Source organism: Mustela lutreola, chromosome 5 (assembly GCF_030435805.1).
Source record: "Mustela lutreola isolate mMusLut2 chromosome 5, mMusLut2.pri, whole genome shotgun sequence".
Lineage (NCBI taxonomy): Eukaryota > Metazoa > Chordata > Mammalia > Carnivora > Mustelidae > Mustela > Mustela lutreola.
The window spans coordinates 71,545,330-71,675,033 of NC_081294.1; the positions used below are offsets into that span (position 1 = coordinate 71,545,330).

At 42.9% G+C, this 129,704-nt stretch overlaps 2 protein-coding genes and 2 pseudogenes across 3 annotated transcripts in view; 1 reads left to right on the forward strand and 3 right to left on the reverse strand.

The window, feature by feature from the left end:
- ZCCHC10 (zinc finger CCHC-type containing 10) overlaps nucleotides 1–21,502 on the reverse strand; it is a 21,708-nt gene extending 206 nt beyond the window's left edge. The window contains exons 1-5 of one of the 2 annotated variants that reach the window (XM_059174570.1): nucleotides 20,931–21,086; nucleotides 19,808–19,977; nucleotides 5,194–5,358; nucleotides 1,326–1,367; nucleotides 1–648 (exon numbers count right to left, since the gene is read on the reverse strand). The exon at nucleotides 1–648 is cut by the window's left edge and continues 206 nt beyond it. In XM_059174570.1, coding sequence (XP_059030553.1) covers nucleotides 381–648; nucleotides 1,326–1,367; nucleotides 5,194–5,358; nucleotides 19,808–19,833 — 501 coding nt within the window. In that variant the 5' untranslated portion in view covers nucleotides 19,834–19,977; nucleotides 20,931–21,086 and the 3' untranslated portion in view covers nucleotides 1–380. Of the gene's footprint in view, nucleotides 649–1,325; nucleotides 1,368–5,193; nucleotides 5,359–19,807; nucleotides 19,978–20,930; nucleotides 21,087–21,348 lie in introns of those variants that run through there. The other variant, XM_059174569.1, reaches the window with a different exon arrangement.
- A 4,614-nt stretch (nucleotides 21,503–26,116) lies between these two features.
- On the reverse strand, nucleotides 26,117–26,265 carry LOC131832786 (U4 spliceosomal RNA; annotated as a pseudogene).
- A 19,987-nt stretch (nucleotides 26,266–46,252) lies between these two features.
- Nucleotides 46,253–98,067, forward strand: HSPA4 (heat shock protein family A (Hsp70) member 4). The gene is made up of 19 exons (XM_059174571.1): nucleotides 46,253–46,613; nucleotides 59,205–59,262; nucleotides 60,484–60,624; nucleotides 62,386–62,508; nucleotides 67,056–67,155; nucleotides 68,270–68,403; nucleotides 70,904–71,148; nucleotides 79,224–79,300; nucleotides 81,309–81,460; nucleotides 81,973–82,079; nucleotides 82,506–82,639; nucleotides 83,615–83,796; nucleotides 85,024–85,113; nucleotides 88,284–88,436; nucleotides 89,532–89,657; nucleotides 91,177–91,284; nucleotides 93,713–93,832; nucleotides 95,273–95,434; nucleotides 95,860–98,067. The coding sequence occupies exons 1-19, from the start codon at nucleotides 46,507–46,509 to the stop codon at nucleotides 96,061–96,063; spliced, it is 2,523 nt and encodes an 840-aa protein (XP_059030554.1). The 5' UTR covers nucleotides 46,253–46,506; the 3' UTR covers nucleotides 96,064–98,067.
- On the reverse strand, nucleotides 57,138–57,871 carry LOC131831486 (RNA-binding protein with serine-rich domain 1-like; annotated as a pseudogene).
- Nucleotides 98,068–129,704: the final 31,637 nt, after the last annotated feature.

The window sequence follows — 129,704 nt, forward strand, 5'->3', positions numbered from 1 at the left end:
ATATTCTGATGCATTATCCTGAAAACACATCTGATACATAGCACTGACATATAACAAAGTATGGCATTTATTTCACAGGGAGAAAAGATAAGTTTCATCCCAAAAACAGACGTACTAGATTCAGCTTTGATTATGTTTTACAGATATATATTAAAGGTAAAAAAGAAAAACAAGATTTACCCTGAAAATAAAAAAGTCTTATATATATGTATAATCCATTATTAATACTCTTTATGCTCTTATGATGTAAAACACTTAGAAACTTTTAAACTCCAGAAATGTTGATCGGTTAATCTATTTGGCCTTAACATATTCTAAATTCCCTTTCGAGAATCACATTAATGTTTGCAGACCAGCAGTCCAATAGGGATGGAGCAATTCTATTTCTTTTTCTTCTTCTTTGGTGGTTCATCCTCAGAGCTGCTCTCTGTGCTGGTGCTGCTGCTACTGGAAGAGCTGGAATCTGAGTCTGAATCGGAGGATGAGGAAGAGCTTGTGGAGGAGGATGAAGATGATGAACTGGAGGAGCTTTCATCCGTGTCACTGTCCTCCGAGGAGGATGAGGTAGACGTTTCTTCACTCTCCGATGAAGAATCACTGGCTGAACTGTCACTGCTGTTGCTACTGGAACTGGTTACACTCTTAGACCTAGTAGACAATGAGTAGTTAGATGCACAGGAAGCTGACGTTTAACAGAATAGTTAAAAGCAAGTGCACAGGGAAACTCCGTGCACACACTGCAGCTCTGTTGTGTGGGACTGCTGGATCTGCTGTGCTGGGGATTGCATAACTGCAGAAGTCCTGCGGCAACCACAACGTCTTTCATTTTAGCAATTAAACTCTCCTGGACAGAGTTCAAGATCAGTGTTCCTAGTCTATTTATGCTCTAGAATGAATAATGTTAGAATAAAGTTGCAGTGTAACACCTGGGTTTACTGAAACCTCAGGCAGCATGGCAAATGTTTCATTATCTTTAAACCAGATAGACCTGGTCAACAATTTTTTTTTTTTTTTACCAGTCTAAGAATATTTCTTATTCTAATGTAATAAGAGATTTTTAAAGTGAAATTATTTACTATTTCCAGGTGTAAAGCCTCTGAGAAGTTGGAGAAAAAGGAGAAATGAAGGTAGTATGTTCCAGTTAGGTAAAGAGAAGAAGAACATATCAGGAAATAAGGATGATACTTAATCATGAATTACAAACAAGAGACTTTAGGTCTACCTTATTATTATTATTATTATCACTTTTATTTTTAAATTTTTCTTCCCATCCCTCCCACTAGTATTATTTATTATACATAAAAAACTCCTAAAGCCACACATACCTTTTTTTCTTAGTCTTCCTTTCTACATTAGTTTCTCCGATGCTGATAAATATGAGGGGGGAAAAAACTCCTGTTAATAGAGTGATTATACACAGCTCAGACAAACCCTTCAGGAGCCTCTCCAAAGTGTCTTACATTGGAGAAACACTTTGTTTTTCATGACATGTACAGAGCCCACCATTTCTTGTTATAACCTGCACCCCCCAACTCTGTCTCTAAAAAAACCTTCTGAGTTACCATTACCAATATTACTATACAATTGATTAAAATAATACAGAGGGACACCTAGATGGCTTAGTTAGTTAAGCATCTGCCTTTGGCTCAGGTCACAATTCCAGGGACCTGGGATCAAGTCCTGAGCAAGGAGCCTGCTACTCCCTCTGCCTGCCATTCTCTCTGCTTGTGTGTGCCCACCCTCCCCTAATCCTTTCTGACAAATAAATAAAATCTTTAAAATAAAATAAAACAGTATAGAAATACAGTACAAATTTTAATAATTATTACACATCAAAGTAAATTTACTGGAAACACATCTCTTAATGGTATTGATTGTTTTTCTAGTTTATGTATCCCTGGATCTTATTGCTAGATTGTGACAAGGTTCAGTATTAATTCAATTCCTGTACTTAATTTTTACAGATTTAACTTAAGAAACTTTCTTAACCTAAACAGGTAGATTGAAATAGAGTTTTGTTGTAGGAATGTCAGTGTTTGAATACCTTCATTGACAGGGTCTACTAGTCACAAAGATGTATGATTAAAAAATACTTTTATTTATTTTTATTTTTATTTATTTTTTATTTTTTTTAAAGATTTTATTTACTTATTTGACAGACAGAGACCACAAGTAGGCAGAGAGGCAGGCAGAGAGAGAGAGAGAGGAGGAAGCAGGCTCCCCGCAGAGCAGAGAGCCCGATGCGTGGCTCTATCCCAGGACCCCTGGGATCATGACCTGAGCTGAAGGCAGAGGCTTTAACCCACTGAGCCACCCAGGCGCCCCTATTTTTATTTTTAATTATTATTATTATGTGGGGGGGAGGGGAGAGGGAGAGAAAGAATCTTTTTTTTTTTTTTAAAGATTATTTATTTATTTATTTATTTTACAGAGATCACAAGTAGGCAGAGAGGCAGGCAGAGAGAGAGGAGGAAGCAGCTCCCTGTGGAGCAGAAAGCCCAATACGGGGGCTTAATCCCAGGACCCTGGGATCATGACCCAAACCGGAGGCAGAGGCTTTAACCCACTGAGCCACCCAGGCGCCCCAGAGATAAAGAATCTTAAGCAGGCTTTACACCCAGTATGGAGCCCAATGCAGAGTTCGATCTCATGACCCTCAGATCATGACTTTAGCTGAAATCAAGAGCCAGATACTTGGCTGACTGAGCCACCCAGTCGTCCCTAAAAAATACTTTTAAATTAAATTGGTAGCCCAATTAGATCCTTTTTCAATTTTGTTGGGGAAAAAAAATTACAAAAGAATTTGTTCCTCTCACTCTCTGCCTGCCTCTCTGCTTACTTGTGATCCCTGTCTGTCAAATAAATAAATAAACTCTTTAAAAAATATGTTTAGGAAAAGAAAAAAAAAAGAATTTGTTCCTGGAACACCTGGGTGGCCCAGTCAGTTAAGTGTCTGCCTTCAGCTCAGGTCATAATCCCAGTCCTGCATCACACTTCTTGGTCAGCAGGGAGCCTGCTTCTCCCACTGTCTGCACTCCCCCTACTTGTGTGTTCTCTTTCTCTCTCTCTGACAAATAAATAAACAAAATCTTAAAAAAAAATGGCTCCCAATAATTAGAGCTATCCACTTTCTTAGTACAAACACCAGTATTTTGAAAAACATCTAAGTTTCTACACAGGAGAAAAGGGGAAGTAGGAAAAAAAAAGAAAGAAAAGGAGAATGAACAGACAAGTTCTTATACAAATTTATTTTTGGAAAAATTATATATGAAAGTTGATAACTTAGAAATTGATAACCTATCTATTCCTGCATAACCTTTGAAGAGCCATCAAGTCCACTAATTGTGAGACCACTGCCTTGCAAGTTCCCTTGTTTCAGACACTATTATACAGGTAATGTCTTTATGAAGATGCTGCTTCTGATCTGTAGCACTGAGTACATCTGGCATCTTCCTCTTTCACTTTCTCAAACATGCTTACTTAGTTAATTCATAGCAATTTTAAAAGCTTTATTTAAGGGGTGCCTGGGTGGTTCAGTCGTTAGGCATCTGCTTTCAGCTCAGTTCATGATCCTGAGGTCCTGGGATCAAGCCCTGCAACGGGATCCCTCTTTGGTGGGGTGCTTGCTTCTGCGCCCTCTCCTCCCAGCTCCTGCTCCCTCTCCCTATCTCTGTCTTTCTCTCTCACATAAATAAATAAAATCTTAAAAAAAAAAAAAAAAAAGCTTTATTTATGGGGCACCTGAGTGGCTCAGTCAGTTAAACGTCTGCCTTCAGCTCAGGTCATAAACTCAGGGTCCTGGGATTCAGTCCCGCATCAGGGTCCCTGCTCAATGGGAAGCCTGCTTCTCCCTCCTGCTGCTTGTGCACTCTCAAATAAATAAAATCCTAAAAAAAGGGGGGGGGGCTTTATTCAAAGGACACAAAAGAGTATATAACAAATTTCTAGTTACTCTCTTATCCAGTTCTCCTAGAAAGGAGCCACTGTTACAGATCATTTCTGTTTCCAAAAAAATTCCATTATTCCTTTCCTTCTTTTTTAACATAAACGACTGCATATTATATATACTGTTCTCCATGTAGTTTATAGCCTTAGTTTAAGTATCTTGGATACTTGTCTTGGGTATCTTACCACATCAGCTCTGAGAAAATAAAGGGAACAGCATCTAAAATGGACTTGGGCAACCCTGAATGGGGAGCTGGCATACACTCCCCCTCCTCATCAGCAGCCGACCCCCACACAGAGGGCAGCACTTTGTTCTCAACAGGAAGAAGCTTACTTTACTATCTCAGCAGGAGGAAGGAAAATTTTCTTCTTGCCTTGCAATACAACACCCACGAGAAATTGCCCCAGTTGTCCAATGAGAAGCTTAAACTCTCACTCTCCCCCAGCTGACTTTTGTTTCAAACAGCCCTTCCCAATTTCCTCTTTTCCTTGATAAAAGCAAGCCCCTGTCCTTTGTTCTCTGGACTTGCCCATGGTTTGCCAGTTTTCTTGTCCAGGATTGCAATTCCCTTGGTATTCCCCAATAAACTCATTTTGCTGGTAGAATAACTGGCCACTTTATCTTTATGGTTGACAGTTCATATCATCTACCTCCTGGTATTCTGCTGCCACTTCACCAGCAGCTGAGTCAACAAAGCAAAGTGATTAAGAGCATGGACTGGCTGGTTCAAAAGTTTAATCTTTCCAGTTACTGGCTGTGTGACACTGGTGTGTAAGTAACTCAACTTCTCTGGGCCCTAGTTTCTTCACAAGTAATATGGCAAGAATAGTACCTACCTTAATGGTATAGAGGTGAAGCTTAACTAAGCTAATACTTGTGAAAAGCTTAATACAGTGCCTGGCACATGGGAAGGACTCATTAAACATTAGCTAATATTATAATTGAAATCTGGATAATCACCAGGATACCTTTAGTCACTTCATAAATTCTATCAATTAAAAATATTCCTTTGGGGGTGCCTGGGTGGCTCAGTGGGTTAAGCCGCTGCCTTCGGCTCAGGTCATGATCTCAGGGTCCTGGGATCGAGTCCCGCATCGGGCTCTCTGCTCAGCGGGGAGCCTGCTTCCTCCTCTCTCTCTCTGCCTGCCTCTCTGCCTACTTGTGATCTCTCTGTGTCAAATAAATAAATAAAATCTTTAAAAAAAAAAAAAAAAAAATATTCCTTTGGATATCACAGGTCAACATACCTTTGTTGTAATAATAATAATCTGTTTTCTTTTTCTTTTAAAGCTTTCTTTAGTTCTGCTGTTCTTGATGGCCTATGTAGGTATTTTCTTTTTCCTGTACATTCATAAGTCCAATGTCCAAATTCCAAGCATTTCTGACATCTTACATGTTGTTTATTTGCCTCACTATGGAGCAAAAAGAAAAAAAAAGATTACAGGCCTTAAAATTTTGACTTGACATTTTCTACCCTGAAAAGCATAAATAATATGAACATTTTTAGGCCACAAATAAACGTAATTTTACATTTTAAATTGTTTACTATGTTAGATTTAGTCACAAGGCAATACAGTAGTCAAGAGCATGGACCTTGAGAGTGAGGCCAAACTAAGTTCAAATCTTTATTTCCTAATTCCATTCCAGTAACAGCAGACTAGGTAACTAAGACCAACTCCTCAGCTCGGAAATAGAAAAAAACAGTCAAAACATTTTTAACAATCTGCTTGCGGTATCAAAGAACGAACAGTGGGGTGAAGAACAACCAAGCCAAGATATGGAAGAAAATGGAAATCCAGAGTAGTCAGCTCTGTATTTAAGTTAATTCTTGCACTGGGAGTGTTTGCCCAACTCAACAGGGTAAACCTCACTTACAACAATTTAGGGAGACAAACTATGTATTCAGCATTAGGTCTCTGAAGAGTCATACCCTAAGAATAAACCAAATGTATAGAGAATACAGCCCAGCTTTTAGTCATCTAGGAGACTAAGAAAAAATCTTAATCCCTCATCCCTGATACTGGACTCAGATGCAACCAATAAAAGACAAACATGAAAGAATTGGAAAGGAAAAAACAAAATGGTCATTCCTCACTTATGACTTATTATGTACATGCAAATTCAAAATAATCTATAGGCAAAAATATTTTGAAATAATTAGAATTCATAAGTTCAGCAAGATTTTACATTGGGGTGGGCAAACTGTAAAGAGTCAGATAGTAAAAGTTTCAGGCTTTGCTGATCAGGAGGCAAAATTGAGGATATTATGTAGGTATTTCCATGACAAGAGAGAAAACACAATTCCACAGATATTTTATTAATAAAAATATTTCACAGAAAAGAGATTTAAATGATGCAATTCATTTGTAGAACATTCCACTCGTTTGAGGTTGAAAGTTCATGTTTCCTATCAAATTAATCATATACGTACACATGTAATTAACATCCTTAACCCACAGGCCCACAAGAACAAGCATCAAGCAGGATTCAGTAGACAACCATATTCTGAGCTCTATATTAGATATAAGGTAAACAAATAAAAATCAATAGAATTTCTATATAATGAAAACATTTAAAAAGAAATTTTAAAAAAGTGATATTTATAATTTCCTAAAAAATATCAAATACCTGGAAACACATCAAAGAAAATATGTACAAGATTTCTATGCACAATATAAACATTACTAAGAGAAATTAAACATCTAAGCATGTAGCCACATAGAAAAATATACCATGTTCATAGACTAGAAAACATAATAATCGTAAAAATGTCCATTCTCCACAAACTGATCTACAGATCTATGATCTATAGATTCAACACAATGCCAATCAAAATCCAAACATTAATTTTTATTTGTTTGTTCTGTTAACAAACTTATTCTAAAATGTATGTGGAAATTCAAAAGGCCAACAGCCAAAATACCCTAGTAAAGGAACAAGTGGGGAAGCCTTGGGTTAAAAGACACTGACTTACGGTAAAGCTCTATCAACTAAGAATGTGAAATTCTAGCAAAGATACACAAACCAATGAACAGATCATAATGTCCAGAAATGGACTAATGTATATATGAATGCATGATTTATGACCACTATGGTACTGGAGAGCAGTGGGGGAAAGGACATATTAGTGGTGCAAGGACAACTGATTTGCATATGGAAAAAATTACAACTAAACTCTACTCTTGGGGCACCTGAGTGGCGCGGTTGAGTGTCCAGTTCTTGATTTCTGCTCAGGTCATGAACTCAGGGTCCTGCGATCAAATCCTGCATTGGCCTCCATACTCAGTGGAGAGTTGGCTTGAGGATTCCCTATCTCCCTTTGTCCCTCCACCTGTTCATATTGTCTCTCTCTCAACTAAGTAAATAATTCTTTATTAAAAAAAGAAAATAGGGGCACCTGGGTGGCTCAGTGGGTTAAGCCTCTGCCTTCGGCTCAGGTCCTTATCTTAGGGTCCTGGGATCGAGCCCCACATTGGGCTTTCTGCTCAGCAGGGAGGCTGCTTTCCCCTCTCTCTCTGCCTGCCTCTCTGCCTGCTTCTGATCTCTCTCTCTGTCAAATAAATAAATAAAATCTTTTTTAAAAAAAGAAAAAAAGAAAACCTCTACTCTCCACCATATGCAAACATTGATTACAGACTGCTCAAGTAATAAATGTCTTAGATTGGTAGTATTAAAACAAGTGACATGGGGGTATCGTGAGTTTCAGCCTCATGTTGGGTATAGACATCACTTAAAAATTAATTAATTAATTAATTGATTAAATTTAAAAAAAAAAAAAAAACTAAAAAAAAAATAAGTAAATAAACTTACAAATAAACAGTGACAGGGGCCCCTGGCTGGCTCAGGTGGTAGGGCGTATGACTTTTTCTCAGGGCTGTGGGTTTGAGCCTGACACTCGGTGTACAGATTGCTTAAAAATAAAATCTTAAAAAAAAAAAAATTGACATATTTGACTTAAGAATTCTTCTTTTTTTTTTTTTTTAAGATTTTATTTATTCATTTGACAGAGAGAGATCACAAGTAGTCGGAGAGGCAGGCAGAGAGAGAGAGAGGGAAGCAGGCTCCCCGCTGAGCAGAGAGCCCGATGCGGGACTCGATCCCAGGACCCCGAGATCATGACCTGAGCCGAAGGCAGCGGCTTAACCACTGAGCCACCCAGGCACCCCTGACTTAAGAATTCTTAAAAAACAAAACCAAAATACTAATAATCATTTTTAAAAAAAGCTGTTAAGTTAGACTATGCTAAAATTTGTAATTTCTTTCATTGAGGCACCTGGGTAGTTTGATTGGTTAAGTATCTGGCTCTTGATTTCAGCTCAGGTCATATCTCAGGGTTTTGAGATCAAGTCCCGTGTCAGGCTCTGCACTTGGCATGAAGCCTGTTTAGGATTCTCTCTCTCTTCCTCCTTCTCTTAAAAAAGAAAGCAAGAAAGAATTTATGTTCATCAAAATACACTATGAAGAGAGTAAGAAGGGAAGCCAAGACGTTGGAGAAGGTTTTACAAATCAGTAAGGACATGATGGATCATAAAAAATAAGATGAAATGGAAAATGGAAAGAATGGACAAAAATGGGCCTGGGAAACACAAGTTAACACTACATATATAAAAAGTTATACTTTACTAATCAAAGAAAAGCATATTAAAACCCCCAGAAAGGGGATCTGGGTGGCTCAATCAACCAAGCATCCAACTCTTGATTTTGGCTCAGATCATGATCTCAGAGTAATGAGATCAACCCCAGAGTCAATCTCTGAGCTCACTGTGGAGTTTGCTTAAGACTTTCTCTCCCTCTCACTCTGTCCCTTTCACTCCTGCATGCATGCTTTCTTTCTCTAAATAAATAATTATTTAAAAAACAAAATAAAACAAAAAACCCAGAAGATACTACCTATCACACACCAGGAAGACTGAAATTAAAAACTGGCAACAGCAAATGTTAACAAGAATACACAGCAAGGGGCGCCTGGGTGGCTCAGTGGGTTAAGCCGCTGCCTTCGGCTCAGGTCATGATCTCAGGGTCCTGGGATCGAGTCCCGCATCGGGCTCTCTGCTCAGCGGGGAGCCTGCTTCCCTCTCTCTCTCTCTCTGCCTGCCTCTCTGTCTACTGTGATCTCTCTCTGTCAAATAAATAAATAAATAAATAAAACTTAGGAAGAACCAGCTTGATTTAAAAAAAAAAAAGAATGCACAGCAAGAGGAACACACATCCACTGTGGGGATGAACACAAACTGGTAGAACCATTTTGAAAAAAATTTACCATTGTTGAAGAGAAGCACACTCTATGATTCAGCAATTCCACTTGTAGATATTTATACAATAGAAATCAATGCAGTGCCACTTAGGTGGCTTAGTTGGTTGAGTGTATGACTCTTGATTTCAACTCAGGTCATGATCTCAGGGGTGTGAGATGGAGCCTTCCAGTGAGCCCTGAGCTGGGTGTGGAGCCTGCTTAAGATTCCCTCGGGACGCCTGGGTGGCTCAGTTGGTTGGACGACTGCCTTCAGCTCGGGTCATGATCCCGGAGTCCCAGAATCGAGTCCCGCATAGGGCTCCCAGCTCCACGGGGAGTCTGCTTCTCTCTCTGACCTTCTCGCTCATGTTCTCTCTCAAATAAATAAATAAAATCTTAAAAAAATAAAAATAAAAAAGATTCCCTCTCCCCCTTTGCCCCTCCCAAACCACTCACCCCCACCATGTGTGCATTACAAAAAAAAATTTTTTTTTTTTAAACAGAATCAATGCACAGCTATACCAGATAACATGTGTAAGAATATTATTCTTGGGTGCCTGAGTGGCTCAGTCAGTTAAGTGTCTGCCTTCAGCTCAGGTCATGATCCCAGAGTCCTGGGATCAAGCTCCGCATCAGGCTCTCTGCTCATTGGGGAGCCTGCTTTCCCCTCTCTCTCTGCCTGCTACTCTGCCTACTTGTGATCTCTCTCCCTCTATCAAATAAATAAAATCTTTAAAAAAAAAGAATATTATTCTTTATGTAGCTCTTAAAATTTCTGAAATAATTGTAATCTTTTTTTTTAAAGATTTTATTTATTTGACAGAGATCATAAGTAGGCAGAGGCAGGGAGAGAGAGAGAGAGAGAGAGAAGCAGGCTCCCTGCTGAGCAGAGAGCCCGATGCGGGGCTCGATCCCAGGATTCAGAGACCATGACCTGAGCTGAAGGCAGAGGCCTAACCCACTAAGCCACCTAGGTGCCCCATCTTTTTTTTTTTTTTTTTTAAAGATTTTACTTATTTTATTTGACAGAGAGAGCACAAGCAGGCAGAGAGGTAGGCAGAGAGGAGGGAAGCAGGCTCCCTGCTGAACAGAGAGAGCCCAATGCAGGGCTGAATCCCAGGACCCTGGCAGCATGACCTGAGCCAAAGGCAGAGGCTTTAACCCACTGAGCCACCCAGGCGCCACTGAAATAATCTTACAGAAAATATGCAAGTACAGTTCAAAGCACCATATTTCCTGAACTATTTGTAAGTTGTCAACCTGATGACCCATCAACTCACAGTACTTCATTGCATATTTTCTATATACCAGGATATTTTCCTACATAACAATGTAACCATCAAAATCAAGAAATTAATATAGATATATTCCTACTATTTAATCTCCAGATCCCATTTATTTCATCAAATGTCCCAATGTTCTTTAGAGCAAAACCCAGTTCAGCATTCTGTTGCATTTGTCATGTTTCTTTAGTTTCTTGCCTAATGAATTCCTTAGTCGAGTCTTGTTTTTATGACCTTGGCAATTTTGAAGGTTACGGGCCAGTTGTTTTGTAGAACGTGCTTCAATATGAGTTGCTTTCAAGCTTACTTAGGGGGCTCTCAGTAGGGAGCTGCAGTTCCCTTCCTCTTGACCTCTCCATTGGGCTGCTCACAACATGAATTCCCCCAGAGGGAGTGACCAAGACAACTTAAGAACTCAGTCTTTTATGACCTAATTTTGGAAATGACATGTCATCACTTTTGCTGTATTCTATTGGTTGCACAGACCAACCTTAGTATAATGTGGGAGGACACTATACAAGAGCCTGAATACCAGGAGGCAAGGATAATTGGGGGTCATCTTGGAAGTCAACTACCACATTTGATATCTGTACATGATTAGATTCAGGCTATGCACCTTTGACAGGAATGTAATAGAAATGTGCTGTCCTTCTCACTATATTGCTACCAGGTGACGCAAGACTGTAATTCATCTTAATACTGTTGATAATGCACTTTGATATCCCTTGATTAAGGAAGGTCTACCAGAGTTTGCATCGTAAAGTTACTTTTTGTCTTTTGTAATTGTGGCGGTTTTAAATTAATGTTCACATTAATTCTTTGATACTCTTCCCTTCAAGAGGTAGAGCCCTAATGCCCTTTACCCTGAATGTGGCTTGGACTTAGTGTTTTGGTTTAACAGAATAAAACTGAGTGATGGAGTGTGACTTCAAAGATTAAGTCATGGAGCTGTCATGTTAGGCAGATACTTAAGCAGCCTCTAGGGAGGCTCAGGAGATGAACAGCTGAGGCCTCCTGCCAATAGTCCTATGAATGAGCCATCCTGGGGAAAGATGTTCCAGTCTTGGTGAAGCCTTTAGATGACTGCAGCCCCTGGCAAAATCCTGACCAGGACAACAAGGGAGAACATGAGTTAGAACTCTCAGCTAAGTCACTCCTGGATTCCTGAACCACAGAAACTGAGATAATGTTGATTGTTAGAAGCTACTAAGTTTTGGGGTGATTTGTCAAACAACTCTAAGTGAAAATTAATATAACTATTAATAACTACTTTGTGGGTCGGTATTTGATATTATATAAATACCCAGCCCATTAAATTTTTAGTTCATTTATTCATCTATCAGTATGAACTCATATTTTTCTATTTTACTCCATGAATTTTATTCAATGAGTTATAGTCCCATTACCACCATTTATTTTGAATTGTCCTAGGTATGGTCAGTGGAAAGGAATCCTTTTAAGCTAGATTGTGTGTTCTTCTGACATGGCTCCATTTTGGGGGCACTTCCTTGCTTTCTGGTACAACAAAAAATTTCAAATTCATCTACTTTACCTGTCCCAGCCTGAAATCAGACTGATGGAGCCCTGATGATATTTAGAGTCACGTCCTCTTTCCACTTAGGCTCTAACACTTTTTATTAAATTACATGTTGCTTCCCCTATGTAGATGTTCTCTTCACTAGGGTGACAACTTATGCTAAATTGCTCCTGTGTGGACACGTTCCTCTCACCTGGCTTGGGATCTCACATCCCACACTAACCCTTCCCCCCCGTGGATGCCCTCCACAGCCTCCTGACACTGTAGATCACTTCACACACTTACGTGGATGCCCTTCTAAGGCCACTTTGGCCCTAATACTCCAATGCCAAGTCAACCTTCTGCTTGAAAGCCTACCCTGCTCTACACTACTTAATGGCTTTAGGCATGACTTATGCAAGAAGGGAAGAGAAAGAACTCTAAGAATATTCGTAACAGCATAACCTGTAATATCCTCAAAACCAGAAAGAACACTGAGGTAGAATGGATAATTTGTGGTACAGAATATAGCGAAATACTTCATAGTACTGAAAATGAACAAACTTTACAGTTTTAACTTATATGGATCTTACATCTAAGAAGTCAGATTATGCAAAAGAATCCAAATTGTCTGATTCTGTATAAGTTCAAAGACAGGCAAAATTAAACTCCAGTGCAGAGTAAGATGGTAAAAGCCCAAAGAGAAGCAAGGAAACAATTACCATAAATGTTGGGTCACTGTAGGAGGGAGGGAGAAGGTCATGATTGGGAAGGGCCTTAAGGGCTGCTGGTATATAGGCCATTTTATTACTTGACCTGAGGGAAGTCACACGCAATGTTCCCTTTATAATAATTTGTTAAGGGTGCCTGGGTGGCTCAGTGGGTTAAAGCCTCTGCCTTTGGCTCAGATCATGATCTCAGGGTCCTGGGATGGAGACCCGCATCGGACTCTCTGCTCAGCGGGGAGCCTGTTTCCCCCCCCTCTCTCTTCCTGCCTCTCTGCCTACCTGTGATCTCTGTCTGTCAAATAAATAAATAAAATCTTTAAAAAAAAATAATAATAATAATTTGTTAAGTGGCATAGTTATGTTATTTAAACTTTTTTGTATATGTATATTTCACAATAAAGATTTTAAAAAATCTCTTTCACTACATAGCTGTAGGTTCTTCAGCAAACTGATTTGGGAACCTTGGTTTCTCTTCTAAAAGATGTAGTAAATATCTACTTTATTAGGGTACTATGAGAATTAGTTGAGACCATAGCCATGGCTTATATTTACTCTGCCAGGAATTTAGCTAAGTATTAATTATGCATAATCACATCCAATCTCCATAACAACCCAGTGAGTTTGAAAGCACTATCCCCATTCTATAGATGAGGATGCGTATATATTATTGTCATTCTACATATTAGGGTAATCAATTGTCTGGAATAATGATACATGGCACTTTAAATTTTCTCATAACATGGTTACACGATGAGATGCTGGATTCTTAGTGCTGACCTACAGCAGTCACCTTTTTTTATTGTTAGTGAACACATAATTGGTATTCAGTAAACGTTTGTACAATGAATGCTGGAAAACCAAGTCTTTAAGAGAACACATTTTGGATTGTGGGACAGGTTCTGTAATCCTGACAATTAATTTAGTTTTAGTATCTGTCCAAAATTTAAACTAATCCTAATCTGAAAAAATGTTACAAGTAAAGAACTAAGGCTATGTCAGTAGATACAGTATTAAAAGATAATAAAGAAGACTCAGCTTTTTGTTCAGTAATAATTCTTAAATTTCAGCAAGCAACTCCCAGAGCCATGATTATAATTTCAGACCTTATCTGAATATGTAATGTCAGAGCAAACTTTTAAGGGCATCAATAATAAAACACTCTATGGCCTTAATATTAGCTTTTGAGGCAAAAAGAACCACTAACATATTTAACTTACACACAATTGTAAAATGCACCCCAGAAATAATAAATTCAGAAACATCAAAGATGTTTTTTACACCTATAAAAGTGTAAAATCATGATTCTCATTCAAATACATATAAAACGAACACGGGTCAATCTAATTATTAATTAAAGGAACAAGTAAGATGGTATAACAGGTTCAAAAGAGAATTCAAAGAACACACATATATATGCAATTATGCTGAAAGGAATTTACAGATAGCTAAAAACTAGTTAATAGCCACATTGCAAGAATCAACTGTACTGTGTTTTTATGGGTAAGAATATTTTCTACCAGTATCCTATACCTTACAGTTATAAAATAGCTCAAAGACAATGATGCATAGGCTCTCATAGAGTCACATAGCCAGGAAGAGTCATTAGACAAGATACCTAGCAATCTTTGTTCTGAAATCCATTGCAAAGCCTTTCACAGTATTTCCTAAAAATAAAACTATGATTGGTATGGAGGGAAGCCTCTCAGAATCAAGGAAATAAAGTCTTCTCCAACTCATAGATTGTTTCCCCAATAATAAGAAACTTAATTTTTTTAAATTGATTTTATTTATTTTATTTTATTTATTTTAAAGATTTTATTTATTTATTTGACAGAGAGATCACAAGTAAGCAGAGAGGCAGGCAGAGAGAGACGAGGAAGCAGGGTCTCTGCTGAGCAGAGAGCCCGATGAGGGGCTTGATCCCAGGACCCTGGGACCATGACCCGAGCTGAAGGCAAAGGCCTTAACCCACCAAACCCCCCAGGTGCCCCTCGATTTTATTTTTTTAAGGATTTATTTTAAAAAACAAGAGAGAGAGCATGAGGGCAAGTTCGGGGACGAGGGGCAGAGGGAGAGAAACTTTTAAGTGGATGCCCCACCTTGTGTGGAGCCCAATGTGGGGCTTGATCCCACAACCCCATGAGATCATGACCTGAGCTGAAATCAAAAGTTGGAGGCTCAAATGGTTGAGCCACCCAGGCAACCCAATATTAAGAAACTTACAACTTAAGATAAATAAATAATTTAAATAAATAAACATAAATTTAAAAAGCAAATAAATAAATTTAAATTTAATAAATTTAAAAAACAAATAAATAAACAAATTAAAAATATTATCCCCCAGCACTGTGGAGTTTTCTGTAGCTATAAATAGAATATTCACAAATATCTGAATTCCTTTATGATTGACATGTTTTAACCATTAATTAATAGTGATGTTCCACAGGGAGTCTGAATGAAGTAGACTTATAATTTCAAAATAAACAAGATTAGCATTTCTCTCTAACCATTTGGACACCCTATTCACAATATTCCATTTCTATATCCTAAACTAAGGCTCAAAGAAGTGCTCTAATGGGACAGACTTTTTTTTTTTAAGATTTTATTTATTTGTCAGAGAGAGAGAGGGAGTGAGAGCGAGCACAGGCAGACAGAGTGGCAGGCAGAGACAGAGGGAGAAGCAGGCTCCCCACCGAGCAAGGAGCCCGATGTGGGACTTGATCCCAGGACCCTGGGATCATGACCTGAGCCGAAGGCAGAGGCTTCCCCTCCCTCTCCTCTTCCCCTGCTTGTGTGCTCACAAGCGTGCATATGTTCTCCCTCTCTGATAAACAAAATCTTTAAAAAAAATTCTCTCTCCCTCTGCACTCCCCTGCCCCTACTCGTGCACACGTGATCTGTCTCTCTCTCAAAAATAAATACATACAGGGCACCTGGGTGGCTCAGTGGGTTAAGCCGCTGCCTTCGGCTCAGGTCATGGTCTCAGGGTCCTGAGATCGAGTCCCGCATCAGGCTCTCTGCTCAGCGGGGAGCCTGCTTCCCTCTCTCTCTCTCTGCCTGCCTCTCCATCTACTTGTGATTTCTCTCTGTCAAATAAATAAATAAAATCTTTAAAAATAATAATAATAAAATAAAATAAAATATTAAAAATAAATAAATACATACTTACATACAATGAATTTTGCTAAATGTAAATTAAACATCAGTAAACCTGATTTTAAAAAGTATATAGTTAACCCAGAAAAATGGATATATGCAAAAATTTAGTTGTATATTTATTATAGGAAATACAAATGGTTTATAAGAGTAAACCTGCTGGAAGCTACAGTAGCAGTGAGCTTAATGTATATAATGTATATATACAGCTTAATGTATAAACTTGGGGTATCACTATGCTGTGCAACTGAAACATAACATTGTGTATCAACTATACTGAAAAAAAAAAAAAAAAGTAGACCTAACTCTCCCAACAGCAAAGGAAATGTTATTTCCACTACCATTTTCCAATAATAAAAAGTTATTGTTTATCCATAAAGAACACTACGAGGCTATTTAAAGTTTAAAAATAGCCTGAGGGGCGCCTGGGTGGCTCAGTGGGTTAAGCCGCTGCCTTCGGCTCAGGTCATGATCTCAGGGTCCTAGGATCGAGTCCCACATCGGGCTCTCTGCTCAGCAGGGAGCCTGCTTCCCTTCCTCTCTCTCTGCCTGCCTCTCTGCCTACTTGTGATCTCTCTCTCTGTCAAATAAATAAATAAATCTTTAAAAAAAAAATAAAATAAAATAAAATAAAATAAAAAAAAAAAATAAAAATAGCCTGAAAGGTTATACACTAAAGTGTAAAAACTATTACCTTTCGGATAGTGTTACAATATACTTTTTCATTATCTGTATTCTCTAACTTTCCTACAATGACCATGGACTGCATGTGAAATCACAAAACAAATAGTAAAAGATATTTTTCAAAGGAACATATAACTAAGGGATATATGAGAATGCTAAAGGCCTGTAAGAGAAATATTTAAACCTAATATAAATAAATACTCTACCAAAATAAGCTGAGGCTTATGAGAAGTGTCAAGAACAACAAAAATTATTTTGTGTTTTAGTTACATTTAAAGCACAAAGAACCAAAAACAAGATAGGTTCATTATTTGGGGTGCTAGGCGAATACATCACCAATGTTAAGCTATAGGTTGAAAGTACAAGCAGGATTATTTTTATTTTGCTTTAGTCTTCACTCAAACACAATGATACACAGAACGAGAACCCCAAGATAGTGAGGGGTGAGTAACAGAGTACTTTTATTCACTCTGAATGTTTAACTCACAATGGCCCAAGTGACTGCTCCACAACATACCAGAGATTTTCCAGGTGAGTTGACTATACTGCTGCTGCTAATCTGAGAGACACTGGCAAACAGGAGTGGCGCTGAAAGACTAGGAATAGGCAAATGCAGTTCTGATTTTCAAAGTCAGGGGAAAGGAAGATTCCACAAATCAGACCAACGAACTTGACATTCATTCTAGGCAGAATTCTCACTGGATTTATAAAATCCATTCAGAAAGAAAAGCCCTGATCACTAAGTATCAGATCATTACAGACTAATACCCTTACTGGCTTTTGGGAATTTGTATTTCCATCAGGCATCCTGGAAAGTCTTACAATACCCTTGTGAACAAAACAGAACAATTAGATCAGCTGAACATCATGGACAAAAGACTACTTTTTTTTTTTTAAAGACTTTATTTATTTATTTGACGGACAGAGACAGCACAAGCAGGGGGAGCTGTAGGCAGAGGGAGAGGGAGAAGCAGACTCACTGTAAAGAAGGGAGCCTGACTCAGGGCTTTATCCCAGGACCCTGGGATCATGACCTGACCCAAAGGCAGTTATTAAGCCCACTGAGCCACCCAGATACCCCACAAAAGACTGCTTGATGGGTTGAAGTAAATGCACAGAGAGGTATCCAGTGATGGCCTGAATGATTGGTCCTCAGTTGGGACTTGTTCAACATTTTATAAATGATTTTGGAGGGCACTAGTGTGCCTATTTATCCAACCTGCAGCTGACACAAAGCTAAGTGGGAGGAGTAATACAAAGGATAACCAAATCAGGATCCAAAAAGGTCTTGACAGGCTAGAACTCAATGTCAAATCTAACAAGATGAAATTTAACAAGGGTAAAACTAAGTCTGACTCAAGTCCAGAAAACCAATACAAGTACCAAGACAGGGGAAGCTTGATTTGATGGTAATTCAAGTGGATAACACCTAGCATTTTTAATTGACTGAAATCACAGTTTATGTCCAAAGCTAGGAAGTTAGAAGTGAGCAGGGCTTAAGCTTCATAAATATTTTCCTTTCAGTTCAACATAAACTTTTGATAGATACAGAAAATGTAACAGACTACTTCAGGAGGTAAGTATGTCTTTCCTGGAGGTCCTCAAGCCAAAGTTAGATAATTCCCTTGGATGGTGAAGACACAGTACTGGAATCCAGTGGAAGGTTTAGCAGAAGAAATGACCCCACACAGTGCCAAGATTCTATAATCTACTCACATATAAGTAGATGTAATTACAATTTACAAACAGAAAGTAAGTTCATTTCAATTGATATAAAGTTAACTCCCTGAAAGATCGGCTGAATAGGAATTTCAAATTTAGGCTCTCTCTTTTTTCTTTTATTGCCTCCCTTTCCTCATTAGTCCAAAGACTCTTACAAAGAACTATAGCAGTACTTTCTCACTTCTTATAACTAACTTAAAAATAGTTTAAAACTTATTATGGAAGTAGGGGCGCCTGGGTGGCTCAGTGGGTTAAGCCTCTGCCTTCAGCTCAGGTCATGATCTCAGGGTCCTCCGACAGAGCCCCGCATCAGGCCCTCTGCTTGGCAGGGAGCCTGCTTCTCCCTCTCTCTCTCTGCCTGCCTCTCTGCCTACTTGTGATCTGTCTGTCAAATAAATAAATATTTTAAAAAACCACAACACTTACGGAAGTAACATATGCTTTTTATTTATTTATTTATTTATTTTATTTTATTTTTTTTAAAGATTTATTTATTTTGACAGAGAGAAATCACAAGTAGACAGAGAGGCAGCCAGAGAGAGAGAGAGAGGGAAGCAAGCTCCCTGCTGAGCAGAGAGCCCGACGCGGGACTCGATCCCAGGACCCTGAGATCATGACCCGAGCCGAAGGCAGCGGCTTAATCCACTGAGCCACCCAGGCGCCCCTGCTTTTTATAAATAAAACTAAAACTTTGTCTTAGTTTCATAAAATGAAAAGTAATGGCTCCTCTCCCACCCCAAAATATTCTCCAAACTCTACCAGACTCCCCTAACTTCTGAAAGTTTCCTTCTCCAAGTCCCGGAAGATTTACTCTGAATACCATGACTACTTTTATTATATGCCATTTGTTTTCTTGCCAACAAGACCAGAAACTCCTAAAGCAAGATTTCTTTTACTTCTGTGTAGCTCATGTAACAAATACAGGCATTCTATAGAAAAACAACATTTGTTGAACTTTCTGATACTTCTGAAATGAGATATAGATATAAAGATATATACAGATAGATAGATAGATATAAAGTCTTTCACTTCAGGGACGCCTGGGTGGCTCAGTTGGATGGACGACTGCCTTCGGCTCAGGTCATGATCCTGGAGTCCCGGGATCGAGTCCCGCATCGGACTCCCAGCTCCATGGGGAGTCTGCTTCTCTCTCTGACCTTCTCCTCGTTCATGCTCTCTCTCACTGTCTCTCTCTCAAGTAAATAAATAAAATCTTAAAAAAAAAAAAAAAAAAGTCTTTCACTTCATATTTAAGTGGACATTGCTTGTTTTTGCCATCCTAGTATTTATCATCTATCTAACCTACTTATCTAGCTCATCATTGGTTTATAGAAATCCATCTGATCGTGCTGGAAAAAGAATGCTATCTGACAATCAGGGCATCACAATGCCATAGACATGATTCAACCTACACAAATGAGATACCATTAAATTGAAAGTGAGAGGATATAAAGGACCAAAATATAGTGCAGCCATCTTGGAACCAAGAGAATGAACCTAACCTATCCAAATACGGAACTAACACCCAAAAGAACAAACCTGGGAGTAAGAGTCTCTGGTGACATAATCTAGCACACCTATTATGTATTATATTCACTCCATTCTTGACTTCTTGACTTCTTCTCTTCCACCAGGTATACTACCCTGACTCTCTAGGTCTTTATCCTGATGCTCAAGGAACTCTTTTCATTAGGTGTGAGAGGTAGAATCTGATGGAGAGAAGAAAAGGAAAGACAACAAAAAAATAAAAATAAAAAACAGAAATGTAGAAAGAAACATACATATATATATGCAAGTAGACTAGGAGTGATATATCATGGACTTGCAAATGGTAACAGCATGAAATGCTAAGAGAATGATTGTTCAGGTGTGCAGGCTAGTAGAAGAAAAAGGGCTTTACAGGAAAGGGACATGTGGGTTGTTATCTACATTACACATCCATGGTAAACCTCTTGTGCCACTCTCTCTTGGTCACTAACCACAATGGCCAGCTTTCAGTTTTTAAAAACTAAAGATCTTGGGGAGCCTAGGTAGCTCAGTCAGTCGTGCAGAGGACTAGATTTCAGGTTAAGTCATTATCTCACGGTCAGGGACCAAGCCCCACTTTGGGCTCCAATCTGTAGCCTGTTTAAGATTTTCTCTCTCCTCCCCCTACCGTCTCTTAAAAAACCCCCCAAATTAAAATTTTTTCCTGTCTGAAAGTAATTATGCCACTGTCTGATGCTCTTTCCCCAAATCCTCTCATGATTGGCTCTTTTCTCACACTTTCAATCTCTGTTCAAACGCCACCACTTCAGAGATGCCTTTCCAGTCCAACCAATCTAACCTGGGCCTTTCTTTCCATCACCTCTTAATTCCTTCAAAGCTCTTAACACCAACTCTATTTACTTAAAATGTTTAGTTTATCGACTCTTTACCAACGGAATGTAAGTTTCCTGAAAGCAGGGATTCCCGTCTTGAATACTTCTTTTTCTTTATACCCAAATTCTGGCAGAGAGCGAGATGGTTAATAAATTATTATTTACTGAAGAGAATGAGTGGTAGAAAGTGAGAAAACTTGGGAGGAAAGTCGGTGTTATAGTCAGGCTGTTCCTAGAGGCGATAGGAAGGGGACAGGAAAAGCCAGCTGCGCTGGAGACTGCATAGGGAGCTGAAGGCTTACGTCGTTGAGAGTGGAGGGTGTCGGATCAGGGCTTCAGGCTTCCCTTGGCCACCCGTAAGGTGGGCGGCTGGGTGGGCAAAGGGGCACACGCCACTTAGTGCCCAACTTCTGGACGTCCGCTGTGCGAAAAGCAAACGCTAGGCTCTCTTCAGAACCCCAACTCCCACCCCATAACCTAGGTCCCGCCCCATGGACCTTACGCAGTCGTCTTCCACGCAATCACTACCCCGTGGACAGCAAAGTTACCACCCGGGCCGAGCCCCTGTGGAGCAGCAACAAGTGAGAAAAGACCACCCTCCGCGCGTCCACACAGAAGTTCCCATACCTGCCTCACATCCCCGCCCGGGCTCACCCGCCGGCTGACGCGTTTCTCCCCGCCCCCAGCCCGCCCCGCGGCCCTACCTGGGCCCTCACTTACGCTTGTCTCCGAGCTATGAGCCGATGCATGGGAGTCGCCATCTTAGCGCGGCTGAAGACTGCCGCGCTGGGTTTTGGGAAACTCCTCGGAAGGGGCGGGGACTTGGAACCCCGCGTCCGCCTGCCTGGGCGGAGCCAGTGCGGCCTGGAAAGCTTCTGGGGCAACTTTCGGGCTAAGCTGTGGGTGGGTAGGTGGTAAGTCTTGTTTCCTGTGTGTGTCTGTAGTTTAAGAAAGAGGAATGAGGCCGGTTGTCTCACGTGAGCGGGCTTTTGAAGGATGAGTACAGGTATACAGTGTGAAGAGGCAGAGAGAAACATTCTCAAAGGAGGGAAGTATACGTACATGTATACATAACCGTGAATAAAACTGTGCAGTGTTCAGGAAGTAGTCTGGAAAACAAAGTAAAAAGGAATGAATTGAGATTGGGACCATAAATTAAAAGACTGACTTTAATAAACCATCTACTGCAAATATATTAATTATTTCTATATTTATGTATTTCGTAGGGATGGTATAAGGACCAAATGACACTATGTAACTAAAGCTACTTTGTCTACTGGAAAAAGATTACACAAACATTAACTATTTTAAGATATTTTAGCATTTAGTGGCAGATCATGGAAATTTTATTCCCTTAAATCCACATTCTTTGAACCATACATAAATTTTTGAAATATATCTGTATATCTGGGCTTACACTCATTTTTGTTTCAGCTATTACTTATGGAGCTGTTATTTATGGAACATTTAAAACATAAAATGTTTTAAAAAGTGAGGCTAGGGGGCGCCTGGGTGGCTCAGTGGGTTAAGCCTCTGCCTTCAGCTCAGGTCATGATCTCAGGGTCCTGGAATCGAGTCCCGCAAAGGGATCTCTGCTTAGCGGGAGCCTGCTTCCCCCTTCTCTCTCTCTCTGCCTCTCTATTCTTGATCTCTGTCAAATAAATAAACAAAATCTTTAAAAAAAAAAAAAAGTGAGGCTAGGGCATTGAACAAATAAAGTCATTGCACACATGGAGGTTTCTTTTTTTTTTTTTTTTTTAAGATTTTATTTATTTATTTGACAGAGAGAGATCACAGGTAGATAGAGAGGTTGGCAGAGAGAGAGAGAGAGGGAAACAGGTTCCCCGCCGAGCAGCTGAGCAGAGCGCCCGATGTGGGACTCGATCCCAGGACCCTGAGATCACGACCTGAGCCGAAGGCAGCAGCTTAAACCACTGAGCCACCCAGGCGCCCCACATGGAGGTTTCTAAACAATAAACAAAGGCAATGTCCAATGAGCATAGTTACACTAAAGAAAAAAATTGTAGGGTTGGGGATAAAAAGTTTTTTAGCCCTGGGAGTCAGAGAAGGTAATATCCCTCACCTTTGAGCATATCTTGTTCTTAACAAAATGGAATCTTACTATCTGTTCTATTCTTCAGCTTGCTTGGTTCATTTCTCAGTGTCTTACAGACATCTTTTCTCATATGAGCACATACAGATTTGATTCATTCTTTTTCCATATTAAGTTATATAGGTTACATGGATATTCCACAATTTATCCAACTAGTACCCAATTTTGAACAATTAGACCATTTATCACAAAGATGGGATGAATAGATTTTTAAGCACTCATCTGCGTTTCTTTATATGACTTTAGGGAAGTAGAACCGCTGGGTCAAAGGATATGTATACTTTTAATTTTTATTGGTATTATCTATTGTCCTTTAATTATTTTTTAACCAAATGTGTTTCCTCACCCGAACTGAGAATGGTCAAACTTTTAAACTCTTTCATATCTAACAAGCCAACTGATTCATTATTGATAGGATCACTGGAGACTATTTTTTTCATGAATTGTCTGTCAAATTATTTGCTTATTTTTCTCTTGGATTTTTATCTTTTTAATAATGATTTGTAGAAACTTTTGAAGATTTTATTTATTTATTTGACAGAGAGAGTCACATCAAGAGAGGGAACACAAGCAGGAGAAGCTGGAGAGGGAGTAGCGGGTTTCCAGCCAAGCAAGGAGCCTGATGTGGGGCTTTATCCCATGACCTTGAGATCATGACCTGAGCCCAAGACAGAGGCTTAACCCACTGAGCCACCCAGGTGCTCCTGTAATTCTTTAATTACAATTATGGTTATATTCTGTGGTGACTGGGTGGCTTAGTTGTTAGGCATCTGCCTTCAGCTCAAGTCATGATCTAGGGTCCTGGGATCAAGCCCTGGCATCAGTCTCCTTGCTTGGTGGGGAAACCCACTTCTCCCTCTCCGGCTACCCCTCCTGTGTTCCCTCTCTCACTGTGTCTCTGTCAAATAAATATATAAAATCTTTGAAAAAACAAAACAAAACCAAAACAAACAATTATGTTTATATTCTTAATCCTCATTTTTAGTTTTTGAAATACCATTTACTAAATAGTCTGTCACTTCTTTACTGATTTGAAATGCTGCTCTCTTGTACACTGCATATGTACAAATTTAGTTTGAACATTTTGTTTTCTGATGATCTATTTTTGTCAGGATGTAATCATTATTTTAATTTCCATGGTTCAATAGGATATTTTGATAGCTGGTACAGTAATTTCTCTAATTAATCCTTCTTTTCCCTCAATTTTATTCACTTCTCCGAGGACTTTATTTCCCTAGATAAGCTGTATTCTCAGATTTTCAAGTTTCCCACAAAAAAAGATTCATCTGTCAGCTAATTTTTTAAAAATTACATTATATCAAATATGAAAAGATGAGACAGAATGAGCTATAACAAATCAAAAGGAGAAAGCAAATGGCATTATCTGTGATGATTTGGTTGCGTACCTGGAAAACCTACAAGAATTAATTAAAAGCCACTAGAGAGTTCAACATTGGGGGTCAGATACATATACACAAAATACAATAATAACTTGCTTTTTCAGTGGCAAGAGCAAGCCAGTGAGCTGTTTCCCATTTAGGCCGATGGGCTTGAGGGACCCTTAGCTTTGTTCAGAGAATTTAGGCCAAAATTCAGATGCTGAGTTTTATAGACCTTAATGGGTTGCAGCTGAAGGAATTAAAAATTCTCGTGAAAGCTACAAGTAATTGCTATCGGGCAAGAATAAACATTTTACTAGTCTTTAAGCAGACTGTTCCTTTTCTAGGAAAACCTAAGTGTCTTCCAGTTACATAAGATGTCTCAAAGAAATGGGGGAGGGATAGATGTAAAAGGCATGTGTTGGAGAGAAAGTTGCATCTCTCTGGACTGGGATGCTTTGGGACAAGATGGTTGTTTCCTGCTCTGTCCCTGGCCGGGTAGCAAGGACCTGTGGTTTGAGAGCAGAGCACAGAACAGGGCCTGCTTCAGGGGCAAGCTGTGTACAGTTGAGGGCCCTGTGCTTAGAAAAATCCCACATTTGGTTTAATTGTTCTGCTACTGCCATTTTAAAATTCATAGTAACTTTTGAAACAGGGAGCCCACATTTAGTTTTGTACTGCACCCTGTAAATTATGTAAATGGTCTACACCAGAAGTCTGTCAAAGTGTCTCACAAGACACTGAGATGACAGTGAAATGTGAACTAGCTGCACCAGGGTCAGAGGAGGAGAGAGCACTATCTTGCCACTTTCCTGGAATTCAGATTCAGTTTTCTCCCTCAAGGTTGGAGGCTTTCTTTCTTTCTTTCTTTCTTTCTTTTTTTTTTTTTTTTTGGTAAGGAAAAAAAACCCAACCTTGTTACCTTTTCATTATGTTTTACAACTAGTTGTTGTACCTATTGAAAAAAACCCTCAGTGTTGGGGCGCCTGTGTAGCTCAGTGGGTGAAAGCCTCTGCCTTTGGCTCAGGTCATGATCCCAGGGTCCTAGGATCGAGCCCCACATCCAGCTCTCTGCTCAGCAGGGAGCCTGCTTCCTCTCTCTGCCTGCTTCTTTGTCTACTTGTGATCTCAATCTGTCAATGTCAAATGAATAAATAAAATCTTAAAAAAAAAAAACAAAACAAAAAAACCTCAGTGTTGTAAAATTGGATCCTGGGGTAAAAACAAATGTGGGTTTTCCCTTCATATGCCTTTGAATACAAAGAAAGGAGCCCTTTTCTTTACAGTTGGATAAGAGAATTTGACTAATTTAGCTAAATAAGAGAGAAAGAGTCAGAGCAAGGAGACTGTATGTTTTGTAAAGAGGAGTAGCTATGCAAGGGAACTGGTGTAAGGACTCCCCAAATGCAGAAAGGATGGCTTTTCCATCCACCTATGGGCATGGAGGTGAGAAGCTCTTTGGAATTGGGGGAGAGCTGCCTTCCTCAGTTGCTTCCACTTCCTGTGATGGCTTGACAGCAAACTAATTAAAAGTCGTGTCACGGTCTTTTATCTTCAGACAGAGCTGCGGGGACTCCTCGGTCTTTGGGCCTGACGGAACACATAGCTTCACGGGGTGTTTCTGATGCTGCGGGACTGTGAATGCAGGATCTTCCTCTCTTGTAATTAAACGTATCAGCAGTGGGGGAAAAGGAAGCTGACATCCTGAGAGGACCAGAGAGGAGAGACAGAACAATACCTGCCTAGCCTTGATTGTTTTCCTTTTAGGTTATCCTGGCTTCTCTTTAGTAAATCCCTTTTGTGATGAAGCTGGTTCATAGTAGGGGGCACCTGGCTGGCTGAGTCAGGAGAGCATGTGACCTTTGATCTTAGGCTTGTGAATTCAAGCCCCACAATGGGTGTAGAGCCAACTTAAAAAAAAAAAAAAAAAAAAAAAAAGTTGGTTCAGGCTGGGTTTCTGTGTCTTGCCCCCAAAGAATCCTTGATTTTATCACCAGAGTTTATCCCCCTTTTACAAATGAAGGGACTGAGAGACTTATCTTTGTTTCAAGTCCTTAAGGCAGGGTATTGGGAAAAGTTTTCAATTAGAAAGTATTGTGCCTCTGATAAACCTCACTGGCTACAATATTGCTACTGTGCTAAGCTCAGGCGACTTTGTTAAGTGTCATGAAGGACTTTTTTAGTGGGGGAGTAATAATAATTGGCATATAACATTTATTTCGGGTATTCAACATAATAATTCCATATTTGTACAGATGGTGTCCAACTTACTATGGCTTGACTTAGAATTTTTCAGTTTTACGATAGTGTGAAAGAGGTATGCATTTCCTAGAAACTGTACTTCAGATTTTGGAATTTTGATCTTTTCCAAGAAGTGATGTTCTCTCTTGATGCTGGGCAGTGTCAGTGAGCCATCACTCCCAGTCAGCCACATGATGGTGAAGGCCACTGACAGACTTACAGTTTTAAGTTCCTGTCTATAGAGCCATTGCTTTTCACTTTTAGAGAAGTACTCAATAAAATACATGAGACATTCAATGCTTTATTATAAAAGAGGCTTTATATTAGATGATTTTGCCCAACTATTAGTTAATGTAAGTATCCTGAGCATATTTAAGTTCTGCTAGGGTATGGTATGATGTTCCGTAGGTTAGGTGTATTAAATGCATTTTTGACTTATAATATGGTTAACTTGCAATGGGTTTATTGGGACGTAACCTTATGGGATGTAACCCCATGATAAACTGAGCAAGATGTGTATTGCAAAAAGAACACCACAATAGGTCTAGTTAATGTAAAGTTTTCCGACGAAATAAACACAACACCAGGCAAAGTGGGTGCAAGGCAAGATTTATTAAAAATGCTCTCCGGCGAAGTTTCAGGGCTCAGGAGAAGGGGAGCCAGGAAAGTTGCGCCGGGAGGAGGTGGGCACCCTCGGGCGAGGTTCCACGACTCTGGAAAGCAGAGTGGCGGAAGTCGCGCCCAAGGCAGGGAGGAGGGGGCTTTTAAGGGGTCTTGGGGAAAGCTCAGGGGTCTTTTGGCAAGTTTCCCTTATTTGGATATCCCGCCTGCTCATCGGGATCCCATTGGTCCACAGGAGCCCGGGGCGGGGGTCTCAGATTCCTGCTTGGGCCTTTGTTCTCCTGTCCGAGCTCAGGTCTTGTGGCGGGAACTTTTGCCATCTTTGGTAGCCCTTCCTGCCAGCCCAACATTCCGACCTTTTGCTTAATATAATGGTGTCAGGGGCGTTGACTTGGTTCTGGCTACTTCCTGCTGACAGGGGGCGTCTTCATAGGTGTAGTCGGAAGTGGGCAGGTGAGAGTAGGGCTGGAGGAGTAGTTGATTGATGGATATTCGGGCAAGTTCTTGTAGGCGACCCTGCAAGTACTGGAAAAGACAGGGAGCAACTGAGATTAGGAGGAGGATTATGCATACAGGTCCCGCCAGAGGGAGCAGCCAGGTTACCCAGTTGTAGGGGTCCAGGCCCCAGGAGGATGTGTCTCGCCACTGTGCTTGGATCTGATCCCTGAGTTCTTTGGTCCTGGAGGTAACTATATGATTGGTTAACAAAGTAACAACATTCTTCATTTAATAATAGGCAGGTCCCCCCTTTTTCGGCGGTCAGAAGGTCTAAGGCCCGTTGGTTCTGTAGAGCTAAGGCTGCCAGGCTGGTGACTTGCGTTCTGTAGGGCTGTGAGGGAGTCAGCAACCCGTTCCATGTCATCATTCAGGGCTTGGGAGAGTTTGTAAGAAAAAGGTCTATGGAGGTTCCTATCCCCGCTGTTCCAGTTGCCACCCCTGTGGCTATTCCTGCCCCTGTTATGAATGGGAGGAGGGCAGCCCTTCCTCCGTGGTGTTGGGGAAATAGGATGGACAGCAGCTGGGATTCAGAGTAGATGGTGGTAGAAGGAGATAGTAGAATGAATATACAGCCCAGGGAGTCGTTAGTGGTCAGGCAGCGATAGATTCCCTGAGGGCACAAGAGAAATATTCCCGAGGGAGTACAGTACAGGAGGGAGGAATTAGTGATATGGCAGCTGCGGTGGTAAGGGAGGACACATTAATAATATGTATGTTTCCCCCGATGGGGCCCATATGGACCGTATTATTTGTGGCCCTGAAGTTGGGGAGTGGCCAGTCAATAGGGAGGGGTATCCCCAGGAGTAGAGTGAGGTAAGGTAGATGGGATAAAAGAGGCGGGGAAATGACCGGAGGGCTATGATTTCTAAGAAAGGGCGGGCCGTATAGTAATTCAAATGGGCTTAAGCCTGAAGACCCGCGGGGGCTTAGCCAGGAGTCTGGTGAGAGCCATAGGCAGAAGTGTAGGCCAGGAAAGACGGGTTTCTAGGGTAGGTTTGGTGAGTTGGGCTTTGAGCAGCCCGTTGGCCTTTTCTACCTTACCGATGACTGTGGATGGTATGGGATGTGAAGTTTCCAGGTTATGTTGAGGCTCTCAGCTACCTGTTGGGTTACACTGGAGATGAAGGCAGGTCCGTTGTCCGACTGGAGGGTCCGGGGCAATCCGAACCTCGGGATGATGCGCTCGATGAGTATTGTAGCCACTACGTCCGCTGTTTCCCGGGCCATGAGGTATGCTTCGATCCAGCCTGTGAATAAATTTTATGGCGAGGCATGGGAGTGAAGTCCAGGTGTCAGTCTTCCCCCGGCTGATGACCTCGGAGCTGTTGGTTAGGCCCTGGATTCCTCTTTGTGAATTCACGGCGGAACAGGTTTTGCAAGCCCTGTGGACAACTTCGATTACCTTAGATAAGGAAGGATGATAGAACAATGGCTGAAGAAATTAGTGGAGAGCCTATGGGCCACTATGGAGGGATTGGTGGATGTCAGTAATCAAGGTGTGCACCAGATTGCCTGGCAGGGCAATCCTGTCCTGGATGTAGATCCACCCCTTATCTGGCAAGGGTATAGGCAGTAAAGTTGCAGGGTTTAAGCGGGGGGAGGTAGAGAGAGAGATGTGGGTTCTCTAGGAATAGCAGATGGAATAGCTGGAGACGAGGAGTCAGATGGGCCAGGTATCGGTGGTTAAGGAGATCTGTGAGTCGGCAGGAGAGTAGACCGTGATGGGCTGCCCTAAGGTCATGTTGAGGGCCTTAGAGGGGGGTACTTGATATCCCTTGGCCCCCAGAAAGCTAAGTAGGGTGGAGGTGTCCTCTTGGGAGACCGAGAGGGAGGGGCTACAGAGGAGGAGGTCATCCACATATGTAGTAGAGTACTGGCCTTAAGGACGCGCTGCTGTTAAGTCTGTAGGCCTGGCCAAAAATGTGAGGGCTGTCCCTGAACCCCTGGGGTAGAACAGTCCAAGTTAATTGTCCAGAAGCATGTGTGTCAGGATCCTCCCAGGTGAAGGCAAAAAGAAAATAGGAATCAGGGTGCAAGGGGACGGTGAAAAAAGCATCCTTTAGCTCCAGTACAGTAAAGTGAGAGGTGTTTGGGGGAACGCGAGACAGTAGGGTTAGGAACGACTGGGTGGAGGGGGACCACGACCTCGTTGATAAGCCTAAGGTCTTGTACCAGTCGATAAGCCCCTGAGGGCTTGCGTACTGGGAAGATGGGGTGTTACAGGGGGAATGATGGGGATCAGGAGTCCCTGACGTTAAAGCCGTTCTATGATAGTTTCAGGCCCTGGCGGTGGGCTAAGGAAATAGGGAACTGAGCTTGAGGGAAACTTAGAGTTATCCTTAAGCTGTACTTGAACCGGGGTAAGGTGGGAAGCAATGATGGGTTCTGAGGTGTCCCACACCTGAGGGTCTACAGTAGGTAGGTCATCTGGAGTGAGGGTCGAGGGAGTGGAGAGGTGTAGGATGAGACGGGTTGAGGTGGATAGAGGGGAGGAAGGGGAGAGGCAGATAGTTGCCCTTAGTTTCTGGAGACTGTCCCTACCCAGTAGAGGGACCAGGCAGGAAGGAATCATAGGAACGAGTGGGGGAAGGGAAACCCATCCAGGCTACAGGTAAGGGGAAGAGTCACCCTAGGGTTGGAGGAGGTCCCATAGATCCCCATAACAGTAATTGGTGAGGTTTGAGTAAGTCCCGAGTAGGAAGGCAGAACAGAGTAAGTAGCCCCCGTGTCCAACAAAAAAGAGATGGACTTACCCGCTACCTGGAGCGTAACCATGGGCTCGGCCTGGGTGAGAGGGGTGGCCGAGTCTGGGCTTCGTCAGTCGTCCTCCAATACAAGCAGTTGAAAGGCCGGACTTACTGTCTCGGGGGGTCCCCCACGTTGAGGCGCCGAAGATACCCCGAGGTTAGGGCAGTCGGATTTCCAGTGGCCCATCAAATGGCATTGAGGGCAAGGCTGAGTTGGCGGCTTTGGATTGAAGCACTGGCGAGCCCAATGTCCCTCGGCCCCGCATTTGAAACAGGCCCCCCGGCGGGGTGCGATTGGTTGCCCCTCTCTGCTGGCTCCCGGAGCCGGCCGGCCGCAGGGCTGCTACCAAGGCTTGGGTCTGCAACTGAACCTTTTGCTGGAATATGGCTTGTCGTTTAAGCTCAGCCGCCTCCTCACGGGAATTAAAAACCTTAAATGTCATTTTCACCAAGTCAGAAATGGGGGTCTGAGGGTCCTCCTCAGCCTACTTTAACTTTCTCTGTATATCCGGTGCCGATTGAGAGATAAAATGAGTAGCCAGTACCGTGGCCCCCACAGGAGAGGCAGGGTCCAAGCGAGTGTACTGGGTTAAAGGTTAGGTCAACTGGTTAAGAAACATGGTGGGGTTGTCATAGGGGCCTGGACAATATCCCTAATCTTGTCGTAATTAACGGCCTTATTAGAGGCTGGCCACATGCCTGCTATGAGACACTGGACCATCCGGTCGTGGCGCCAGTGGCCATCTTGGCCATCCTGATAATCCCAACCTGGTTCTACAGCTGGGACCGCCCGGGCTCCAGCATCAGTGATCTGGACCTGATCCGCGTGCTCCCGGGCAGCAGCCTGGATGCGTTCCCTCTCCTCTATGGTGAGGGTGGTGGTCTGGACCACATGTAAATCATGCCAGGTGAGGTCATAGGCTTGGGCCAGATATTGGAATTCTTTAATATAGTTATCAGAACTGGCCAAAAAGGAGCCCAAACGTTTCTCAATTTGGGAAAGGTCCTGTAGAGAGAAGGGCGAATGAACTCAAACTTCCTCAACTCCAGCAACCTCCCTTGGGGGGCAGACTAACTCGGGGGGGGGGGGGCGGGCTTTCGAGCCCTAGTGCGGCTGGAGCCACACAGACACATTCACGCAGTCAGGCACTCTTCAGATTCAAACAGATTGGACACCCTCCCCTTTGGGAATCCCTGGCTAATGGGAGGTGATCAGTCTCCCCTTACATTCTTTACGAAAGGATCTAGCTCAAACAGTAGCCCTGCGGCTGTTACAACAGAATTCAATTAAGCACAAAAGGTGTTTACCAACAGATTTCAAAAGCGTAAACCTAGTTCCAGCGAGTCGGGTATTTTATCCCATTCTGTTAAAGGTTACCAAAGACTTTGAAAGCTACCTTAAGAATTACCCATTAAAACTCTGAGACACAATTAACCAGCAGTTCTAGTCATCTCTTTGCTAGCAGATTTTTTGACCTTCAGTAAACTTTGATTGGAGTTTCCCGTTTACTGCGGATAAATTTGTCAGGAGTTCGGATAGGAGTGGGGAGGGGGAGAAGGAGGGGTAGACGAGGGCGCCGGTTCAGAAATCCTGAATTTAAGGGACCTTGGGGTGAAGGATCGCGGTAAAGAGGAGGAGGAGGAGGAACCAGAGGCCCTCTTGTCAGTGGGTGGGTGAAGCTCTCTGGGGGTTCAGAGAGAGGAGACGGGGAGGAGAGGTCCAGGTCTTTGGGAGCAGTGGGTGGTAGGGTAGGGGGAGGGGAGCGGGCCAAGAGGACCTGAGAGGTGGAGCAGTGAGAGCAGAGGAAGGGGCGAGAGTGCAGAGTCCAGAAAGCTGGACATAAGGGACCTTGGCCCATCTGCCTTGGTGCCTGCCAAGGTTATTTAGGTCCATGAAAATCTGATAGTTAAACATGCCTTCCGAAGGCCATTGGGACTGATTGTCTAATCGGTATTGTGGCCAAGCGACAGTACAGTAACGTCGTTTTTGCAGGTCCTGGTCCAGTTCCAGGGTTTTAAGATTGGCCAGCAGGCCTAAAACACCCCCGGGATGTTTTAGGGTCGAATTTGGATTGGGAGGTCCCCACGATTCGTTGCCAGGCAACCCGAGGGCTGGAGGAAGGCGTCCCCTCGACCACCACTGGGTTGCGGAAAAACTGTGTCGACTGCCGTAGAGGTTAGGACGTCTCCCAGCCTCTCGGAGTCACGGAGGTCACCTGGTGACCGGCGGGGTCCACCCTGATGCGGCCGCGATTAGGGCAGGGCTTTCCGGAAGGAGGCGCGGAATCGGGGAAACTCACCACAGCTTAGGAAGTGGCGTTTGGAAAGGCAGGTCCAGTTCAGCCAGGGAAAGGAGAGAGCCTCCCCACTGTGTGGGGGCTCAATCTCCTTCCCGGGTTTCGGCACCAAATGTAAAGTTTTCCGAGGAAATAAACACAACACCAGGCAAAGTGGGTGCAAGGCAAGATTTATTAAAAACGCTCTCCAGCGAAGTTTCAGGGCTCAGGAGAAGGGGAGCCAGGAAAGTTGCGCCGGGAGGAGGTGGGCACCCTCGGGCGAGGTTCCACGACTCTGGAAAGCAGAGTGGCGGAAGTCGCGCCCAAGGCAGGGAGGAGGGGGCTTTTAAGGGGTCTTGGGGAAAGCTCAGGGGTCTTTTGGCAAGTTTCCCTTATTTGGATATCCCGCCTGCTCATCGGGATCCCATTGGTCCACAGGAGCCCGGGGCGGGGGTCTCAGATTCCTGCTTGGGCCTTTGTTCTCCTGTCCGAGCTCAGGTCTTGTGGCGGGAACTTTCACCATCTTTGGTAGCCCTTCCTGCCAGCCCAACAGTTAACATTCACATGAAGGGCTTCTTATTCTTAATAAATCTTCAAAGTGAATTCTAATCCCCAGCATTTATTTATTTATTTATTTATTTATTTATTTTTTAGAGATTTTATTTATTTATTTGACAGAGAGAAATCACAAGTAGATGGAGAGGCAGGCAGAGAGAGAGAGAGAGAGAGAGGGAAGCAGGCTCCCTGCCGAGCAGAGAGCCCGATGCGGGACTTGATGCGGGACTCGATCCTAGGACCCTGAGATCATGACCTGAACCGAAGGCAGCGGCCCAACCCACTGAGCCACCCAGGCGCCCCTCCCCAGTATTTATTTTAATCCCCAGTATTTTTACATGAATATACTCACTGTGCTTGCAAGGTAAATTTTGAATATGGTAGATTTAATAGTCAGAGCTACTCATGTTGTGGGTGACAGAAACCAGAACCAAAATAACCGTGTAAAAAATGGGACTTAAGGGGTGCCTGGGTGGCTCAGTCACTTATGTTTCTGCCTTCAGCTCTGGTCGTGATCCCAGGGTCCTGGGATGGATTTCTCCGTTGGGGTCCGTGCTCAGTGAGGAGCCTGCTTCTCCCTCTGCCTGCTGCTCCCATTGCTTGTGCGTGTGTGCTCTCTTTCACTCTCTGACAAATAAATAAAATCTTCTTTATTTTTTTAAAGATTTTATTTATTTACTTGAGGGAGAGATAGCAAGAGAGAGCACAGGCTAGGAGTGGGGATACAGGAAGAGAGAGAAGCATGCTCCCTGCTGAGGCAGGGAGCCTGATGCAGGGCTTGATGCCAGGACCCCAGGATCATCACGGGAACTGGAGGCAGAGGCCTAATGACTGAGCCACCCAGGTGCCCCAAGTAAAATCTTTAAAACAAAACAAAAACAAACAATGTGACTTAGTGGATAGATATCTGCAGATGCCAAAGCAGGGTATTCCTAGGCACCTAGGCCCAGAACCAGGGATGGGATGCCTTTTACAAGACAAGCTAGTCTTTACTTTCATCTGAGTAATAGCCTCATTCCCTCAGACCCCTCTCTGTGTCTGGGAATATGGCCACTAAAACCTTGGTAACACATTTTTATAATTTCACAGCCTGTCAAAGACAAAAACCAAACAATAAGTAAATTGGTTTTATTTAGGGTGTTACAATAGGGAGAGTATCCTGGATCTGAAGATCACTACCTTCAGCAGGGTAGGGTTTTTTTGTTTTGTTTTGTTTTTTAATTTTTTATTTATTCATTGGACAGACAGAGATCACAAGTAGGCATAGAAGCAGGCAGAGAGAGGAGAAAGCAGGCTCCCTGCTGAGCAGAAAGCCTGATGCGGGACCCTGGGATCATGACCTGAGCTGAAGGCAGAGGCTTAACCCACTGAGCCACCCAGGTGCCCCTTCAGCAGGGTAGTTTATCTGGAGACTTTTCTAGGGAGGAGTAGACAACTTCCAGGTAGGGTGATTTTATAGTTACGATTGTTTTTGTAATCAAGGGGTCTCAGTCAGTGAGGTGAACAGGAAGTGTTTCTGTCTAGCAGGTTTCACTGGGACAGACAATTCACAGAATCATTTATGAGTCAAGGTGAATGGGAAACCTGAGAGTTCTGTCTGGCCTTATCATAGGTAAACAAGTCCCAAAGATGGGACTTATCTAAGTCACATGAGGAAGCGTGGTTCTTTGTAGTAAAGTTGGAACATGAAAGGATCACAGATATTCTTAACCTTCTCAATTTTCTAGGAACACCGGGCTTAGGTAAAGTTCAACATTGTCACAATGGAGAAGGCAGAAGGGAAGTTTACCACCAGGGGCAAGAGATATATTTTTGGAACAGTGCCATGTGCTTGGTCCCCTGTTCATCTGCCTATCTCTAGTTCAGTCTTTGTGGCCCAGTGGGTGGAGGTTCTTTGAGTGATTCAGCCTGGGTTAGAGTGCTAAAGAGAAGGAGTAGTGGGAGACAAAGAAAATGGTTTTACGGTGGGGAAATGGTCACAGTTCAATTCCAAGTGTGCTAAATGTGTGACAAGCCAAAGAAGACACAAACCTTTGTTCAAAATTCAATAATGGCACTGTAGTAATAATATTGGTAAATTACCATGAATCCTTTTTCCCGAACTTGAAACAGTCTGAGGAGTCTCACATGATGTTTCCATCCTCAGAAAAATTGCCCCTCCCTCTTCCAATTAATGCTGTAAGATGGAAACCACAAATAGTAAGAGCCTTTAGTAATATTTCAAACTATTCATTCTTTTTGACAATTTTCTTCAAGGTACTTGCCACTCTCCCATTCTACTTCAAGGCCAAATTGGGCTTACTGTGATTTGGAAATCACAGATCTCTCTGCTCCCACTACCTAAGAGCTTTAAGGCCTTGTGGTTTATGAATCCGCATGGGGAGGAAACAGCCCTCCCATAACAACGTCCCAGGGAAATCTGACTCCTTGGATCAGTTGGTGCCCAAAGAAGCAAATACAGACTGGAAGCCCTAGAGTCTAAAGAACACTTAAGGGCTTTGAAATGTTTCACCTTTCCATTTCACCAGCCCAACTGCTTGTAGGGAAACAGAGAAACCCCATCCTGCGAAGGATCAGGATTCCACTTTATAGTTAGTTGGACTTAATTTAGTCACAAGTGATTTAATTAAGCAGCTATTGGTGAAATCTTTGTGGTTTCTGAGAGCTTCAGAGCCCTTAGAGAACTTAATAAACTTGGCTCCATTATCCAGGCTCTGATGTAATTCATAGATTACTCTATATTGGATGGTTTGATTCCTCTTAAGCTTCTCTTTGTTCCTACCCCAGGTCATACCGGGATATTTGAAGCTGCATCCCCCTTGCAGGTAACTCCCAGAAATCCTGTCACACCCAGTGTCTTATGAAAGGTATACGGACTTCAGTGGAAGGTAGTCACATGTAGATGAAGTGACTGCTCCCTATCTCTCTCTGGCAATTACTAATCTCCCTTACTTCATCTCAGATCAAGACCCCTCTGTCCACAGTCCCTACATGTCACCTTGTAAAACGCTTCAGAAAGTGAGAAATAGTAAATATCAATCCCCCAATATAATAAATGCTCCCCCAATAAAATGTTTATTTCTTTTTCTTTTTTTTTTTAAGATTTTATTTATTTATTTGACAAGAGATCACAAGTAGGCAGAGGCAGGCAGAGAGAGAGGGGGGAAAGCAGGCTCCCTGCTGAGCAGAGAGCCTGATGCGGGGCTCTATGCCAGGACCCCGAGCTGAAGGAAGAGGTTTTAACCCACTGAGCCACCCAGGTGCCCCAAGAATACATTTTTTTATTGTGGTAAAATATATGTAACATAAATTATACCATTATAACCAGTTTTGAGTGTACAAGGGGATGACATTAAGTGTATTCAGAATGTTGTGTAACTGTCACCACTAATGATTTCTGGAACTTTCTCACCATCCCAAACAGAGACTCTGTACCCATTAAAAAGTAATTCTGGATTTGCTCCTCCCCACATCCCCTGGGTGTCTCTATTTTATGTTTTGTGAATTTGTTTATTTTATGTACCCCATGTGTGTGGAATCATACAATCTTTGTCCTTTTGTGTCTGACTTATTTCACTTAGCACAAAGTTTTCAAGGTTTATTCATATTGTAGCCTGTATCAGCATTTCATTCCTGTTTTATGGCTGAATAATACTTCACTATATGTGTATCCTATATTTTGTTTATCCATTCACCTGTTGATGGACACTTGGCTTGTGTCCACATTTGGGTTATTGGAATAATACTGCTATAAATATTGCTGTGCAAATATCTGCTTGAGTCCTTGCTTTTAATTCCTTTATGTGTATAAGTAGGAGTAAAATTGCTGGATCATATGGCAATTCTATGGTTAACTTTCTGGACAAAATATAATTTTTTTTCAAAGTATGATTTTTAAAAATGTAAAAACATACATGTGTCAGTGATTTATGTAACTAATTAATGAGAGGACCAGCAGAATCTTAAAGCTGATTCATCAAAGAACTCAAGAGGCTGAAGTGAAGAAAAGAATACTGAAGTCAGAATGCTAAATTAAATACAAAACCTATTATTCTACCCGACAATAAAAGCATAGTCTTTGGAAATATCTTTTCCACCAGATAGAAATCATTTGCATCTCTCTCATACAAACACCATTTGCACTTTATCAATCTTTGGTAAAGTTAACATCTAATTTTACAGTCTGGGCCCTAATCAATAGAAAATGGCAAGTCAAAGTTACATTTTTCCTAGAGAATCATAGCTCCCTTAGGTAAGTTCATTATACAGTGTCTTTTTTTTTTTTTTAAAGATTTTATTTATTTATTGTTAGAGAGAGTGAGCACAGGCAGAGGCAGAGGGAGAAGCAGGCCCCCTGCTGAGCAAGGAGCCCTAAGTGGGACTTGATCCCAGGACACTGGGATCATGACCTGAGCCAAAGGCAGCCACTTAACCAACTGAGCCACCCAGGCGTCCCTCATTAAACAATGTCTTAATATGATACTGAAAGAGCAAGCAGTAATCTTTTTTCCTTATCTCCAAATTTTGGGTAGACTTTCTTAATTTTGTATTTATTGCCCTTAATTTTGTTGATGGTCATTTTTGCATTCCGTTTTCTATCTTTTACTGTTTTTGTCTTTTGGTGTTATGCTTCTAAAAGTTCACTATATGTCTGTGTTTACATAGATACATATGTATATGTATGTAATCACCTTTTTTTCCTGGTAATTATATGGTTTTATTTTTGAAATTTAACTTACAAGCCTTTAACTATTTTACTTACCAGGAATGTATTCTTGTGTATGTGGTTTGAGGTAGGGATCTAAATTATTTTCCCAGATGGTTAGGTAGTGTCTGCAAATCGCCTTCTTCATGACTCGTTTGAAATGCCATGTATCATATGCTAAATTCTCATACTTGGGTTTGTTTCTAGACTTTTATTTCTCTTTGTTTTTGTCTTTTCTGGTACAAGTATCACAGTTATTATTACTGCTTCATTATGTTGTGTTCTCTTTTGCAGTTTTGACAGTATGGTTCTGCCAGCAGCAACCACATCTTCAGTGAAGAGAACTCCTCACAGAGGAGGGGCAAGTGGCTATCCCTGCTTCACAAGGCAACTCTCATATATTGCAGTGAAAATGGGTTGCACGCTTTAGAAAATTCCACAGAACATTCAAGGGAAAGACTCTCACCTGAGCAATCAAAGTAAATGCTGAATTGCATATATGTGTGTGTGTACACAGGTATGGGTGGACTTTGGCTTGCCAAAGTGGGAGGTGGGTTGAGTGGAGGAGCCATTCGTGAACTTCCTCTCCACCATGTGGTTATACTTCCTGTTCATTTACACAGAGATGGCCAAGTTGTCACTGTGTTCCCCCGACTTTGGAAGGGTATTTCACTTTTTTTTTTTTAAATGATTTTATTTATTTATTTGACAGAGAGAGAGAGAGCGATCACAAGTAGGCAGAGAGGCAGGAAGAGAGAGAGGGGGAAGCAGGCTCTCAGCTGAACAGAGAGCCCAATATGGGGCTTGATCCCAGGACCCTGAGATCATGAGCTGAGCCGAAGGCAGAGACTTAACCTACCAAGCCACCCAGGCGCCCCCGGTATTTAACTTTTGGAGAGGAAGCCCTAAGCCACTAATCTTTCTTTAAAAGTAAACTTTTGCCTTTAGTGGAAATGTCACAAAATATATTCATACTTAATAGACTAAATAATATTCTTAAAGGGCTGGTCATCCAGTTTTGAAGAATGACTTACTAACCACATTTCTGTTCTCTGCTAAGTACCTTATTTTTTCAAAATATAAAGTTCTTAACTTGCTTTTTGTTTCATCATATCTCCATTATGGAAGCTTCTTCTGGTTACCTTTCTCAGACTTGTCCTTGTCTCGTCTGGAAAAAAAAATTCTGTTACTTCTGGTGAGCTCAGATTGTTCCCACTCTTGTTCTGACTTGTTGCTGCTGCCTTTGACCATAGGATGGATTCCTGTGCCATTGCCAAGAAAACATGTTAGTCACTCTCCTCTGAGTTAGGGCTTACACTGCTGGCATTTAGTTGCAAACTCTAATAGTCTGTGATATATTTAGATTTTGAACTCACATTGCATTTGAACATTAACTACATGTCAACATGAAAATAAATGGTCCTCCTCTGGTTATGAAGCAATGTACAGGCAGGATGCCACATGAGCTTGTTCATAGTAACACTGTTCATAGTAACACTGATTCTTTTTTTTTTTTTTTTAAGATTTTATTTATTTATTTGACAGAGAGAAATCACAAGTAGACGGAGAGGCAGGCAGAGAGAGAGGGAAGCAGGCTCCCTGCCGAGCAGAGAGCCCGATGCGGGACTCGATCCCAGGACCCTGAGATCATGACCTGAGCCGAAGGCAGCGGCTTAACCACTGAGCCACCCAGGCGCCCAGTAACACTGATTCTTAATCAAATTACAAATATGCACAGTCCAAGCTCCAGGTTCCTTTTGAATCAGGAACCTAAAGAGTAAATTATTATCAGAGGTCACAGGGCCTTTAAAAATCATTTTCTTTTGAGTTTTAGAGTGAGAAGCAAAGAACATTCTGTCATGAGAAATGAGTTGTCTTTAGCTGAAGGGAAACCATCCAGCATAGGATATACTGAGTCCTGATGAATTTGATAGTTAAGATGAAAACTCTTGTAAAGGGGTGCCTAGGTGGCTCAGTGGGTTAAAGCCTCTGCGTTCAGCTCGGGTTGTGATCCCTAGGTCCTGGTATTGAGCCCCACATCCGGCTCTCTGCTCAGCAGGGAGCCTGCTTCCTCCTCTCTCTCTCTCTGCCTGCCTCTCCACCTACCTGTGATCTCTTTCAAATGAATAAATAAAATCTTTAAAAAAAAAAAAGCTCTTCTAAAGAAAATTCCATAATTTGTAGAAATGAGATGGCAGCTGTACCTATGGCCAAATATCTCCCTGGGAGTCCCCTAATGCTCAGGAACAGGACAAACCCCAGCAAAGTTGGACTGAGCAGGTCAGAATCATATTTGTGCTCTCAGCAGACCAATTTCATAGACAGGATATTGGGGTGGAGCTGGAATGTTGGCTACTAGAAGTGAGAGAAGACCGAGTTGAGTCTGTGGCTGGTTGAAGAGAGGCTTCAGCCAGTAGGTAAGGACATTGTGAATCAGGCCAGAGAAGTGGTTGTTGATTAAGGGATCTAGATAAAGGGGTTACATTTTCATGATGATATCAGCTTGTGTGGCCTGGAGAAATCTGTGCAAAATTCATTCATCGTGTTAAGATTAGAAAGAGGGAAAGGACTAGGATTGATAATGGCACCGGGAGACATAAAATAACTATCATCGGACCAAATAAGGACAAAAAACTGGGGGTTTGGGGAAGGACTTCAGAATGAGATCATGGTACTACTATGTAAGCAGACAGTTTGATAAAGTGAGGAACGACTCTAACATTTCAGCCAATTTGGACTTACAAGTAAATTATAATGATAGTTTTTATTTCAAAAGAGTATTAGGATTAGAAAAATACTTGAGGAGAAAAGGAGACTTAATTGTGCTCTCCTATTCCTTAAACAGTATTTCTTATGTTTACACTTTTATTTATGATTAAACAGATTTTCTATAGGACTTATCAGTGTCTGTAAAATGGCAATATTAATCTATTATTATCTCATGGAACACTGTCCCATGGAACACAGTTTGGGAAAGGTTGATTTAACCTAATGTCAAAAAAGCACAGGGGCGCCTGGGTGGCTCAGTGGGTTAAAGCCTCTGCTTTCAGCTCAGGCCGTGATCCCGGGGTCCTGGGATCAAGTCCCACATCCAGCTCTCTGCTCAGCGGGGGGCCTGCTTCCCCTTCTCTCTCTGCCTGCCTCTCTGCCTATTTGTGATCTCTGTCAAATAAATAAATAAAATCTTTTTTTTTTTTAAAGAATTTATTTATTTATTTGACAGAGACAGATCACAAGTAGGCAGAGAGGCTGGCAGAGAGAGAGGAGGAAGCAGGTTCCCCGCTGAGCAGAGAGCCTGACGCGGGACTCGATCCCAGGACCCTGGGATCACGACCCGAGCCAAAGGCAGTGGCCAAACCCACTGAGCCACCCAGGCGCCCCAATAAATAAAATCTTAAAAAAAGAAAGAAAGAAAGAAAAAAAAAAAGCACAACCCAATTCAAACATCCTTTGTAACAAAAATAGTGAAAGGGAGAAATGTATTCCAAAATGTCAACAATGAATGACTGGTTGAGTTATTTCTCTTCTTCTTCTTCTTTTTTTTTACTCCTGTTACTCTTTTGTGTTTCCATATTCAGTGTAGTGACCTTTTACTAAGAACATGAACTTAAAGAAAATGCTGGCATCGTTATAGGAGACCAATGTCGAAGTCAGGAGTTTTATTTATTTTTAAAAAATTTTTAAAAAGATTTTATTTATTTATTTGACAGAGAGATATTACATGTAGGCAGAGAGGCAGGCAGAGAGAAAGAGGAGGAAGCAGGCTCCCTGCTGAGCAGAGAGCCTGATGTGGGACTCAATCCCAGGACCCTGGGATCATGACCTGAGCTGAAAGCAGTGGCTTAACCCACTGAGCCACCCAGGCACCCCTTGAGGTCAGCAGTTTTAAAAGCTTGAACCAGTTCCTTAACCTCACTAGGTCTATTTTCTCATCTATCAAATTGGAAAATAATATCTACCTACCTGGTGAAGATTAATTGAATTATGATATCCAAATCACCCAGCACAAAGTCTGGCACATGCTTAGAATCTAGAGATGAGGTAATTACCATTATTATTGAGTTGCTAGAATTTTAAAGTTTAAGAAGGGAGTACTGGCTGGGTTAAGGGCACTTAGTCCACTCAGTGTGATATCACAAAGGCCCAAAACCACCATTATGAGAGTTTGTACCTTCCTCCTGAAGCAAAGAATTGCAGAAGCTGCTCCAGAGTGTAGGACCCAGTTCCACCGGACACGTGGCAGGGAAGATTACGAATTCCCAACTGAAAATCTTTTGTCTCATGTAGGACAGTCTGTTAACACTGCATATTTAAAACAAACACCTGGTTGCTTAGATCTAAATTTAATAACTGTGCCAGAGAAAGGCATGCAACAACTTCCTCCTTCTAAAATTCTCAAAATGCTCTGCTGAATGAAAGGAAGTTGTGCTGCAACCACGATGCCTTCAACATAAAATATTCTGGCAACTTCATTGCTTCACAGTTGTGATTCTTGGAAACTTGTCACTTTAGGTTCTTCAGAATTCTTTTTTTTTTTTTTTTTAATTATTTATTTATTTGACAGAGATCACAAGTACGCAGAGAGGCAGGCGGGGGTGGGGGGATGAAGCAGGCTTCCTGATGAGCAGATCAAGCCTAATGTGGGGCTCGATCCCAGGACCCTGGGATCATGACCCGAGCCGAAGGCAGAGGCTTTAACCCACTGAGCCACCCAGGTGCCCCTAGGTTTTTCAGAATTCTTAAATAGCTTTTTCTGACTTCATTTACTTAAATATCCCAGAATAGCCTTTTGAGCTATAAGTTTGATGATCCAGGAAACTATTTATAGCAGGATGAGTACTCTCCATGACTGATGTTATGTTTTATTTTGAGAAGGATAAATCATTAAAAAGATTGATAAGGCCAGTGGTATTTTATACTGAAAGTGGAGCCAAGGCAAATAAGGTAGGTACGTATGATCGTGGAACACAAAAAAGATATGGTTGTACTTTTTTGCCAGTTCAGTTAAAGGCTGGGGAGGCTTCCCACATTCTAGAAGGAAGGCAGAGACCGAGTTCATAACCCGGACCTAGTGATATTTTATTTTTAAAGATTATTTATTGGGCGCCTGGGTGGCTCAGTGGGTTAAGCCGCTGCCTTCGGCTCAGGTCATGATCTCAGGGTCCTGGGATCGAGTCCCGCATCGGGCTCTCTGCTCAGCATGGGAGCCTGCTCCCTCCTCTCTCTCTCTCTCTCTCTCTGCCTGCCTCTCTGCCTGCTTGTGATCTCTGTCTGTCAAATAAATAAATAAAATCTTAAAAAAAAAAAAGATTATTAATCTATTTGAGAGAGAAAAAGAGAGAGAGAGAACAAGTCAGGGGAGGGGCAGAGGGAGAGAGACAGGCAGACTTGCTGAGTGGAGAGGCTGACATGGGGCTCTATCCCATGACACCAAGATCGTGACCTGAGGTGAAGTCAGATTCTTAACCAACTGAGCCACCCAGGTGCTCCCAGACCTAGTGACATTTTTTTAAATTAAAGCTTTTTTTTTTTTTTTTTAAGATTTTATTTATTTGGTAGAGATCACAAGCAGGCAGAGAGGCAGGCAGAGAGAGAGAGAGGAGGGAAGCAGGCTCCCTGCTGAGCAGAGAGCCCGATGTGGGGCTCCAACCTAGGACTCTGGGATCATGACCCGAGCCCGAGCCGAAAGCAGAGGCCTTAACTCACTGAGCTAACCAGGCATCCCGATCTAGTGACATTTTAGGTAAACTCACTTCAGACTGTAGCAGCCTGGCCTCTGTTTGCCCAGTGTTTGTAATGCAGAGCCGACAGACACAGGACTCTCTGTCATCATGAAGGCAAATACTGTTCTTGGCATTCATGGATATCATCCAAGGTAGGAGACAAATAAAAGGCAGAAAGAGGTCAAGGTCAATTTTTTTAAAAACCTTTTTATTGTGGTAGAATACACAGAACAAAATTTATTATTTTAACCATCTTGAAGTGTACAAATCAGTGGCAGTAAGTACATTTGTACTGTTGTGTGATCACTGGTACTATCCATCTCCAGAACTTTTTCATCATCCTAAACTGAAACTTTGTGCCCATTAAACAGTAGCTCTTCAGGGGCACGTGAGTGGTTCAGTGGGTTAAACCTCTGCCTTTGGCTTAGATCACCATCTCAGGGTCCTGGGACTGAGCCCTGAATTCCCTGCATTGGGCTCTCTGCTCAGCGGGGAGCCTGTTTCCCCTTCTCCCTCTGCCTGCCTATCTGCCTACTTGTGATCTCTCTCTCCCTCTGTCAAATAAATAAGTAACATCTTAAAAACAAACAAAAAACAGTAACTCTTCATTCCCCTTCTCTCAATCCCTTGCTAGCCACTATTTTATTTTCTCTATGAATTTAACCAATTGTGATTTCTGTGCCTCTCCCAATTGGATGGGGGCTACCAAACGTGGGGCAGTCCTGTTAGATGGAGGCTGGTGGTGAAAGAATTCACCCAAGGCAGAACAAGGGAGGTAGAAATTTACTGAAAAACACCACAATGAAGTGGTGGGCAGGACCACAAAACAGAGTCAGTCTGTAGTGGTAGGGGGCTGTAGTTAAAAAGAGAAGGTGAGAGAGTATGGGAACACATGGAATTTTCCTTTTTTGATAACTGTGTCTGGATCTATGTAACCCATCATTCAGCTAGGGCTTATGGCTATTTTGAGGTGCATCATCTAATGGGAATGTTTGTACCAGCCAGAGGATTGGGGCTCACTGCAGGCCCTCCTATGTTATTCAGGTTTCCATAGTTCAGATTGGTTGCTAAAGTGTCCTCTAAAGTTTCCTCATATAATTGAATCATACAAAATTTGTTCTTTCCTGTCTGACTTCTTTTACTTGGCATAGTATTTTTAAAGTTATTCCATGCTGTAACAGGTGTTAAAAGTTTTGTTCCTTTTTAAGGCTGAATAATATTCTATCACATGTATAGACCGTGTTAAAAATTCAATCATGCATCAGTGATTATTTGGGTTGTTTTCACCTTTTGGCTATTGTCAATAATGCTATGAACAGGGGTATAGAGTATCTGTTCATCCCTGTTCTCTTTGTTCAAAGGCCTCTTCTTGCTGCCTCCACTATTACCCATCTCCCTCAATCTCCTACCTTAGGTAGCACTCAGTACTCGGTTTTGAAGACTACTCGGTTAGCCAAAACATTAAGAAATGTGTGGTAATTTGGAAGTGTAAAGGCAAACAATCTGGCCTTTGGGCATTTCTCCAGGAGACTGAGGTGTGTGTGGGGGGTGAGGTGGGGCGCTGTGGGGCAGTTAATGCAGTTTAGAAAATGCACTTTCTTCTTGGCTGATTCATTAAATGTTCCAATTGTTCTAGCCTTAAGATAGAGATCTTTAACTCCCATTTTGTACATAACACTTGCCACCTTGTACTGGGATTCCTTTTAGTTTTTTTTAGCTATCCTCGTGACCAGTGGGATTCAGGTTTTGAGGGATTGAAGCATATACATCTATACCCTTAAAAAAAAATCACAAAATAAATATGTAGAAAAAAAAAATCACAGGAAATTACTGGAGACTTGGGAGATCCAGATTCCCCCACTGAAACCTCTCCAACCTCTTTATCAGAAATTCTTATTATATAGGAGTTGCTTTCCAAAGGCAAGCAGGCTTCCTGTTTGCTCCTGGAACACTCGTGAGGGGCCCTAAAGTTCAAGATTCTTTAGCCTCGAGTAATCCTGTCACTGGTCGGTCTGGGCCGACCTAGGAAGCCTGTCACCCATTTGTATCCCTTGCATTCACCTCAGGACAGGTGCTTGGAACGTGCTGGGGATTTCAAGGTTTAAGTATTGTTGGCCCCTCCGTCGGCTCTAAGGACGCAAACGTCTTAGAGAAAGGTGAGGCAGAGCTGAGCGGGGAAAAAAACCTCGGCGGTGGGACCGAGAGGATTCCTGCCCTCCGCTGGAGAGGGCGCTGTCCTGGACTTCGACAGAGCCCCTACCTAAGGCCCTCCTCTAGACCACATTTCAAGGGCGGCCTTGCCCTCCACCGACCGACCTATCCCGTAGGGACCAGAGGGGAGGGCGCTCTGGACTTTGAATACTAGCTTGCGCTGCCATTTTGGGAGCGCAACACAAATGGGGGCGCAAGTGTTCCTATCACCGGAAGTTTCTTTGATAAAGAGAAACGGCGGAAGTAGGCCAATGGCGCCTCTTCAGTATTTTGCCTCAACCCGGCTTTCCCACTTTCTTCTGTGAGGGGAGGCGCCTCACTGCTTTTTGCCGCCGTGGGGAGTCGCTGCGGCGGGCTCCATGCGCAGGCTCACTCGACCTCCCAACCATCTTTCAACCGCTGAGCCTCTTCCGAGCTTCTCCTGCCAGAACGTGACGTACGCTTGTAGTAATTGGGGGCGGAACCTCAGAAGGAAAAGCGACTGAGCCGAGGTCTCGCGAGAACATTCCTTTCCTTCTCAGTTCTCGCGCTACTGCTTTAGTCTCGTCGCGACGAGATCTTTCGAGATCTTCTCCGCCCCCGCTCCCGGCGCCCCCTCTGCGGCCGCTGAGCCGGAGCCGGCCCGAGCAGCGCTCTCCGCTGCCGCTCCCTTCCCAGGGACTTAGGCGCCCGCGAGGACTAGCTCACGTCCTCCGCTAGCCCCGGCCCTCCGGCCCACGCGGCCCTCACTCCGCGCGCCAGCTCCGCCGGGGTCCGTGTCCTGTTTCGCCGGCCGGACCTGGGCTCGAGCCCGGACTGTAGCCGGCGCCATGTCGGTGGTGGGCATAGACCTGGGCTTCCAGAGCTGCTACGTCGCTGTGGCCCGCGCCGGCGGCATCGAGACGATCGCTAATGAGTACAGCGACCGCTGCACGCCGTGAGTGTGGGCCAGTCCGGCCGCGTGCACGGGGTGGGGGTGGGGGTGGGGATGTCGCCCTTGCTCTGGTTTCCGAACCTCGCGGTTTGGGGAACACGAGCTGGGGAGTCGCCTCTGTTTGGAGCAAGGGCCCAGTGGGTGGGAACCCCCCGCTGGGTGTCAGGTCACTAGTGGCTGCGACTCCCCGTGAGGGTCTGCACCAGCGGCAAGGCCTTTACTCGGTGGCCTGCGGGTTGAGTGAGGGCTCTGAGCTGGTACTCGTACCAGCAGAGGGCAGGGGTAGGAGCTGGAGGGAAGGCAGGCCTGGGATATATAGTGTGCCGAGTTCTTGTTTTAGAGGGCAGAGTCCAGGGCCAGGGCGTACTGCCGCTTTTTCAGCCTACGACAGAGTTCGGACCTTTGCACACAGTAGGCGCGAATTAAGTTAGTTGAATTAAACGGGTTCTAGCCTTTGCTGGCGGCCTGAAGATGGAGCGGCCAGAATCCCACGTGAGTGGGGGCGGGGCAGCACCCGGAAGAGAGGGAGCTGTAGCACCGGAGAGAGGTTCGTATTCCGGCTGGAAGGCACAGCTAGCTACCAGAAAAGTACTTAATAAAGTCAGGGTCGTCCTGATGCTTTTGCGCTCACGTTGGTTTTTCACATCGTTTCAGTATGTTGAGCTATGTTGTGTCATTCTCTCTTTTCATTCTCTGCTCGTCCACACCTACAGCGTTCCACTTTCACAGTTAATACATTCCAACCAGGGTGTTGGCCGCAATTGTTAATGAATGACTCAGGGGCTCACTTTTACTTTTAGAACCTATAGTAAGTTAAGGGACCAGTGTAGACACAGCTCTAAAAAATCATGACTCACTCAGGTCTCTCCTTGGGTAGAGTATGCTTTTTGACTGTAGAGGTACTTTTCAATCCATTATCCTCTTTTGGGGAGAAATCTTTTAAGAAGCTTATTTTCTGGGTTCTCTTATTTGCCACGTGGCCTTTCCAAAGGCTTCTGTTCAAAGGCCCATTTCCCCCCCCCAGAACTTTGGTCACCCTTCCCTCACTTGGGTAGCTAAACTAGATTGCTCCCTCCAGTGAACTTGCTGCTCAGAGACTCAAAACATTTTCCTTCCACTTGTAAAATTTCTGCCCCTTATTTAGACCTGGACCAGGTGCTTCCCTGAAAATTCATCTCCCATACTAAAACGTGGTATGATGTCCCCTTCTCAATTAGTTTATAGTTTTTTTTTTTTTTTTTAAAGATTTTATTTATTTATTTGACAGAGAGAAATCACAAGTAGATGGAGAGGCAGGCAGAGAGAAAGAGAGGGAAGCAGGCTCTCTGCTGAGCAGAGAGCCCGATGCGGGACTCGATCCCAGGACTCTGAGATCATGACCTGAGCCGAAGGCAGTGGCTTAACCCACTGAGCCACCCAGGCGCCCCGTTTTTTTTTTTTTTTTTTAAGATTTTATTTATTTGCCAGAGATCACAAGTAGGCAGAGAGGCAGGTAGAGAGAGGGGGGAAGCAGGCTCTCCCCTGAGCAGAGAGCCCACTGGGCTGGCTCCATCCCAGGACCCTGGGCTCATGACCTGAGCCGAAGGCAGAGGCTTTAATCCTTTGAGCCACCCAGGCACCCGTCAATTAGTTTGTAGTTTTATTGAGAGAGAATTCACATAATGTACAGTCAACCCATTTAAAGCTACAGTTTGTTTTCAGTGTAGTCACAAAACTGCAACTATGTCCCACAATCAATTTAAAAACTTAGACCTAAAGAAATCCTGTACCCAGGGACGCCTGGGTGGGATTGAGCCCTGCATCGGGGTCTCTGCTCAGCAGGGAGCCTGCTTCCTCTCTCTGCCTGCCTCTATGCCTCCTTGTGATTTCTGTTTGTCAAATAAATAAATAAATCTTAAAAAAATATCCTGTACCCATTAGCTGTTACATACCAGTTTCCCCACATTTATAATTTATTTTATTTTACTTTCTTTACAGATTTTATTTATTTGAGAGAGACAGTGAGAGAGGGAATACAGGCGGGGGAGTGGGAGAGGGAGAAGCAGGCTTCCCGCTGAACAGGGAGCCCAATGCAGGCTGGATCCCAGGACCCTGGGATCATGACTTGAGCTGAAGGTAGATGCTTAATGACTGAGCCACCCAGGCACCCCGTATTTATAGTGTTTTTTTTTTTTTAAGATTTTTATTTATTTACGTGACAAAGATCACAAGTAGGCAGAGAGGGAGGTAGAGAGGATTGGGGGAAGCAGGCCCCCGCTGAGCAGAGAGCCCGATGTGGGGCTTGATCTCAGGACTCTGAGATCATGACCCGAGCCGAAGGCAGAGGCTTTAACCTACTGAGCCACCCAGGCCCCCCCCCTCTTTTTTTTTTTTTTTTAAGATTTATTTGAGGGAGCGTGCAGGAGAGGGGAGAAGGTCAGAGGGAGAAGCTGACTCCCGGTGGAGCTGGGAGCCCTATGCGGGACTCGATCCTGGGACTCCAGGATCATGACCCGAGCCAAAGGCAGTTGATTCACGAACTGAGCCACCCAGGTGCCCATATTTATAGTTTTTAATAGTGGTATAGTATACTGAGTTTTTTTAAGCATTGAAGGTTGTTTTTGAGCATTAATTTTTTTTAAAAGATTTTATTTATTTATTTGACAGTCAGAGATCACAGGTAGGCAGAGAGGCAGGCAGAGAGGCAGGCAGAGAGAGAGGAGGAAGCAGGCTCCCTGCTGAGCAGAGAGCCTGACGAGGGGTTTGATCCCAGGACCCTGAGATTATGACCTGAGCTGAAGGCAGCGGCTTAACCCACTGAGCCACCCAGGCGCCCCTCAGTTTTCTTTTTAAGACAAACAGCAGCTACATTAGTTTTACTGTGAATTCAATAAAAAAAAAATTAATCTTTCCAAATTGGAATTAAATTTGCATCAGTGATTAGGTGATGGGTGACTTAGATACATTATGAAATTGTGGTAAGACTACCATTTAGGGGCCCCTGGGTGGCTCAGTGGGTTAAAGCCTCTGCCTTCGGCTCGGGTCATGATCCCAGGGTTCTGGGATCAAGCCCCGAATTGGGCTCTCTGCTCAGTGGGGAGCCTGCTTCCCCCTCTCTCTGCTTCCCTCTCTGCCTGCTTGTGATCTCTGTCTGTCAAATAAATAATAAATACAGTCTTTTTTTTTTTTAAGTACCATTTAAATAATTGAAGTGATTTTCTTTTTATGTTTTCCCTTATTTTATATTTTCCAAGAACTTAAAGGGATACGATACATTGAAGTAATTCTTTTTTTTTTTTTTTTTTTTTTTTTTTTTTTTTTTAAAGATTTTATTTATTTATTTGTCAGAGAGAGAGCGAGCGAGAGCAAGCACAGGCAGACAGAGTGGAAGGCAGAGTCAGAGGGAGAAGCAGGCTCCCTGCGGAGCAAGGAGCCCGATGTGGGACTCGATCCCAGGACGCCGGGATCATGACCTGAGCCGAAGGCAGCTGCTTAACCAACTGAGCCACCCAGGCGTCCCCATTGAAGTAATTCTTGAACTATGATTTTGATTAGCTTAAATTTCATTCTTGGAATCCCTAAGTAGGAGATAGGAATGGAAAGGCTGAGTTTTGTAGTAGTCTCAGAATAGTGGATTTTGATTTCAGGTACACCGAGACTATGATGTGGGTTTGCTTTAGTGTCATAGTGGAAATGAGATTCTGTTTCTGGGGGGTCGGCTATGATGGAAGTACCTTATTTCAAATTGTGCCTGTAACAGTATTTGGATTTAGCTTTTGAGAATCCAGTTGACTCTTGTCCACAAGAGACCCTTACTTTTCACCAAAAATAGGCATTATTTTATTTTATTAGTTTTAAAGATCTTCTTTATTTATTTTGACAGAGAAATCACAAGTAGGCAGAGAGGCAGGCTGTGGGGGGGAAGCGGGCTCCCCCGCTGAGCAGAAAGCCAGATGTGGGGCTCCATCCCAGGACCTGAGATCATGACCTGAACCAAAGGCAGAGGCTTAACTCGCTGAGCCCCCCAGCCACCCCGGCTTTCTTTATTTTAGCAACTACTGAGTGCCTCCAGAATGCTAGCCATTGTGCTAAGCACTGGAGGTACTCTGAACAAATAAACAAGATCCTGCCATCATGTACATGGATGGGTTCTGGAGAAGAAGCCAGATGATAAACATGTAATTACTAACTGGTAAAGGTCCAGATGGGAAAGTACAGAATATGATGACTGGGGGACTAATTTAAATTGGATGTATGATGGAGATGAAAGGTGGTCTTAAAGAAGTGCCGTTTAAGTTAAGACCTAGAGGATGAGTAGAAATTTACGTGGAGGTGGTATGTGGGTCTAAGGAAGAGCTGATTAAGGCAGAAGGAACAGCAAGTGAGGAAGACCTGAGGCATTCACACTTGACTGCCATAACTACTCTTGAGCCACTTGCAAGAAAGGTGTGAGGTGGATTGGAGAGGAATTAGGCAGGACTTTGTAAATTATGGTAAGGATTTCTATTTAGGTGCAATTGGAGTTGATCAAGTTTGAATTTTAAAAATATAATTAGCTTTTTTTTTTTTGTGGAGAATGGGTTTATCTGAGAAGGGGAAGAGAAGAAGTAGGGTGTTGCTTAGCTTATGGCAGTATTTAGTCTATGTGGGAGTTAATGTTCTCTACTAGTGTAGTAGCATGGGAGGGAAGTGTGGGCGGTTCTGAGATAAACTTTGTGGAGTAGGAGCATCCATGTTGATGAATTTGATCATAGGCTTTGGAATCAGATAAGAATCCTATTTTTATATTTAGTGGGTTTATTATAGTTGAAGGGGTATAACCTTAAAGCTTTGGAATGAAAGTGTTAATAATGGAGTGCCAAACATTACTGAAGGATGGGGCTCTACTTTCCAAAAAGAAGAATTACTTACGAAATAATTTCTGTGTGTGAATTGTTTATATTACTATTTTAATGGATTTAGTTTCTGATAAAACGGTATATTAGGAGGGGCACCTGGGTGGCTCAGTGGGTTTAAAGCCTCTGCCTTTGGCCCAGGTCATGATCCCAGAGTCCTGGGATGGAGCCCAGAGCCTTCCATTGGGCTCTCCGCTCAGCAGGGAGCCTGCTTCCTCCTCTTTCTGCCTGCTTCTCTGCCAACTTGTGATCTCTGTCAAATAAATAAATAAAATCTTTAAAAAACAAAAAAACCCCCAGTATATTAGGAATTTGAAGGGTTGAAAATGTCTGTTATTAGCTACCTTTGAGAGAGCAGAAGCTTAAAGTATGTACTTTCTGGTTAACTGGAAGAGTAACATCTTTTATTTATTTAATTTTTAATTTTCAATTTTTTTTTTTTTAAGATTTTATTTATTTACTTGACAGAGATCACAAGCAGCCAGAGAGGCAGGCAGAGAGAGAGGAGGAAGCAGGCTCCTTGCTGAGCAGAGAGCCCGATGCGGAGCTTGATCCCAGGACCCCAAGAGCATGACCTGAGCCGAAGGCAGCGGCTTAACTCACTGAGCCACCCAGGCGCCCCTAATTTTCAATTTTTTAAAAAAGATTTTACCCATTTATTTGATAGAGATCACAAGTTGGCAGAGAGGCAGGCAGAGAGAGGGGGAGGCAGGCTTCCCACGGAGCAGAGAGCCCGATGAGGGCTTGATCCCAGGACTCTGGGATCATGTCCTGAGCCGAAGACAGAGGCTTTAACCCACTGGGAGATTAACATCTGATACCTAACTTGTGCAAGAAAAGTATTCCTGTGAAGTAAATATTTTTACATGCTGTGTAGAGCTAAGTACAGCAGTAGGTTTTGAGTTTTTTGGATTCAAAGAAAAGGAAAGTTGATTTATTTATTTTATTTTTTTAAAAGATTTTTTAAATTTATCTGACAGATCACAAGTAGGCAGAGAGGCAGAGAGAGAGAGGAGGGGAAGCAGGCTTCCTGCTGAGCAGAGAGCCCGATGTGGGACTCTATCCCAGGACCCTGGGATCATGACCTGAGCTGAAGGCAGAGGCTTAACCCACTGAGCCACCCAGGTGCCCTGGAAAGTTGATTTATTGACTCAAGTTTGGATTGCTTACACCATTTTCTTTCATATGTCTAATTGTAGAAGTTCTGAAAGTAGTTCCTTAGAATCATTTAAGAGCTAAAATACAATCTAGAATGCAAAATTGGTAAAATGATAATCGACAGGAACTTTGTCATTAGGTTCTTAATTAGATTTTCTAAATTAAAACATTTTTTTCTTGACTTAGTTGTTGTAACAGTAAAAAACACTAAAGTGCTGAAGTTTCTTGTCCTTCTCATTTTTGCTGTTTGTTGTGTATCCTTGTGTATCTTTTTCCAGACTTCTACAACTATATATGGTGGTGGGTGGGTATGTTTAAAGAAACAGGAACATACTATATTGTGTAAATTTTCTTTACATATATTTTAGACTTCTTTCAGAGTCAGTAAATATAAACCTGTCTTCTTGAATGTAATATTCTTTTTTTTTTTTTTTTTTTTTTTTTTTTTAAAGATTTTATTTATTTATTTGTAAGAGAGAGAGAGAGTGAGAGCAAGCACAGGCAGACAGAGTGGAAGGCAGAGTCAGAGGGAGAAGCAGGCTCCCTGCGGAGCAAGGAGCCCGATGTGGGACTCGATCCCAGGATGCTGGGATCATGACCTGAGCCGAAGGCAGCTGCTTAACCAACTGAGCCACCCAGGCGTCCCTTGAATGTAATATTCTTTATTATGGTTGTAACCCCCCCCCCCACAGGTTATTTCTAACTTTTGTAATTACAGGTTGTTAATTGAACAGTAGTCTTTTATACTTGGGTTTACTTGTTAATATTTTTATTTCTTTTTTTTTTTTTTTAGAGATTTTATTTATTTATTTGACAGACAGAGATCACAAGTAGGCAGAGAGGCAGGCAGAGAGAGAGGAGGAAGCAGGCTCCCCGCTGAGCAGAGAGCCCGATGCGGGGCTCGATCCCAGGACCCTGAGATCATGACCTGAGCCGAAGGCAGCAGACCAAACCACTGAGCCACCCAGGCGCCCCAGTTACTATTTTTATTTCTGTTGGATAGAGCTTGACGTGAATTTGCTAGGGCAGAGAATATATAGTTGACCCTGTACATCATTGTGGGGTTTGAGACGCTGACTTTTGTGCAGTTGGAAACCTGTGTATAGAAACTTTTGATTCCAAAAAACTGAACCACCAGTATCCTGCTGTTGACCAGAAGCCTTACTGACAGTGTAAATGGTCGATTAACACATATTCTGTATATGTATTCTATCCTGTATTCTTTTTTCTTACAAATGTGAAGCTGTGCCTTTTGAGGATCTGTGTTGATTGTAGCTGTTCAAAACATCCCATTAGAATGTGCATAAATATTGGGTCAATAGTATCTCTTACCCGTGAAAGGGAGAACAGTGTTATTCTCTGGCCTAAAAAGATTATTTCTGGGGCTTACAGATTACAACAGGGGAGTTTTGAACTTTATTTATTTATTTGTTAAAGATTTTGTTTATTTATTTGACAGAGATCGGGTAGGCAGAGAGGCAGGCAGATAGAGAAGGGGAAGCAGGCTCCCTGCTGAGCAGAGAGCCTGATGTGGGGCCCGATCCCAGGACCCTGGAATCATGACCTGAGCGGAAGGCGAGGCTTTAACCCACTGAGCCACCCAGGTGCCCCTTGAACTTAATTTAAATTAGCTTCCTGTAATACCAACCTGTATTAGGGAGTGGAGGGAAAGTAATGCCAGTTAGGTAGCAAGTGTCTGTTTTTAACAGCATTGACTTGGAATTGTGTGGCATAGAGAGGAAGTGAAAGTAAAAAGATTCCTGCTGTCTAGAGATAGAACCATTCTAGGTGGAAATATGAGTGATATAAAGCAGTGGTAGATAGAATAAGAACAGTCATGGATGGGTTGTTAAGTACAGACTGAAAGTGTCAGTGTGGAGGAAAGTGATGAGGAGTGTCCGTGGGGAGGGGAGTGATGAGGAAAGGCAGGGGTGGGACTTGAACACATAGGATTAAAATACATGGATGAAAGATTTGGGATGGTCTATGTGAAGGTATAGAAGTAGGAATAAATCTAATTGGCTTGCTAGGCAGTAGAAAAATAGAAAATAGAAAAATGTGGGATTTGGAGTCCGGTAGTCCTGATTTTGAATCTTGGATGCTTATATTTACCAGTTATTTTTCTGGATGCATTAACTTGGCTTGAATCAGATCTTCATTTATAAAATTGGACAAATAATAGTTCTTCTCTCTGAGTATTTGGGAAAATCAAGCATAGGTTGCTAAGCACATAAGACATATGAAAGGTGTATGAAAGGTGTGGGAGCTTGACCTGCTTGGTTGAAAGAGAGGCTTCCTGCCCTAAAGTTTGGATGCAGGCTAGGTGCACATTTTTAATGTTGCTGGCGAGTGGGGAGTAGTAGATAAGTTTCTTTATTATTATCTTGTTCCATGTAAAAATCCTAGTGGAGTAATTCAGCCATTGAAGATTTTTTGATCATATTCTTTTTGTTTTGTTTTTTTAAAGATTTTATTTATTTATTTGACAGGGAGAGGTACAGTGAGAGAGGGAACACAGCAGGGGGAGTGGGAGAGTGAGAGGGAGAGGGAGAAGCAGGCCTCCCACTGTGCAGGGAGCTAGATGCCGGCTTGATCCCAGGACCTCGGGATCATGACCTGAGCTGAAGGCAGGCACTTACTGACTGAGCCATGCAGGCACCCCTCAGATTGTATGTTGAGGAGACACAAACTGAATTGAGGGTATTTAGCTTATTATTACTTTTTTAAGGATTTATTATATTTATTAGAATAGCGTAGGACTATTTACTTAAATGCTTATGGTGGCCGTCCATGGTGGGGGTGGGGGTTGTGGAATTACAGATACTGTTTCTTTTCTTTGTCATATTTTTTGTTTTCTGATTTTCTGCAAAGAGCTTATACTAACTGGAAAGCACTGGCCTAGGTTCTAAAATGGGCTCTAATATTTGACTTCATCTTTTGGCCTTTCTTCACATTTAAATATTATGTTTTCTTACGTAAAGCTTTTATTTTTAAAAACCCTTCAGTTTGTGTAATTTGACATATTACCCTCATTCAGTTGTTCTTTGTGAATGAAAGGACTTTTATTCCTCATGGGTAGATGATTTTGATGATGGCGGACTGGATTTTAATGGATAGTTTGGGGAGGTGAAGCAGAACTTTCATGGCAAACTAGTTAGTATATTTTTGTATGAAACTCAGACCAGGGCTTCAGTGGCGCAATAATAATGGCTAGTATTTTATTTTATTATTTATGATGTGCCAGTCTCTCATATAAACCCTTTAAAAGGGGATCAACATAGGCCACCTTGGTGGCTCAGTTAAGTGTTCAACTCTTGATTTCACCTCAGGTCACAATCTCAGGGCTGTGAGCTATAATTTGAACTGAGACAAACTTTTATTTAGCTCTTCAAGATGTTCAGAGCAGTTCTTACTACTGTGAGGGGCTCAGTGCTGGGCATGGAGCCTGCTTAAGATTTTCTTTCCCTTTCCCTCTGCCCCAAACTTGCTCTGAAAAAGTATATGTATATATAGTAGAAGTTGATCAACACATTTAATTTTTATAGGCGGTATATGACGTAGGTGCTGTAATTTCCCCTATTTTGTTTATTTTTATTTTTTTTCCTGGTCTTCATTCATATCCTTGGTTTATTCAACACAGTCCTTTCAGACTGTACAACAAAGTGTAAACACCGCACTACCTAAAATGCTAGAAGTTTATAAGACTCAAAACAAAAAATTTGTAGTATTGACTGTACAATGTAAGCCAGAAAAGCAGTGTTTATGTTGCCAATGTCACCTGCAAGACCCCCATGAAGAATAGGTGGATCAGAGGGGCCTGGGATGACCCTGCACAGCTGGTTCTCAACTTGCTCATCAATTAGAGAGAGAAAGGGAGACCTGGGATGTGGGTGTGTGTGCATGAGTACATGTAAAAATAGAACATTTTTGGTAACTAACATGGAGTGTTTAATCCTAGAGGATGGGACCAGGAGAGCAGGGCCAGGCTAGCAGGAACAGCAGCTGCATTTTCCTGAGACACTTTCTCCTTTTCCTTAGATACTCTGCAGACCAACAAGCAAGGCCATGATTAGGCCACCAGACTAGACCCTGTACCTGCAGGCTGGGACCACACTGCTACCCTGTGTCCCTGCTGGCTTTGCCACTAAATTGATTCTAAGAAGCTGAAAATGTGGGAGCTTTCTAGCCAGAAACTGGAGAGCATCTTTACAGGCTCAACCCCAAACCAGTAACACTCCTGCAGCTGGAACTTTGCTTTCAGAGAGTATATCTCAGTTACTGTCTTCAAAGTTTTCCTGAGTGAGGAATTTGTTTCTTACCAAATGCTCCTTTGACCAGAAAAGTGACCAGACTGAAGTGGATAAAATAGAAGTTACAGGACACAGAGCTTCCATGGCTCTATTTATTGGGAGGAATTGGAGCTGGAGTGGCTACTGTGGCAGCAGCCAGGGGAGTGACATTGCCCCGTGCACAGTGGGGCTACCCCTCTGGGAACTCAATCTCTGATCCATGGGCATGACTGGCGCCATGTGAGGGGTGGTGGCAGCATTTTCCTTGGAGTGCTGAATTGCCTTGGCTGCGGTGTAGGCCAGGGAGCCAGCACAGTGGTGATAGTGATCTCCTGGCCATTGATTTGTCCTCCATCCTTGTCCTTAAGCACCTTTTCGGTCTCATCTCTATCTTCTGATTCCACATATGCATAGCTTTTAGACAGATAGGGCGGGGGAAGGGAGACAACCTTTTACAGGTATGTCAGTCCTGTTAATTTTCCCAGAGGTGGGGAAAATCTCGATGTGGTCCCTGCTCACATTCCTAGTGAGCCTCCTGATGTACACTTCGACTGGTTTAGGGGAATAAGTCCACTTTTTCCTTTCCTTTCATCTCTTTTGGGTGGTTTGGATTTGGAGTGGGAAAGCCCTTTGTTGTCGTGCCAGTACCCAGAGGTACTGGTTGAGAGCTAGAGTTGCTGCTGGAATTGGAGCTGTAGGACATGCTGGAACTTCCTCAGCAGTTGGACCCAGAGCCACTGCTCAAGCCTGTGCTGGTGCCAGAGATAGGGTTGGACTGCGACCTGGTGCTGCTACCACCCCTGCAGGAGTTCTTTTTCTTGCGAGTTTTATCCCTGTCGCCATCCTTCTCACTCCATTTCTTGGGGGCCCCTTTCTCTTCAGCATGATCCTTGGACTTCTCATCAGCGTGATCTTTGTGTTTGATAGGAGAGGGAGCCATCTCCCCACCTCTCCTCAGCTGTTAAGGTTGATACCCTAATTTTCCCCATTTTAGAGTTGAGCGGATAGGATTTCAGAGAGATTAAGCAACAGAATTCACACCGCTAGAAAGGCAGAGAAAGGATTTGGACAGATTTATACTGATTCTGCAGTCAACTCTTGACTGCCAGTGTATTCAAATCCGTAGTCGATGACAAAGTGGAAAAGTAAGGATTTTCTTCAGTGCAATAGGCTTACTGTTACAGAATTTTTTTTTTAGAATTTAAGAGTTGCTTTGTAGTGAAAGGATATTGATGTTTTCTTATACAGTATAAAGCGTGGACTTTCCCCATACTTTGCAGGAGTTATACTTTGTTTGAGGCATTGTTTGTTGTATCGTATGATGAAGATGGACATTGCAGTAGTGGCAGTCGATTATTTTGTAAAAGTGGTAACTGTAGGGTGTGTGTGTGTGAGCCAAAACAGGATGAATACAATTGACTCTTGAATAATTTTGGGGTTATAAGTGACAATTCCCTGTGTAGTTGAAAATTTACATGTAACTTGACTAACCAAAAACTTGCCTGCTAAGAGTGTACTGTTGACTGGCAGCCTTACTGATAACAGAAAAAATTGAATAACACGTTCTGTATATGTATTATATACTATAGTCTTACAATAGGGAAGAGGAAGTATATTTACAGTATGATATCACAAAATACCCATGTTACAAGTAGGCCCTCACAATTCAAACCAGTGTTGAATTTGAACTGAGACCAACTTTTATTTAGCTTTTCAAGAGGTACAAAGCAATTTTTACTACTGTTAAGGCAGATGTAGATTTACCAGACTTCAAGGGAGAATATTACCTAGAGCCACTCTGTATAGTAGAATATACATTGAGAAGGAGGTATTCTGTATCCAATTCTAATAAATTTTAAGAGAGAAAAATGATTTGAGTTTTACTTTAGGGCCATTGGGAAGGCCTCACAAAGTGGGTAATCCTGCTGGAGAGTGAGTGAGATATAGAAGGACCTGGAGCATTTCAGGTGGCAAAAGTGGTCTGAGCAAAGCAGGAGGATGGGAAGACTAAGTTGTGTTGGTTCACTGTGCCTGAGATGCAGGTGGAAAGTATGGTTGGGGTTGGGATAGTAAGGGGCCTTAGGTTCCACAGTTAGGCATTCTCATGGATGGTTTTACTCAGTAGAGAGGTCAAAATCAGAGACTTCTTGTGTACTTTTACAATATGTGGCTTTTAGCTAAGGCTCAGATGCTTGTTATGGTGATGTTGTCCTGTTGGATGTAATGTTTCAGTAAGGTTTGGTGCTTAAATGTTTTTTTTTTCCCCTCCCTAGGGCTTGCATTTCTTTTGGTCCTAAGAATCGTTCAATTGGAGCAGCAGCTAAAAGCCAGGTAGAGTTTTGATTTTTCTTTCCTAAAATGACTTATTTTCTCTGCTTTGTCCATCTTTTTCTCTTCGGCAACTATTTCAGTGCCCATTATGTGCCTAATACGACAGTCGCTAGGTGACCAGCTGAGAAACAGACCTGATCCCTAGTTTCCTGTGCTTGAGTGAGAAGCACATAGCTTTTTATAGGTATTAGCTGTATAGCTATTAGCTCATTAGCATAAGCAGGAGCCCCTGGTTGGCTTCCTTGGTTAAGCTTCTGCTCTCAATCCAGCTCAGGTCTTGGTCGCGGTCATTTTGGAAGTTACATGTGCTCCCTTTAGCCAAACATCACTATTAGTATCTTTTTTTTTTTTTTTTTAAAGATTTTATTTATTTATTTGACAGAGAGAAATCACAAGTAGTCGGAGAGGCAGGCAGAGAGAGAAAGAGGGAAGCAGGCTCCCTGCCGAGCAGAGAGCCCGATGCTGGACTCGATCCCAGGACCCTGAGATCATGACCTGAGCCGAAGGCAGCGGCTTAACCCACTGAGCCACCCAGGCGCCCCCACTATTAGTATCTTAATGTATAACCTTCTGTACGGGTTTAAATGCTTCTCCCACTCCAAAAGTGAGATCCTACCATACAGATAACTTGTATTCCAACTTTCTAAAACAATGCTACCCACTATATGGATATATTTATTTGCCCAGTCTTCTGTTAATTGATTGTCTAGGCTGTCTCCAGTCTTCTGCTGTTGTAAATAGTATTTGGTCACTATCTTTTTACATTTATCTTTATGTACTTACTGTCTTTTTTTCCTGCAAAGTTCCTTCTACGAGAATTTCTGAATTGGTATTGCTAAATTGACTCCTGGAAAGTTTGAATCACAAATTATGGTAAAACTGTAATTTTTAAAAGTTAAAACTCATGTAAATGTTAATGAGAAGTTTAAGAAAAGAAGAATACCTTCGTACATGTACAGTGACCCGTTTTTAATGGAGAATTAGGATAAGCTGGGCTCTAGTGCCATCCTTGCCACTGTGGTCTGAACAAGCCGGTTGTTCCTCACTTCATACGTGAGCAGGCATCATGCAGAAAGGTATAGTGCTAAAGAAAATGAAATTTAGAAGGAAACCTTGGAGTTAAAACACTGCTAGTTTAATCTGAGGCTATTGAATTTTTTTTCCTCCTAATTTAATTGCTATTAGTCTTTTTACTCTGATTCTGATGTTCTTTATTTTTAGGTAATTTCCAATGCAAAGAACACAGTCCAGGGATTTAAAAGATTCCATGGCCGAGCATTCTCTGATCCATTTGTGGAAGCAGAAAAATCTAACCTTGCATATGATATTGTGCAGCTGCCCACTGGTTTAACAGGGATAAAGGTAAAGTCTCAAAGTCTAAAGTGCCTTAAAATTAAAATACAGTGTTTTATTATATCAGGTCAATATATCTGTACCATTTGGAGTTCAAGTTGTGAAAATGTTCACAAGTGTTTAGGAGAAGGTTGGGTAGGAAAGACCATTTGGCCTTTTTGAATAATCTGGATTTTGATTGGGAGCGAATACTGTTAAAATGGGTTGGATAGCAGGGTAGTGGTAGTTTGAAGATAACATTGTCATTGCTGCTTGTATTGTTTACTGATAGATCAGTCTTTCTGGTGTGATTTTAGTGAATGACTTCTGGGATGCCATGCATAGAACTTAACACTTCACAGTTACTAACCAGATGTGTGGTCATACTCTTGACAGTAGCGCTTAGGTTGGAAAGAGGTGTTTTGGGGAAAATGGAATTTAGCCTTTGCTATCTCTGGGACATCTAGAAGAGTTTGTGAAGCATACAGCGAACTGATCCTACAAAAGAGGCAACTGAGATTAACAAGGGGGGGATTTGGTGCTTGAGATACCGCATTTGGAGAAGTCAGGATTGTGGGACCGGGCTCAAAAGCCAAGAGATGATGAGAATTTTGAGAAAAAAGGTAGTGAGTTGTGCTATTGAGTCCTCAGTTGAATTTAGAAGTGAAGTATTCTGATAACGGGAGAATGATGACTGACTAGGTTTACTGAAGATATCTGTGGCAATGATCTCAGAAGAGTTTGAATGGCTGGTAATGGATACTCTGGAATACAGGAGAAGGAAAAAGGGGAAAAAAAGGAGGTGAGTAGATGGAGGATACTTATAGGCAGGAAAGAAATAGGATTAGGTATTGGCAGATTTAGTCTAAAGCATTGTAAGAGCCAAAGAAGAAAGAGATGAGGGAGAAGATCTGGGGAACAAGTAGATCCGAGTACAAAAGTGGAGGAATAGACTAAGAATTAAGCAGATAGCAGGGAAGAAGAGGCTCATGGTGAGGGGTGCTTTACCATCTTTATCATACAATAAAGTAAGGGACTACTAGATTCTGAATCAGAATAAATTAGGATTGGGCTCAGAAGTGAAGAGTTTAAGAGAAGGTGGTGTTCAGGTTCATTTGGAGCAGCTGCTGAGAGAAGAGAGTTATGTTTTCAGGTGTGGATTATATTTGGGGACTATAGGCATGTGGGATGGGGCTTGTCTGAGCCAGACTTTGAGCATTTAAAGTTTGTAGCCCTTCTCCAAATTGCATACTTTTATGCAAGGTAGGATATCTTGAAGCTTTTTTTTATTTATCCTCTAAATGAAGTATTTATTGGGTCAGGTTTGTTCTAAGTCTTGGGCCTACAGCAGTAAACAAAGTGACAAAAACTGTGACCTCAGGCTAGACTGGATCCTAATTTTGGAAATGATCCTAAAGTCAACACGGTAAACAAAGTAAAACCCACCTAGTATACCAGGTGGCAGAGTGTCCACCACCAGACCTGTTTATGGAGGTGCAGTGTGGGCCATGGTGAGCTCTACAAGTTTGTTTCTGCACAAGAGATCTCAGTTTTTGTTGGTGGTCACAGCATGCTGTTTACATAATGGTTCTTATCTTCAGGTATTGGTGTTTGATAAACATGTTAAAAAAATGCTAAAAGTGACCTTCAAGTTGTTATTGCTTCCCAGACTAGTGCTCTTCAGTTCTTTCTTGAGATACTGTTCCATTGATGATGTGTTAGACATGCACATTTTAGGCTTTTAGATCATGAAAAACTCGAATAAGTTTAGATCCTTTTGGTTTATTGCAGGTGAAATATATGGAGGAAGAGCGAAATTTTACTACAGAGCAAGTGACTGCTATGCTTTTGTCCAAACTGAAGGAGACTGCAGAAAGTGTTCTTAAGAAGCCTGTTGTGGACTGTGTTGTTTCGGTGAGTTTGATCCCTGTGTTTTACTGGGGACTTAAGAAGTAGAGACAAGGGCGCCTGGGTGGCTCAGTGGGTTAAGCCACTGCCTTCGGCTCAGGTCATGGTCTCAGGGTCCTGGGATCGAGTCCCTCATCGGGCTCTCTGCTCAGCAGGGAACCTGCTTCCTCCTCTCTCTCTCTGCCTGCCTCTCTGCCTACTTGTGATCTCTCTCTGTCAAATAAATAAATAAAATCTTAAAAAAAAAAAAAAGTAGAGACAAGAATGTTGTCAGTTGCAAATAAAATTGCTTTTTGCCTTCGATTATAGAGATTATTTTAATAATTCATCAAACTAGTCTTCCATTTTTTTGAGTATTCTTTTCTGCCCCCTAGTTTTTACTCAGCTCTTCTCTGTTTTTTTCCCTGTTTGAAGGCTTACCTCAAAACCCACTGCCCCTGGATTCCTTTTAATACCTCGCCTAGTGCCTGGCATGTGATAGCCACTTGTTTGTTGAATTAGTTGGATATCCACAATTAGAAACGTTTTCTTCATTTCATTGTCTGTATTTTTGCTTGTCCTGTGTTTAGAACTAAAGGCAGGGCAGCAGTAGACAAATCTTGTCTTTTCCATATTCCCCTCCCCTTTAAAAAAAAAAAAAGATTTTATTTATTTATTTGTTAGGGGGAGAGAGAGCACGCGAGCGAGCACGAGCACAGGCAGACAAAGTGGTAGGCAGAAGCAGAGGGAGAAGCAGGCTCCCCGCTGAGCAAGGAGCCCGATGTGGGACTTGATCCCAGGACACTGGGATCATGACCTGAGCCAAAGGCAGCCGCTTAACCAACTGAGTCACCCAGGTATCCCATTCCATATCCCTTTTAAGATGAAAGCCTGACTTTATGGTTTTATGCTGGTAGGACAATGGCATCCTTAGGAACTGTTGAAATTTGGGTGGATTTATTAGCTTTGCAGTGGAATCTCCTGTTCTGCAGTTGTTAATATTAATATCTTAGTTCCTTGGTCTTTTTTTGTCTTTGTATTGGTGTATTCATTGGCAAAGCAAGGGCTGTTAGGTGACTTTTTTACCCTGTAGTCTGTTGTCAGGTAGATTTCCTTTGTTCTTGGTTATCTAGTAAAGTAGAACTGACATTTGTTAGGAAGAATTTGGATTATGGTTGTGTGCTATATTCTGGGGACGCAAAGAATAAAAAGGTGCTACTTTTCATAAGAGCTCATATTTAATGCAGGCTTTGTGTTTCTTAGATGCATTTCTTTCTTTCCCTAACTATTATATTTTTAACCTAGTGCCCTAACTTTGATTCTCAGTTATGCTCAGTATAGAAGTGAAACTCATGTACAATGGCAGAATGCCCAAGTGGGTTTTCCAGCATTTGAGATCAAGTCAAAAGGTGATGTATTAAGTCATGTGTTAGGGGTCCTCATGACTATACTGAATTTCAGTGACTTTTTGGGGAGAATTTGTAGAACTCAACATATTGCTATACCTATGGCTAAGATTTATTACGGTGAGAAGATACAAAGCAGAATCAACAAAGGGAAAGGTACAGGGGCAGTTTCTGGAGGAAACCAGGCACAAACTTCTAAAAATCCCCTTCCAGGAGAGTCGTACTGGATGCACTTAATTCTTCTAGTAATACCTGACAAGTTCTGCCTGAGCCTAGGAGTCCAGGGTTTCTAACTGGAGGTCAGTCATTTAGGTACCTTGTGCCTAACCCATACCAAAAGTCTAGACTTCCAGAAGGAAAGTAGCTATGTAGCACAAATTATGTTGTACAAAAGTTTAAGTGTAGTAAGCCTCTCTTGTCTTTTAGGGAAAATTTTCTTTCTGTTTAGTGACCTGTTTATCATTTAAGTTCCTCAGTGCTGGAAAAGAGCTAACCTTTTCATCAGGCCTCTCTAAGGATAGCTGCCTCTGGCCTCTATGTAAACTCTGCTACACATTGACTACCCTAGCTCTTGGCTATTATGGTATGTCTCATTGCTATACAAATAGAGCTTGGGGGTATTTTGCTTTATTTATGAATTGATCATTGTTAAAACATAAATTTCATTTTTTGCAAAGGTAGCCCCAGTGTTCACAAATAAAACGCATGCACCCCTCTGCTTACCTAGAAGGAAGTTTTTTCTTCCCACATGTTACTAATTTTATTACTTGGTTACACATCTTTCCAGACATTTTTGTGTATCCAAGTAAATATGATATATATACTTTTTTAGTTTCATTTCTCTTTTGATCAGTTTTAGACACTTTATCTTTTATATCTTAGTGGTAAAGAAGGGCTTTGTTCTTTCCAGTGGCTGCAGAGTATTCCAGTTGATGCATGTACTGAAATCTCTTTAGTCTTTTTTTTTTTAAAAGATTATTTATTTATTTGTCAGAGACACAGCGAGAGAGGGAGCACAAGCAGAGGGAGAGGGAGAAGCAGGCTTCCCGCCGAGCAGGGAGCCTGATGGCAGGGTTCAATCCCAGAACCCTGGGATCATGACCTGAGCCGAAGGCAGATGCTTATGACTGAGCCACCCAGGCGCCCCTCTTTAGCCTATTTTTGTTGGACCTGCGGTTGCTGCTGCTGCTGCTTTTTTTTTTTTTAAATTTACATATTTTATTTTACTTTTTTAAAGATTTATTTGAGAGCGTGTGATGTGAGTGGGAGGAGGAGCAGAGGGGAGAGAATCCCGTGGTGGGGGGGCAGACTCCTGAGTACAGAGCCCAGCATGGGGCTTGAGCACACAAACATGAGTTCATGACCTGAGCTGAAATAAAGAGTTGTAAGGTAAACTGACTGAGCCACCAAACTGCGCCCCTCCTTTTTTTTTTTTAAAATTGTAAAGAATTAAAAAAAAAAATTGCTGTTGCTTTGAATAAACTTTAACAGGTAAGATTTTGCTTTTATGTGATAGTTTATAGGACTTAGTGGTTAAATTCCTAGTAGTACAATGCTAGGACAAAGGGTATGTGTATTTGTGATTCTTGTTACAAGATTTTGTTTGTTTATTTGTCAAAGAGAGAGCACTGGAGTACAGGCAGGGGGAGTGGCAGGCAGAGGGAGAAGCAAGCTCCCCATTGACCAAGGAGCCCAGTGCGGGACTCAGTCTCAGAAACCTGGGATCATAACCTGACCTGAGCTGAAAGCAGAGGCTTTACCAACTGAGCTGCCCAGGCGTCCAATGTATTTGTAATTTTAACCACAGTTGTTTAATTGCCCTTTAAAGAATTTGTACTCATGCTTCTTCCTGCAGTGTATAAGAGGACTTGTTGGATAACAGCCTCACCAGCACAGCTTATTGGGGTGTTAGCTAATTCTCTAATAGGTGAATAATGCTATGAAAGTGTATGTCATTTTAATGTTTCATTCTTTAGGTGAAGTTGAAAACATTTTAAAATTTAAGAGCCCTTCTGCATTTCTTTCCTGTAAAACATTCCTGTTTGCTCATTTTGAGTTTATGGGTCTACCTTTTGATTGGTGGTTCTTCATATATATTAGAGAGATTAGCTCTATCAATTTATGTTACGAGTTCCAAGTATTTATCCCTTTTTATTTTTAATTTTTATGAGTCAAATATATTAATCTTTATGAAAAACTGTTTATATTTGACATACAGTATAACATTAGTTTCAGGGTACATCCTAGTAATTTGACAAGTTTATACATTATATTGTGTTCACCACAGTGTAGTTACCATCTGTCTTGTTACATTGCTGTTCAAATATATATATATATTTTTAATTTTTATTATTATTATTTTTTTATTTTTTATTTTATTTTATTTTTTTTAAGATTTTATTTATTTATTTGACAGAGAGAAATCACAAGTAGATGGAGAGGCAGGCAGAGAGAGAGAGGGAAGCAGGCTTCTCCGCTGAGCAGAGAGCCCGATGCGGGACTTGATCCCAGGACTCTGAGATCATGACCTGAGCCGAAGGCAGCGGCTTAACCCACTGAGCCACCCAGGCGCCCCTATATATATATATTTTTTAAAGATTTTATTTATTTATTTGACAGATCACAAGTAGGCAGAGAGGCAGGCAGAGAGTGAGAGAGGAGGAAGCAGGCTCCCCGCTAAGCAGAGAGCCCGATGTGGGGCTCGATCCCACAACCCTGGGATCATGACCTGAGCCGAAGGCAGAGGCTTTAACCCACTGAGCCACCCAGGCGCCCCGCTGTTCAAATATATTAATCTTTTCTCCTCCTCTTTTTCTTCTGTATTTTGTGTTACGTTTACAGAATTTCTTCCTATACTGATGGTAAAGACTTCTTTTCCTTCTGGTACTCATCTTTTTTTAAACTGTTACATCTTTGATTTGAAATGTATTTTGGTATGAGGTGTGCAGTAGGGATGGTACCTAATTTTTTCTCTATGTGGTTATCCATTTGTTCCAACACTACTTATTGGATATTCTGACTTTTCCCTACTGGTTTGAAATACTTCCTTGATCACATAGGGAATAAATTGCTCTAGATATTTGAGGGCGTTTCTAGATTTTACTGTTTTGGCAATTGTATTTTAAATGAAGACTCCCTAATAAAAGAAACTTTGAAATCTTTTTGTAGGTTCCTTGTTTCTATACTGATGCAGAAAGACGATCAGTGATGGATGCTACACAAATTGCTGGCCTTAATTGCCTGCGATTAATGAATGAAACAACTGCAGGTAATGGACTGTTAGCATCTGTGACTTGGTGAATGTTGAAGTTTCTGCCATCTTAAAAACCCTGGGGTTTCTTGTTTTCTTTTTTGTTTGCAGCACTTACACTTATGTGCCATAGTATTTTTGGATACTGTGTCACACATAAAGAATTTATCTGACCAGTGCTTTTTTTTTTTATCCACATAGCACTTACTTTAGTACTTAATCACATCCTCCTTTGGAAAGTAACACAGTTACTGCGTGTTCACAGTGTGTTCACAGTGTGTCAGTTTATAGATCGGCCTTTTCTCTAGCCTTGTATAAACATTTGAAAAATTTTTAAAAGATTTTATTTATTTATGTGTGAGAGAGAATGAGCATGAGAAGTGGGAGGGTCAGAGGGAGAAGCAGACTCCGGGAGCCTCATATGGGACTCGATCCCGGGACTCCAGGATCATGACCTGAGCCAAAAGCAGTCATTTAACCAAAGGAGCCACCCAGGCGGTCCTCTCTAGCCCTTTATTTTTTATTTTTTTAAGATTTTATTTATTTATTTGACAGAGAGAGAGATTATAAGTAGGCAGAGACTCAGGCAGAGAGAGAGAGAGAGAGAGGGGAGGAAGCAGGCACCCTGCTGAACAGAGTCTGATGCGGAACTCATCCCAGGACCCTGAGATCATGACCTGAGCTGAAGGCAGCGGCTTAACCCACTGAGCCACCCAGGCACCCTCCAGCCCTTTAATGGACTGAAACTTGTAAAGCAACATCTCAGGGAGAGATACATGGGAATGTTGAGATGGTGCAAGTGTATTAAGAAAGAAATCCTGGCAAGTATGTTTGGAAAAGTAGGGGAAGTAGTTGGGAAAAATTGCCAAAGTCTTTGGAATGAGAAATTAGAAACTGGAATGAGAAATTGGAAAGGTTACGGAGGTCTCAGTGAATGTCAACATTTAATTCTTTGAAGTAACTGCTCCTCATGAATACATTATGCAAAGCATATGAAGAATTTGATTCTTTGTAAAACAGCACAGTGATGCAGTCCTATTCATTGTGTAAGTTTTTTTTTAACTTAAAGTGAATTTTTAATGTACTATTTAAATGATAATGTTACATTGAATTTAATTTGTTTCTTCCGTAGTTGCTCTTGCCTATGGAATCTATAAGCAAGATCTTCCTGCCCTAGAAGAGAAACCAAGAAATGTAGTTTTTGTAGACATGGGGCATTCTTCTTACCAAGTTTCTGTATGTGCGTTTAATAAAGGAAAACTTAAAGTAAGTATTTCCGGAAAACTTTACTATTTATTTATTTATTTATTTATTTTAAAAAAGATTTTATTTATTTATTTGACAGACAGAGATCACAAGTAGGCAGAGAGGCAGGCAGAGAGAGAGGGGGGAGGAGGCAGGCTCCCTGCCAAGCAGAGAGCCTGATATGGGGCTCGATCCCAGGACCCTGGGATCATGACCTGAGCCGAAGGCAGAGGCTTTAACCCACTGAGCCACCCAGGCGCCCCTCTGGAAAACTTTATTACAAGTGTATGGTAATGAGGAATTTATGGGAGATAGTTGAAAAAATAACTTAAAAAATTATGTTTCATTAATGGAAACTAGGCATGAGCCATCTAAACTAGAACCAGGTATGTAGAAGTAGGCTAGAAGCTGTAATTTTCAAGAGTTGGCATGGTGTGAAGCAAAGAACATAGACCTTGAAGAAAAAATCTTGAGATTTCTGATTCTTATTTTTCTAATCTATGATTTTTAGAAAATAATGTTTACCCTACAGGCTTATTAGGATTCTTTAACAGGTAGTCTCTTTGTGTATTTTTTAAATACTGAGTATTAAAGACAAAAGTATTGTTTTCTTGATCTTAAGGTTTTGAGTGTTCTGGGAAAAGAGTGTGGGGACTACAACTTGAATGCCCAAAAAGAAACCATCTGAGAGTGACATTCTAGATTTTTGGAAGTCTTAGAGCTCTAGAGAAAACACTTTGACACAGAGAAGTCTAGCAGTGTTTAAGGCAAGGAGGGCTGAAGAGTTAACATGGTCACATTTGAATTTGCTGGTATATGCCAACTCCATAATCGGATATAAAATCAGTTCTTTTGCTGATTTTGGAAATCTTAGAGCTCTGGAGAAAACACTTTGACACAGAGAAGTCTAGCAGTGTTTAAGGCAAGGAGGGCTGAAGAGTTAACATGGTCACATTTGAATTTGCTGGTATATGCCAACTCCATAATCGGATATAAAATTAGTTCTTTTGCTGATTTTATCTAGAATTTGCTTAAGAACCATTGAGTTTTTGAGTGTTTGCTTCAGTTACTAGGGGTGGGGATCCAGGTTTCTTTGTGCAAAGGCCTCAGTTGTCTCTCCTTCAAATTTGGGGATTGGTAAGGAGGGTCTATCTGTCTCACAATAAGTATTCGTTAGGTTTGGAGGCCATTTTGAGACCCTATTTATTACAGTCCTTTTATTTTGAAAACTAGACTTGGTTTCACTTTATATCTGATATATTTTGTTTCTAGGATTTTTTTTCTTCTTTTTTCAATAAAAAGAAAGTGAATCTCTGAGATGGTTGGAACTAACAGGTTCATGATTTTTACAGGTGTAAATACTTAAACATTTATCACTAATCACTTTATTTCTAAAGTCCATTGTATGCTTTCACTTTTTTTGGGGGGGGGGTGGAGATCATGCACAAGCAGGGGGAACCAGAGCCAGAGAGGGAGAAGCTCAACAGGGAGCCTCATGTGGAGCTCGATCCCAGAATCCTGGGATCGCAACTGGAGCCAAGGGCAGGCACTTAACTGAGCTATCCAGTATCCCTCACCTTTTTAAACAGAAGCTACTGGTCATAATTAGCTTTGGCTTTGGGTCAGAATGATGTGTATTTGTGATTATTTGCCTTCCCCCACCCCCAACAAAATTGTCCTTAATTATCTCCTGTCATTTGTCAGTTTTGCAATTATAATTAAAATTTAATTATAAAAATACTCATTATGAAAACACCCCAAACTTGAAGGACATTTTTGTGGTAAAGCATTCACAATATTAGTACTATGAAGAGGATGCTGTATTTCATTTTAGTTTTTTGAAACAAATTAGGCTGTAATCAGTTCTGTGTCCTGGTTTTTTCTTCACTTAGTATATTAAAATTTCCCCATGATATTTAACATCTTTGAAGAGATTTTTTATTTAATTTTTTCATAAGAATGTAATCATTTTATTTAGCCTACCTTCTATTGAATTGGATTAGATCTAGTTTGTGTCTGATCTCAGGATTTTTGGGTAATGGTTAATCAGAGCTAATAAGACTTTTACAAGTTGCTGTGAATTAAGCTTCTAGCATGTTTCCTGGTAGTAAACTGCATCGAGGTAGGGCTTTGGTATTATTCATAGGTTTGTGACAGCAATAAGACCAGAGCTGTGTAATGACATGTTAGTGCATTTGCCTTGGGTATTTAATTTTAGCTTCTAGTCAGATAGGTGTAGTAGTAAGGGCTTGGATTTTGGAATTGAGGGGATTGGGTTTTGAATTGTACTTCTGCCACTTACTAGTTTTGTGACCTGCAGATTATCTGATGTATTTGGGCCTGTAGCATCATCTGTAAATTGGGGATTATGGTGTCTCTTTTCAAAGTGTTAAAATGACAGGTGGAACATTTCCTTGTTTCAGCTTGAACGTGTCCACTCATAATTTATTAGTTAAATATATGTTATGATAAAATTTTAAATTGGTTTATTTTTGAATTAATAATCATCTGTTTCCCTAAGGTTCTGGCCACTGCATTTGACACAACACTGGGAGGCAGAAAATTTGATGAGGTGTTAGTAAATCACTTCTGTGAAGAATTTGGGAAGAAATACAAGCTGGACATAAAGTCCAAAATTCGTGCATTATTACGACTGTCTCAAGAGTGTGAGAAACTCAAGAAATTGATGAGTGCAAATGCTTCAGACCTCCCTTTAAGCATCGAATGTTTTATGAATGATGTTGATGTATCTGGGACTATGAATAGGTAACTAGACCAGTATTTTGGTGTTAAACTGAACTGTGATTTTTCTGCACTTCTATCAGCTTTTATTTAGTTAAACATTGAAATGATAATGGTTGCTATAAGGTAACTTCTGTAGGTAAAAATTAGAGACCATTCAGGATCCTGCTTTTTTAAAAAATTTATTTTTATTTCTTTTCAGTGTTCCAGAATTCATTGTTTATGCACCACACCCAGCGCTCCATACAATATGTGCCCTCCTTATTACCCACCACCAGGCTTACCCCCATCCCCCTCCCCTCCAAAACCCTCAGTTTGTTTCTCAGAGTCCACAGTCTCTCATGGTTTGTCTCCCCCTCTGATTTCCTCCAACTCACTTCTCTCTACCCCCGCCATGTCCTCTGTGTTACTCCTTAAGTTTCACAAATAACCGAAACCGTATGATAATTGACTCTCCCTGCTTGACTTATTTCACTTAGCATAATCTCTTCCAGTCCCATCCATGTTGATACAAAAGTTGGGTATTCAGGATCCTGCTTTTTACGTAAAGTTGGGTTTGATTATTCTTTTTTTTTTTTTAAGATTTTATTTATTTATTTGTAAGAGAGAGAGAGAGTGAGAGCGAGCACAGGCAGACAGAGTGGAAGGCAGAGTCAGAGGGAGAAGCAGGCTCCCCGCAGGGCAAGGAGCCCGATGTGGGACTCGATCCCAGGATGCCGGGATCATGACCTGAGCCGAAGGCAGCTGCTTAACCAACTGAGCCACCCAGGCGTCCCAGGTTTGATTATTCTAATAATATGGACTAATCTTTTCTGATTATTCCAGTAAGTTGACAGGTACATGGATTATGTGTGAGTTAGTGGTTTTAAAAAAAAATCAAGGCGAGGTACTTTAATGCTGAATAGTATTGGATTTGATTCAGTTGTTGATTCAGAAATTGGTGTTTTTGGGTAGTTCAGGGTCACTTGTGGGCAATAGCTCTTTTTGTACAGTGCTGCAAGAATTCTGGGTAATTGACATTTCATCCTATCCTGTCCTCAAACACCCAGAATGTTACTCTTGACTCTTGGGTTGTTTGCATGATGAGAGTGGTAAGTTCTTTAGGATGTGAACTCTACTGGTAGAAATTTAGGCACAATTGATGGCTTGCTTGGGAGTATGGCCTCAATTACCCTCAAAAAATTGAGATGAAATTGGAATTTTTTTTTTTAAAAGACCAGCAGTCTTTTCTTTTTTTTAACTAATGAAACTGGATTATTTCTGACATTGTAGCCTTTTTTTCTAATTAATTTTTTTGAGGCAAAATTTACATTTTTTATTTTTATGATTGTTATTTTTGAGGATGTTTTGTTTTTACTAAGAGCATGAGCAAGGGAGAGGGAGAAGCAGAGACCTGAGCCTCCACATACCATTTTAAAGTGAAAAACTGGGACGCCTGGGTGGCTGAGTTGGTTAAGTGTCTGTCTTCAGCTCAGGTTGTGATCCCAGGGTCCTTGGATCTAGTCCTGCATCATCCTGCATTGGGCTCCCTGCTCAGCGGGGACCTACTTCTCCCTCTGCCTACTGCTCCCCCTGCTTGTGTGCCCTTTCTCTCGCTCTGTCTCTGACAAATAAATAAATTCTTTAAAAAAAAAAACATGAAAAAGTCTGGCATTAAATAAAAACAAACCCCAAATTGGCATTTTTAATACATTTATGTTGTTGTGCAGTGACCACCTCTATCTAGTGACAAAACGTTTTCATCACTCCAAAGTAAAACCTCATAACCATTAAGCAGTTCCCTTGCCTCTTGTACTGGGCAACCACTATTTTTTTTTCTTAATCTCTATGGATTTACCTATTCCAGATATTTCATATAAATGGTATTATAACTGTTCTGCTTTGTTTGTTTCTGACCTCTTTCACTTAAACATTATGTTTCCTAGCTTCATTCACATTGTAGCATGTGTTGGTACTTTTTTGCTTTTTATGACAAAAAAGAATCTGTATGGAAAACTCACTTTTTTTATTTTTATTTTTATTTTTATTTATTTATTTATTTATTTATTTTTAAAGATTTTATTTATTTATTTGACAGAGAGAAATCACAAGTAGGCAGAGAGGCAGGCAGAGAGAGAGAGAGGAGGAAGCAGGCTCTCCGCCGAGCAGAGAGCCCGATGCGGGACTCGATCCCAGGACCCTGAGATCATGACCTGAGCCGAAGGCAGCGGCCCAACCCACTGAGCCACCCAGGCGCCCTCACTTTTTTTAAAAAAATTTCTTGCATCAACTGATGGACCTTTGGGTTGTTTTCTACCTTTTGGCCTTGAGTATTGCTTCTGTGACTAGTCATGAATAAGTATTTGTTTGACTCTTTTGTTTTCAGTTCTCTTTGGAATAAATGTAAGAGTGGAATTGCTTAGTCATAACACTAATTCTGTGTTTAGTTTTTTAAGGAATTGCCAATTTATTTTCCTCAGCATTTGGACCATTTTACATTCTGATCAACAGTGTATAAGGCTTTCAGTCTCAGCACATCTTTCCTGAGGCTTGTTATTTACTACTGCTTTATATTAATGTATTTTCATCATTTTGATTGTTGGAATGAGCAATAGATTTAAAAAAAAAAATGGAACATGTTAACTGTGTAAAGTTCTCACATGTTGATGACCATTTCCACATAAATACCTGGTTGGGTAGAAATGACCTTAGCTTGTATTTTTCCCTTGATTATCTTGTTTATTTCTTTGAAGGTTTTTTTTTTTTTTTTTAAGATTTTATTTATTTGTCAGAGAGCGAGCACAAGCAGGCAAAGTGGCAGGCAGTGGCAGAGAGAGAAGCAGGCTCCCTGCTGAGCAAGGAGCCTGATGTGAGACTCGATCCTAGGACCCTGGGACTATGCCCGAGCCAAAGGCAGCAGCTTAACTGACTAAGCCACCCAGGAGTCCCTAAAGTTTTTTTTTTTTTTTTTTTTTTTAATATTTATTTATTTGACACACACACAGAGAGATCATAAGTAGGCAGAGAGGCAGGCAGAGAGAGAAGGGGAAGCAGACTCCCTGCCGAGCAGAGAGCCTGATGGGGGGCTCGGTCCCAGGACCCTGAGATCATGACCAAGCCGAAGGCAGAGGCTTAGCCCACTGAGCCACCCAGGCACCCCGCTAAAGTTTTTTTTAAAGTAAACTCTGTACCCACTGTGATGCTCAAACTTAAAACCCTGAGATCAAGAGTCCCATTATCTTAAATGGAGTAATAATATTCTTTTGGCATATAGCATTCCTGTTTAATTGTGACAGTGTACTTTTCAGTTATTTGTTATTTGTTCTTTTTGCTAGCTGCCTCCATTTTTTCTCTTTTTTCTTCTCTGGAATGTCTAATTTACCAGGGTAAATTGGGTTTTGTTGCTGGTTGTTATTGATCTTTTTCCCCCAGGAATGCAGTGTGTGTTTTCAGTATGTAGTTTCACAGCTATTTAAAAACCAAGGAAGTTTTCTTGAATTACATTGTTCAGTATTTGTTCTGTTCTTGTACTTTGATTTTATTCTTTCAACGCTCTTATGTAAGTATGTTGGATCTCTTTTGCTTGTGGTCTGTATTTGCCATTCTCTTTCCATTCATCCCTTTATGCCACTGTTTGGGCAATTTGTCCTTGTGTTATTTCTAGGTTATTTTTCATGTCTGACATTTGTTCTTTTATTTCTAATTCTTAGTTTTTCTAATTCTTTTAGCTCTTTCATTTTCTTTCTTTTTTTTTTTTTAAAGATTTTATTTATTTATTTGACAGACAGAGATCACAAGTAGGCACAGAGGCAGGCAGAGAGAGAGAGAGAGGAGGAAGCAGGGTCCCTGCCGAGCAGAGAGCCTGATGCGGGGCTCGATCCCAGGACCCTGGGATCATGACCTAAGCTGAAGGCAGACACTTAACTGGCTGAGCCACCCAGGCGCCCCAGCTCTTTCAATTTCTTTATCATTTTTTTGTTGACATGTAATTCATATACCATAAAACATGTAAAACTTCAAGAATTCAGTGCTTTCAGTATACTCACAAGGTTGTACAACAAGGACCATGATCTAATTTTGATACGTTTTCATCAGGCCAAAGAGAAACCTTGTATACCCATTAGCAGTCATCTCTATTCCTCCCACACTAACCATAAGCAATTCCTAATCTTCCTGTCTCAGTGGATTTGCATAGTTAGTCTCATTTTTTTTTGTTTTTTATTTTATTTTATTTATTTAAGATTTTATTTTGAGAGAGAGAGAGAGAGGACAGGTTAGGGGAGGGACAAAGTAAGAGGGAGAAGCAGATTCCCTGTTGAGAAGGAAGCCCAATGTGGGGCTCCATCCCAGGACCCTAGGGGTCATGACTAGAGTCCTTAGGCAGATGCTTAACCAACTGAGCCACCCAGGCACCCGTGGTGGTTTTGTTTGGTTTGGTTTTTTAAAGTAAACTACCACCCCCCCAAATGGGGCTCAACCTTATGACACCCCAGCATGGTTCTTAATGTACCACATTGAGGACCTTTTTTATATTCTCTTACTCTCTTGTTCTAGAGTATGCCAACCCCTCCTTGACTTTACCTGCTGTTTTCATACTGGCCTTCTGACTTTTGGTTTATTTTTTCAGGTCTATTATATTTTCAGGTCCATTATATGTCCTGTTGTTTTCCTCTTGCTTACTTTTGCCACAGATACAGATACTTTGAAGGAATTATATAATTATTGATGATTTTTCTTTACCCATTTGTATTTTGGGGTTTGTGGCGAGTATTGTGTTAACCTGTTTTTGTTGTGTTGATGGGGTTTTGGTTTTGCTATTCTAGTTGCTGTGTATTTATTTGACAGGACATGAAGAGATTAAAAAACTGTACTGTTTGTATCCAGAATACACAGAGGTGATTACAAATGAATAATAAAATGACAGTCCAATTAAAAAATGGGCAAAGAACCTGAATAAATATTTCTCCAAAGTACATACAGAAATGGGCAGTTAAGGGTATGAGAAAGATGGTGAACATCATTAGCCCATTGGGGAAATGCAAATCAAAACCATAGTGGGACAACAGTTCACACCCACCAGGATTGCTGTTATCAAAAGCCTTGAAGAGGCTCTGGAGAAGTACTTAAACACTGCTGGTGGAGGGCAAAATGGTGCAGCCATTTTGAAAACAGTTTAGCAGTTGCTTAAAATAGGTTAGAGGTAGAGTTACCATATAATTCTACAGTTCCATTCTTTGGTATACATTCAGAGTAATAAAACACATGCACACAAAAATTTCATGCATGAATGGTCATAGCAGCACTACTCCTAATAGCCAGAAAATGGAAGCCATACAATGGAATATTGTTTGGCAATTTAAAAAATGTGATACAGATGTATGCCATAACATGGATGAACCTTTACAACTTTATGTCAGGTGAAAGAAGCCAGTTGGAAGGGACTATATTTTTTATCATTCTGCTACATGGACTGTCCAGCATGAGTGGGTGCCTAGGGCTGAGGGGTAGGTGAGGGGGTCTGGGAAATAATGGTTAATGGTGACAGAAGTGTTATGAAATTGTGATGATGATTGCACAGCTCTGAATATACTAAAAGTCATATAATTATACATTTTAAATAGTTGAATTTTATAGTTGTGGGAATTAGTTTTCCAAACAAATTTTAAAACAGAAAAAGGCTCTACTACTGTTGTTGCCATCTGTTAAGACTCCTCTCTACAGGATTCTTTGCATTTTTTTATGGTGGAGATTTTTAAACATGCAACAAAACAAAGACTTTCATACTGAACATCCCTGTCCTGCTTTTTGGGTTCTTCTACTTAAAATATTAACTGTACCTATTTATCTATCTATCCATCCTTCTATCTATCCACCAATTTTACTTTTTGATGCACCTCAAACTAAATTGCAGATATCTATTTACGTTTCCCCATGTACTAAAGTATGTATATTAATCAGAATTCACTGTTTCATAGTTCTTGTTTTATTTTTATATAAGGACAGACTCAGGTGTGAAATGTTCTTTTGCTGAGTTTTGACAACGGACCAGTACCCTTCTCAGGAGACAGTCCATCATCTCCAGAAATGTTTCCCCAGGCCTTCATCTCCAGGGACAGCTGCCGAGGGGACTTTTCATTTTAAGGGGTCGGAGATAAAAATTGCCTGTTCGAGGACTTCTTAGAAATGCAAACATCCAGTGTGTAGTCTTGTGTAAGGCTTGGTTTGCTCAGCATAAAATTTGAGATTCATTGAGTAGTTTTATCTATGATTTGTTCCTTCTTGTGTATTGCTGACTAGTGTGCCTTGAGGGTTGGTTTTCTCCTCTTGATGGCACCTGCTTTTTCCAGTTTTTTTGTTATTAGGAAAAAAAACTCATTGTAAACTCTAATCAACATGTAAGAGTTTTAGCTGTTTACATCTTCACCAGTATTGCTGTAGGTGGTCTTAAATTTTTACCATTCTTTTTTTTTTTTTAAAAAAGATTTTATTTACGTACTTGGCAGACTGGCAGACGGAGATCATAGATAGGCAGAGAGGCAGAGAAGGGCGGGAAGCAGGCTTTCTCCTGAGCAGAAAGCCTGATGCTGGCTGGATCCCAGGACCCTATGATCATGACCTGAGCTGAAGGCAGAGGCTTAACCCACTGAGCCACCTAAGCGCCTGAAATTTTTGCCATTCATGTGTGTAAATTTATTTTGTACCTCAGAGATAGAATTAATAAAAATCACACTTCTTTTTTTTTTTTTTTTTTAAAGATTTTATTTATTTATTTGACAGAGATCACAAGTAGGCAGAGAGGCAGGCAGAGAGAGGAAGGGGGAAGCAGGCTCCCTGCTGAGCAGAGAGCCCGATGCGGGGCTCGATCCCAGGATCCTGGGATCATGACCTGAGCCGAAGGCAGAGGCTTTGACCCACTGAGCCACCCAGGGACCCCTAAAAATCACACTTCTAAAGTGTCTGATCAGTGGTTTTTAATATAGTCACAAAATTGGGCAACCATCCCCAAAACCCAATTATAGAATATTTTCATCATCTTAAAAAAAAACCCTGAATGAATTATTGAGGTATAAAAAGACTTGGAGGAACCCTAAGTGCGTAATTAATTGAAGCAGAAGAAGCCAGTTTGAAAAGATTATATACTATTTGATTTCACCTATATGATCTTCTGGAAAAGGCAGAACTACGGAGGCTGTGAAACATCAGTGATCTGCAGGGGTTCCGGGAAAGTGAGGGATAAATAGGTGGAGCACAGAATTTTAGGGCAGTGAAACTATTCCATGTGATACTATCAAGCTGGATACTTAACTATACATGTGTCAAAACCTATAGACCACTTTTAATACTGTCATGTGTTAGTGTTGGCTCATCACTTGTTAGAAATGTGATCACAGCCATGTAAGATGTTAGTAGGGGAACTGGGGCAAGAGGACGAGTGAAGGGTATGGTATTTGAGAATTCTCTGTCCTTTCTGTTTATTTCTCTGTAAACCTAAAACTGATCTTTAAAAAAAAAAAGTGTGTTGAAAAAAAAAAAAGGAAAAAAAGAAATTGTACCCACCAGCGTCTTTCATCATCTGTTCTTCCAGCCCTAGGAACCATTAATCTACTTTCTGTCTACCTATTCTGAACATTTCATGTAAATGGAGTCATACGATATGTATTTTTTTTTTGATTGGCTTCTTTCACCTTCCATAATTTTTTGAAGTTTTATCCATGTTTTAACAACTATGAGCCTCTTACTGTATTCCTTTTTATTCCTGAATGTTACTTTATGGAAATTAGTTCTTTTTCCACTTTTTTGGCTGTTGTGAATAATGCTGCTGTGTGAAGAACATTTATGTGTAAGTTTTTGTGTGGATATATGTTTCCATTTCTTTTGGTTATATACCTAGAATGAAATTGCTGGGTCATATGGTAACATTGTTTAACATTTCGAAGAACTGCCAAATTCTTTTCCAAAATGGCCACACCATTGTATATTCTTACCAGGAATGTATGAGGGATTCATGTTCTCTGCATTCTTGCCAATACTTGTTAAAACCTGCCTTTTTGATTATAGCCATTTATTCTCCCACATAAGAGTGGAATGTGATTTTAAACCTCTTGCCCTTTTCTTCATAGGGGCAAATTTCTGGAGATGTGCGATGATCTCTTAGCTAGAGTGGAGCCACCACTTCGTAGTGTTTTGGAACAAGCCAGTAAGTATTACTGTGACTCAATTGTTTGTATAATCATGGCTCTTTGGAAAATGTTACTTTTTTTTTTTTTAAAGTTACACAGATTTTCATTATATAGATCGCTTACTTCATTGCTGTATTAAGCTTCTATGTGTATCTTTTCTCTGGATCACCGCCCCCCCGCCCCACCTCTTTTGATAATGGTGTCCCGGGAAATTGAATAGTTTTCCCTAGAAAGCTAATTCAGGGGCGCCTGGGTGGCTAGTGGGTTAAAACCTCTGCCTTTGGCTCAGGTCATGGTTCCGGGGTCCTGGGATCAAGCCGCACATTCGGCTCTCTGCTCCGTGGAGAGCCTGCCCCCCCGCTGCTGCCTCTTTGCCTACTTGTGATCTCTGTCTGTCAAATAAATAAATAAAATTCTTCTTCTTTTTTTTTTTAATTTTAATTTTTTTTATTTTTATTTTTATTTTTTTTTAAAGATTTTATTTATTTATTTGACAGACAGTGATCACAGGTAGGCAGAGAGAGAGGAGGAAGCAGGCTCCCTGCTGAGCAGAGAGCCCGATGCGGGGCTCGATCCCAGGACTCTGGGATCATGACCTGAGCCGAAGGCAGAGGCTTTAACCCACTGAGCCACCCAGCCCCCCCCCCCCTTTTTTTTTTTTTTAAGATTTTACTTATTTGAGAGATAGTGAAGCGAGCATGAGCGAGAAGGTCAGAGAGAGAAGCAGACTCCCTGTGGAGCTGGGAGCCCAATGCGGGACTCGATCCCGGGACTCGATCCCGGGACTCCAGGATCGTGACCTGAGCCGAAGGCAGTCCAACCAACTGAGCCACCCAGGCATCCCAAATAAATAAAATCTTTAAAAAGAAAAAAAAAATTAACCCATTAAAAAAAAGAAAGCTAATTCAGACTCAGATGGGTATAAACATCGCATTTATTTTATAGTGGGAAAAATCGTCTTTTGCATTGCTGCTTGTGGTAGTTGTACAGGGTTTTCTGTCTGAATATTTTGCTGACTGAGAAATACAGCCACAAGAGGATGTCACCACATAGCTATTTTAAAAGGATGTTTTAATTTTATCTCTAGCTAAAAGTAGACATCTGATTTAGTAATGTATCACTAATTTTCCTAAAACCTTTAGCATACTTTAACTTGGAGTCCACTGTTGTGTTGGTTGCTAAGTATATCAGTGTTGACATGTACTGTCATCTTGACAAAGGTCAGTTCTTAAATCAGAGTGATTATGTTAAACTGGCATTTTTTTTTTTCCATACTGGGATAGCCCATTTCTTTAAAGAGCCCTTCAAACATATCGTCACTGTTTGTTACATAAAATGAGACCAGGAAATCAGGCGGTGTTGGGAATATTCTATGAGTGAGTGAAGAGCTTTGGTGTGCACCTTTACTTCTTTAAGGTGGAGGCTGTACCTGTGTTAATAATCTACTATGCCTGTGTTCTGGATGAAGTGCTCATGTGGCTAGGTGTGCTTTGAATACGTTTTTCTTTCTTTCTTTCTTTCTTTCTTTCTTTCTTTCTTTCTTTCTTTCTTTCTTTCTTTCTTTCCCTCTTCCTTCCTTCTTTCCTTCCTTCCTTTTCATGTCAGAGGTAACTCAGTATTTCAAGGCCCTCTTATTTTCCCTGTGGCTAACTTAAGTATTGATGTTTTAACAATTTTTTGCATGGGACTGTTTCAGAGATTATGGGGTCTCTGTGCTGTAGGGCATTTAGTATTCATACCTCTGTCCTCTTGAGTTCATGAGAAGTTCTAGTATTGTGCCACACTGCCCCTCTTTCTTGGTGTATCAGAACATACCTATTTTCAGATGCTGCAACTGTGCGTGTCTGTATGTCTGTGTGTATGTGTATGGTGGTGATGAGGGGGTGAAGGAATGGCTGGGTTTTGTTATAGATCTGTAAGTTACTTTGTTGTGTTAAGATGTTACATTGCGCTCTTATTTTGTTGTAAAATACTGATTTAAAAGTTGTTTTCATCTAAGTGTCAATTCTAATAATTTAAAAATAGAGTTAAAGAAAGAAGATATTTATGCAGTGGAGATAGTTGGTGGCGCGACACGAATTCCTGCAGTAAAAGAGAAGATCAGCAAATTTTTTGGTAAAGAACTTAGTACGACACTAAATGCTGATGAAGCTGTCACTCGAGGCTGTGCGTTGCAGGTGAGCTTTCTCTCATAGGGAGCCATCCATTTATAGATCATTGTGCCTAGATGGGATTGCTTTTTCTGTATCTAGCTAGTAATCTGAGGTTAGCTTATTAGCCTGATCTCTGGGTGTAAGATTTTGACATTTTAGTTTTATAATGGATATCAAAGATGGTGTTAAATGGAATTGTACTCTGTAACATGTAGTAACCTGAATTAATTTAGTAGAAACATAGGTAGGCCTGAAATATTACTAGTATTTGGCACATTATCTGTTGTCTGTATATGAAGTAGCATCATACATCAGTTAAGTAAAGGTTTGGATTAATGGAAAAATGGTAAGTAATGGCTAGATAATTAATTTGACAAATGATAGCAGTTTTAAAAACCACTTACACATCATTAAATTATTAATGTGAACACCTAAAAACCGTTGATGGTGGTTTTTTGAAGTCATTTATTTATAGGTCTCATCATAACATAATGTCTGTGCTTCTCATATGGAATTTTTAAAAATTATTATTCTAGTGTGCAATCTTATCGCCTGCTTTCAAAGTCAGAGAATTTTCTATAACTGATGTAGTACCGTATCCAATATCTCTGAGATGGAATTCTCCAGCTGAAGAAGGGTCAAGGTAATAACATTTATTATTTTTATACTTAAAGTTAACTTAGTGTTAAGTATGAGTAAAATATTGCCTTCCATTTCAACTTTTGCAGATTTGTAGCATTTCATTACAGTGCATGAAGGAAAAGTGATGCCTTAATCTTGAGAATAAGTTTTGTGTCCTTACTTAGTTTTATTATAATTGATCCTGCTGAAGTAATTAGTGCCTTTTACGTACTTACTTACGTACTTCCTTTTCTTAAAACTGATTTCATATATCTATCTATGGATATATATGTAAGTCCCCTCATCCCCCTTTTGGAACCTTTTATATTCCAGAAATGACAGATGAGAGAGCATGAGCCATGCAATAATTACAGATGTAGAGTAAATTGGTGAAAGTTTTCAGGAATATCTTAAATTTGTGTGTTTTTGTCTTTTTCCTCCCATCTAGTGACTGTGAAGTCTTTTCAAAAAATCATTCTGCTCCTTTCTCTAAAGTACTCACATTTTATAGAAAGGAACCTTTTACTCTTGAGGCCTATTATAGTTCCCCACAGGATTTGCCCTATCCAGATCCTGCTATAGGTAAGTAGAATTTGAAACTTTAAAAAATGAAAATTTATGTACTTAGAATTGGGAGAGAGCAAGTATTCTGAAATTTGGTATTGAAAATCCCACAAAATAAATCTCTTGTAGGTTGTGACCAGTTCACTACTAGCAGGATGGTTACTGTTTAATTTGATCTCTATTGTGTGGGCAATATTTCTTGGTTAATGCATATAGTGGGTATACCTTGTACATAATGTGATAATACGTAGATACTGAAAAGGAGTTAAACTCAATGTTGACCCTAACACAGAATTAAATGATGGACGCAGAAAATCATTAGAAAATTGTTAAGTCGGTACCCTAGGATATGGAACCATGTTGGCTAGAGTCTTTATAGACCCTTAGAAACTCTTAAAATACGGAAATTGTACTAGCTGAGGAAAGAAACTAGAATTACATGATCATCACAGACTTCGAATACATGAGTAAAGTATTAGGAATATCCTGAATGGCACTTAGAAGCTGTGGGAAGGTTAACGTACTCTGTTTTCCTCATTTGTAAAACAGGAATAAGAATGAGAAATTATATTTTGTGAATTAAAAAGCAAGTAAAAGTTTGGTGTAATAACTGACTCTCGATGTATGTCAGTTTCTTGATAAATGACAGAAACGGTATGGAATCACTAGAGTTTTTTTCAGTAGAGGAGATGTGACATTGGTTTAGGAACTAACCTGGCAGTGGCATATAAAGATTAATTGGAATAAGGGACAAGAGGTAAGAAAATGTTCATAGGGTTAGGAGATGTGTTAGTCCTCAGCTGGGTCAAGTAGTACTAAGAGTTTGACTATTTATGAGAGAAGGAGGAGAAATCTGATGATTTGATTTATTTGAAGTGTCATATTACTGACCTGTCACTGAGAAATGGGCGTAACTTGGCCGTATGGGCTTATATTCGTGTTTGAATTCATCCTCACAGGTTATGTCTTCTCTTCTGTTTCATATGTCCCTAGCTCAGTTTTTAGTTCAGAAAGTCACTCCTCAGTCTGATGGCTCGAGTTCAAAAGTGAAAGTCAAGGTTCGAGTAAACGTTCATGGCATCTTTAGTGTGTCCAGTGCATCTCTAGTGGAAGTGCTCAAGTTTGAGGAAAATGAGGAACCGATGGAAACAGATCAGAATGCAAAGGAGGAAGAGGTAATCTGGCCATTTTATACATTTTAAATTTATGATGGTATAAAGGTGACTTGTCTAGAAATTCTAAGATTGACTGGGTGGCAAGTGAGGAACCTTGTGACAGCTGCCGAGAGTGCACTCTGTCCCCTTATCCCACCACGGATGAACTAGCAGAAGCTCTTCATGCAGTCTATGTAATAGAAATGAAATATAGTGGGTTCTCTCTTCAGACCATGTAATTCTCAAGTTGAGTTGTTTTCGATTCTCATTACTGAAGAATGCTTTGAGTCTTGGTTGATTATTTTCATAAGTTGATTTTACACTCATTTATTGGAATCATATCCTGGGTCTCATCCTTACTGTGCATCAAAATCAAGCTTTATGAAACTACAAGTGTTGGGAGTCTCCAGAGGTCATACTGAGTTCGTCTGGGTGAAGGCCCAGGTGTCATTTATAAAAGCTTCTGGAGTCATTTTTAGGAGCTGCAGACATTCAGAGCTGGTGATTCAAGTCTCCACAAACTTTTTCCTTCTTTGTCACTATTGTCAGGCTTTTTTTTTTTTTTTTTAAAGAATTATTTATTTAATTAAGGGAAAGCATGCATGTATGCATGCAAGTTGGGGGAGGACCAGAAAGAGAATCTTCAAGTAGGCTCCCCACTGAGCGGGGAGCCCAATGTGGGGCTCATTCCCACAACCCAAGAGATGATAATTTGAGCTGAAACCAAGAGTTGGAAGCTCAATGGACTGAGCCACCCAGGCACCCCCATTCTGTTCTTTTTTAACAGAATTCTCAAGGTGTTCACCTACCCTAATGTGCACAATGGTTGTACTTGTGAGGATGAAAAGACTAATTTAAAAACTGCTTGAAAATGTTGAGACTTTTGAGAGAAATTTACTCATGAGGGAGCATGGAGAAACTCCTGCTAGCTTCAGAAATATTGTGTAAAATATTAAGATGAGTACTGCTGTGGTTTACAAAGCATTTTCACAGCCACCCCTGTGTGTATACGGTAGGGTAGGGCAAGTGTTTACTCCATTGTACAGATTTATTAACTGAGAGACAGAGAAGAGAACTTCCTGTTAATAGGTAACATGTGTTATAACTGGAATTTCAGTCTAAGCATCTTGATGGCTGGTAATTGATCAGGAATTCCATACCATGGTATTTTGCCAGTGTGTCATGAAGGTTGCTTAGTCTTTTGTTAGTATTTCCTACTTTGAGGATTTGATGTGACCTGTTTTTCAGAAGATGCAGGTGGACCAGGAGGAGCCACATGCTGAAGACCAGCAGCAGCAGACACTAGCAGAAAATAAGGCAGAGTCTGAAGAAATGGAGGTATGAGTTGTGTTTTAGAGTAGGATTTGTAATCTGTTTACATACATGAGATGCTATGTCTTAGAAGGTAGTTACACAGTTGACCCTTGTACAGTGTGCAGATTAGGGGAACTGACCCTTGTGCAGTAAAAAAAATCTGCATATAACTTGACTCTCCAAAAACTTTACTAGTGGCCTATTCTGTTGACCAGAATAACATGAATAGTTGATTAACTCCTCTTTGTTATAGGTGTTACATACTGTGTTCTTACTGTAAGGTAGACTACAAAAAAGAATATGTTACTAAGAAAATCATAAAGCAGAGAAGATACATTTATAGTACTGTACTGTTACCTCTGCAGTTCAAACCTGTTTTGTTTAAGGGTAAACTGGATTAGGAATTCTTTACATAAATGAAGTTTTTAAGTAAGATTTTGTAGTGAGTTTGGAAATTATGTTTGGCAAGAACTTTGAACTCTAATCCCTTTGGAATTTGGGAAGAATGCACTCAAAAACCATAATTTGACCAGGCTGGTGATTGGTTCATATTGGTTTCTGAATGGCTATTACTCTTTTTCATCCTGTCCATAATTTATTCTTTTTTGATAAATGAGATGTAATTTTTTCAAATTTTTTTACCTCTCTCACACTTGTCTTTTGTCTAAAGATAGTTTTTTAATTTTTATGTATTTATTTATAAAGAGATTTTATCTATTCTTTTGAGAGAGCGCATGAGTGGTAGAAGGGTGGAAGGAAAAACAGACTTCCTAAAGGGCATGGAACCCAATGCAGGGAGGGCCCTGGGGTCACAAACTGAGCCAAAGGCAGACACTTAATGTCCTGAGCCACCCAGGTGCCCCAAAGATAGTGTTTTATTTTTATTTATTTTATTTTATTTTACTTCTTATTAACATTATTATTATTATTTGTTTCAGGGGTACAGGTCTGTGATTCATCAGTCTTAAACAGTTCACAGCACTCACCATAGCACATACCCTCCCTAGTGTCCGTCCATCACCCAGTCACCCCATCCCACCCACCACCCACCACCCACCACCGCAGCAACCCTCAGTTTGTTTCCCGAGATTAAGTGTCTCTTACGGTTTGTCTCCCTCTCTAGTTTCGTTTTGTTTCATTTTTTTTGTTTTCCCGTGATCCTCTGCCTCATTTTTCAAATTCCACGTATCAGTGAGATCATGATAGTGTCTTTTTCTGATTGACTTATTTCAGTTAACATAATACTTTCTAGTTCTAGTTCCATCCATGTTGCAAATAGCAAAATTTCATTTTTGATGGCTACATAGTATTCCTGTGTGTGTATTGTGTGTATACACACTTCACATTTTCTTTATCCATTCATCCGTGTGTGGACATCTAGGCTCTTTCCATAGTTTGGCTATTGAGGACATTGCTGGTATAAACATTCGGGTGCATGTGCCCGAATAATTTGTATCTTTGGGGTAAATACCCAGTAGTGCGATTGCTGGGTTGTAGGGTAGCTCTATTTTCAACTTTTAGAGGAACCTCCAGTGGCCTATTCTGTTGACCAGAATAACATGAATAGTTGATTAACTCCTCTTTGTTATAGGTGTTACATACTGTGTTCTTACTGTATAAACTGCTGTTTTCCAGAGTGGCCTGCACCAGCTTGTGTTTCCACCAACAGTGTAGAAGGGTTCCCCTTTCTCAGTACCCTAGCTAACATCAGTCATTTCTTGATTTGTTAATTTTAGTCATTCTGACTGGTGTAAGGTAGAATCTCACTGTGGTTTTGATTTGTTATTTCCCTGATGCCCAGCAATGTTGAGCACTTTCTCATGTGTCTGTTGGCCATTTGGATGTCGACTTTGCAGAAATGTTTGTTCATGTCTTCTGTACATTTCTTGATTGGATTGTTTGTTCTTTGAGTGTTGAGTTTGATAAGTTCTTTATAGATTCTGGATACTAGCCCTTTATCTGATATGTCACTTACAAATAAAAAGTTTTTTTTTTTTTTTTTTTTAATATTATTTGACAGAGAGAGACACAGTGAGAGAGGGAACACAAGCAGGGGGAGTGGGAGAGGGAGAAACAGGCCTCCTGCCAAGCAGAGAGCCCGATGCGTGGCTTGATCCCAGAACTTTGAGACCATGACCCAAGCCAAAGGCAGACGCTCAATGACTGAGCCACCCAGGCACCCCAAAAGATAGTGTTTTATATAATTAACTATTTACATTTACATATTTACATTTTGTAGATAGTGTAAATAATAAATTTATCCCAGGTATTTATTTAAATGACTCTGTAACATTTTTGAATCCTTTACAATCCTGTTTTTTAATTCTGACTTCCATGTTTTCATGTTTAAGTTTGGTGCCAGTATTTTTTTTTTAAATTCTATTTATTTGACAGAGAGAGAGAGATCACATGTAGGCAGAGAGGCAGGCAGAGAGAGAGAGGGGGGAAGCAGGCTCCCTGCTGAGCAGAGAGCTTGATGGGGCTCAATCCCAGGATCCTGGGATCATGACCTGAGCCGAAGGCAGAGGCTTTAACCTACTGAGCCACCCAGGTGCCCCTGAAAGCATGTTTTTTTCTCACATTATGACATTGTAATATATAGTCTCACTTCGTGGTATTTCTGATTGTGGTATTTAAAAAAGTTTTACAGAGCTTGTAGGTGGTTTCAGTCTGTTACTCATTTTCATATCAATTAATAAAATTCAGTTACTTCCATTTGGCTGTGCAAGTACTCATATAATAGAAAATATAAGAAAATAGAAGGTTTAATAGTGATGATGTGCTGATTGTGGGGTTATGGGAGGGTGTGTGTGTGTGTGTGTGTGTGTGTTTACATAAAGTGCAGTAGTAGTAAGTATATTTATGCTGTGGTGCAGCCAGTGTTCTGAACTTTTTCATTTTGCCAAATAGATACTCTGCCCATTAAACAACAACTCCCCAATTTCTCTCTTTCCCTCCCCCTAACCCTTGGCACCCACCGTTACTTCTGTCTCTGTGGATTTGACTACTCATATAATACTTACTTTAAGTAGTATAATATTTACTGTAACTAGATATTATAAGTAATCATCCCAGATTATTTATATCATTAGAAAACTAATAAAAAACCAAAGCACTCTTGAAAACATGACCCATTTAGAAGTTTAAGATAGTCTGTATACGTGTTTGTTAATAATGATTTCTTGTTATTTTAGACCTCTCAAGCTGGATCAAAAGACAAAAAGATGGACCAACCACCTCAAGCCAAGAAGGCAAAAGTGAAGACCAGTACTGTGGACCTGCCAATTGAGAATCAGCTATTGTGGCAGATAGACAGGGAGATGCTCAACTTGTACATTGAAAATGAGGTGGTTATTTCAGTTCTCTTAGAGCAAGAAGCTAACAGATTAATGTGGCCATAGCATTCAAATGCTTTGTCTAGTGACCTTTTATGTATTTTTAATTGTTCGGAGTTTAAGGCAGTAATTTTAGATTTTTGGATACTTCAAGGGCAAATTCCATGTGATACCGACTCTTTTATGGTTTTATGTGTCTATAGCTAGAGGCTCTCTTAAGAGATCTTTTTTTTTTTTTTTAAGATTTTATTTATTTATCAGAGAGAGGGCGAGAGAGCAAGCACAGGCAGACAGAATGACAGGCGGAGGCAGAGGGAGAAGCAGGCTCCCTGCTGAGCAAGGAGCTCGATGCGGGACTCGATCCCAGGTCGCCGGGATCATGACCTGAGCCGAAGACAGCTGCTCAACCAACTGAGCCACCCAGGCGTCCCAAGATCTTTGACATGTCTTTGGTATAGGGGTGGTATCATTCATGTTGAAGTTTGTGTGTGTGCTTGTTCACTTGAGAGCTTGGGATGTTTGAGGTGGTGGGTCATGGATGTTGATCAGTAGGAGAAATTAAAGCATTAGTGGTAGTGCTGTTTCGTGTATTCTCTTCCTTATTGCTAGTCAGTGTTGAACTCTTGGTACTATGAGTAGTGCAAGGTTTGCCAACCTGGTGCACGAATTACTGAATTGTTGTCTCTGAAGTTTTTCTGTCATGTATTCCTTGGATCTTAGATTTGTTTTACAGAACTGTAACATTTATACTATGAATCATTTGATTTTGTTGGTATTGTATAGTAATCCTACAGCAGAGTATACAACCTTGTGACATGGAGCTGATACTAATAGTTTCTTAAAGTTCTTGTTAAGTTCTTCTTGTTTTTGCTTTTGAATTTCTAAATCTTGATATTTCTATTACTCTTTTTCTAAGATACTCACAGAGCTCACCATTGATCTTCATCATTTATTGGGGACTAATGCTTCCACTTTTCCTTTCTTGGATTATTTGCAGAACTAAAAGGATTTGGGGAAGAAGGAATCTCCACTTTTATAATTACAGTACTTAGTACTTAGGAGGATATTGTCTCAGTTGTCTGAGTATCTCATTTATACTGTTCTCAGGGTAAGATGATCATGCAGGATAAACTGGAGAAGGAGAGGAATGATGCCAAGAATGCAGTGGAAGAATATGTGTACGAGATGAGAGACAAGCTTAGTGGGGAATACGAGAAGTTTGTGAGTGAAGATGTAAGTATGTGCCTACCTACTTGGTGTCTTCTGGGAGCAGCCTTAAATGTGGTAGGCACATTTGTTGACATCTGTAGGTAGACAGTCAAATGATTAAAAATGGTTTTTTTGGGCGGAAAAGTTTTATATATATATATATTTTTTAAATTTGACAGAGACAGCAAGAGGGGGAACACAAGCAGGGTGAGTAGAAGAGGGAGAAGCAGGCTTCCCCCTGAGTAGAGAGCCCAGGACCCTGGGATCATGACCTGAGCCAAAGGCAGATGCTTAACAGTGGAGCCACCCAGAGGCTCCAAGTTTTATATTTCTTATAATGCATTGTTTCCCAAAGTCTTGTCTTCATATGTCACTTTTTTCTTTTTCTTTTTTTGTAATGCATCACTTGTTTGTTTATTTTAAATGAAAGATTTTAATTTATTTAATTGACAGAGATCACAAGTAGGCAGAGAGGCAGGCAGAGAGAGAGAGGAAGGGAAACAAATTCCCCGCTGAGCGGAGAGCCTGATGTGTGGCTCCATCCCAGGACCCTGGGATCATGACCTGAGCCGAAGGCAGAGGCTTAACCCACTGAGCCACCCAAGCGCCCCTTTTTTCTTGTTTATTATTAGCAGCTTTCAAATAGCCAATACAGTGTTTTATATAGGGCACATTTTTAAGAAGATTTTATTTATTTATTAAGATTTTATTTATTTGATAGAGATCACAAGTATGCAGAGGCAGGCAGAGAGAGAGGGGGAAGCAGGCTCCCTGCTGAGCAGAGTGCCCTATGTGGGGCACGATCCCAGGACTCTGAGATTATGACCTGAGCTGAGGGCAGAGGCTTTAACCCACTGAACCACTGCCTGGATGGTTTATTTTTTATAGCTTACGTTACTATTATTTTTTTTTTTAAAGAAGATTTTATTTATTTGAGAGAAAGCGCAAGAGAGCATGAGCACGAGTGGGCAGGGAGAGGAAGAAGCAGATGCTTAACTGACTGAGCCACTCAGGCCCCCCAGCTTACACATTTTTAAATGCAGTTTTTATTTCTGAAATTTTCAAATAACCATATTAATCCAAAATTTTAAACCTATCCCCTGCAGCAGAGAATAATAAAACCATCTGTAGTTATCAAGCAAAACGACATTGCCATTCTTGTCTGTGTCCCTTGTCTGTCCCCTCCCCTCACATCCCTTCTCTCACCCTGTATTTTATTTTATTTTTTATTTATTTATTTTTTTTTAAAGATTTTATTTATTTATTTGACAGACAGAGATCACAAGTAGGCAGAGAGGCAGGCAGAGAGAGAGGAGGAAGCAGGCTCCCCGCCAAGAGGAGAGCCCGATGTGGGGCTCGATCCCAGGACCCTGGGATCATGACCTGAGCCGAAGGCAGAGGCTTTAACCCACTGAGCCACCCAGGCGCCCCATCTCACCCTGTATTTTAAAGCAAACTCAGAGACTGCAGTCTTTGCCTGTGACTTCACTGGTCATTCAGCTGATTTTTGACTGACCCGACATAATATTTTCTTCATATTTAGGATCGTAACAGTTTTACCTTGAAACTAGAAGATACTGAAAATTGGTTATATGAAGATGGAGAAGACCAGCCAAAGCAAGTTTATGTCGATAAATTAGCGGAATTAAAAGTAAGTACTTCTTGGGGGTGCCTGGCTGGCTTGGTTGGTGGAGTTATGTGACTCTTGATATTACATTTGTGAATTCAAGCCTGATGTTGGGCCTAGAGCTTAATTAAATAAAGCAGGAGGATGGAGAGCATTTCCTTCTGTATTTTCTTTTTTTTCCTTTAAAAAAGTGCGTCTTGAAAGCAGAAGTGTTCTGAAACTCAGACCCATGCTGTAATTTCAAAGAATTCATCTCAAAATTGGGAGGAATTCTCATATCAAGTAATGAAGACAGGCTGAAAGTGATGGAAGAACCATACCCTTTATCACATATGGTCATTTTCTTATTTTTAGAACCTTATAGTAACAAAATTATTTTTCTGAAAGTTCAGTTTGGATTTAAAATGTTTTTCTGACGGAGATTGCATTCTTGGTGTGGCATTTGAGACTAGAAAGATGTGACTTGTCCTAAAGGCACCTGTAGTGCAGTTGAGGCGGGGTTGTTTATATAGTTTTGATTTTCGTTAAAGTGACTGGTTTTGTATTTAAGGAATCTGATCATTAACCATTAGGGTTAAAAGTACAAAAAAATGAGGGTGCTGAAATAGCTCAGTTGGGAGAGTGTTAAGCTTCAGATCTAAAGGTCCCTGGTTCGTTCCTGGTACATGGAATGTTTTAGTGCACGTCCACCGTCATGGCTTTCCTCTGAGTTAGGGGCTATAAATGAATGAAGTGATTGTGTTTTAATAAAACTTAATTAAAAAAAAAATACAGGGGTGCCTGGGTGGCTCAGTGGGTTAAAGCCTCTGCCTTCAGCTCAGGTCATGGTCTCAGGGTCCTAGGATTTGGCCCCGCATCGGGCTCTCTGCTCGGTGAGGAGCCTGCTTCCCCTTCTCTCTCTGCCTGCCTCTCTGCCTACTTGTGATCTCTCTCTGTCAAAATAAATAAATAAAATAAAAAAAAAATACAAAAAATGATATAAGGTTGAGGCCTTTGTTGGCAAAAGGATGCAAATGTGCAAGAAGTTTTCACATTTCTGTGGATTACTTTGTCAAACTGGCCACTTTGATGAACCTCTGAAATGGAATTGTTCAAGGATGGTGCCTGCAGTCTTCTTATCATTACGGAAGGATAAGAAGAGCTTCCAGTGCCATGTCTCTGAAGAAGTCTTTTGCTTTACTTTTTTTTCTTTAAAAGATAGATTTATTTTTGTCAGAGAGAGAGAGATCACAAGTAGGCAGAGAGGCAGGCAGAGAGAGAGAGAGAGAGAGGAGGAAGCAGGCTCCCTGCTGAGCAGAGAGCCTGATGAGGGACTCCATCCCAGGACCCTGAGATCATGACCTGAGCCGAAGGCAGCAGCTTAACCCACTGAGCCACCCAGGCGCCCTGCTTTACTTTTTACTATAGGAGATGTCAAACACTTTCAAGTACAACAATAGCTTTAACGGCTGTCAGCTTATGGCCAGTTTTTGTTTCTTTTCTGTTCCTTCCCACTCCCATTTATTGAAGAAAGTCCCTCATGTTATATTTAATCTGAAAATATTTCAGTATATATTTAAAAGAAAATGTTGTAACCTTAAGCTATACTATTACCATGTTTAAGAAGGTGTCACCAGGGGCACCTGGGTGGCTTAGTCGGTTAAAGCCTCTGCCTTTGGCTCAGGTCATGGTCCCAGGGTCCTGGGATTGAGCCCTGCATCGGGCTCTCTGCTCAGCGGGGATCCTGCTTCCTCCTCTCTCTCTGCCTGCCTTTCTGCCTACTTGTGATCTCTGTCTGTCAAATAAATAAATAAAAATTAAAAAAAAAAAAAAAAAAGAAGAAGGTGTCCCCATGCATTCAGTTTTCATGTTCTAATTGTTTCATAAATTAGTTGTTAGTTTGACCATGAAAATCCCCATAAGGACCGTAAATTTTACTGCTTTGTCTCTTCATTCTGTGTAGTTCTTCCATCATTTCTGCCCCCTTATTCATTTATTTAAAAAAGTAGTTTAGATGTACTAGGTCAGATTTTTACCTGGTCTGGATTTTGCTGATTTTCATTCTGTGCTATTTATTATTATCTAATTCATTTCTGTGCTATTTATCACCATCAGGTAAATTGATGGTTAGAATTAGAGGCTTCATTAGATTTCGTTTTCAAAAAAAATTTTTGGCAGGTATGGTTCTTACTAAGTACTATATATCACATCAGGAGGCACCTCATTTTGGGTTGTCTCCCTCTCTGTTTTGAGAACTAGGTCTCCGGTGACAAGTTGAAGTGGCTCCACATGGAGTGGTATAGAGGTATAGTCTCATATCTAGCCTTATGATAGATTACAGTGGGATGGGAAGAGATACTGGGTTTTTTACATGAAGGATATGGTGATGAAATGTACTTTAATCCATAGTAGATCTGAGTAATAGTAGAAACAATACTACTCTGATAATTGAAGCATTCTTTCTTATGTTAAGAATCTAGGTCAACCTATTAAGATGCGATTCCAGGAATCTGAAGAAAGACCAAAATTATTTGAAGAACTAGGGAAACAGATCCAACAGTATATGAAAGTAATCAGCTCTTTCAAAAACAAGGTACATTTTTTCTTTTCCTACTGTTATTTTGGTAAAGTTTTGAGGCATTTACATAGCAATCTTTTGCTTTTCTAAAATTGTCGTTTAATAATACTGTTTTTTGGGATGTTAGTGTAATGTGTAGAATATTTCATACAGTCTTACTAAGAACCCTGGGATATGCTACTCTCTTTAATAGGAGAATCTGGAAGTGAGCAATATTGTTCTCTTTCCTTTTCTTGCTGTGAAATGCTTCATCAGTGACTTAACCTGCTGTGTCCTGGTCTTTCTGAGAAACATTAGGCCGTATGGTTTGGTTTGTTATGCAGATGTAGAACTGTCTGAATAGAAAACAACTTAACAATTTTTTGAGCACTGTGTGATATACATTGCATAAATACATTATTTCATTAAATCCACAGAGTACCCTAATAGTAGGTAGGTGATCATGTCAGTAATAGTTACAGGTAACTTGTAACTTCTTTAAGCCTCACTGTCCTTAAGTAACACCAAAGATTAATCTTGAGAGGTGGGGTTTGGCCAGAGGTCTGACTCTACACATTTTGGGTTTCTAACCACTCCACTCTACTCCAGGTTCCTGATGGACAGTCATTGTAAGAAACTTAACGAGAGATTTATTGGTCTTTTTTTTTTTTTTTTTTTTTAAAGATTTTATTTATTTATTTGACAGAGAGAGATCACAAGTCGGCGGAGAGTCAGGCAGAGAGAGAGAGAAGCAGGCTCCCGCTGAGCAAAGAGCCCGATGCGGGGCTCGATCCCAGATCACTGAGATCATGACCTGAGCCGAAGGCAGCGGCTTAATCCACTGAGCCACCCAGGCGCCCCTATTGGTCTTATTTTTAAAAGAATTTTGTTTTCTAGAAGGTCTCTCTTAAAAAATTGTATTCAGAAGCCTCTTCCTTCGGCTCAGGTCATGAGCTCAGGGTCCTGGGATTGAGCCCCGCATCAGGCTCTCTGCTTAACAGGGAGCCTGCTTCCCCCCCCCCCCCTCTCTGCCTGCCGCTCTACCTACTTGTGATCTCTCTGTCAAATAAATAAATATTTTAAAAAAAATTGTATTCATTATTGTTTTGGTTCCTAACTAGCTTGCGTAAACCTCTGCTTTCACATCTTGTGGCCTGTAATGTCCTATTTGTGAAATTCCCTTTGTAAGTTGTATGTCAGGCATGTGCTTTTTATTATAACATTCAGTTCTTTTAATTGCTACCCTTATGTATGTTTTTGGCCCTTAAGTTGTATTTCCTGAGTGTTCTAAAAACTAGGGTTATGTTTTCTTAGTTGAATTTTTTTTGAAGGAATTCAGAGTCCATTTGGATGTTGAGGCTGAGTTTCCTTCATTTTTGGAAAGATTGTACCTTTTTGAAAGATGGCTAACAACTAGATATTTGGGTGGGGAGAGGATCATCCTTTGACACCTACCTGGTTGTCTCCTGGTTGCAGGAGGACCAGTATGACCATTTGGATGCTGCTGACATGGTGAAGGTGGAAAAAAGCACGAATGAGGCCATGGAGTGGATGAATAACAAACTGAATCTGCAGAACAAGCAGAGTCTGACCATGGATCCAGTTGTCAAGGCAAAAGAGATTGAAGCTAAAATTAAGGTAATTTATGGTTTTGGGGCACCTGGGTGGCTCAGTGGGTTAAGCCTCTGCCTTCGGCTCAGGTTGTGATCTCAGGGTCCTGGGATCGAGCCCTGCATTGGGCTCTCTGCTCGGCAGGGAGCCTGCTTCCTCCTCTCTCTCTCTGCCTGCCTCTCTGCCTGCTTGTAATCTCTGCCTGTCAAATAAATGAATAAAATCTTAAAAAAAAAAAGCAATTTATGGCTTTGAATATTTCATAGTCTTGTCAGCCTTGTTATTTAGAATTAACGGTCCTTAAAGTGACACTTAAGAGGGAACTTCATTAGTGCATCTTAGTTTTTGGCTTCTGGTTGGGAGGGGTAGAACTTGGGTTTAAGTTGATTGAGAATGTTATGTAAAATTTGTTATTTTTAAGAACCTACAGTTTCCTCTCCTCTGCATTCTAGGAGCTGATGAGTATCTGTAGCCCTATAATTTCAAAGCCCAAACCCAAAGTGGAACCTCCAAAAGAAGAGCAAAAAAATGCAGAGCAGAATGGACCAGTGGATGGACAAGGAGACAGCTCAGGCCCTCAGGCTGCTGAAGAGGGTACAGACACATCTGTGCCTTCGGATTCAGACAAGAAGCTTCCTGAAATGGACATTGATTGATTCCAACAATTGTTTATATTAAAACAGACTATTATAAAGCTTTAAGTTGTCAACTTTGTTCTAAATATCAACTAGAGCAATCAAGTACTGGAGATTTCTTAGTCAGTTTTTAGGGGATTTCGTGGGAGGGGATATAGGTAATGTATGGAGCATTTTGACTTCTAAATATGTTAGATACAGAAATTAAGTGCATTGTATCTTTTTCATAATGGTACTATTTAGAAGCCCAGTTAGTCTTACCGAGCTTCTGCTTCACTCCTTTTGTGTTTAATCATGCTTACACAAGGATAAGTTTGTTTTGGAAAGCTAAGCTATAATAAGCAAAGGCTCTAACTACCTGTCAAGCAGACTTTTCATTGTGACCTCTGTGGCAGGAACTCTAGAGATTGTGCTTCAAAAGTCTGATGTGGAGATTGCCATGAAGGCTCCCCTGCCTGGTGTGGGGATGGGGCTGGGGTCGCCTCTTTCCGAGGGCTAGAGTGTGGCATGGCCCGGATTAACTTAACATCCCAGAACATGAGGGGTGATTGCTGAGCTCCTTCACACTGCGCTGTTGCTCCACTTACATAGACTCTCACCCCTACCTCCCCCTCCACCAATGAAGGAGATCCTCTTAGAAATGCCATGTGCTGCTCTTGGGAAAATAGACCCCTTCACCTGCAGCAAGTTGATAACAGAGGATTTTGGACCTGGAAGCTCTTCTGAGATAGTATGTTCCTGGAAGTGTGTGCACAAATACCCCAAACATCAAGTCTGAATACTTTTTCGCTTTGGAAAGTTAGAATTGGATAGATGTACTTTTGGATATAGGTGTGGTAAATTGAGCGGAGGACCTGATTCTTGTTAACTATGGTGTAAAGATTTGTATCCTGGCCTGCTCATTCAGGTGAGAGAAGTTATGTGTAAATTTAAGTATAGCTTGAAGTCCTAAGACAAGAGTTAAAAGTTCTTTTTAGCTCATTCACATTCACTTGTATGTTAAGTGTTAATACCTGCCATGAACCTGCCAATTTATGTGTTAAACAGCTGACAGAAAAAAAACCCAAACCCTAAGATACACTGGACTGTACTGGAGGAGTCTGAAATTAGTGTTAAAGTAGCACGATGTCTGACTTGAGCAGCACCACATTCTTACTGTGTGGCTGGTGTCAGGTGCACCAGAGCATTCCCTGTGACTGCCCTTCATGGCCGTGTTGATAGGAGGGAAGCATTTTGGAAACTCCAAGGGAAGCCTGTATTAGAGGCCATAGCTGGTACCTGCCTTAGAAACTGTTAAAAGCTTTGTTGGTTACATTTTGGATCTTTGTAATAATTGTTATCTGTGTAACAGAGTACTTCTCTGTTAATTTTGGGCTGTGTTAGAAATAAGATCTTTGCCTACTTAGAACTAAGTTTCTGTCCATCTCTGCACTAAAAAATTTTGGAGTGTTACCAGGTTCTGAAGTGCTATAGAGAAGCACTCAGAGGAGGAAGGTGGAAGTGTACTTATGTTGGTGCGTGAGCTTGCACGGAAGCCTTGTAGCACCAGGACTTGTCCTTGTCCTTAGAGGCTCTATCCATTCTGTACCTGTCCTGCTTTGAGTTTCAGCTGGCCTGCAGTGAGGCCAGGAGCTACTTTGGTGTGCTGGCTGCAGGATTAAGCCAATTCTTATGCAAATGACTCAGTCCACAATGGCCATTTCTTCTAAGAAAACTTGTTGTGTGGGGGAGGGTGTGGGTGTTGGGATGGGGGTGAAATCGGAAGTTTAAAATTTAAACTAGAAATAAGATGGTGTGGTCTGTTTGGTCTCTGTTAGACCGGCTTTAAGACCAATTGGATTTACTTGGAGGCCAGGCCAGAGAGAGTGTGATAATTGACGACTTGTTTGCAGTCAAGCATTTATCCAGGTTGCATTATCCAAATTGGTTTGTTCAAGCTCCAGGTCACATTCTTACACCAAGAGAAACTTTAAATAAACAGATGAGTTTAGGAAAAATTAATAAAAGAAACCTGTCTTACACTCAGGAATGGTTTCCTTAATTTTCTAATGAAGTGTGTGTGTGTGTGTGTGTGTGTGTGTACACGTACGTGTGCACGTGCGCCTTCAATGAAAACTACAGAGGTAGGAGTCCTATTAACTAAACTCCTCTTGTTGGGGCCCCTGGGTGGCTCAGTCATTAAGCATCTGCCTTCAGCGTAGGTCATAGATTCTGGGATTGAGCCCCACATCGGGCTCCCTGCTCAGTGGGAAGCCTGCTTCTCCCACATCCCCTGCTGGTGTTTCTTCTCTTAGCTGTCTCCCTTTGTCAAATAAAATCTTAAAAAAAAAAATCATTTGTTAACAGCTGGCAAGAAGTTGTTCTTTTTCTGTACTCAGAATTCTCCCATGTTGACTGTTGGCTCAGTTCTCTGGTATGTAGGAATCCATCTCTTGTATTGTCTACCCTTTTGAGGGTTTTGACAAAAGCAGAAGGTGGGTTATGGTCCATAGAGGACCATTGCCAGGATTGATGCCTGCCCCTTTGAAGAACGCCATGGCCTGGAGTATGCTAGTAACACTTGTCACCATTGGGTGTGTAGCATGTATGTGTGCTTGTGTGTGTGCATGCACAAATCTGTCTGGGTGTGAATGTGGGATAGTAATGAGTGTTGAAAGGGGATGAAGCCATTAGAAGAGGCCTAACTACAATAGGCCTAGGGCCTACATGGGGAACTGTGTGGGATTTTAATTCCTGGAGCCCTGCCACTTAATAGTCCTGGTGCTATGTGTTAGGAGTAGCTGACCTGGCAGGGCCCACCATTAGGGCTTGGATCAGCCACCTTCAACAAATGTGTCTGCAGCAAGGTTGGCTTTGTCTTGGGTTCTGACCTTGGGAAAGGAGTGAGCATGTGGTGAATTAAGTGGGCAGCCTGGGACCAGCTATCAGTCATCCAGAACAACAGGGGTGTTGGGATCACATGGAAAGAGAGTAAGAGTCCTATTTACTGAAGAGAGGAGCCAGTTCCCTGCATGTCATAGAGGAAGAAGGTGTTGGAGGTGAAGCCCAGGTTGGTGTGAAGGTTTTGTGGTGTGGCAGCTTCAGCTTGATGTGAAGAGCTTCAGAGCTCAGTGGGGTTGGTGAGGACTCATGGAGAGGTATTAGACCATTGGCCTTTGAGATTTTTTTTTTTCCCCCAAGCATCTGAAGTGTCTTTTATAGAGGTATGGGTGAAAGTGGAGGGGCTGAGACTTGAAGGTTCTGGTGTTGGAGCCCTGGGGGCTATAGATCTTTTAGCCTGAGAGTGACAGTGTTTTAGGGATGCCCATGTGATGTGTGTAGAATGAGTTGGGCCTGGGAGAAGCTAGAGGTAGCAGGACATTACAAATAATCCATGTTTGAGGGAATGAGCCAAACACGGGGAAATGGTAGGTCCTGGTACTGAAGAAACAGGAAAGATTTGAAAATAAGAACTCTCCTGGGCTCTTGGGTGGCTCAGTCAGTTAAGGTTAAGTGTCTGCTGCTCAGGTCATGATCCCAGGTTCCTGGGATCCAGCCCCTTGTCGGGCTCTCTGCTCAGTGCAGAGCCACCTTCTGCCTGCTGCTTTGCCTGCTTTTGGGCTCTCTCTCTGTCAAAGAAATCTCTTTTTTTGAAGATTTTATTTATTTATTTGACAGAACACAGCTGAGAGAGGGAACACAAGTAGGGTGAGGGGCAGAGGGAGAAGCAGGCTCCCCACTGAGCAGGGAGCTCGATGTAGGGCTCAATTCCAGGACCCTGGGATCATGACCTGAGCTGAAGGCAGACATTTAACGACTGAGCCACCCAGGTACCCCAAAATAAATAACAACAACAACAACAACAAAAAACCTCTGCTGAAGCTGAGAATGTAGTTAGGCTGTGGCATAACACAGCCGCTTGATGAGGTTTTCTTGCTTCAGCTCTTGATAATGCTTCTGTGCACTTGATGTATTTCAATCCTTTTTTAAAAGTAGCTTTAACAGCAAGAATATTGTATTTTTACATGAGAAACGTAGGTTAGGAACAATATGCACACAGCTTCCCATGTTTGGGAGGAACATGAACTAGATTTGCATAAAAACCAGAATCAGATGGATGTTCCAGAATGAAATGATTTCCTTCCAAGGTGGCTGCTGTTTGTCCATGTTTGCTTGTTGACATTTTCTAAGGTATCTGTAATAAGCCTTTTTAAATTTCCTAATGCTGAAAAAACTGCTTAAAAGAATGGTTCCCAGCTTTTGAACCTGGCACAGCAGAAGTGATAGAGAAGTAGAACTTCAAGTGTGTAGGAGTCCGTGGACAAGCTGGTGTGAGGTTGGTGTAAGTCTCCTGAGGGAAGGATTAGGAAGTCATTCTGATAAGAGTTGAGAGATCCCAAAGCTACAGTGGGTGTGGAAAGAAGCTTTGGGGTTGGGGTGCCTTCCTGGTTTAGGGACTGAAAACTTGAGTTGGGATATGGCAGGAAGAGCAAGTGGAAACTTGGGAGGAACCGAGTTGCCGGAGAGGAGCCATCATGCATGAGGTGGGTTAGGGAGCAAGGGAGTTTGAGAAGGGACAGTGGCAATGACTATGGGGGTGCTTTCAGGATGTAGGAGCCAGGTCTTGGGCCCACAGTGAAGCTACAAGAACTGTGGCTTAGTTGGAATGACAACTCAGCTTGGGGAGAAGAGAGATTGCATGGCATCCTGGGTCCCAAGTTTCTGAATGTGAATGGGACTTCTTTCCACCACTTACCTCTGGACCATGCTGTCTTGGAGTTGACCATGCATTCCTTCCCTGGGTGCTTCTCTCTTGCTTCTGGCTGCAGCAGCCTGGGACAAGACCCTCAGTGCCCTTGTCCTCCGTGATCTGGATACTGCTACTTGCAGTAGTGTCATAGGTGGAGAAATGAACGAGGGGACTTACTCAGGCTAGGAGGCAAAATGCAAACATGGCCACGTTGTGGTAGGACAGCACTACAGAAGAAGAGAGGGTAGAAAAGAGGATAGATTCTGAGGGTTCAGGGCAGGGAAGACTCAGAGAGGAATGGGCAAGGCACAGACTGCTTTCAGATTTGTCCAATAGCCATGAGCATGTGCCAAGCTCATCCTGACCCTGTCACTCCACTTTTGGCACGTGCTCTCAGGACAGAGAGGGAGAGTGGGGGGATATATATACTTTTAACTCCTCAGGGTGATTTCCCAGAATCAAACACAACGAGCAACAAAAATAGAGTTGGGTTGGGGCCATTTTCACGGGTTCTGTCTGGATGTATTTCCTTCAAAGACCAGGTGTACTGTTATATTTGGAGTCCTGGATCCATGGAGGGACAGAGAACACTTCAAATACTTTTTGTACCACTAGTTAGCAGGCCCTGACCTACCACATTGTTTTTTTTCTGCTTGCTCTCAAAACTTTAAAATATACTCATCTATTCAGTTAACACTTGGCTAAATGCTTGGGAAAGAGAAAACTGGAAACGCTTGGAAAACCATCTCAATGGCTCCCCTTCCAAGATGTAAATCCCAGTGAAGCATTTCTGAGGATGAGCAGCAGGAGTAGGGAGACTATTACGACTCAGGAGAGTTTCCTGTGGGGCCAGGAGAACTGTGTGGGATCAGACTCAGAAACTGGAGAGGCCCCTGCAGGAGTGAGAGGAGCCCCAGGCTGAACGGGGGACGGGGGAGGGGGGGTAATTCCTCCAACTCAATCCTGTCTATCTTCCTACAACAGGAAGGGTAGACCCTGCCTAGCTCGAAAGGGCCCCCAGCCAATATGAAGCATGCAATGCAGAAGGCATTCAGGGAATGCCTGCATACGCAAGGGCAGTGTTTTCAATGAATAACAACCCCAAAGCATTAGAACTCTACTTCAAATCGGATCCCAAGGCCAAAGGACCTAAGCAGGTAAAGTGAACAGAACAGTAGGATGACAGAGCGGGCAATCCTCGTACCAGCCGTTAGGACGAATGCTAATCTTCCAGAATGTTGTATGTCTATAGGATGAGGCTTCTGCCCTCCAACAATGAATTGCCAAGACTATGGCATTGTGGTAGCAGCAATGTGGGAATTGGCTGGCCTCCTGCCCCTAGTTCTGAAGTGGCCTCGGAGGAGCAGTGGCATGGAGGCCACCACAGGAGGGCAGCATCGCTCTTCCTTTGCCTTGCGTCTGAGCCCTTCAAGCCTTCAATCTTGAAGCAGGCTCAGAATTTGGAGAATACAGAAGGCCAGCTCCCCTCGTTCAAGACAGCCCAAAGCAGACTAGGTGAGGTTTCATAAGCCCCTGGCTGGAAAACAGGGGCTCTTTTATACACTTTTGCTAGTAACCTTCTAGGTTCCTACCGCTCCACTTGGGATAACCCTCGTTCCAGAAGAACGTGGGACTGGCCGCAGATCTCCACGAGTGAGCCAGCCTTGTGATGCCCATGCTGGACTAGGGATCTTGCTCGAGGCAAGGTTCAGGAGGCTGGGATGGGAATTCTAACCCTCTCCTGGTGGTGCCCATCACACACTGCATTCTCACTCCGAAAAACTTCAACTCTGGGAGGCTCAGGTACCTCATCTGTAGAATTAGGATCCCACCAGTCCCATCCACCACAAAGACGGTGGCTGGAGAAGACATGACAAACCAGAGGGATAAAAGTATTTTGAACACCAGGCACGTAATTTGCCTTTGGAAGCCTCCTTGTCAGTGCAAAGAATAAGCAGTCCCAGGAACCTTCTTTTTTGTTCTTGCTTCCCTGCCAGGAACCCAGGCTAGCAATGCTGAAGGGAGGTGGAAGGGAGAGAGGCCTGGACCTCCGCCTGGGGGCGTGGGCTCTAGCCCCTGGAGGGGGAAGGGGGTTTGCTCCCAGTCCCTGCAGTGATACATGAATCCTTCCTACCTTGAGCCAGAGGTCCCACCATTCCTTTTGCTTTGAGCCACTTCTCCTGACTCTGTGTGATCCCATGAGTGGCCCCAGAATGGAGGGACACAGACCTTGGTAGGGGGTGGGGGGTCTTGAGCTGTGGGCAGAGATTACCTGGAAGCCCTTTCATGATCATGTGAATTCCGGGCCTCTGCGGCAGAAGAGTGATCAGCAGATTCAGAGCGACTGGACTGAAGGTGAGCCCCGGGACCCCTAATTCAGCCCCCAGGATCCCACTTCTGAGTGGTAGGAAAGACGCGAGCTTCCGGGCTGTATGAGTGTGCCCAGCGTTTTCCTCCAACTCCATCCCTTTAAAGAGGCTTGTCTCCTGTCGTTGCCCAGCCTCTGAGTCTGAGTCTTGGCCAGCTTGTTTTCCAGGTTTCTCTAATGCCTCATAAGGAGAATGGATGCAAGAGACTGCATCTAGGCGGCAGGGGAGAGAGGGGTGGGGAGGACCCTTGCTGTGGATCAGCGGCTGGGCTCCCCTTTAAGGTAAAACAGTAGCTCCAAGGTGCCTCTGACTCTTCTGGGCAGCATGTGAAATACAGGTCATTGGGCCCCAGCTCAGAGTTTTGGATTCAGCAGATCTGCCCCCGGGTCAGTGTACTGGCATTTCTAACAGTTCCCAAGTGATGCTATTGCTTTGTTCTGAGGAAGGAGAACCTGGGTAATGGGCAAAGGGGAAATAAATGAAGCTGATTGATGAAGTAAACAACTGGGGGTGAAGGCTTTGTGGGTAGGAGAGGGAAAGGGAGAGATTCGGGTACAGCCGAGGGGAGTAGTAAGAGGAAAATGCAAAGTCTTCCTTAAGAAATGCCAAGTCAGGTTTGAAATTTCTTTGAAGCTGCTTCTGAGGGCAGGACTTTGTGTCTCTCTGCATATTACTTCCGGTTTACCCTGACCCTGGGAGTGCTTTGGGTTAAATGATTTGCGCTGACTTGCCATCCCTCCTGTGTGATGACACCCTCCTTCTCCAGGCGACTGGTCTTTGGCTCATCTCCGTGGTGCATCCCACCGCCTTGGCTCATGGAGTAGGTAAGTCTGTGATCTCCTTCTCTGCGTGCGTCTCTGTCTTGGCCAGGCTGAGCGCTTCTTCAGGGTGGAGAAGCATTTGCTGAGTTGAGTTCCCTTCTCGAACTGGACCCTCAGTCTCCAAAGCCCAGCTTCACGTATGCACACCCCTGTCCAACCCACCCCCTCCCCCCGGAGGGGAGCTCTGTGAGGGGGACAGGGCCTCACAGTTAATGGGAAAGGCTTTGGTGTATGGCTCTTCCCAGGTGAGACATAGTGTCACGCAATTTCCATTATATCAGACTCAGCTCTTTAGCCTGCTCTGCACAGCTTTTAAAGATGCTTTAAAAATAAGCCCTGAATGGGAATGAACTCATCAAGCAGCACTATCTGTTAATGAAATTGCTTCCTGTTAATTTGAGTTTACAAAATAAATGGCCCCTGTCTATCTGGCGTCACTCCGATGTGCTTACCTCTTGGGAGTGGCCAGTAGTGGCCACTGGAGGGCGCTCCCTAGGAGCCGCGGCAACCACAGGAGGGGAGTCGGAGCTTACAGACTTCCGGGAGTCAGAACTGCATTCATTGGCTTATTTTCCCCTTCACATTCTCCCAGCAGCCATGGGGTGCTGCCTTGGCCTGGGGATACAAACCTCAGCAGGGCTCACAAATATCCTTATGTGGCTCTTAGTCTCGTGGGGCCTACAAATGAGCAGTTAATTCACAACAGACCGGCGAGGGCGGACAGAACCATGGAGCAGACCCTTGGGGTGGGCCAGGAGCAGAGAAGCAAAGGATGAACAAAGGATAAGCAATAGAGAGCGAGGGGCCACTTTGACCAAGGGTGAGCAGGCATTGACAAACAGCTCAGGGTGCAAAGCTCAGGGCAGAGAATCTGCAGAAAGAAATGGCCAAGGGTTGGTGGGTGGAGTCACATAAAATGCCCCCCTTCCCCTCTTTGCAGCCTTTCTTTCTATTTTTCTGGGGGGTGGAGAGAGAGATATAGAAAGATTGAGAGAAAGAATCTTAAGCAAGCTCCACACCCAGGGCAGAACCTAACCGAGGACTCGATCCCACAACCTTGAGCTCATGACCTGAGCTGAAATCAAGAGTTGGATGCTTAACCACCTGAGCCAGGGAGGGGTCCTTATTCTATTTAATTTTTTAAAGTAGGCTCCACGCTGCACGGGGAGCCCAACATGGGGCTTGAACTCAGGACACTGAAATCAAGGCCTGAGCTGAGATCAAGAGTCAGACACTTAACTGACTGAGCCACCCAGGCATCCCATGTGCTCTTTATTTTATAGAGGGGTTTGGGGCCTTTTGCAGTTGACGATGATAAACCATCAGAGATGGGGTTATAGTGAGCAAGGTCACATTATAGGAAAGCCCATGGAGACCCCGTCTCCCCCAGCAAGAGTATAAGCTGTGCTGGACTCCGGTTCCGTGAAAGGGGAGGATGGATGCCTCCTCACCTTGCCCCCTGTGCCTGCGGGTGTGTGTAGAGATGGATTGTCTCCAGATCTGCAACTCCTTGGCTCCAGGGACCTTTGCTGGGGGTCGTTGACACCTGAGTGTGGTGCGCTTGAATAGGCACAACAAATGGCCATGCAGGGCAGTGGGGCTGAGGGTCTCACGCCTGTAACTGCCAGCCCGTACTCAGGGCATGTGCTCACGTCTGGCACGCCCCTGCAGGACACAGCAGGAAGGTCACCCACGCAAGCAGCGTGAGGTTCTAGCCCAGAGTATGCTTGGGCTTAGAACCCTTGTATCTTTCATAGAGAAAAAAGGGCTTTGGCTCCTCTCCCAAGGGTGTTGAGAAACCCTGGTAAAATTTCAAGCTGGGACACAGCTGGGTCTGAATTTCATTGTGGAGAGAGCCTGCTGTTGGTGTGGAGGGGAGAGGAGGGTTGGCTGGCAGCAGAGAGGCTGGCATGAAGCTGTGGCCATTTGTGGGTCCAGAGCAGAGGCATGCAGCCCTGGGAGACGGGTCCTGAGCTAGCTGGTTGGCTGTGAAGGAGAGTGGTCAGAGGAAAAACACAGTTTCACATATTAAGAAAAATGTGGCAGTGCAACTGGCTGGCTCAGTGGTAGAGTGTGAGACTCTTGATCTTGGGCTTGTGAGTCCAAGTCCCACACTGTATATAGAGATTACTTAAAAAAAAAAAAAGTAAAATCTTTAAATAAAAGATAGGCACATATTCAGAGTGAGAAGCCTCTGAGCCACACGCAGAGTAATCTGTTTGGGGAGTTTCTTTTCTCTATAGTTCCAACTCCCTTAAAACAGGGGGAGTTGAGGGTGAGGGGGATAAGGATGGGGGTAGGGTGTGGTTTGTAGAAGGGACTTTGGTGAAGATGCCTGTGATTTGTGTGACTGTGGGGCCAGGTCGGGCTCTGGCCCTGTGGTCTCTGGGGAGTACTCACTTGGAGATACGTTGGCCATTTCTTGTCCTTGTTCAACCAGACTACATAATTTTTAACGTGCAGCTATAAAATGGGTTTGGCGGGGCACCTGGGTAGTTTAGTCAGTTAAGCTTCTGCCTTTGGCTCAGTTTATGATCCCAGGGTCCTAAGATCGAGCCCCACATGGGGCTCCCTGCTCTGTGAGGAGCCTGCTTCTCTCTCTCTCTGGTTTCCCCTGCTTGTGATCCTGCTCTCTCTCTCTCTTTCTCTCTCAATCTGTCAAATAAATAAATAAAATCTAAAAAAAAAAAAAAATGGGTTTGGCTGAGATTCCTTTGGCCATGCCAGCCCCCACTCCTAGCTGCAGTGACCAAGCTCATTGTCTGGCTTCCTGACAAATGAGTGACCTCATGTTTTTCTCTCAAGCTAGCGGGCTAGAGGAACACACCTGTTCTGGCTTGCCAAGAAAACAGTCCAGAGTGGTGGTGTCACAGAACACAGGGTTGCTGTTCTGAGTTAGAGGACACACAAGCAGCCTTTGGCCACTTGTTCGTGTCTCCTCTGCTTGGCCTGCTCTGTCTCTTCCTTGGTGGACCCATTTTCTCCTCCTGGCGAAAATGTAGATGTATGTCCTTACTTCTCACCCTGTGCTCTTGGGGAACAGGCAGGCAGGATACTAAGGTGTTATGTCCTTCATGTTGTTCTGGGTTTTTTCCTTCTTAATTCATAAGCTAGTTTAGTGGTGATTAAATGTTCTTGGCTTGTCAGGCCTATTTGCTGGAAAATAGCCCAGTTCCCAACTTCATCAAAAAGATGGGGCTACACGAACACCTTGCTAATGTCCTTCCTGGAGCCTGGAGGAGGCTTAGGGAAGGGTAGCCTGCCTCTGCCTGGGACATCTGATGGGCCAAGGGCAGAACTCTGCCCCCTCAGCACGGTGGATAGCCTATTTCTGGCTGTATTCCTATCCAGCATGGTGTCCTGGGGATGGGGGTGTATCTGCTTTCCGGGGTTGCCGTAACACCGTACCACACAGCATTCGAACTGCGGAGTTTATCACCCTTCCATTCGGGAGGCCTGCCCTCTGAAGTCAAGGCATTCCCATGGTTGGTTCCTTCTGAGGGTCTGAGGGAGAATGGCCCTCTCCTGGCTTCTGTGAGCCACAAGTGTTCCTTAGTTTGGGGGCCTGTCCCCAAAGATATTTCCTTTGCCTTCACATCACTTGCCCTTTGTGTGTGTCTGTTTCTGTGTATTTCCCCCTTTTTATAAGGACACTGGTTACATTGGATTATGGCCCATCCTAATGACTTCATTGGACCTTGATTAATACTGTAAAGACACTTTTGGCCACTAAGGTTTCCTCAGGGGTTGGGGGTTAGGTCTTGAATCTTTAAATATTTATTTATTTATTGAAAGAGAGTGAGAGAATGAGAGAGAAAGTGTGAGTGGGAGCCTCTCAGGCCGACTGCTCTGCAGGGCTCGATTTCACAACCCTGAGATCATGACCTGAGCCCAAACCAAGAGCTGGATTCTGAGCCATCTGCACGCCCCAGGAGCTCCTTTTTTGAGGGGACACAGCTCAACCCATAAGAGGCCTCTTTTTGTGTGGGTTCCTCAGGAGCTTCCAGAACACACCTGCTCAGAGATGGGGCTGGCTGGCAGAAGGTTTCTGGGCTTGTCCAGCAAACAGGCCCAAGGGCTGTTCTGTTGGGAAGGGCTTCTGGGCTTAAGCAAGGAGAGCAAGAAACTTTGTTGAGAGTTCTGGATGGGGAGTTCCACCTTCCCAGACTCACTTTTCTGTATCTGTTGTGCTACCAGACCTCCCACTTACTGCATGGATGGTTGTGAGGAGAGGCACACGAGCAGAGCTGAGGATATGGCGGGTTTCCTGGCCCGTCGCTGCTGTGGGTGGCCCAGGTGATTGCAGAGAATCAGGTAGAACCCTGTATGGAAGTCCCACCCAAATGTTCAAGAGCCTACCTTCCTCCTTGGACATTACAAATGTGCCTAGGGTCAGACCGACTGGGAAGGGCCTAATCTGCTAGTCCAGGTTTGAGTCAACCAAAGTATAAACTCCAGAGGTCAGGGGCTGGTGACACCCTTTGACCTGTGCTCCAGGACCCGGGGTGGCCAGTGGGGAGCCCAGGGCGGTACCTCCTCTTCCCCTCTTTGTGCCAGTTTCTCTGTGTATTTTTCTTGGAACCACAGAGTTATGACCACATCACCAACTCCAAATGGAGCCTTGGCTTCATGTACATGGGACACAACGGCAACACCTGAATTTGCAGTGTACATCTCGCCGCGTCTAACATTTACGAGTGGCAATAAAAGCGAAGGTTGGAATCGTATCTGTGATTCCCAACCACGAGCCATAATTTTCCACATGCGAACATCTGTTGAAAGATCCCAGCAGAGAGTGTGGGGTAATTGGCTCCCTTTTGTCCTAGACCCATCAGTTAGGCCCCATCAACTTTATTATGAATTCTCAGGGATTTGTTAGTAAACAACATTTGGGGAGCCTGACACTGACACACTGCAGTGGGGAGCTCCAAGTGTCTGGGCTGGGGCCTGGCAGTGTGCCCTGGACCGCTGCAGGGTTGAGTCCCAGGCTGCAGTTCGAGGAGACCCCGGGGCAGGAGGGAGGGGAGAGCAGCCGGAAGCCCCAGCTCCCTAGGAAGGAGACAGTGAGGGCCTCCTACTGCCTGAGGGGCCCGGGGCTCTGGTGCTCCAGAGATGGGGTACAGAGGTGTTTGGTGCAGCCCAGAGGCTGAGGGACGAGGTAGAAGGCTTTGGACCTGAACAGGCCTGGCTGGGTCCCGGCTGCACCCCCCCATGAGCAGGGTCACTATGTGGGCAAGGCCCCTGAAGTTTTCTGTGCCTCTGTTTCTTCATCTGTTCCACGGAGATGATGATCATCCTATCTGCTGGGGACGGGGAGAGTATGAGGGCTCCCCAGAATTCATGGGAGGGCCCAGTACTGTTCTGGGCACCCAGTACTGTTCTGGGCACCCAGTACTGTTCTGGGCACCCACGAGTTGGCTGTTCCTACCAGGGATGGGGAGGGAGAGAACAGAAGCAAACCGCTGGGAGCAGGTAGCTGTCCACAGGAACCCTTGAGGGCTCTGACGTCGGTGGGTAGAAAGAGCTACTTCAGCCATGGCTCTCTCTGGCTTCCCTCCTCACTGCAGTTTTGGGGGGCATTGCTGATGACAGGTTGCCTCCGGGGCTGAGAGTGTGGGCAGTGTCCCTCAACTGCATGGCTCCTCACATGGCTGTCCAGGATCCCCAGTCCTTGAGCCACCCCGTTCATCTGCTTCTTGGTCCACATGTCCTGCCTCAACTGCTGGAGGGGCAGAGGTGTTGAGCAAGACTGTGTGTGGCTGCGGTTCAGTGAAGAGGACCTGTCACGGGGTAGTCTTTGATGCCCTTTTCTCCTGGGGGAGGTTCTGGCTGAGCTTCCTCTCTCTGTTTATGTGCTGTGCCTTTCTCAGGACACAGGGATGACGGGGACCCAGCAGATCTGAAGCCTGTACTCCAGGGTTTGACATGGTCTTGGGGGGAGGGCTTCCCTGGCTTGGGGCCTCTCCTTTGGGTCTGTTGGTCTTGGCCTGGCTCATCTGGTTGACCTGCCTTGAAGAGCTGAAAGTAGAGCGGTTCCTTTGGGGAGCACATATCCCAAGTTGGCAGCTTTTATTTTTGTTTATTTAGAGAGAGAGAGTGAGCATGAGCAGGGGTGCGGCAGGCAGAGAGAGAAGCAGGCTCCCTGCTGAGCAAGGAGTCCAATGCAGGACTCCATCCCAGGACCTTAGGATTATGACCTGAGCCAAAGGCAGCCGCTTAAGTGGCTGAGCCACCCAGGCGCCCCGCCCCCCAAAGTCAGCTCCTTTTAGTCTGGTCCAGAGATCAGCTTTCCTCATCTTCCCTGAAAATGCCAATTTGGTCTCCCTGGGGGGTTGATGAGGACTCCCTGACTCCCATCTGCTGCAGGGCATCTCAGGGTAATGGGCTTCGGGCAACAAACACAAGTGATCATGTAGCTCAGACAGCCCTGAGCCCAAAGGCCCGTTCCTCCGTGACCCAGTCCAGGAGCCCGTCACCTACTTCTCTGAACTCTGCTTGCTGATTTGTGACATCAGGGTAACTCTAGAATCTCCCCTTGAAGATGAAAAAGGGTGGTGTGTGTGGAGGGCTTAGCACGGCGCCTGGCACCTGGCAAGCCCTCAGTAAATGTTAACTGTTCTGATCCATCAGGTTAAATGAGCCATATTGGCATTCACCGTGAGGTACTCCCCCCCTCCCCCTCGCCAGTCCAGCTCTCTGTGGTAAAAAGCTGGTTTTGGTGAGCCATAAACAATGTAGACTGTGCTGTCAGATGGGGACTGGTTACAGTCCTGCCTCTAGCACCTGTGTGACCTTGGGGAGGGACTTACCCTCTCTGGGGCTCCTCTCTCATCTGCAGAATGGGCGAAAGAACCTTGCCTCCCTAGGAGGATGGTTGTGCATATTGAATGCCCCAGTGCCTGTGGAGGGGTGAGTGAGGAGAGAATTGTTGGCCGTGTGTGGCACAGCCAGTGGGGACGAGCTGAGGACAAAATTTCACCTTTTATTTCCCAGAGATGAGCCTGCCTCCGTATTTCTCATCTTACCACTAAACTTGGCTCTCAGGGAACAGAACTGTGGAGTGTGGCCGGTCTGGAAGGGAAAAGATTTTTTTTTTTCTGCCTGAGTGGGAAATGGGTGGCTGGAGAGGCAGCCTGGTAGGGACCTTGGGCCTGGTTGCGTGCCCCCTGGGTTCAGAGGCGCCCTCCCGGGCTGCTGGGTCTCTGACTTCCCCATCCCCCACCCTGCCTGTGAACCTCCAGATGTATGGCACCCCACGAGGGTGCACGAGAACTTTGTTTTCCATCAGCAGTAAGGCTTTATCTGATGTGACCTCCCCAAAGTCCCTGTAACATGCCAAGGCCCCAACTGCAGGTGAGGAAATGGAGAGTCCGTGTCCACGGTCCCAGCCCTGCCCACCTCCCACCAGAATCAATCTGAGCATTTCAGTGCCTTGGCTCAGGGCATCCTGAGGATTTTTTGTGTCCTTTCAATCAGATGCTCCCTTCTTTTTTTTTTTTTTTTTTTTTTTTAAATTTCCAGTGGAGTTAACATACAGTATTATGTTACATTCGTGTGTATGATATAGAGGTTCAGCAGTTGACTGTATTCTGCAGTGCTCATCAAGATATGCAAACCCTCCCTCTTTGCCAGGGAGATCTGGGCCTGGCCTCCTCTCCAGCCTCCTCCATTCCCACTGCCTCCTTCTGCCCAGCACTTGGCTGCTCCAGCCTTCCTTGCATTTCCGGATGCCACTGTCACTTGGTTTTGCATCTGGGGCTTTGTGTCAAACTTTCTGCTGCCTGGGAGGCTGCTCCTCGGGGGCTCCCATGACTCTGTGGCTCCCTTACTTGCTTACTTCTGTTTTCTGTCCCTCCTGAGAAAGGCTGCCCTTGGTTTCCCTAGGTATAAAAGGCTTCTGCCCATTGTTCTTTCCCATTGTCCAGTTTTTGTTCCTTTCATAGGAGGTGCAGAGTGAGGGGGTTGAGAAAGAGGGCTTAGAACAAGACACAGCTGTGCTGTTGTTCTTGATCTCCAATTTATTAGCGGGGTAACCTTGAAAGAGTTGGTTAACTCTCTGTGTGTCTGTGCAAAATGGAAGTAATAATAAAACGTTCATTACAGGATTAGATGACTTAAATACTGAGAACAGTAGATGGTGATTACCACAGTCTATACCTACCTTGTTTCTTGGTGTCGTAAGACCCTAGACCATAAACTCCAGGAGGCCATTGTGTCTCACTCCATCCTGCCTGCACTCCAGGCCCTATGACACATCCATGGTGTCATGGGGGCCCAGTAAATGCATGTCACATGACCTGGCTGTACCCATGCCAACACAGGAGATGGCAGAGCTGGGCCCTAAGGGGAAAGAGAACCATTTCAGCACCTCATCTTTGTTCAGGCCACACTGACGTTCCTAGGTAAAAATTATTCCAGCTTTTTAAAAATAATCTTTTTAAGAAAGATTTTTTTCATTTATTAGCGAGAGAGACAATGGGCGGGGGGCGGCAGAGAGAGAGGGAGAAGGAAGCTTCTGGCTGAACAGGGAGCCCCATGCAGGGCTCGATCCCAGGACCCTGGGATCATGACACTTTGTTGACTGAGCCACCCAGGCGCCTCTACTCAAGTTATTTTAACTCTCCTGTTCTGTTTCCATTTCTTGTGTTCTCCAAGGAAAGTCATTTATAAAATAAAAGAGGGTTTTTCCTTGTCAGACTAAGCTTAGCCTCAGCTGTGTTGCCACAGAGGGGTGTCTTGGGCATGAGTGGTGGAGATAGAGTGAGGGCTGGGGGCAGAAGACAGGCTCCTCCTTCCCCACCCTGGAGTCATCACAGAGGTGATCCTTCATGACAGGACACCTGCGGTCATGCTGGGACAGGCAGTCCTCTTGCCCCTCTGGGGCTCGGGGGCCTGCAAGGGGAGGGGGGGGCGCGTGTGCAGTTTCCTTCTGTGACATGCCCTCAGGGCATGCGCACTCCAGGTGGGCGAGCACTGGCAGAGGTGGGCACCTGCCCCCTGAGTAGAAGGTGGGAAGGGGGGGCTGAGCCTCCCTGGCCGCCTCATCTTGGATAGTTCATGCACCGTCCGAGAGCCTTTGTCCCATGTGTCAAATGGACACCGGGATTCTGTCCTCTCCCCTCTGCCCCAATGGCACTTCTAGGCCTGTGGTGACACTGGGTCCTGTGAGTCCTCAGTTCAGGAAAAGTCTAGAGGGCTGGCATCTCCCTCCTGGAGATCCCTCCATCCCTCATCGGGGCACCCCCAAAGCTCCCACACAGATTTGGGAGCAGAGTACCCTCTCCTCCTCATCTAGGAGGGGACCCCTTCTGAGCATTCCCTCTTTGCAATGCCCCTGGCCTCCCTCCTCTGGTCAGGAGGGGTGTCTGGATGAATAGGTGAAAGGCCTGCTTGACCATGCCCCAGGAAGTGGGTAGAGCTACTCTGTTCGGGGCCAGCCCAGACTCCCCAGCAGGCAAATTCCACCTCCCAACATTGACTCCACTCCCCAGGAGATGGGCCTGCTCTCCTGGGGGCTTGGTTCTCTCCATCCCTGGTTGTGCTGGGGTGCCTTGGATGGAGCGCGTGGGCACGAAGACTGCCTGCAAGTAGCATCTCTTTGACCTCAGGGCATTTACGCAGCGCCTGCCAGGCCCCTGGCTGTGTTTCTGCCATCCTGAGCTGGAAGCCCAGTGGCAGAGTGTTGGAGCTGGCTCTGGGTGGGGTTGAGTGGAGGGAAGCTCAGGCTTTCGCCCTTGCCCATCCCCCGCTCACTTGGAACCACGTGTCTGCGAGACTCCATGATGCTGCTGGCCCGTGTCTGAGTCTCCCCATTACTGATGGGGCCGCAGCCTCATTTGTTGGATTTATGTCCAATATTCTCCTGGTTTATACCTTTTCTTAGCAGTTTAATAATGATCTATAAACCTGTCTCCCTGGACTTAGATTTGGAAGGTCAGCGTCTTCGGGGACCATTCTGATTTTACAAATTCCATACACTAGCTGGGGAGTTAAGTTCTGCCCTGACTGGCACATTGTCCCACCTGTTCCTTTGACTCTGGGCTCACCAGGAGCTGGTCCCCAGCAGGATTTCCCCAGATACTTTGGGATTGCCCTGCAAGTCCAAGTCCATGAACAGGGGAGTCAGGGACCATGGTTATGTCTGGGTCCTGTTCCTTGCTTTTGCTCCAGGTCCATCTTTGGGACCCTGGTGGGGCCTTGGGCCCAGCTGATTCTGACCAGGCCCTCCATCTGGTTCTGGAGGAACTCTCCTCTCTCCCTGAAGCCACCTTTCTGAGTACTTGTGGTTGGCGTGTGTGGCCTCAAGCTTGTGCAGAAGTAAAAAGAAGGCACACGTTCCTTTTTCGTGTTTTTGTCAGCTGTGTGCCAGCGCACCCTGACTGCTGATATCCCCCAGCACTGCGGAGTTGGTAGGAGAGGGGTCCTTCTGCTTGGATTCATTGCCCACTTTACCCCTGCACTCAGGTTAAATGCTTGGGGATGGAGGATATCCCATCACCATGCTACGTCGCCGGGTCAAGTTCATCATGCTTGGCCGTTTTGCTCTCAGTGCAAGTCCTCTCCTGGGAGATGCCTCAGTGTCTGGGCAGATGGACACCTGGGGGTGTTGTGCTTGCTGGTCCTGAGCACAGCCAGGCTGAGCCTGACACCTCTCCCTGTGTGTATGGTTTCTCTTGGAAGTTCTGAGGGGGGATGTTTTTCTCTCAAGGACGTTGAGGATATTGTAGAAGGGGAGCTGTATGTGCGGTGGGAGCAGACAGGGGCTTCTCATCCTGTGGTGTCACCTGGTGGTCCTCAGAAGGACCCCAAGGACGCAGTGTGTATCTCTGAGCATGGAGACAAGGGGCCTCAAGTCATCATATTTTCTCCCTCAAGGGAGCAATAAAGGGCTGGTGTCAAGAGTCAGTTTGCAGCTGGGGGTCAAGGGTCAGTCTGCAGTCACAGGGGCTGACATTTGGGCTGTCATATGGAGGGTATATGCTTCCTTTGAGAAAAGATGCTGGGCCCATGGCATTCGAACCCTGATCTTGTTCTTACTCATTTATACAATAATGACTCACTGGGGATGTGGTTTAAGGAGCAGGATAGGCTCTGTGGTCCCTACCTTCATGGAGTGTAGATTCCACTGGGGCCAGACATTTAATAAGCTCACCTGTGAAAGTGTTCCCCTAAACTGTGATGAGAGCTGTGAGGAAAATAGGTGTGGAAGGGAAGTCGTCCTCCTGTTGGGGATGCGTGCTCAAGCTGACACCTGAGGGAAAACCATCGAGACAGGTGAGGTGGGCACAGAATGTCCAGGCCCTGTGATGAGAGGCATCTAGTGGCAGGGGTGGGGGGTGGCAGGCTGCAGCCAGACCAGGCAGAACTTTCATAGGAGGGGAAATGTGGCCTTCATTGTAGGAGCACTGGGTAGTGTTGAAGGTTTTTTTGTTTTTTGCCCCCCCCCCCCCATTTAAAGATTTATTTGGGAGAGAGAGCGTGCACACAGGTATATATTGCACCAGGGGAGGGGTAGAGGCAAAGAATCTCAGGCAGACTCCATGCTGAGCACAGAGCTTGATGCAGGGGTCTATCCCACACTGGTGAGATCAGGACCTGAGCTGAACCCAAGAGTTGTATGCCACACCGACTGAACCACGGAGGTGTTCCAGTGTTAAAGGTATTAAGGAGGGTGACTTACCTGGCTCCTGATGGAGAACAGAGTGCCCAGGAGCCAGAATGGGAGGCAGCAAACCAGCTGGGAGTGCCTGCTGGTGTCCAGGTCGGAGGATGGCAGCGTGGGCCACGGCTGTGGAGGTGGACAGGCAGAGAAGCGCACTTAACTGAGAGACATTTAAGAAGTAGAACTTCCTGGATTTGGTGAGGGGGCGGGCATGTGCTACTAGGAGAGGTGAGGTGTGTGGCCCTGGGGGTGTGGCTCGCCCAGTGGGAGGGGATGGGGTGGCAGGATGGATATAGGAGCCACTACCTTACGTAAGGAACATTGGATTTCCTGGAATCCCAGGAAATCAGTAGCCTGGATTAGGATGGTTGAGTTTTGAATGTCTATGACTTGGCAACATTGTTGAAATGTCTCAGAGTAACTGTCAAGGGGGCAGTAGGCTAATTTAGCTTGGCTCTTGGGGTAGAGAGCTGGCTGGACTCAGGTACTTGAGAGTCATGCGGTCATAGAAGCCAGAGGTGTGAAGGAGGTGACCCAGGAGAGTGTTGAAGTGAGGAGGGATCTACCAGTGAAGAGGGGTTGCCTAGTGTCCTGATTCCTTCCTGTCTGTCCATCCCAGGCTCTGCAGGGTTGCTCACCTTGGGGTTCTGGAATCTAGACCCGTAGATACTAGCCTCTAGACATGTAGGGGTTTTCCGGGCACTGGGAGATAGGTCTTTCAATGTGGGGGCTGTGGCTGAAGAAGGCCAGTGGTCTTACCTCCCTTTCTCTGCGACTGTGGCCAGTTTGGTAACTAGACATGTATGACGTATTAATTAGACCCTCTCAGAGCCCATCTCTACCTTGGAGCTGGCTCCCTGCCTCTTCCAGGAGACTTTTAGCAATACCCCTGGACTGTGAAGGTCAAAGATGATGAGTGGGAGAGTGTGGATGCTCTCTGGCAGTCTGTGCAAGGAGCACTGCCATGTTGGCTCATCTGGGCTGTTCCGGTGAGGGCCATCCAAGCCTGACTGTGAGCAGGAAGGCTTGATGTCTTTCTCTGGGGAGGAGGGAGGATGAGGCAGTTTGCTCAAGCTGTGTGACCGTGATGACTCCCACTCATCATTTTAGGTGGGCTGTGGCTATGCTGGAAATGATGCCCAGTGTTTTTGCTTATGGGGAAAAGCATTAGTGTTTCGAAGAATAAATTTCTTGGCTGGGCTAAAGATATCCTTTTCCCTTTTCTTTATTCATTGTTATGAATTGCAATCAAAGACAGTTTAATGGTGAAATTGCTATAAAACGGTGGAGAAAACATTTCTTTGGGTATTAGTTTTGTTTTAGTAAATTACAAAGTAGTGATTTAACGTGCCACCTTCAAGATTATTTCTGCCTCTCAGTAGGGTCATATAATCAGCAAGATCTACTACGGCCTTCATTTTCTAGAGAACAGAGATAAATAATCCCCCATTATGCTCTTGAGTAAACTAAATCACCTGTGACGTTTGACACCTCCCATCCAGAGCCAAGGGGCTGTCACTTGGAGTGTGTGGGTGGGGAGGGAACGATGCTGTGTCTGAATGTTGTAGCAAAGGGGATGGAGAGCTAAAGCTGGAAGGTGGGACCCCCAGAGAGTCACTCCAGTAGGGGGCTTCACCTCAGTGGAGCTGCTGCCCCAGGCCTGGGGGTTCCACAGAAGCAGGAGGGGGCTGAGACTGGGTGCGGGACCGCCAGCACATTGGTTACACAGGCTCTCCACGCACCATGAACTTCCCATCTGGTTCTTTAATAAACGCTTTCCAGGTCCCTACTATGTGCTGGCTGACTTGCTTGTTGGGCACTGTTGTGGTGACAGGTTCCCTATGTCCCTTGGGGAGCCCAGAGCGTGGAAGGGCACGGAACACGATACCAACAAAAGGATTGTTCATAGGATGAAATGCACGGGGAGCAGTCATCCAGCCTGAGGCTGTCAGAGAAGGCTCCCTTGAGCTGAGGTCTGGCTGAGGCTTGAAGGCTGTGAGGACTTTTCCTGGAAGAGAAGGGAAGAGAAGGAAGAGGAGGGCAGGCAGAAGGAGCAAGAGGTAGAGGCCGGCGGGGAGAGGTCCTGCAGCTTGCCGAACGCAGCTCACAGCTGGGCTTTCCAGAGGTGCTCTTTCTGGGAGAGAGAATGAGAGGCAGGTGGGACCAGATAGTGAGAGCTGTCGTTCACAGGCCTGCCTTGGCAGGGGAATGGCTCCAGGACCTTAGAGGTGACGTTTTGAGACCCCTCTCCTTAGCCTCTCCATGTCTAGAGGGGCTGCCTCTGAGTAAGGGGGAACGGGTGGGGGAAAGCAGAGGAGCAGTGGGTGCTCGGGGATCCAGTCTGCTGCTCACTTTTACTGATACGCTCTCTAACTTTGGATAAGTTACTCGGCCCCTTTGAACCTCTTTCTTCTGGTCCAGAATGAGACCTTTTTCCCTCCCCATAGGTTGCTGGGCCGTTTCCGTGAGGTCATGAGAGGCCAGGTCTGCAGGAATTGGAAGGGCTGTGTCTTGTGGATCAGTATGTCTGTATTTCCCCAGCTTTATCTGGTGGGCCTGGGGAAGAACGAAGATTCAGTCTTTGCTCTGCTAAAGTTGGTGAGGAGGGGGGTTGGCTGTACCATGTCCTGGAGCCCCATCTCTGAGAGGAGCTTACATGGCCCCGAACATGCAAGAAGGTGAAGAAAACCCCATGTCACAGTAATTCTTCCTGCGTTTGGTTGGGAGGAATTACCTTGTGGGGCCTTTAAGAGGTGAGGACAACCTTGCAAGGGGCCCGGTTAAGTAACCACCTAGGGCAGCCATCTTTTTTTGTGGGTGGATGCCGGTCTGGTGACTGCAGGGTCTGGGTTTGGCTGAGAAAGAGCAGGTTTGGGGCTGGATCTCACTTGTCTGGGGCAGTGTATGGGGTGTGAGTGTTGTGCAGGGCTCTTTGTTTTCCTGTCCTTCCTGTTCCAGGGCTCAGTGGGTTCTCTCATGGATGGCTTCCTACACACTTAGCAAATAAATATCCATTTAAAAAGCCCCAGACTGGGGTTCCTGGGTGGCTCAGTCATTAAGCATCTGCCTTCAGCTCAGGTCATGATCCCAGGGTCCTGGGTTTGAGTCCCACATTGGGCTCCCTGCTCAGCAGAGAGCCTGCTTCTCCCTCTCCCACTTCCCCTGCTTGTGTTCCTCCCTTGGTATGTCTTGCTCTGTCGAATAAATAAAATATCTTAAAAAAGTAAATTATTCAGATGGCCTCATGTTTTAGTCTGGCCTAAAATGGTGGCCGTAGGATCTAGAACCGAGCTGTTCAATAGAGTAGGTGTTTGCCATCTGTGGCTTTTTCAAGCGTTTGAAAAAGCTAAACTGAATTGAGATGTCCCATAAATGTAAAATACCTGCTGGATTTTGAAGACTTTATACAAAAAGTATCAATTATCTTATTAATAATTTTCATACTAGGTACATGTTAAAATAATAATATTTTAGATATATTGGGTTAAGTAAAATAAAACTTCACCTTTTCTTTTTTTTTTTTTTTTAAAGTTTTTTATTTATTTGAGAGAAAGACAGCACAAGTAGGGCAGAGGGAGAAACAGGCTTCCTGCTGAGCAAGGAGCCCAAGGTGGGACTTAGTCCCTGGACTCTGAGACTACAACCTGAGAGAAGGCAGCTGCTTAACTAACTGAGACACTCAGGCGCCCCAATTTCACCTTTTTAAAAGAGACTTTATTTATTTTAAAGTAATCTCTACACCCGATGTGGGACTTGAACTTACAACCCCGAGATAAAAAATCACACACTCACCTGACTGAACCAGCCAGGCACCCCTAATTTCACCTAAATTTTTTTTTTTTTTCAATGTGGCCACTAGAAAGTTTTATTTTTTATTTTTTATTTTTTATTAGCATATAATGTATTATTAGCCTCAGGGGTACAGGTCTATGAAGTGCCAGGTTTACATACTTCATAGCACTCACCATAGCACATACCTTCCCCAGTGTCCATAACCCAATCACCCTCTCCATACCTGCCTACCCCTGGCAACCCTTAGTTTGTTTTGTGAGATTAAGAGTCTTTTATGGTTTGTCTCTCTCTTGATCCCATCTTGCTTCGTTTTTTCCTTCCCTACCCCCCAAGCCCCAAGCTTTGCCTCTCAACTTCCTTATATCAGGGAGATCATATGATAATTGTATTTTTCTGATGAACTTATTTTGCTCAGCATGATACCCTCTAGTTCCATCCATGTCATCGCAAATGGCAAGATTCCATTTCTTTTGATGGCTGCATAGTATTCCATTGTATATATATACCACCTCTTCTTTATCCATTCATCTGTTGATGGACATCTAGGTTCTTTCCATAACTTGGCTATTGTGGACATTGCTGCTGTAAGCATTCGGGTGCACATGCCCCTTCGGATCACTACGTTTGTCTTTGGGGTAAATTTCCAGCAGTCTGATTGCTGGGTTGTAGGGTAGCTCTATTTTCAAGTTTTTGAGGAACCTACATACTGTTTTCCAGAGTGGCTGCACCAGCTTGCATTCCCACCAACAGTGTAGGAGGGTTCCCCTTTCTCTGCATCCTTGCCACCATCTGTCGTTTCCTGACTTTTTAATTTTAGCCATTCTGACTGGTGTGAGGTGGTGTCTCACTGTGGTTTTGATTTGTGTTTCTCTGATGCCGAGTGATGAGGAGCACTTTTTCATGTGTCTGTTGGCCATCTGGATGTCTTCTTTGCGGAAATGTCTGTTCATATCCTTTGCCCATTTCTTGATTGGATTATTTATTCTTTGGGGGTTGAGTTTGGTAAGTTCTTTATAGATTTTGGATACTAGCCCTTTATCTGATATGTCATTTGCAAATATCTTCTCCCATGCTGTCAGTTGTCTTTTGGTTTTGATTGTTTCCTTTGCTGTGCAAAAGCTTATGATCTTGATGAGGTCCCAGTAATTCATTTTTGCCCTTGTTTCCCTTGCCTTTGGCGATGTTTCTAGGAAGAAGTTGCTGAGGCTGAGGTCGAAAAGGTTGCTGCCTGTGTTTTCCTCAAAGATTTTGATGGATTCCTTTCTCACATTGAGGTCCTTCATCCATTTTGAGTTTATTTTCATGTGGGGTGTAAGGAAATTGTTCAGTTTCATTTTTCTGCATATGGCTGTCCAATTTTCCCAACACCATTTGTTGAAGAGACTGTCTTTTTTCCATTGGACATTCTTTCCTGCTTTGTTGAAGATTAGTTGACCATAGAGTTGAGGGTCTATTTCTGGGCTCTCTATTCTCTTCCCTTGATCTATGTGTCTGTTTTTGTGCCAGTACCATACTGTCTTGATGATGACAGCTTTGTAATATAGCTTGTAGTCTGGAATTGTGATGCCACCAACTTTGGCTTTCTTTTCCATCATTCCTCTGGCTATTCAAGGTCTTTTCTGGTTCCGTATAAATTTTAGAATTATTTGTTCCATTTCTTTGAAAAAAAAAAAAAGGATGGTATTTTGGTAGTGATTGCATTAAATGTGTATATTGCTTTAGGTAGCATAGACATTTTCCCAATATTTGTTCTTCCAATTCATGAGCATAAAACATCTTTTCTATTTCTTTGTGTCTTCCTCAGTTTCTTTCATGAGTACTTTATGGTTTTCTGAGTACAGATTCTTTGCCTCTTTGGTTAGGTTTGTTCCTAGATATCTTATGGTTTTTGGGTACAATTTTAAATGAGACTGACTCCTTAATTTCTCTTTCTTCTGTCTTGTTGCTGGTGTATAGAAATGCAACTGATGATTTCTGTGCATTGATTTTATATCCTGACACTTTACTGAATTCCTGTACAAGTTCTAGCAGATTTGGAGTGGCGTCTTTTGGGTTTTCTACATAAAGTATCATATCATCTGCAAAAAGTGATAGTTTAACTTCTTCTTTGCCAATTTGGATGCCTTTAATTTCTTTTTGTTGGCTGATTGTTGAGGCTAGGACTTCAGGTACTATGTTGAATAGCAGTGGTGATAATGGACATCCCTGCTGTGTTCCTGACCTTAGAGGAAAAGCTCTCAGTTTTTCTCCATTGAGGATGATATTTGCTGTGGGTTTTTCATAGATGGCTTTGATGATATTGAGGTATGTGCCCTCTATCCCTACACTTTGCAGAGTTTTGATCAAGACATGATCATGACAAAGTACTTTGTCAAATGCTTTTTCAGCATCTATTGAGAGTATCATATGGTTCTTGTTCTTTCTTTTATTAATGTATTGTATCACATTATTGATTTGTGGATGTTAAACCAACCTTGTAGCCCAGGAATAAATCCCACTTGGTCATGATGAATAATCCTTTTAATGTGCTGTTGGATACTATTGGCTAGTATTTTGGTGAGAATTTTTGCATCTATGTTTATCAAAGATATTGGTCTGTAATTCTCTTTTTTGATGGGGTCTTTGTCTGGTTTTGGGATCAAGGTAATGCTGGCCTCATAAAATGAGTTTGGAAGTTTTCCTTCCATTTCTATTTTTTGGAAACAGTTTCAGGAGAATAGGAATTAATTCTTCTTTAAATGTTTGGCAGAATTCCCCTGGGAAGCTGTCTGGCCCTGGGCTCTTGTTTGTTGGGAGATTTTTGATGACTCCTTCAATCTCCTTACTGGTTATGGGTCGGTTCAGGTTTTCTATTTCATCCTGGTTCAGTTGTGGTAGTTTTTATATCTCTAGGAATGCATCCATTTCTTCCAGATTTTCAAATTTGCTGGTGTATAGTTGCTCATAATATGTTCTTATAATTGTTTGTATTTCTTTGGTGTTGGTTGTGATCTCTCCTCTTTCATTCATGATTTTATTGATTTGGGTCCTTTCTCTTTTCTTTTTGATAAGTCTGGACAGGGGTTTATCAATCTTGGTAATTCTTTCAAAGAACCAGCTCCTAGTTTCGTTGATTTGTTCTACTTTTTTTTTTTTTTTTTTTTGGGTTTCTATTTCATTGATTTCTGCTCTGATCTTTATTATTTCTCTTCTCCTGCTGGTTTAGGCTTCATTTATTGTTCTTTCTCCAGCTCCTTTAGGTGTAGGGTTAGGTTATGTATTTGAGACATTTCTTGTTTCTTGAGAAAGGCTTGTATCACTATATACTTTCCTCTCAGGACTGCCTTTGTTGTGTCCCAAAGACTTTGGACAGTTGCATCTTCATTTTCATTTGTTTCCATGAATTTTTTCAATTCTTCTTTAATTTCCTGATTGACCCATTCATTCATTAGTCGGATGATCTTTAGCTTGAATGTATTTGGGTTCTTTCCAACTTTCCTCTTGTGATTGAGTTCTAGCTTCAGAGCATTGTGGACTGAAAAGATGCAGGGAATGATCCCAATCTTTTGGTACCGGGTGAGCCCTGATTTGTGACTCAGGATGTGATCTATTCTGGAGAATGTTCCATGTACACTAGAGAAGAATGTGTATTTTGTTGCTTTGGGATGGAATGTTCTGAATATATCTGTGATGTCCATCTTGTCCAGTGTGTCATTTAAGGCCTTTATTTCCTTGTTGATCTTTTGCTTGGATGATCTGTTCATTTCAGTGAGGGAGGTGTTAAAGTCCCCTACTATTATTGTAATATTTTTAATGTGTTTCTTGGCTTTTGTTATTAATTGGTTTATGTAGTTGGCTGCTCCCGTGTTAGTTGGCTGTTAAATAGATATTTAAAATTGTTAGATCTTCTTGTTGGACAGACCCTTTGAGTATGATATAGTGTACTTCATCATCTCTTTTTATAGTATTTGGCTTAAAATCTAATTGATCTGATATAAAGATTGCCACCCCAGCTTTCTTTTGATGTTCATTAGCATAGTAAATTGTTTCCACCCCCTCACTTGAAATCTCGAGGTGTCTTTGGGTCTAAAATGAGTTTCTTGTAGACAGCATATTGATGGGTTTTGTTTTTGTATCCATTCTGATACCCTGTGTCTTTTGATTTGGGCATTTAGCCCATTTACATTCAGGGTAACTACTGAGAGAGATGAATTTAGTGTCATTATGTTGCCTGTAAGGTGACTGTTTCTGTATATTGTCTCTGTTCCTTTCTGGTCTATTACTTTTAGGCTCTCTTTTTGCTTAGAAGACCCCTTTCAATATTTCCTATAGAGTTGGTTTGATGTTTACAAACTCTTTTTTTTTTTAAGATTTTATTTATTTATTTGATAGAGATCACAAGTAGGCAGAGAGGCAGGCAGAGAGAGGGAGGGAAGCAGTCTCCTTGCTGAGCAGAGAGCCCAATGCAGGGCTTGATCCCAGGACCCTGAGATCATGACCTGAGCCGAAGGCAGAGGCCTCAACCCACTGAGCCACCCAGGAACCCCTGGTGTTTACAAACTCTTTTAGTTTTTCTTTGTCCTGGAAGCTTTTTTATTTCTCTTTCTATTTTCAATGATAGCCTAGCTGAATATAGCATTCTTGGCTGCATCGTTTGCTCATTTAGTGCTCTGAATATATCATGCCAGTCCTTTCTGGCCTGCCAGGTCTCTGTGGATAAATCTGCTGCCAGTCTAATATTTTTACCATTGTATGTTACAGACTTCTTGTCCCGAGCTGCTTTCAGGATTTTCTCTTTGTCTCTGAGACTTGTAAGTTTTACTATTAGATGATAGGGTGTGGACCTCTTCTTATTGATTTTGAGGGGGTTCTCTGCGCCTTCTGGATTTTGATGCTTGTTCCCTTTGCCATATTAGGGAAATTCTCTACAATAATTTGCTCCAATATATCTTCTGCCCCCTCTCTCTTTCTTCTTCTTCTGGAATCCCAATTATTCTAATATTGTTTCATCTTATGGTATCACATATCTCTCGAATTCTCCCCTCATGGTCTGGTAGTTGTTTGTCTCTCTTTTGCTCAGCTTCTTTATTCTGCCTCACTTTGTCTTCTATATCACTAATTCTCTCTGCTGCCACATTTATCCTAGCAGTAAGATCCTCCATTTTTGATTGCACCTCATTAATAGCTTTTTAAATTTCAGCTTGGTTAGATTTTCGTTCTTTTATTTCTCCAGGAAGGACTTTTTTTTTTTTTTTTCTCCAGACAGGGTTTCTCTAATATCTTCCATGCCTTTTTTGAGCCCAGCTAGCACCTTGAGAATTGTTATTCTGAACTCTAGATCTGACATATTACCAATGTATTAATTAGGTTCCTAGCCTTTGGTACTGCTTCTTGTTCTTTTTTTGTGGTGAGTTTTTCCATCTTGTCATTTTATCCAGATAAGAATATATGAATGAGAGAATAAAATACTAAAAGGGTGGCAAAGACCCCAGAAAAGTGTGCATTAACCAAATCAGAAGACCTCAAATTGTTGGGAGAAGAAAGGGGGTAAGAAAAAGTTTAAAAAAAAGAAAAAGAAAAAAGAAAACATATGTATATTAGACTGGTGAATAGAACAGGGCCACCCACTTGATTTTGGGAGTATTTTGGTCTCTTAGAAGAAACTACCTCCCAAAATTTTAAAGAAAGAAAAAAAAATATGTACATACACACACACACACACACACACACACACACACACAAATAAGGGTAAACACAATGAAGGGACAGAATATGACTGTAAAGATGAAAACTAAAAAAAATTTCTAAAAAAGGAATTGGTAAGATAAGTTGGTTGGGAAAAGAAAGAAAAAGAAAGTGGAGAGAATTCGCTCAGGCTGGAGACTGGAACAAGCCCTGTGCTAGATTTAGGGTATATTTTGATCTATTAGGAGGAGTTGTATCCCAAAATTTTTTAGAAGAAAAAACCCTATGTGTATACAAAAGATAAAGTTAGATACCATGAAGGACAAAATATGACTATAATAATAAAGGTTTAAAAAGTTTTTTTAAAGAAAAGTGTTGTTAAGATAAAGCAGTTAAAACACTTTTAAAATTTTAAAAAATCATTTATTTATTTATTTATTTAATTTTAAAATATTTAATTTATTTATTTGACAGACAGAGATCACAAGTAGGCAGAGAGGCAGGCAGAGAGAGAGAGGGAAGCCGATTCCCTGCTGAGCAGAGAGCCTGAGGCAGGGCTCGATGCCAGGACCCTGAGATCATGACCTGAGCCAAAGGCAGAGGCTTTAACCGACTGAGCCACCCAGGTGCCCCAAAGCAGTTATAACACTTTAAAAGAGGAAAGAGTAAATATAAAAAAATTAGAGGGCGCCTGGGTGGCTCAGTGGGTTAAGCCGCTGCCTTCGGCTCGGGTCATGATCTCAGGGTCCTGGGATCGAGTCCGGCGTCGGGCTCTCTGCTCGGCAGGGAGCCTGCTTCCTCCTCTCTCTCTCTGCCTGCCTCTCTGCCTACTTGTGATCTCTCTCTGTCAAATAAATAAATAAAATCTTTAAAAAAAAATTAGAATAAGAAAAAAAGTAAAAGTAAAAAAATTTAATTAGCTTTGCAAGACTAAAGACAGGGAGAAAGCCATGAATTCCATGCATTGCTTTTCCCTCCTCTGGAATTCCTGCTCTTCTCCTTGATCAGTGAGCTTGGTCTTGGCTAGATGTTCTTGCTGATTTTCTGGGGGAGGGGCCTGTTGCAGTGATTCTCAACTGTCTTTGCTCGAGGCGGAATTGCACTGCTCTTGCCCAGGGGCCAGGCTAAGTAAACTGCTCCAGTTCACTCTCAAGGAGCTTTTATTCCTTGAATGCTTTCCATAGAGTTCTGGAGGATGGGAAGGAAATGGTGGCCTCCTAATCTCTGGCCCGGAGGAGCTGAGAACTCGGGGCCCTGCTCCTCAGTGTGCCCTTGGAGAAAAGCGCTCAATCACTCTTGTTTTCCTGCTCTCCAGCCGTGCTCCTAGCTCACTTGGCCTTTGATCGAGATTTTGTTTCTGGCACACAGCCCCATTTGGAGTCTCCAAACCCAGCAGATCACTGCTGCTCTTCCAGGGGAGTCTCCTTGGAATTGCCACTTGTGAGGTCGCTGCTCAAAGAGCAGTGGTCTGACTGTGCCATGGATCACAGTTCAAGGTAACCTCCAACTGAGAGCTCAGTCCTCTGTTCTGTCTCTGTAGCTGGCTTCCCTGCTCTGACACCTGCAAGCTCTGGGACACTCAGATACCCCCAAACCTTCTGTGACCCTGCGGGACCTGAGACCATGCTGTCCCCATGAGGGCTTCACTGCCACCTAGCCTCTGGGTGATGTCCCTCAGTGGAACAGACTTCCAGAAGTTCTGATTTTGTGCTCTTTTGCTCCGCTGCTTGCCAGGAGCTGGCCTCTCCCCCCTTGGTCTATCTTCCTGTTGTTTATGATTCACTTCTCCACAGGTCCTATCTTTTAGAAAGTGGTCGATTTTCTGTTCCTAGAATTGCTGCTCTTCTCTTTGATCTCCTGTTGGATTTGTAGGTGTTTGGAATGGTTTGATAACTATCTAGCTGAACTCTGGCTACCTGATGTCATCTCAACCTGCTACCCCTCTGCCATCTTCTAGAAAGTTTTAAGTATGTGACTTGCTCTATATTTCTATTGGACAGTGCTGGTCTGGGGGCCAAAGGAAGGAAGCCAGGTAGATGAAGGGCCCTTTGCAACTTTGAAGAGTCCTCCCTTCCACCTGGTCTGGGCCCGTGGGAGACACCATTCTGGGGAGTGGACACTCACATCTCAGCAGCTCTACATAGGATGTTGCTCCCCTCTTCTGTCTTCTGGGCCTGCTAGGAAACTGTTCCTGGGCTGGTGTGCTTCTTGAGGATCCCAGACAGAGCACACATTCATAAAGACCCTTTCTTCATTGGACTCCAGTGGACCAAGGGATCTTAATGGGTGGGGAGTAGCTCACATTCGTATCTGTAGCCACAGAACCTGGCCAGAGGTCCTGCACGCAGAAGGCTGGTTGTATGGAGAGACAGATGGGTGAACAGATGCATGGCAGGATGGTTTGTTTGCTTTGTTTCTTTCTTTCTCCCCCCTCTTTTTTTCTTTCTTTCTTAAATTTTTTTTTTTTTTACTTATTTACTTGTCAGAGCAGAAGCAGGGGAACTGCAGACAGAGGGAGTAGAAGGCTCCCTACCGAACAGGGAGTCTGATGCAGGACTCAATCCTAGGACCCTGGGGTTATGACCTTAGCTGAAGGTAGAGGTTTAACCGATTGAGCTACCCAGGTGTCCCAGGATGGCTTGTTAAGGACATAAATGAACCAAGAGATTGAAAATGTGGCTACTAGAGGAATGAATGGTTCGGTGGAGCTCAGAGACATGGGTAGATGAAAATTGGGGTGGAAAAAGTGGGTGAATGAAAGGGTAGATGAAAAAACAGTGGATGAATAGGCAGGCAGGAGGCTGCCTGGATGGTTGGATGGATGCATAAATAATGGAGTGGGTCAAAGGAAGATGGGTGATGAGGTGGAGGGAAAATTAGATGGTGTGTGGATGGAGGGTCAAGAAAGGTAGAACAAAGGGGTTGTCCCAATACAAGCATTGGCAAAGGCATGTTGAAGACATCACCTCTTAGGGTCTGCATGTAGTGTGTTTCTTCCCTTCTTCCTTAGGCTTTGCCCAGACATGTCTGAACTTCTCCAGGCTTTCATCGCCTTCCCTGGAAAGTTGTTATTGCTTTGGCTATGCTAATGAAGTCTCTCCCTCATTAGAACTGTCAGCTCCCTGGCGGGCCACCTCTGTCATCTTTTGGGGGGACAGGCTGGGACATGTGTGTGTGGGTGCAGATGATGTATTTGTTACAGTGTGGGGGGGCATTTGTTAGGACAAGTCAATCATCTTTCTTTTTTTTTTTTTTTTAAAGATTTTATTTATTTGACAGAGAGAGATCACAAGTAGGCAGAAGCAGGCAGAGAGAGAGAGAGAGAGAGAGAGAGAGGAGGAAGCGGGCTCCCCGCTGAGCAGAAAGCCCGATGCGGGGCTCGATCCCAGGACCCTGGGATCATGACCTGAGCCGAAGGCAGAGGCTTTAACCCACTGAGCCACCCAGGCGCCCCCAATCATCTTTCTATACAGACCTCGTATAGACAAGGACTTGGCTGATAATCAGGGAACCAAGAGTGGGACCGAGGGAAGAGAGAGTGTCTTTAAGAGATCTGAATCCATGGGAGAAGGGAGAGAGGATAAAAAGAGATTTCTTTTTTAGGACACAATTCCTGACCAGGTGGGTATGCCGTAACTGCTCTCTACCAGCAGATGAGGACCTGCTAGACAGCCCATTCTCCTTACTCAGCAGTCCCTGGAGGTGGCCTGGAAAGCCTGCCTCCTTTGGGGCAGGTGAATCTCAGAAGAAAGTTCGGCATCACTTTTTGATTCGAATCTTTTCTCAGCAGATGGCAGGAGTGAGTCCTGGGGTGGGAAGCACTGTGTCTCTCTAGTGACAGGGGGCCTGGGGACGGTGGAGAGGAGCGTGGACCCATCCATCTTGGTCATGCTGCGTCACTGCCTGGGGCAGTCAGGCTGGGAGAAACCTGGCAGGTCTGACCATTTTGAGGTTCTGGATTTTCTGCATCAGTGAAGGCTCCATCATGGTGGTCAGTAGTCAGCTCTTACTGTCAATTCAATGATATGTCAAGCAGGCTCCCTGGAGAGGTCCCATTGCAAATGGCATAGAGCGATGACAGCCTGTCTGCTCCCCGTGGCCTGTGTGTGCTCCCAGCAACTGTCCGAAGTGGCATCAGCACTTTCCTTAGATAATGCTCAAACCTTTCCTCTGATTTTCAGGCTTACGCCTACCATATCCCATCCTCCAAATTCTGAGTAGTGCATGGATTTTTTTTTTTCTCTCTGTGAAATTAGAAAAAAACCTGGACCTTCTTTCATGAAGGCAATGTCAGTACAATTAAACATCTAAAAAAACACATGAGGTTCCAACAGCCTTGATGAGGGTAATGAGAAGTTTTGCTGAAGGTTTTCTTAATGGTACCGTTGACCAGGAATTACACAGCAAACTTCTTCAGCGTTCTCTCTAACTCATTGATGTCCTTGTGGATTCAGCTTTTAACCACTGCTCACATCTGCTTTGTCTTGAAAATGCCTAATCTTGGGACAAGTTTGCTTCCCCCACTGCTCCTTCTGGCTCTGGCCAAGAACTTGAAAGCAACTCCCAGCTCCAAAATGTTTGTTTTCCCTCCAGTAAGGACAAGTCCATTCTTAAGAGATGGCTTG

Bases quoted from the DNA above. Each gene is read 5' to 3' on its own strand.
- HSPA4 (XM_059174571.1), top strand. From the start codon at position 46,507: ATGTCGGTGGTGGGCATAGACCTGGGCTTCCAGAGCTGCTACGTCGCT. The intron at 71,149-79,223 runs GTAACTAGACCA...TTTTCTTCATAG, and splicing joins GTATCTGGGACTATGAATAG to GGGCAAATTTCTGGAGATGT. The intron at 83,797-85,023 runs GTAATCTGGCCA...CCTGTTTTTCAG, and splicing joins AGAATGCAAAGGAGGAAGAG to AAGATGCAGGTGGACCAGGA.